Source organism: Rhipicephalus microplus, chromosome X (genome assembly GCF_043290135.1).
Source record: "Rhipicephalus microplus isolate Deutch F79 chromosome X, USDA_Rmic, whole genome shotgun sequence".
Classification (NCBI taxonomy): Eukaryota; Metazoa; Arthropoda; class Arachnida; order Ixodida; family Ixodidae; genus Rhipicephalus; species Rhipicephalus microplus.
This window is the reverse complement of record NC_134710.1, coordinates 425,512,498-425,656,676: the sequence shown is the minus strand read 5'-3', so window position 1 is coordinate 425,656,676 and position 144,179 is coordinate 425,512,498. Positions and strand designations below refer to the sequence as shown.

The 144,179-nt window shown below is 45.6% G+C and overlaps 2 protein-coding genes and 2 pseudogenes across 2 annotated transcripts; 2 read left to right on the top strand and 2 right to left on the bottom strand.

Moving 5' to 3' along the window:
- The first annotated feature begins 69,013 nt into the window (after positions 1-69,013).
- LOC142777441 (uncharacterized) lies at positions 69,014-97,273 on the top strand. Its single transcript, XM_075881858.1, has 3 exons — positions 69,014-69,286; positions 94,702-94,927; positions 96,936-97,273. The coding sequence occupies exons 1-3, from the start codon at positions 69,206-69,208 to the stop codon at positions 97,223-97,225; spliced, it is 597 nt and encodes a 198-aa protein (XP_075737973.1). The 5' UTR covers positions 69,014-69,205; the 3' UTR covers positions 97,226-97,273.
- A 12,693-nt stretch (positions 97,274-109,966) lies between these two features.
- LOC142775486 (uncharacterized) lies at positions 109,967-110,672 on the top strand (annotated as a pseudogene).
- Positions 110,673-128,117: 17,445 nt separating this feature from the next.
- LOC142775485 (uncharacterized) lies at positions 128,118-128,823 on the bottom strand (annotated as a pseudogene).
- Positions 128,824-141,512: 12,689 nt separating this feature from the next.
- LOC142777440 (uncharacterized) lies at positions 141,513-144,041 on the bottom strand. Its single transcript, XM_075881857.1, has 2 exons — positions 143,846-144,041; positions 141,513-141,853 (listed from the first exon to the last, which is right to left on the bottom strand). Exons 1-2 carry the CDS (start codon positions 144,003-144,005, stop codon positions 141,564-141,566), a joined length of 450 nt encoding a protein of 149 aa, XP_075737972.1. The 5' UTR covers positions 144,006-144,041; the 3' UTR covers positions 141,513-141,563.
- Between the last annotated feature and the right edge of the window lie 138 nt (positions 144,042-144,179).

Here is a 144,179-nt window from a genome sequence, read left to right as displayed (position 1 = left end):
CCCTTGCATTACCTCCGACCTTTAAGATAGGCATTGCCGCGCAAGCTGCAGAAAACTTTCGGACGGTGCAGTAGGATGCTCAGTGTATCGACAGAAAGGTTATATAGGAATAACTTCAAATTCAAGTAGTCTTAGAACAATGCATGAAGGAATATCGGAGAGAGAGAGAAAACTTTTTTAAAAAGTCAGTCACTTGTTCAGGCATGGCCCGTCGCCCCTAGCTGTTGGCCGGAATCTCTTGGGACGCGGCAGCAGTAAGGGCTTGACTGATGATGTCGCGCTGGACGTTGGGATCTAGGCTGCAGAGCAGGGCCTCGCAGGATTTTACAGTGTGAGAACCATCGTTTCGAACTTCGACATGTCCCCACCATGTGGACCAAATTCGCTACCTCATCACAAAATTTACACTGGGACTGGAAAACTGCTGGGTGCCACTTGCTGTAAAGTGCGGAGTTTGGAAAAACCCCCGTCTGTAACTTTCGCCACAAAACCTCGTTTTTCTTACTTAGTTAGTTGTCCGCTCTCGGGTATACTTGCCGATTCAGCTTGTAGTGTGCGACGATTTCATGGTATGTGCGCATATACTCGCTTTTTTGTTCGGTAATTTGGGAGGTTCCAGGGGTCGACCGGTAGGTTAGACCTCGGGCGACCGAATGAGCCTCCTCTTCTCTCTATGTCCTTGGTGAGCTGGAGCCCAGACCAGCAGAACTTGCTCTTTGGGTACTCCTACCATGTTTAATATACGGACGGCAGTCTCCGTCACCCTTCACGATTCATAATTCCTCACAGCGTTTTCGAGTCGCTGATGACCACCCTGATCCCCTTTTTGCTGACGGCCAAAGCTATGGCCACTTCCTCGGCCTCTACAGTCTCGACAACAAGGACTGTGCAGCACGCAATAAGGCCACCATCTTCCCTGACCGCCACTGCCGTGTGTGTCGCTTTGCTTTCATATTCCGCAGCGTTTGTATACGCGACGTCCTGTCGACCGGTGTACCTGGATTGTAATGCCTCTGCCCTGGCTTTACGCCTGCCTTCGTGAAAGGTAGGGTTCATATGTCTGGGTAGTGGAGGTATCTTTATCCTGTCCCTGATCTGTATCGATATGTCTTTTGAACGCGCTTGCTCATGTGTGGGCTCATAGCCCAATATCTTTAATATTGCTCTCCCCGTTTTAGATCCGAGTAGTCTTTGATGTTGTGCAGTCACAGTAGCCTCAATTAGCTCATCGAGTGTGTAAGATACCCCCAACTTGATAAGTCTGTCAGTTGACGTGTTTGGGGGAAGTCCGAGCGCGACTTTCACACTTTTACTGATAATGGTGTCGAGTTTGCCCTGCTCCGCTTCGTTTAATTTTAAATTAGGTGCCACGTACACTATCCTACTTATTATGAAGGTCTGCACTAATCTAAGCAGGTTCGCCTCCTTCATCCCAGCAAGCCCGTTTGCTATTCGTCTGATGAGACGACATGTCTGATTAGAACTGGCTTCCAACCTAGCAAGAGTTTCAGAATTCTTACAGTTCGCCTGAATTCTTAGTCCAAGGACACGGGGACTGTCGACCGCGGGGATCTCTGCATCGTTAACATACAAGTGGATGTCCACTTCAGGCCTGTTGTGGAGCCGCCGTTTTCTGGCGGGCATGAGGAAGAGTGCTTCCGACTTTTCGGCCGAGCATTTAAGTCCTTGTGGCTCCAGGTACTCCACGATTTTATCAATGGCGATTTGCAGAGAGCCTTCAATTTGGCCGTCACTGCCCTTGTTCATCCATAATGTTATGTCATCTGCGTAAATGGTGTGATTTAAATTCTCAATATCCTTTAACTGGTCAGGCAGTTTACACATCACAATGTTGAAAAGGGTGGGTGATAACACCAAGCCCTGAGGTGTCCCCCTGTTGCCTAATTTAATGTCCTTGATGGATTCTTCCCCGATTTTTAAAGTGGCTGTCCTGTTCGAAAGGAAGTCCTTGACGTAGTCATAAACTCGCTTTCCGACGTTCGGGGAGCTCAGATTCGCCAAGATCGATACGTGCCTCACGTTTTGAAATGCTTTTGCCACATCTAACCCCGTGATAACTTTTGTGTCTCGCGTTGCCTTGTCCATAATTTGGTCCTTGAGCTGTAGCATCACGTCGCACGCTGATAGTCGGGGTCGAAAACCGATCATGGTGTCCGGATACATACCATTGTCTTCCATGTACCTATTGAGCCGCGTCTGAACGACATGCTCCAAGAGCTTACCTACACAAGACGTTAACGATATCAGCCTAAGATTCTCGAAACGGAGTTTTTTACACGGTTTAGGAATGAAAATTACATTTGCGAGTTTCCACTCCTGCGGTATCGTCCCTTTTTCCCAACACTCCTGCATGTACGTTGCTAGGTTTGCGATAGACCTGTCGTCTAAATTACGGAGCATTTTGTTGGTCACTCTGTCCGGCGCTGCCGCTGATCTAGTCCTTAGCCGAATAATCTCCGCTCGCACCTCAGCCAGGGAGATAGGGGCGTCTAAGGCTGCGTTTTGCCGTCCTCCATAATCTGGGAGAGGTTCAGATCAGGCGGGATGAATGTATCTGCTCCGAACTTCTTCTAAGAGTTCCTTCCTAGTGCCTTCAAATTGGTGCGCCATCCGTTCCAATTGCTGTATAGACGCTGTCTTCGTGCTTTCCGGATCTAAAAGGTGACGAAGAAGTCGCCACGTCCCGGACGTACTTATATTCCTATCCATCTCCTAACAGACGTTCCCCCACCTTTGCTTCGTGAGCGTGATGGCGTGCTCTTCAAGTTGCCTGTTTAAAGCCGCCATTTGTTTCCTGATACTCCGATCCCATCTCCTCTGTTGGAGTCGGTTTTCCAAAACTTTCTTTTTCTTCCAAAGATTTACTAATCTCGTGTCTACCACTTCGTTGTCGTCCTGGGTTTCCACCACTTCAGTGGCTTCCTTAACAGTACGTAACACCCTATCGCACCACTCGGCAATGTCGGAAATGGGAGTCGGATCGCCCCTGAATTCCCTGAAAGAGTCCCAATTTACGGCCTCTACCCTTCATTTCCGAGGTGTTGCCGGGCCTCCCTCTACCACTATTTCTATGATCATGTGATCACTGCCTAGGTGTTCGTTTGTGTTACACCACGTGGCACTAGTGCCGCTCCCCGTCAGAGTAAAGTCGGGTTTGGTGTCAACCGCGACACTATTTCCCTTCCTCGTTGGCTGCAACGGGTCGGTTATTAGATCCAGATTATGAGTTTGCATGTCATCCCACAATTTGCTGGCCTAAATGAAGCCTGCTTATATCCCCATGCCGTGTGGTGAGCGTTAAAGTCACCGACGATCAGCAATGGGTTGTTCCTACTCTTACGTCGCGTAGAAGCGAAGAGATCTCCAAAGTCGCATCGCCTTTGTCTGGAAGAGCTGTATATATTTATTACGAACAAGCTAGCGTTTTTCTTTTTTTGGGGTATTAGTTCTATGAGAACATGGTCGATGTGTGCATTACCAATGTCATACTGCACACCGCAACTTTTTGCCTGACCAGCGTGGCCACCTGCGTACTCGTGCCTTCGCTTACATAGGATTTATAACCCGGCAATGTCGCCTTTCTCCCACATTCCTGTGAAGCTATAACATCCGGTCGATCCCCTTTCCTCAGGAATTCCTGCAGAACCACACACTTGCGCGTGAAGCCTCTGCAGTTCCGTTGCCAAACGGTGTTCTTACTGAATCTGTGAGCCATGATTGCCACTAAGGTGATTCATAGGCCTGCCTAATACTTCTCGGGCGAGCTGTTCATAAGCCCGATCCCTCTTCGCGAATTCTGTTTTAAGTTCCTCGGTAAGCTTATTATCCCGCTGATGCAACTGCTGTGTCAGATTTTGAAACATCTCGAACATTCGTTTCTCGAAGGCCTTACGCCATTCATCGTCCTGGGTAGATTTGGCTTCAATGTTTGCCTCCAGTTGCGCTATTTTCATGTCTATCACTGTCTCCACGTTCTCATCTATTACGGGCTTTTTCGCTTCTTTTGCCCTTTTTTTCGCTGGAGGCGGAGTAGTGCTCTGCTCCTCCGGCCTTCTATATTTTGATTCTGTGGCATTCGTGGTAGGGAAACCGGTGTTGTGTTAGACGACTTAATAGCTATTTGAAGCTCCTCTATTTGCCAACTCATTATTGCTAGCTGCTCTTTCAGCATGCGATTCTCTTCCTTAATGGTTAACATTTTTTGATCGCGTTTATCCTGGGAGGCCCTATCTCCCCAACCCACCTTAAGGTTCGGCGACGTGGGTCTCCCACTGCTGAGGACAGCGCTGCCAGAAGTCCCCTCGTTTACTGGACCAGTCATTGGTGGCAGCTCTCCTTCTTGTCTTTCCGGTAGTCTTGGGAAGGAACCTGCTCTTTTTCGACCCTCTCCGATGCTTCGTCCGACTCCTGGACCGTTCTCTGACCTCTTTCACTCTGCACGTTTGTGGATCGGCGTCTTTTGCCTTCCTCTCTTCTCCTTCCATTCACCGCCAGGCCTCCCACTGTCTCTTCTTTATTGTATAAGGGGTCCTGAAAGCTTCCTTGCATTTCCGATCTGCTGTCAGATGACCTTTGCCACACAGCTTATACTTGGGCTCACATGCATGGTCCTCGCGTGGAGCTGTCATTCCGCATCCCCGGCAGCGAACATGGTCGCTCATACACACGTCCGATCTGTGTCCTAGCTGGCCACATCGGTAGCACACCTGGTATCGTTTCTTATAAAGCACGCAGTTCAGCGGTACGTCGTAACAGTACATCCACCTGGGCACTGTCTCATTTTTGAAGACGATGACCCCTGAACTTGAGTTCCCCAGCTTCCTAACACCAAGTATCGGTGGGTTCCTTGAGTTGCCGAAAGCCTCTGTCAGTTCCTCTACTGACAATCTCGGGTCGATGCCGCGCACCACACCCGCCCGCTATCCTCGTGCGGCGCGAGGTACGCCGTGACGTCGTAGTTCTTGCCTTCAATCTTGAATGACTTAATCCTGGTCACCTTCCAGACAGTGTCTATGTCTGGAGTGCTGAAAATCAGGGTGCCTTGCTTGTCGTTAACAATGAGCACTCCCTTTTCTTGTCCCTTAATCCACGGAATTCGCGCTGCCATGCGCACCGCCTCACTGAGCCTGGTGTTCGGAACTTTTGTGAGCGCCAGCCCGCATTTAGGACGAATGATTATCTTATAGTCGTTCGTCGGCAACCGCGGTAGGTACGACGCAATCGAGCGCTCCGCGATCTTGTGCCCCAGCTTTTTGTATGCTGCGTTCACAGCCGCTGTCTTCTTCCTGTCTCCGCCGGGCTTGGCTCCACTTTCTGCCCGGGCGTTGCCATCTTGGCGTCCCTGTCTGTCACCTCTAGCGGAGTCACGCCACTTTTTAACATATTTTCCAACTTTCGTGATCCAGTCAGTGGCTCTAAATTCTTCAGGGGTAATTTACGTACCCTCTACGGTCACCTCCATTGCAGTCGCGTCTCAACAACGGAGCTCTGAAGCGAACGCCGGGGGCGTCGGCCACCGCCGAGACGCCGCGTTGGTTCACAGCTAGCGTTAAACTATGCTTGGCGGAGAAGCAGCCGACACCAAAATGGCCATAAAATGTCGCAAAACGTACTCATAGTCCTGAAGTCATGGTCTAGATGATCCCGAGAACTTCAGGCAGGCGATTATTGGAGTTGTTTGCTGTAACTGCACTATTTCCACCAGACCAAACAACTTTCCGTGGAGCTGATGCGAGGCACATCCGAACTCCCTGGCCCCCTCGTGGCCATCTCAGGAATATCGGAGTTTTTCACACTAATAAAGACAATGTCGGCGTGTAGCATCGTGTAATGGCAAAATGAGATTGAGCATCACGGGAAGCTACCCGCCTCGTCTATATAAACGAAAAGGTGCTTCACTATGCTCTTCAAAATTTCTAGGTAAAAACAACAGCCATAATGACGATGTGGATGGAGAGAGAGTGAAACATACGAACCCACCCACACACACAGGAGAGAGAAAGCGAGAATGGGACGGTCATTTTATTGCTTCACCATATGACGTCCACATGATGTCAGAGATCAATTTTCTTGACGTGATTGTGACGTTAGAACATGGCGACACACGATTATGTTATCACATGTTGCCGCCACATGATAAAAGGTGGACTGATAAAGGAGGCAATGCAAAACAAAGAGAGTTCTATATAGTTTGCATTACCTCCGATCTCTGAGATATTTCATGGCCACTCTAGCTGCAGAAAACTTTCAGAGCATGCTGTAGGATGATCACGGTATCAACGGAAAAGTGATGAAGGAACAAAAACTTCCTTTTAAGGTTTCCCAAAATAATGCATGTGGGGATGGCGGAGTTTTTCGCAGTGGTAGACGCAATATCGCAGTGGGGCATCGTGTGATGGGAAAATGAGATTGTGCGGGAAAATGAGATTGTGCGTCTTGAAAGGTAGCTCTAACCAACAAACCCGCCGTTGGAGCGGCATGTTCCCTCCCAGTCTTTATAAAAGAAAAGGTGGTTTACAATAGTCCACTGAATTCCACGGTAAAAACAGCAGCATTAATGACGATGGTGATGGAGATTCAGAGAGAGAAACACACAAACACAAAACAAGGTGGGCTGATCACAGAGGCAGCCATAATGACCATGCAGATGGAGAGAGATGAAACACACAAACACACACACAAGCATAGGAGCGAGCGAGAGAGAAATAAACAGTATTGTGAATTCCGCAAGCCTGAACTATTGATTGAAACTTACCAGACGCTGTGGTTATTGATCAGGCTGATATGGTATGGGCCATACAAACCATCTGTGATAGAACCTCAGCATTGCCCTATCATTTTCTGTGGTAGGTATGCGTTCAAAATGATGCTGAACCTATTGAAAAGTTTCTCAAAATGAAGTAGTTTTCAAAGGCAGATTCTACACCCAAGTTTTGATTGACAAAACAAACAAAAAAAACAAACAGCAATAAAGCTTTGGTACACAATAATGATGTTTATGGTGCCAAAAGTTTGCGGTTGAAACGATAAAATCAAGACTTGGGAGTTCTTTGCGACAATACAAAATGATCACCGGGCCCCCATACTCTCCAAAAAAAGAAAAAAAAGTTTGCCGTGACCAGGAGTCGAACCTGGGTTATCGCGGCCACAACGCAAGGTACTAACCGCTGTACGACCACGGCTATCCCGCTTTTTTTCTTTCTTTATTGCCTGTTTACATACAAAATTCACAAACATATATACATCAAACAAAGTAGAAACATGAAACAAAAAAAGAGGTAAAAAGCATCATATTTAACAGGCTTTTTAAAATTCCTTCATCTGTAGAAGGCTTTCTACTTGATGAAGCCATTCGGGCACCTCTTGTTGAACCTTTTGTGCTTCCACGAACGAACAGACAGATTGAAAGAAATATTGCCTGACCGGACGTGCATTAACATCAGCATGGCGCACCGCCATTCTAGATTGCCATATACCGTGCAGGCCCAGTAACATAACTAGGTCGAAAGGTATTCCTTCTTCATTTGATACTGGTAGAAATCTGATGCCATAGGCATCGAGAGGCAGATCCTTTTTCAAAGTCCTTTGAAGAACATCCCAGAAAAAGACGGCATCCCAGCAGTCCAGGAAAACATGTTCAATTGTTTCCGGCTTTTTGCAGAGAAGGCAATCAACACCCCAAGGAACGAATAAGCCTTTTTCTTGCATCCATGTTTTCACGGGCAAGGTCCCATTGTGCAACTTAAAGAAAAAGGATTTCGCTCCAGGTGTTACCTCCTTTTTTTTTAACACGGCTTAAGACATTTTGGCCTGGGCCTACACGGTATAATGCTCTATATAGGGGAACAGGAAGAACTGTTTCTACTAAATCTTTGTATAACTTTTTACGCGAAACCGTACTGAGGTATTCCAACGAAAAACGCGTTTTTAGAAAGAGACATGAACCACGGCTATCCCGCAGGACGAGGCAAACGACTGTTGTTGCTCTGGCAATAAGAACGGTTCAGCGCCTTCATCTTTGCCTTTCATCATAATCATCATCATCGTCATTTTGGAACCATCGTGTTACAGTGTCTAGAAATATACCACCTAATGTGCTGAGCGCGCGCATTCCGTACGAAAGTGGGTGGCCGTGCATGTGATGACTTCACTCAGATGCCACAAGCGGCGCTGCGTGTCGAGAGGGTGCACCAACGAGCGAAATTTAACTCAACCTGTTGCTGCCATGCCTTGCCACGTTTAAAACCAGTGTGTAACAGCTGCCTTCTGATTTACTGTGAAGTTCGACGGCGCCATATGTACACTGCAACACCCTGAGATTTTAAAAGCTACGCGGCAATGAAAAGAAGGAACGTGTATTGAGCCGCTGTGTCAAAGAAGGTATTGGGCGAACAGGGAAAAGGTGTCTTGTTCCCCGCACTAACGGATCCAGCATGTTTTCCTGAATGAAAAAGTAGGATCAAGATGGCAGACAGAAGGCTGAATCCGAAGACTGTCGTGTGAGAAAAACATTCTTAGAGTGACTCAAAAAAATATCTTTACGGATTAGGATGAACGGTGTCGAGAATGAAATCACCATCTAGGCAAAATTTCAAATATAATTATTTATCTAAAAAGTTGAAAATACCCTTTTTAATTTCATTCACACAGATTTTCTCCCATGTCAACCTCGCACTCCCTTTCCAACAACGTTTTGAGTATCATATGTGGCGAGTGTCAGATTATTCATTATCAAGGTATTATTGGTTTTCACTCGAACACTAATGGAATGGAGGCTAAGAGGTGAAGGTTTTAGGGTCTTTTGTGATAATTTTTGCTTTCAAAACAAAGCACATTTCAAAAAATAACCGGTGGTATATTGCCAATGATTTTTAAAAATATTGTTTTGCGTAAAGCAACCACTTTGAGCATATATCTATCTATCTATCTATCTATCTATCTATCTATTTATCTATCTATCTATCTATACACACACACACACACACACACACATATATATATATATATATATATATATATATATATATATATATATATATATATATATATATATATATATATATATATATATATATATATATATATGTATGTATGTATGTATGTATGTATGTCCATCCGTTCATCCGTCTGTCTGTCCATGCATCCGTCCATCTGTCCATCCGTTCATCCGTCTCACCTTTTCCATCCATCTGTCCATCCGTGCGTCCATCCGTTGGTTCGTCTGTCCGTGCGTTCATCCGTGCGTTCGTCCGTCCATCCGCTCATCTGTCTGTCTGTCGATCTATCCGTCCATCTGTCCATCCATTAATTCGTCTGTCTGTCCATCCGCCCGTCCATCTATCCATCCGTTTATCTGTCACTCCGTATAGATCCGTCCGTCCGTCCGTGAATCCTCCCGTCCGTCTGTCTGTCCGTGCGTCCATCCGTCTGTCCGTGCTTCTGTCCGTGCGTTCGTTCATTCGTTCGTCCATGCATCCGTCCATCCAACCATCCGTTCTTCCGTCTGTCTGTCGATCCATCCGTCCATCTGTCCGTCCGTTCATCCGTCTGTCCATCTGTCCATCTGTTCATCTGTTTGTCCGTGTACATCCGTCCGTCCGTCCGTGCGTCCATCCGTCTGTCTGTCCATCCGTTCACCTGTCTGCCTGTCCATCCGTCCGTCCATCTCTCAATCCGTTCATTCGTCTCTTCATATACATCCGTCCGTCCGTCAGTGCGTCCTTCCATCCGTCTGTCTGTCTGTGCGTCCATGTGTCCGTGCGTCCATCTGTCCGTGCGTCCATCTGTCCGTGCGTCCGTCCATTCGTTCGTCCATGCGCCCGTCCATCCAACCATCCGATCATCCGTCTGTCTGTCGATCCGTCCGTCCATCTGTCCATCCGTTCACCCGTCGGTCCATCCGTCCCCGTCCATCTGTCCATCTGTCTGCCCGTGTACATCCGTCCATCCCTCCGTGCATCCATACCTCTGTCTGTCCATCCATTCATCCGTATGTCCGTCCATCCGTCTGTCTCTGTCCATCCGTTCATCATTCTCTCCGTATCCATCCATCCATCCGTCCGTGCATCGTTCCGTCCGTCTCTCTGTCCGTGCGTGCATCCGTCCGTCCGGGTGTCTGTGCTTTTGTTCGTGCGTCCGTCCATCTGTTCGTCCGTGCGTCCGTCCATGCATCCGTCTGTAGGTCTGTCTGCCTGTCCGTTCGTACGTCCGTAAGTCCATATTTCTGTCTGTCTGCCTGTCTGTCTGCCTATATATCTATCCATCTATCTATTTATATATCGTATCGCCTACGTCTGGGTGCCCTCACAATCACCCTCTTCGCTTATGGTGCATTCAGACGACGGACCGAATCCCGATGTGGCGGGACGGACGGCGCGTCACGTGACCTCACATCAGCGATTCCCCTCGTCCGCGACTCGTCCGCGCGGCTCGCGGACGGATGAACCCAACCTGTTTCTCACATCGGGATTCTGGCGGGGAAGAGCCGGTACTTCAGCGGAATAGCTTGGGGTCGGTGGCAACCTTTTCGTCTGCTCGCGGCATGTCCTCCATGGCTCGCGGACAGCTGCATGACTGGTCGGCATCATCTTCGCTTGAGCATTGTTTACTTAGTTTCCGGAGACTTTGTTCTCAGTTGATTAAATATGCTGAAGTCACTTTTGGTGGTTCGGGAAATGTCGTCGCCGTCGCTTAACACGCGAGATTCTTAGCCGTCATGGTGGTGAAATATTCCAACTTCTGCAACCGGCGACGTGCCGCTTCTAAAAAAAAGCGGGAGACACGTTTAGAAGTTCTACAAGTGGGGAATAATGTAGTTGAAAGAATATCCTGCTAGCAACTCCCTTTTCTCCTGAAAGAATAACACTACTCTATCATTTGTCACAACACGACAGACATCGCAGCCAAGCTTCGCTTCTTGCGGGCATCCATGTTGAATACTCTCAAACCGGTCTGCTGCCAGTGGGCGCAGGTGAGCGCCGAATCTGCTGTCGAGGGTAATCCGGCTGTTTTCCCCTAGGACACCGTCCGTCGTGTGGATGCGCCGGCAGGCGGACCATCCGCGGATTAGCTGTCCGCGTCCACGACAAATCCGGATTCGGTCCGTCGTCTGAATGCACCATTAGCGTCTTCGAAATACTTTGCAAGAAGAGCCAAATGTTCGTGAAACGCCATTGCTGGTTCCAATGTTGACTATCCACTTTCTTGCATATACTTAGTGCGACATCATAATGTCTCTTTTATTAAAATTTGCCCGCAGCTTCCCTCGGGGGAACACTGAGGAGAATGCGGAGCATATAATTGGTTAACGGGGTGTTAAAGTGCGACTTACTTGGGTCGATGGCTAAATTGGTTAACGTGGTTTTAGGAGGGGGTGTTAAATGAGTGAACACGTACACACGTATGCGAAAGGGCGGTGCTGGTCGAAGGGACGTCGATCATTGTGTTTGTGGATTCGTTGGAATTCATTTCACCGCGACCTTGGACGTCGACGCGCCGTACAAACCAACCGACGAGCGGCAACTGAGCGAGCGAGCGCCGACCTTGAGTATATATACAGCGCGACGGCGCATGCACTGTCAGCTGTCGAAAGTTCGAGAAGGGAGAGAAGCGCAACGGCGCATGCGCGCGCGTCAGCTGTCGATGTTCTCGAAGCGCGACGGCGCATGCGCGCGCGTAAGCTGCCGATGTTCTCGAAGCGTGAAGGCGCATGCGCACTACAATATACAGCTAGCGAATGTTCCTGAAGAGGAGAAGCGCACGCGGTGTGTAGAGGAGGAAGGGTGCACAGATGGTGGAGGAGTGAAGCGCGCGCAGTGTGTAGAGGAGGAAGGGATGCACAGATGGTGGAAGAAGGAGGAGGAAGCTTGTGGACGGCGCCGCACTACAAGCCTCGAGTATTAGATGCTCCGCATCTAAAAATACAACAGAGTCATGTTGCATAGCATTTATACCCAAGTTACGTGGAATCTGCGTATTTTTTTAATGCGGGCAGTAGCGGATGGCGAAATATATGCCCCGAAATGATCTTCATTCGGTATTGCAAAGCGGCAGTACTGTGAAAGCAATCGAGTAGCTCCTATACAATAGAGCAATATGTAAAAAAACACCCCGAAAATGCAGGAAAATAATAGTTGGCCTCGCGCAGCACGGCCTCCTGCAGCTTGACAGCGCTTGTAGAGGGCAAGAATTGAACGCAAATGCACCCACTCGCACAGCAGCGCACCATGAGGGTGCTGCCGGCAGTCATAAGCTGCGGGGCCATCTCCTAGCCCGCACTGAGCATGCTAGGCAGTATATTTCTAGACACTGTAATCGTGCCGCCACTCTCACGCTGCTTGAGCTAAAAAAAGTGAGGCCCGAATTCCCAGACGGAGTTCTGCGCCAATGCATGAGGGAGTCTCGAATTTTTGCACAGTGGTAGGCGCAATATTAGAGTGTGGCATCGTTTCCTGGTCTAAATAAAGTTTCGCGTCACGGGCACCTAGCCCTATTCATCAAACACGCAATGAGTGCGGCACGTGCTCGCCTCGTCCTTATTAACGAAAAGGTGGTTTACCATCCTGCACAAATTTTCATGGTAAAAACAGCAGCCATAATGACGATGTGGATGGAGAGAGAGTGAAATTTGTGAACATACACATACAGGAGAGAGAGAGAATTAGACGGTAATTTAAATTACTTCACGATATGACGTCCACATGATGCCAGAGAAAAATTTTCATGACGTAATTCTGACGTTAGGAATGGCGTAACTAGATAATGTTATCACATGACTTCATCACAAGATAAAAGGTGGGCTGATCTCGAAGGCAGTGCATAACAAGGAGAAGTCCATAAGCCTTGCATTACCTCCGACCTTTGAGATAATGCATGGCCACGCAAGCTGCTGAAAACTTTTGTAGGGTCCTGTAGGATAATCAGAGTATCGACAGAAAGGTTATAAAAGATGAACTTCAAGTTCAAGTAGTCTTAGAACAATGAATGAAAGAATAGCGGAGTTTTTCACACTAGTAGACGCATTGTCGGCGTGTGGCATCGTTTAATAACAAATTGAGATGGGGCGTCACGGGAAGCTACCCGCCTCGTCTATGTAAACGAAAAGGTGCTTCACTATGCTCTTCAAAATTTCTAGGTAAAAACAACAGCCATAATGACGATGTGGATGGAGAGAGAGTGAAACACACGAACCCACACACACACACAGGAGAGAGAAAAGGAGAATGGGACGGTCATTTTATTGCTTCACCATATGACGTCCACATGATGTCAGAGATCAATTTTCTTGACGTCATTATGACGTTAGAACATGGCGAGACAAGATTATGTTATCACATGTGGCAGCCACATGATAAAAGGTGGGCTAATCAAGGAGGCAATGCAAAACAAAGAGAGTTCCATAAAGTTTGCATTACCTCCGATCTCAGAGATATTGCAGAGCCACTCTAGCTGCAGAAAACTTTCAGAGCATGCTGTAGGATGATCACGATATCAACGGAAAAGTGATGAGGGAACAATAACTTCCATTTAAGGTTTCCCAAAATAATGCATGTGGGAATGCCGGAGTTGTTCGCAGTGGTAGACGCAATATCGCTGTGGAGCATCGTGTGATGGGAAAATGAGATTGTGCGTCTTGAAAAGTAGCTCTATCCAACAAACCCGCCGTCGGAGCGGCATGTTCCGTCCCAGTCCTTATCAAAGAAGAGGTGGTTTACAATAGTCCACTAAATTCCACGGTAAAAACTGCAGCATTATGACGATGGTGATGGAGATTTAGAGAGAGAAACACACAAACACAAAACAAGGTGGGCTGATCACAGAGGCAGCCATAATGGCCGTGATGATGGGGAGAGATGAAACACACAAACACACACACAAACACAGGAGCGAGCGAGAGAGAAATTAACAGTATTGTGAATTCCGCAAGCCTGAACTATTGATCGAAACTTACCAGACGCTGTGGTTATTGATCAGGCTGTTATGGGCCAACAAACCACCTGTGATAGAACCTCAGCATTGCCCTATCAGTTCCTGTAGTAGGTATACGTTCAAAATGATGCTGAAACTATTCAAAAGTTTCTCAAAATGAAGTAGTTTTCAAAGGCAGATTCTACACGCAAGTTTTGATTGACAAAACAAAGAAACAAACCAATAAGCTTCGGTACACGGTAATGATATTTATGGTTCCAGAAGTTTGCTGGTGAAACGATAAAAATCAAGATTTGGGAGTTCTTTGCTACAATAAAAAATGATCACCAGGCCCCCATACTCTCTAAAAAAAGAAAAAAAATTTGCCGTGACCGGGAGTCGAACCTGGAGTTTTGCGGCCACAACGCAAGGTACTAACCGCTGTACGACACCGGCTATCCCGCAGCACGAGGCATACGACTGTTGTTACTCTGGCAATAAGAACGGTGCAGCGCCTTCATCTTTGCCTTTCATCATCATTATCATCATCATCATCATCATCGTCATTTTGGAACCATCGTGTTACAGTGTCTAGAAATATACCACCTAGTGTGCTGAGCGCGCGCATTCCGTACGAAAGTGGGTGGCCGTGAATGCGATGACTGCACTCAGATGCCACAAGCGGCGCTGCTTGTCGAGAGGGTGCACGAACGAGCAAAATTCAACTCATCCTGTTGCTGCCGTGCCTTGCCACGTTTAAAACCAGTGTGTGACAGCTGTCTTCTCATTTACTGTGAAGTTGGACGGCGCCATATGTACACTGCAACACCCTGAGATTTTAAAAGCTACGCGGCAATGAAAAGAAGGAACGTGTATTGGGCCGCTGTGTCAAAGAAATTATCGGGCGAACAGGGAAAAAGTGTCTTGTTCCCCGCAATAACGGATCCAGCATGTTTTCCTGAATGAAAAAGTAGGATCAAGATGGCAGACAGAAGGCTGAATCCGAAGGCTGTCGTGTGAGAAAAACATTATTAGAGTGACTCCAAAGAAATATCTTTTCGGATTAGGGTGAACGGTGTCGAGAATGAAATCGCCATCTAGGCAAATTTTCAAATATGAATATTTATTTAAAAAATTAAAAATACCCTTTCTAATTTCATTCACACAGATATTCTCCCATGTCAACGTCGCACTCCCTTTCCAACAACGTTTTGAGTATCATATGTGGCGAGTGTCAGATTATTCATTATCAAGGTAATATTGGTTTTCACTCGAAAACTAATGGAATGCAGCCTAAGAGGTGAAGGTTTTAGGGTCTTTTGTGATAATTTTTGCTTTCAAAACAAAGCACATTTAAAAAATAACCGGTGGTATTTAGCAAATGGTTTTTAAAAATATTTTTTTTGCGTAAAGCAACCACTTGGAGCATTTATATATCTATCTACACACACACACACACACACACACACACACGCACACACACACACACACACATATATATATATATATATATATATATATATGTATGTATGTCCATCCGTCCATCCATCTGTCGATCTGTTAATCCGTCTGTCTGTCCATCCGTCCTTCCATCTGTCCATCCTTTCATCTGTCTGTCCGTGTACATCCCTCCGTCCGTCCGTGCGTCCATCTGTCTGTCTGTCCATCCATTCATCCGTCTGTCTGTCCATGCATCCGTCCATCTGTCCATCAGTTCATCCATCTCTCCTTTTCCATCCATCCGTCCATCCGTGCATCCATCCGTTGGTCCGTCTGTCCGTGCGTCCATCCATCCGCTCATCTGTCTGTCTGTCGATCCATCCGTCCATCTGTCCATGAATTAATTCGTCTGTCTGTCCATCTGCCCGTCCATCTATCCATCCGTTTATCCGTCACTCCGCATACATCCGTCCGTCTGTCCGTGCGTCCTTCCGTCCGTCTGTTTGTCCGTGCGTCCATCCGTCTTTCCGTGCATCTGTCCTTGCGTTCGTCAATTCGTTCGTCCATGCGTTCATCCAACCAACCATCCGTTCTTTCGTCTGTCTGTCGATCCATCCGTCCATCTGTCCATCCATTCATCCGTCTGTCCATCTGTCCATCCGTTCATCTGTCTGTCCGTGTACATCCGTCCGTCTGTCCGTGCGTCCATCCGTCTGTTCTTCCGTTCACCTGTGTGCCAGTCCATCCGTCCGTCCATCTCTCCATCCATTCACCCGTCTCTCCATATACATCCGTCTGTCCGTGAGTGCGTCCTTCCATCCGTCTGTCTGTCCGTGCATCCATCTGACCGTGCATCCGCCCATTCGTTCGTCCATGCGTCCGTCCATCCAACCATCCGTTCATCCGTCTGTCTGTCGATCCGTCCGTCCATCGGTCCATCCGTTCATCCGTCTGTCCATCCGTCCATCCATCTGTCCATCTGTCTGTCCGTGTACATCCGTCCGTCCGTCCGTGCGTCCATTCGTCTGTCTGTGCATCCGTTCACCTGTCTGCCTGTCCATCCGTCTGTCCATCTGTCCATCCGTTCATCAGTCTATCCGTACCCACCCGTCCATCCGTCCGTGCATCCTTCCGTCCGTCTGTTTGTCCGTAAGTCACTCCGTCCGTCCGTCTGTCCGTGCATCCGTACGTGCTTCCGTCCATCCGTTCATCCGTGCGTCCGTCCATCCAACCATCCGTTCATCCATGTGTCTGGCGATACGTCCGTCCATCTGTCCTCCGTTCATCCGTTTGTCAGTCCATGCGTCCGTCCATTTGTCCATTCGTTCATCTGTCTGTCGTGTGCATCCGTCCATCCCTCCGTGCGTCCATACCTCTGTCTGTCCATCCGTTCATCCGTCTGTCTGTCCATCCGTCTGTCTCTGTCCATCCGTTCATCATTCTCTCCGTATCCATCCGTCCATCCATCCGTGCGTTCTTCCGTCCGTCTGTCTGTCTGTGCGTGCATCCGTCCGGGTGTCTGTGCTTCTGTCCGTGCGTCCATCCATCTGTTCGTCCGTGCATCCGTCCATGCATCTGTCTGTGCGTCTGTCTGCCTGTCCGTTCGTCCGTCCGTAAGACCATATTTCTGTCTGTCTGCCTGTCTGTCTGACTATCTATCTATCCATCTATCTATCTATTTATCTATCGTATCGCCTACGTCTGGGTGCCCTCACGATCACCCCCTTAAATTAGCGTCTTCGAAATACTTTGCAAGAAGAGCCAAATGTTCGTGAAACGCCATTGCTGGTTCCAGGGTTGAATATCCTTTTTCTTGCTTATAATTAGTGCCACCTCCTAATGTCTTTTTATTATAAGATTACAACAGAGTCATGTTGCATAGCATTTATTCCCCAGTTACGTGGGATCTGCGTATTTTTTATTGCGGGCAGTAGCGGATGGCAAAATGTATGCCAAGAAATGATCTTCATTTGGTATTGCAAAGCGGCAGTACTGTGAAAGCAATCGAGTAGTTCCTATACAATAGAGAAATATGTAAAAAAAACACCCCGAAAATGCAGAAAAATAATAGTTGGCCTCGCGCAGCACGGCCTCCTGCAGGCTTTGCAGCGCTTGTAGAGAGCAAAGATTGAACGCATATGCACCCACTCGCACAGCAGCGCACCATGAGGGTGCTGCCGGCAGTCATCAGCGGCGGGGCCATCTCCTAGCCCGCGCTCAGCATGCTAAGCAGTATATTTCTAGACACTGTAATCGTGCCGCCACTCTCACGCTGCTTGAGCTGAAAAAAACGAGGCCCGAATTCCCAGACGGAGTTCTGCGCCAATGCATGAGGGAATCTCGAATTTTCGCACAGCGGTAGGCGCAATATTAGAGTGTGGCATCGTTTCCTGGTCTAAATACAGTTGCGCGTCACGGGCAGCTAGCCCTAATCATCAAACACGCATTGAGAGCGGCACGTGCCCGCCTCGTGCTCATAAACAAAAAGGTTGTTTACTATCCTGCACAATTTTTCTTGGTAAAAACAGCAGCCATAATGACAATGTGGATGGAGAGAGAGTGAAACATGTGAACATACACATACAGAAGAGAGAGAGAATTAGACGGTAATTTGAATTACTTCACGATATGACGTCCACATGATACCAGAGAAAAATTTTCATGACGTCATTCTGACGTTAGGAATGGCGTAACTAGATAATGTTCTCACATGACTTCATCACAAGATAAAAGGTGGGCTAATCTCGAAGGCAGTGCATAACAAGGAGAAGTCCATAACCCTTGCACTACCTCCAACCTTTGAGATAGTGCATGGCCACGCAAGCTGCTGAAAACTTTCGGAGGGTGCTGTAGGATAATAAGTGTATTGACAGAAAGGTTATAAAAGAATAACTTCAAATTCAAGTAGTCTTAGAACACTGAATGAAGGAATATCGGAGTTTCTCACCCTAGTAGACGCAATGTCGGCGTGTGGCATCGCGTAATGGCAAAATGAGATGGGGCGTTCCTGGAAAGCTACCCGCCTCGTCGATGTAAACGAAAAGGGGCTTTACTATGGTCCACAAAATTTCACGGTAAAAACAACAGCCATAATGACGATGTAATGGAGAGAGAGTGAAACACACGAACCCACACACACACGCAAGAAAGAGAAAGGGAGAATGGGACGGTCATTTTATTGCTTCACCATATGACGTCCACATGATGTCAGAGATAAATTTTCTTGGCGTCATTGTGACGCTAGAACATGGCGCAACAAGATTATATTATCACATGTTGCCGTCACATGATAAAAGGTGGGCTGATCACGGAGGCAATGCAAAACAAATGGAGTTCCATAAATTTGCATTACCTCCGATCTCTGAGATATTGCAGAGCCACTCTGGCTGCAGAAAACTTTCAGAGAATGCTGTAGGCTGATCACGGTATCAACGGAAAAGTTATGAAGGAACAATAACTTCAATTTAAGGTTTCCCAAAAAATTGCATGTGGGAATGTCAGAGTTTTTCGCAGTGGTAGACGCAATATCGCAGTGGGGCATCGTGTGATGGGAAAATGAGATTGTTCGTCTTGAAAAGTAGCTCTATCCAACAAACCCACCGTCGGAGCGGCATGTTCCCTCCGAGTCCTTATCAAACAAAAGGCGGTTTACAATAGTCCACTAAATTCCACGGTAAAAACCGCAGCATTATTGACGATGGTGATGGAGATTGAGAGAGAGAAACACACAAACACAAAAGAAGGTGGGCTGATCACAGAGGCAGCCATAATGGCCTAGCAGATGGAGAGAGATGAAACACACAAACACACACACAAACACAGAAGCGAGCGAGAGAGAAATTAACAGTATTGTGAATTCCGCAAGCCTGAACTATTGATTGAAACTTACCAGACGCTGTGGTTATTGATCAGGCTGATACGGGCCATAGAAACCATCTGTGATGGAACCACAGCATTGCCCTATCATTTCCTGTAGTAGGTATGCGTTCAAAATGATGCTGAAGCTATTCAAAAGTTTCTCAAAATGAAGTAGTTTTCAAAGGCAGATTCTATTCGCAAGTTTTGATTGACAAAACAAACAAAGAAACAAACCAACAATAAAGCTTGGGTACACGATAATGATGTTTATGGTGCCAGAAGTTTGCGGTTGAAACAATAAAATCAAGATTTGGGAGTTATTTGCGACAATACAAAATGATCACCAGGCCCCCATACTCTCTAAAAAAAGAAAAAAGAATTTGCCGTGACCAGGAGTCAAACCTGGGTTATTGCGGCCACAACGCAAGGTACTAACCGCTGTACGACCACGGCTATCACGCAGGACGAGGCCTATGACTGTTGTTGCTCTGGCAATAAGAACGGTGCAGCGCCTTCAACTTTGCCTTTCATTATCATGATCATCGTCGTTTTGGAACCATCGTGTTACAGTGTCTAGAAATATACCACCTGTGTGCTGAGCGCGCGCATTCCGTACGAGAGTGGGTGGCCGTGCATGTGATGACTGCACTCAGATGCCACAAGCGGCGCTGCGTGTCGAGAGGGTGCACGAACGAGCGAAATTCAACTCCTCCTGTTGCTGCCGTGCCTTGCCACGTTTAAAACCAGTGTGTGACAGCTGTCTTCTCATTTACTGTGAAGTTGGACGGCGCCATATGTACACTGCAACACCCTGAGATTTTAAAAGCTACGCGGCAATGAAAAGAAGGAACGTGTATTGGGCCGCTGTGTCAAAGAAGTTATCGGGCGAACAGGGAAAAGGTGTCCCTTTCTCTGCACTAACGGATCCAGCATGTTTTCCGGAATGAAAAAGTAGGATCAAGATGGCAGACCGAAGGCTGAATCCGAAGGCTGTCGTGTGAGAAAAACATTCTAAGAGTGACTCCACCGAACTATCTTTTCGGATTAGGGTGAACTGTGTCGAGAATGAAATCGCCATCTAGGCAAAATTTCAAATATGAATATTTATCTAAAAAATTGAAAATACCCTTTCTAATTTCATTCACACAGATTTTCTCCCATGTCAACGTCGCACTCCCTTTCCAACAACGTTTTGAGTATCATATGCGGCGAGTGTCAGATTATTCATTAGCATGTTATTATTGGTTTTCACTCGAATACTAAGGGAATGCAGGCTAAAAGGGGAAGGTTTTAGGGTCTTTTGTGATAATTTTTGGTCTCAAAACAAAGCACATTTCAAAAAATAACCGGTGGTATGTTTCCAATGGTTTTTAAAGATAATTTTTGGGATAAAGCAACCACTTTGAGCATTTATCTATCTATCTATCTATCTACCTATCTATCTATCCGTTCATCCGTCTTTCTGTCCATCCATCCGTCTATCTGTCCATCCGTTCATCCATCTCTCCTTTTCCATCCATCCGTCCATCCGTGCATCCATCCGTTGGTCCGTCTGTCCGTGCGTCTATCCGTGCGTTCGTCCGTCCATCCATCCATCCGGTCATCTGTCTGTCTGTCGATCCATCCGTCCATCTGTCCATCCATTAATTCGTCAGTCTGTCCATCCGCCCATCCATCTATCCATCCGTTTATCCGTCACTCCGTATACATCTGTCCGTCCGTCCGTGCGTCCTTCCGTCCGTCTGTCTGTCCTTGCATCCATCTGTCTGTCCGTGCATCTGTCCGTGCGTTCGTCCATTCGTTCGTCCATGCATCCGTCCATCCAACCATCCGTTCTTTCGTCTGTCTGTCGATCCATCCGTCCATCTGTCCATCCGGTTATCCGTCTCTCCATCTGTCCATCCGTTCATCATTCTGTCCGTGTATATCCATCCGTCCGTCCGTGCGTCCATCCGTCTGTCTGTCCATCCGTTCACCTGTCTGCCTGTCCTTCCGTCCGTCCATCTCTCCATCCGTTCATCCGTCTCTCCATATACATCCGCCCGTCCGTCAGTGCGTCCTTCTATCCGTCTGTCTGTCCGAGCGTTCATCTGTCCATGCGTCCGTCCATTCGTACGTCCATGCGTCCGTCCATCAAACCATCCGTTCATCCATCTGTCTGTCGATCCGTCCGTCCATCTGGCCATCCGTTCATCCGTCTGTCCATCTGTCCGTCCATCTGTCCATCTGTCTGTCCTTGTACATCCGTCTGTCTGTCCATCCGTTCACCTGTCTGCCTGTCCATCCGTCCGTCCATCTGTCCATCCGTTCATCAGTCTCTTCGTACCCATCCGTCCATCCGTCCGTGCGTGCTTCAGTCCGTCTGTCTTTCCGTGCGTCCATCAGTCCGTCAGTCTGTTCGTGCATCCGTACGTGCTTCCGTCCATTCGTTCCTCCATGCGTCCGTCCATCCAACCATCCGTTCATCCGTCTGTCTGTCGATCCGTCCGTCCATCTGTCCTCCGTTCATGCGTCTGTCTGTCCATGCGTCCGTCCATCTGTCCATTCGTTCATCTGTCTGTCGTGTGTATCCGTCCATGCCTCCGTGCGTCCGTACCTCTGTCTGTCCACCTATTCACCCGTCTGTCTGTCCATCCATCTGCCTCTGTCCATCCGTTCATCAGTCTCTCCGTATCCATCCGTCCATTCGTCCGTGCGTCCTTTCGTCCATCTGTTCGTCCGTGCATCCGTCCATGCATCCGTCTGTGCGTCTGTCTGCCTGTCCGTTCGTCCGTCCGTAAGACCATATTTCTGTCTGTCTGCCTGTCTGTCTGCCTATCTATCTATCCATCTATCTATCTATTTATCTATCGCATCGCCTACGTCTGGGTGCCCTCACGATCACCCCCTTAAATTAGCGTCTTCGAAATACTTTGCAAGAAGACGCAATGTCGCAATGTCGGCGTATGGCATCGTGTAACGGCAAAATGGGATGGGGCGTCACGGGCTACCATAGACGAGGCTACCCGCCTCGTCTATGTTAACGAAAATGTGGTTTACTATGCTCCACAAAATTTCACGGTAAAAACAACAGCCATAATGACGATGTAATGGAGAGAGAGTAAACACACGAACCCACACACACACACAGGAGAGAGAAAGGGAGAATGGGACGGTCATTTTATTGCTTCACCATATGACGTCCACATGATGTCAGAGATAAACTTTCTTGACGTCATTGTGACGTTAGAGCATGACGCAACAAGATTAAGTTATCACATGTGGCCGTCACATGATAAAAGGTGGTCTGATCACGGAGGCAATGCAAAACAAAAAGAGTTCCTTAAAGTTTGCTTTACCTCCGATCTCTGAGATGTTGCAGAGCCACTCTAGCTGCACAAAACTTTCAGAGCATGCTGTTGGATGATCACGGTTTCAACGGAAAAGTGATGAAGGAAAAACAACTTCAATTTCAAGATTTCCCAAACTAATGCACGTGGGAATGTCGGAGTTTTTCGCAGTGGTAGGCGCAATATCGCAGTGGGAAATCGTGTGATGGGAAAATAAGATTGTGCGTCTCGAAAGGTAGCTCTATCCAACAAACCCGCCGTCGGAGCGGCATGTTCCCTCCCAGTCCTTATCAACGAAAAGGTGGTTTACAATAGTCCACTAAATTCCACGGTAAAAACAGCAGCCATAATTACGATGATGATGGAGATTCAGAGAGAGAAATATACAAACACAAAACAAGGTGGGCTGATCACAGAGGCAGCCATAATGGCCGTGCAGATGAAGAGAGATGAAACACACAAACATACACACAAACACAGGAGCGAGCGAGAGAGAAATTAACAGTATTGTGAATTCCGCAAGCCTGAACTATTGATTGAAACTTACCAGACGCTGTGGTTATTGATCAGGCTGATATGGGCCACAGAAACCATCCGTGATAGAACCCCAGCAATGCCCTATCATTTTCTGTGGTAGGTATGCATTCAAAATGATGCTGGACCTATTGAAAAGTTTCTCAAAATGAAGGAGTAATCTAAGGCAGATTCTACACGCAAGTTTTGATTGACAAAACAAACAAAGAAACAAACCAACAATAAAGCTTGGGTACACGGTAGTGATGTTTATGGTGCCAGAAGTTTGCGGGTGAAACGATAAAATCAAGATGTGGGAGTTGTTTGCGACAATACAAAATGATCACCAGGCCCCCATACTCTCTAAAAAAGAAAAAAAAGTTTGCCGTGACCAGGAGTCGAACCTGGGTTATTGCGGCCACAACGCAAGGTACTAACCGCTGTACGACCACGGCTATAACGCAGGACGAGGCACACGATTGTTGTTGCTCTGGCAATAAGAACGGTGCAGCACCTTTATATTTGCCTTTCATCATCATCATCGTCGTTTTGGAACCATTGTGTTACAGTGTCTAGAACTCTACCACTTAGTTTGCTGAGCGCGCGCATTCCGTACGAGAGTGGGTGGCCGCGCATGTGATGACTGCACTCAGATGCCACAAGCGGCGCTGCTTGTCGAGAGGGTGCACGAACGAGCGAAATTCAACTCATCCTGTTGCTGCCGTGCCTTGCCACGTTTAAAACCAGTGTGTGACAGCCGCCTTCTCATTTACTGTGAAGTTCGACGGCGCCATATGTACACTGCAACATACTGAGATTTTAAAAGCTACGCGGCAATGAAAAGAAGGAACATGTATTGGGCCGCTGTGTCAAAGAAGTTATCGGTCGCACAGGGAAAAGGTGTCTTGTTCCTCGCACTAACGGATCCCGCATGTTTTCCTGAATGAAAAAGTAGGATCAAGAGGGCAGACAGAAGGCTGAATCCGAAGGCTGTCGTGTGAGAAAAACATTCCTAAAGTGGCTCCACCGAACTACTTTTTCGGATTAGGGTGAACGGTGTCAAGAATGAAATTGCCATCTAGGCAAAATTTCAAATATGAATATTTATCTGAAAAATTGAAAATACCCTTTCTAATGTAATTCACACAGATTTTCTCCCATGTTAACGTCGCACTCCCTTTCCAACAACGTTTTGAGTATCATATGTGGCGAGTGTCAGATTATTCATTGGCATGTTATTATTGGTTTTCACTCGAATCCTAATGAAATGCACGCTAAGAGGTGAAGGTTTTAAGGTATTTTGTGATAATGTTTGCTCTCAAAGCAAAGCACATATAAAAAATAACTGGTGGTATATTGCAAATGGTTTTCAAAAATATTTTTTGCGTAAAGCAACCACTTTGAGCATTTATATATCTATCTATCTATCTATATATCTATTTATCTATCTTTCTATATACACAACACACACACACACATGCGTCCGTCCATTCGTTTGTCCATGCGTCCGTCCATCCAACTATCCGTTCTTCCGTCTGTCTGTCGATCCGTCCGTCCATCTGTCCATCCGTTCATCCGTCTGTCCATCTGTCCATCCGTTCATCTTTCTGTCCGTGTACATCCATCCGTCCGTCCTTGCGTCCATCCGTTTGTCTGTCGATCCGTTCACCTGTCTGCCTGTCCATCCGGCCGTCCATCTGTCCATCCGTTCATCCGTGTCTCCATATACATCCGTCCGTCCATCAGTGCGTCCTTCCATCCACCTGTCTGTCCGTGCGTCCATCCGTCTGTGCGTCCGTCCATCCGTTCATCCGTGCGTCCGTCCATCTATACATTAGTTCATTTGTCTGTTTCTCGATATGTCCGTCCATCTGTCCATCCGTTCATCCGTCTGTCTGTCCATGCGTCCGTCCATCTGTCCATTCGTTCATCTGTCTGTCCGTGCACATCCGTCCGTGCCTCCTTGCGTCCATCCTTCCATCTGTCCATCCATCCGTCCATCTGTCCATCCGTTCATCAGTCTCTGTGTATCCATCCATCCATCCGTCCGTCTGTCTGTCCGTGCGTCCATCCGTCCGTCCGTCTGTCCGTGCATCTGTCCGGGCGTCCGTCCATCCATCCGTTTGTGCGTTTTTCTGCCTGTCCGTTCGTCTGTCCGCAGGTCCATCTTTCTCTCTGTCTGTCTTTCTCTCTGCCTATCTATCTATCCATCTATCTATCTATTTATCTATCGTACAGCCTACGTCTGGGTGCCCTCAAGATCACCTCCTTAACTTAGCGTCTTCGAAACACTTTGCAAGAAGAGCCAAATGTTCCTGAAACGCCAATGTTGGTTCCAGTGTTGACTATCCAATTTCTTGCATATAGTTAGTGCCACATGATAATGTGTCACTTATCAGAAAATTACAACAGATTCATGTTGCATAGCATTTATTCCCAAGTTACGCGGGATCTGCGTGTTTTTTTTTCTTGTGGGCAGTAGTGAATGGCGAAATGTATGCCACGAAATGATCTCCATTTGGTATTGCAAAGAGCCAGTACTGTGAAAGCAATCGAGTAGTTCCTATACAATAGAGCAATATGTAAAAAAAACACCCCGAAAATGCAGAAAAATAATAGTTGGCCTCGCACGGCAAGGCCTCCTGCAGGCTTTGCAGCGCTTGTAGAGAGCAAGGAATGAACGCAAATGCACCCACTCGCACAGCAGCGCACCATGAGGGCGCTGCCGGCAGTCATCAGCTGCGGGGCCATCTCCTAGCCCGCGCTCAGCATACTAGGCAGTATATTTCTGGACACTGTAATCGTGCCGGCACTCTCACGCTGCTTGAGCTGAAAAAAAAACATGGCCCGAATTCCAAGACGGAGTTCTGCGCCAATGCATGAGGGAATCTCGAACTTTTGCACACTGGTAGGCGCAATATTCGAGTGCGGCATCGTTTCCTGGTCAAAATAAAAATGTGCGTCACGGGCTGCTAGCTCTATTCATCAAACACGCAAGGAGAGCGGCACGTGCCCGCCTCGTCCTCATAAATGAAAAGGTGGTTTACCAACCTGCACAATTTTTTATGGTAAAAACAGCAGCTATAATGACAATGTGGACGGAGAGAGAGTGAAACACGTGAACACACACACACTGGAGAGAGAATTAGACGGTAGTTTGAATTACTTCACAATATGACGTCCACTTGATGCCAGAGATAAACTTTCATGACGTAATTCTGACGTTAGAAATGGCGTAACTAGATCATGTTATCACATGACTCCCTCACAAGATAAAAGGTGGGCTGATCTCTAAGGAAGTGCATAACAAGGAGATGTCCATAACCCTTGCATTACCTCCGATCTTTGAGATAGTGCATGGCTACGCAAGCTGCAGAAAAATTTCGGAGGGTGCTGTAGGATGCTCAGTGTATCGACAGAAAGGTTACAAAGGAATAATTTCAAATTCAAGTAGTCTTAGAACAATGCATGAAGGAATATCGGAGAGAGAGAGAAAACTATTAAAAAGTCAGTCAATTGTTCAGGCATGGCTCGTCGCCCTAGCTGTCGGCTGGAATCCCTTGGGACGCAGCAGCAGCAAGGGCTTGACTGATGATGTCGCGCTGGACGTTGGGATCTGGGCTACAGAGCAGGGTCTCCCAGGAATCTACAGTGTGAGAACCATCCTTTATACTTCGACATGTCCACACCATCTGGACCAAATTCGCTACCTCATCACAAAAATTACACCGGGACTGGAAAACTGCGGGGTGCCGCTTGCTGTAAAGTGCGGGGTTTGGAAAAACCCCCGTCTGTAACTTTCGCCACAAAACCTCGTTTTTCTCACTTAGTGAGTTGTCCGCTCTCGGGTACACTTACCGATTCAGCCTGTAGTGTGCGACGATTTCATGGTATGTGCGCATATACTCGCTTCTTTGTTCGGTAACTTGGGAGGTTCCAGGGGTCGACCGGTAGGTTAGACTTCGGGTGACCGAATGAGCCTCCCCGTTCCCTCTAAGTCCTTGGTGAGCTGGAGCCCAGACAAGCAGAAGCTGCATTTGGGTACTCCTACCATGTTTAATATACGGACGGCAGTCTCCGTCACCCTTCCCGATTCATATTTTCTCACAGCGTTTTTCGAGTCACAGATGACCACCCTGACCCCTCTTTGGCTGACGGCCAAAGCTATGGCCACTTCCTCGGCCTCTAACGTCTCGACACCAAGGACTGTGCACCACGCAATCAGGCCACCATCTTCCCTGACCGCCACTGCCGTGTGTGCCACTTTGCTTTCATATTCCGCAGCGTCTGTATACGCGACGTCCTGTCGACCGGTGTACCTGGATTGTAATGCCCCTGCCCTGGCTTTACGCCTGCCTTCGTGAAAGGTAGGGTTCATATTTCTGGGTAGCAGAGGTATCTTTATCCTGTCCCTGATCTGTATCGATATGTTTTTTGAACGCGCTTGCTCATGCGTGGGCTCATAGCCCAATCTCTTTAATATTGCTCTCCCCGTTTTAGATCCGAGTCGTCTTTGATGTTGTACAGTCACAGTAGCCTGAATTAGCTCATCGAGTGTGTAAGATACCCCCAACTTGATAAGTCTGTCAGTTGACGTGTTTGGGGGAAGTCCGAGCGTGACTTTCACACTTTTCCTGATATTGGTGTCGAGTTCGCCCCGCTCCGCTTGGTTTAATTTTAAATAAGGTGCCACGTACACTATCCTACTTATTATGAAGGTCCGCACCAATCTAAGAAGGTTCGCCTCCTTCATCCCAGCATGCCTGTTTGCTATTCGTCTGATGAGACGACATGTCTGATTAGAACTGGCTTCCAACCTAGCAGGAGTTTCAGAATTCTTACGGTTCGCCTGAAGTCTTAGTGCAAGGACACGGATACTGTCGACCGCGGGGATCTCTGCACCGTTAACATACAAGTGGATGTTCACTTCAGGCCTGTTGTGGAGCCGCCGTTTTCCGGCGGGCATGAGGAAGAGTGCTTCCGACTTTTCGGCCGAGCATTAAAGTCCTTTAGGCTCCAGGTACTCCACGATTTTATCATTGGCGATTTGCAGAGAGCCTTCAATTTGGCCGTCTCTGCCCTTATTCATCCATAATGTTATGTCATCTGCGTAAATGCTGTGATTATAATCTGAATATCCTTTAACTGTTCAGGCAGTTTCAACATCACAGTGTTGAAAAGGATGGGTGATAGCATCGAGCCCTGAGGTGTCCCCCTATTGCCTAACTTAATGTCCTCGATGGATTCTTCCCCGATTTTTAAAGTGACTGTCCTGTTCGAAAGGAAGTCCTTGACGTAGTCATAAACTCGCTTTCCGACGTTCAGGGAGCTCTGATTCTCCAAGATCGATACGTGCCTCACGTTGTCAAATGCTTTTGCCACATTTAACCCCACGATAACTTTTGTGTCTCGCGTTGGCTTGTCTATAATTTGGTCCTTGAGCTGTAGCATCACGTCGCACGCTGATAGTCGTGGTCGAAAACCGATCATGGTGTCCGGATACATACCATTGTCTTCCATGTACCTAATGAGCCACGTCTGAACGACATGCTCCATGAGCTTACCTACGCAAGACGTTAACGATATCGGCCTAAGATTCTCGAAACGGAATTTTTTACCCGGTTTAGGAATGAAAATTACATTTGCGAGTTTCCACTCCTGCGGTATCGTCCCTTTTTCCCAACACTCCTTCATGTACGTTGCTAAGTTTGCGATGGACCTATCGTCTAAATTACGGAGCATTTTGTTGGTCACTCTGTCCGGCACTGCCGCTGATCTAGTCCTTAGCCAAATTATCTCCGCTCGCACCTCAGCCAGGGAGATAGGGGCGTCTAAGGCTGCATTTTCCCGTCCTCCATAATCTGGAAGAGGTTCAGATCCGGCGGGATTAATGTATCTGCTCCGAACTTCTTCTAAGAGTTCCTTTCTAGTGCCTTCAAATTGGTGCGCCATCCGTTTAAATTTCTGTTTAGACGCTATCTTCGTGCTCTCTGGATCTAAAAGGTGATGAAGAAGTCGCCACGTCCCGGACGTACTTATATTCCTATCCATCTCCTGACAGACGTTCCCCCACCTTTGCTTCGTGAGTGTGATGGCGTGCTCTTCAATTTGCCTGTTTGAAGCCGCTATTTGTTTCCTGATGCTCCGATCCCATCTCCTCAGTTGGAGTTGGTTTTCCAAAGCTTTCTTTTTCTTCCAAAGATTTACTAATCTCGTGTCTACCACTTCGTTGTCGTCCTCGGTTTCCACCACTTCAGTGGCTTCCTTAACAGTACGTAACACCTCATCGCACCACTCGGCAATGTCGGAAATGGGAGTCGGGTCGCCCCTGAGGTCCCTGAAAGAGTCCCAATTTACGGCCTCTACCCTTCGTTTCCGAGGTTTTGCCAGGCCTCCCTCTACCACTATTTCTATGATCATGTGATCACTGCCTAGGTCCTCGTTTGTGTTGCACCAGGTGGCACTAGTGCCACTCCCCGTCAGAGTAAGGTCGGGTGTTGTGTCAACAGCGACACTATTACCCTTCCTCGTTGGCTGCAACGGGTCGGTTATTAGACCCAGATTATGAGTTTGCATGTCATCCCACAATTTCCTGCCCGTAATTGAAGCCTGCTTATATCCCCATGACGTGTGGTGAGCGTTAAAGTCACCGACGATCAGCAATGGGTTGTTCCTACTCTTATGTCGCGTAGAAGCGAAGAGATTCCCAAAGTCGCATCGCCTTTGTCTGGGAGAGCTGTATATATTTAATACAAACAAGCTAGCGTTTTTTTGGGGGGGTATTAGTTCTATGAGAACATGGTAGATATGTGCATTACCAATGTCATGCTGCACCGCCGTAACGTTTCGCCTGACCAGGGTGGCCACCAGCGTACTCGTGCCTTCGCCTACATAGGATTTATAACCCGGTAATGTCGCCTTTCTCCCACATTCCTATAAAGCTATAACATCTGGTCGATCCCCTTTCCTCAGGAATTCCTGCAGAACCGCACGCTTGTGCGTGAAGCGTCTGCCGTTCCATTTCCAAACGGTGTTCTTACTGAATCTGTGAGCCATGATTGCCACCAAGTGATTCATCGGCCTGCCTAATACTTCTTGGGCGAGCTGTTCATACTCCCGATCCCTCTTCGAGAATTCTGTTTCAAGTTCCTTGGTAAGTTTATTATCCCGCTGATGCAACTGCTGTGTCAGATGTTGAAACATCTCGAACATTCGTTTCTCGAAGGCCTTACGCCATGCATCATCCTGGGTAGTTTTCGCTTTAATGTTTGCCTCCAGTTGCGCTATTTTCATGTCTATCACTGTCTCTACGTTCTCATCTATTACGGGCTTTTCCGCTTCTTTTGCCTTCTTTTTCGCTGGAGGTGGAGTAGTGCTCTGCTCCTCCGTCCTTTCTATATTTTGATTCTGTGGCATTCGGGGTAGAGAAACCGGTGTTGTGTTAGACGACTTAATAGCTGTTTGAAGCTCCTCTATTTGCCGACTCATCATTGCTAGCTGCTCTTTAAGCATGCGATTCTCTTCCTTAATGGTTAACATATCTTGATCGCGTTTATTCTGGGAGGCCCTATCTCCCCAACCCACCTTGCGGTTCGGCGACGTGGGTCTCCCACTGTTGAGGACAGCACTGCCGGAAGTCCCCTCGTTTACTGGACCAGTCATTGGTGGCAGCTCTCCTTCTTGTCTTTCCGGTAGTCTTGGGAAGGAACCTGCTCTTCCTCTTGACGCTCTCCGATGCTTCGACCGGCTCCTGGACCGTTCTTTGATCTCTTCCATTATGCACGTTTGTGGATCGGCGTCTTTCGCCTTCCGCTCTTCTCCTTCCATTCGACGCCAGGCCTCCCACTGTCGCTTCTTTATTGTATAAGGGGTCCTAAAAGCTTCCTTGCATTTCCGATCTGCTGTCAGATGACCTTTGCCACACAGCTTATACTTGGGCTCACATGCATGGTCCTCGCGTGGAGCTGTCATTCCGCATCCCCGGCAGCGAACATGGTCGCTGATACACACGTCCGATCTGTGTCCTAGCTGGCCACATCGGTAGCACACCTCGTATCGTTTCTTATAAAGCACGCACTTCAGCGGTACGTCGTAACAGTACATCCACCTGGGCACTTTCTCATTTTTGAAGACGATGACCACTGAACTTGAGTTCCCCAGCTTCCTAACACCAAGTATCGGCGGGTTCCTTGAGTTGCCGAAAGCCTCTGTCAGTTCCTCTACTGACAATCTCGGGTCGATGCCAAGCACCACACCCCGCCCGCTATCCTCGTGCGGCACGAGGTACGCCGTGACGTTGTAGTTCTTGCCTTCAATCTTGAATGACTTAATCCTGGTCACCTTCCAGACAGTGTCTACGTCTGGAGTGCTGAAAATCAGGGTGCCTTGCTTGTCGTTAACAATGAGCACTTTCTTTTCTTGTCCCCTAATCCACGGAGTTTGCGCTGCCATCCACACCGCCTCACTGAGCCTGGTGTTCGGAACTTTTGTGAGCGCCAGCCCGCACTTCGGACGAATGATTATCTTGTAGTCGTTTGCCGGCAACCGCGGTAGGTGCGACGCAATCGAGCGCTCCGCGATCTTGTGCCCCAGCTTTTTGTATGCTTCGTTCGCCGCCGCCGTCTTCGTCCTGTCTTCGCCGGGTTCGGCTCCACTTTCTGCCCGGGCGTTGCCATCTTGGCGTCCCTGTCTGCCACCTCTAGCGGAGTCACGCAGCTCTTTAACATGTTTTCCAACTTTCGTGATCCAGTCAGTGATTCTAAATTCTTCAGGGGTAATTTCAGTACCCTCCACGGTCACCTCCATTGCCGTCGCGTCTCCACAACGGGGCTCTGAAGCGAACGCCGGGGGCGTCGGCCACCGCCGAGCCGCCGCGTTGGTTCACCGCTAGCGTTCGGCTTTACACGGCGGAGACGCAGCCGATACCAAAATAGCCATCAAATGTCCCAAAACCTACTTACAGTCCTGAAGTTGTGGTCTAGATGATCCCTAGAACTTCAGGCAGGCGAATATAGGAGTTGTTTGCTGTAACTGCACAATTTTCACCAAACCAAAGAATTTTCCGCGGAGCTGATGCGAGGCACATCTGAACTCCCTGGCCCGCTGGTGGCCATCTCCTCAGGAATATCGGAGTTTTTACACTAGTAGACGCAATGTCGGCGTGTGGCATCGTGTAATGGCAAAATGAGATTGGGCGTCGCGGGAAGGCACCCGCCTCGTCTATATAAACGAAAAGATGCTTTACTATGCTCTTCAAAATTTCTAGGTAAAAACAACAGCCATAATGACGATCTAATGGAGAGAGAGTGAAACACACGAACCCACACACACACACAGAAGAGAGAAAGGGAGAATGGCACGGTCATTTTTTGCTTCACCATATGACGTCCACATGATATCAGAGGTAAATTTTCTTGACGTCATTGTAAAGTTAGAACATGGCGCAACAAGATTACGTTATCACATGTTGCCATCACATGATAAAAGGTGGGCTGATCAAGGAGGCAATGCAAAACAAAGAGAGTTTCATAAAGTTTGCCTTACCTCCGATCTCCGAGATATTGCAGAGCCACTCTAGCTGAAGAAAACTTTCAGAGCATGCTGTAGGATGATCACGGTTTCAACGGAAAAGTGATGAAGGAACCACTTCAATTTCAAGGTTTCCCAATATAATTCAAGTGGGAATGTCGGAGTTTTTCGCGGTGGTAGGCGCAAAATCGCAGTGGGGCATCGTGTGATGGGAAAATGAGATTGTGCATCTTGAAAGGTAGCTCTATCCAACAAACCCGTTCCCTCCCAGTCCTTATCAAAGAAAAGGAGGATTACAATAGTCCACTAAATTCCGCGGTAAAAACAGCAGCATTAATGACGATGGTGATGGAGATTCAGAGAGAGAAACACACAAACACAAAACAAGGTGGGCTGATCACAGAGGCAGCCATAATGGCCGCGCAGATGGAGAGAGATGAAACACACAAACACACACACACACAAACACAGGAGCGAGCAAGAGAGAAATTAACAGCATTGTGAATTCCGCAAGCCTGAACTATTGATCGAAACTCACCAGACGCTGTGGTTATTGATCAGGCTGTTATGGGCCATACAAACCATCTGTGATAGAACCTCAGCATTGCCCTATCATTTCGTGTGGTAGGTATCAATTCGTCCGTCCGTGCGTCCATCTGTGTGTCTGTCCATCCGTTCATCCGTCTGTCTGTCCATCCATTCATCCGTCTGCCTGTCCATCCGTCCGTCCATCTGTTCATCTGTTCATCCGTCACACTGTATCCATCCGTCCGTCCGTCCGTGCGTCCATCCATCTGTCTGTCCATCCGTTCACCTGTCTGCCTGTCCATAGTGCGTCCATCTGAAAATCCGTTCATCGGTCTCTCCGTATCCATCCTCTGTCTGTCCGTGCGTCCATCTGTCCGTCCGTCTGTCCGTGCATCCGTCCGTGCGTCCGTCTATCTGTTCATCCGTGCGTCCGCCCATCCAACCATCTGTTCCTCCGTCTGTCTGTCGATCCGTCCGTCCATCTGTCCATCCGTTTATCCGTCTGTCTGTACATGCGTCCGTCCATCTGTTCATTCGTTCATCTGTATGTCGTGTGCATCCGTCCGTCCTTCGGTGCGTCCATACTTTTGTCTGTCCATCCGTTCATCCGTCTGTCTGTCCATCCGTCTGTCTCTTTCCATCCGTTCATCAGTCCCTTCGTATCCACCCGTTCATCCGTCCGTGCGTCCTTTCGTCCGTCCGTCTGTCCGTGCTTCTGTCCGTGCGTCCGTCCATTCGTTCGTCCGTGCGTCCGTCCATCCATCCATCTGTGCGTCTATATGCCTGTCCATTCGTCCGTCCATAAGTCCCTATTTCCATCGTTCTGTCTGTCTGCCTATCTATCTATCCATCTATCTATCTATTTATCTATCGTATTGCCTACGTCTGGGTGCCCTCACGATCACCTCGTTAATTTAGCGTCTTCGAAATACTTTGCAAGAAGAGCCAAATGTTCGTGAAATGCCAATGCTGGTTCCAGTTTTGACTATCCAACTTCTTGCATATAATTACCGTCACATCATAATGTGTCACTTATTAAAAATTACAACAGAGTCAACTTGCATAGCATTTTTCCCAAGTTACGTGGGATCTGCGTATTTTTTTATTGTGGGCAGTAGTGGATTGCGAAATGTATGCCACGAAATTATCTTCATTTGGTATTGCAAAGCGCCAGTACTGTGAGAGCAATCGAGTTGTTCCTATACAATAGAGCAATATGTAAACAAAACACCCCGAAAATGCAGAAAAATAATAGATGGCCTCATGCGGCACGGCCTCCTGCAGGCTTTGCAGCGCTTGTAGAGAGCAAGGATTGAACGCAAATGCACCCACTCGCACAGCAGCGCACCATGAGGGCGCTGCCGGCAGTCATGAGCAGCGGAGCCATCTCCTAGCCCGCGCTCAGCATACTAGGCAGTATATTTCTAGACACTGTAATCGTGTCGCCACTCTCACGCTGCTTGAGCTGAAAAAAAACGAGCCCGAATTCCCAGACGGAGTTCTGCGCCAATGCATGAGGGAATCTCGAATTTTAGCACAGTGGTAGGCGCAATATTAGAGTGCGGCATCGTTTCCTGGTCAAAATAAAGTTGTGCGTCACGGGCAGCTTGCCCTATTCATCAAACACGCAAAGAGAGCGGCACGTGCCCGCCTCGTCCTCATAAATGAAAAGGTGGTTTACCATCCTACACAATATTTTATGGAAAAACAGCAGCCATAATGACGATGTAGATGGAGAGTGAAACACATGAACACACACACAGAAGAGAGAGAGAATTAGACGGTAATTTGAATTACTTCACGATATAACGTCCACATGATGCCAGAGATAAATATTCATGACGTCATTCTGACCTTAGAAATGGCTTAACTAGATCAAGTTATCACATGACTTCATCACAAGATAAAATGTGGGCTGATCTCTAAGGCAGTGCATAACAAGAAGAGGTCCATAACCCTTGCATTACCTCCGATCTTTGAGATAGTGGATGGCCGCGCAAGCTGCAGAAAACTTTCAGAGGGTGCTGTAGGATGATCTGTGTATTGACAGAAAGGTAATAAAGGAATAACTTCAAATTCAAGTAGTCTTAGAACAATGCATGAAGGAATATCGGAGTTTTTCACACTAGTAGACACAATGTCGGCGTGTGGCATCATGTGATGGCAAAATGAGATTGGGCGTCACGGGAAGCTACCCGCCTCTTCCTTGTAAACCAAAAGGTGCTTTACCATGCTCCACAAAATTTTACGATAAAAACAACAGCCATAATAACGATGTGGATGGAGAGAGAGTGAAACACACGAACCCACACACACACGCGCAAGAGAGTGAAGATAGAATGGGACGGTCATTTTATTGCTTCACCATATGACGTTCACATAATGTCAGAGATAAATTTTCTTGACGTCATTGTGACGTTAGAACATGGCGCAACAAGATTATGTTATCACATGTTGCTGTCACATGATAAAAGGTGGGCTGATCAAGGAGGCAATGCAAAACAAAGAGAGTTCCATAAAGTTTGCCTTACCTCCGATCTCTGAGATATTGCAGAGCAACTCTAGCTGCAGAAAACTTTCAGAGCATGCTAAAGGATGATCACAGTTTCAACGAAAAAGTGATGAAGGAACAACTTCAATTTCAAGGTTTCCCAAAGTAATGCATGTGGGAATGTCGGAATTTTTCGCAGTGGTTGGCGCAATATCGCAGTGGGGCATCGTGTGATGGGAAAATGAAGATGTGCGTCTTGAAAGGTAGCTCTATCCAACAAACTCGCCGTCGGAGCGGCATGTTCCCTCCCAGTCCTTATCAAAGAAAAGGTGGTTTACAATAGTCCACTAAATTCCACGGTAAAAACAGCAGCATTAATGACGATGATGATGGACATTCAGAGAGAGAAACACACAAACACAAAACAAGGTGGGCTGATCACAGAGGCAGCCTAATGGCCGTGGAGATGGAGAGACATGAAGCACACAAACACACACACAAACACAGGAGTGAGCAATAGAGAAATTAACAGTATTGTGAATTCCGGAAGCCTGAACTATTGATCGAAACTTACCAGACACTGTGGATATTTATCAGGCCGTTATGAGCCATACAAGCCATCTGTGATAGAACCTCAGCATTTCCCTATCATTTCCTGTGGTAGGAATGCGTTCAAAATGATGCTGAACCTATTCAAAAGTTTCTGAAAGTGAAGTAGTTTTGAAAGACAGATTTTATACGCAAGTTTTGATTGACAAAACAAACATAGAAACAAACCAACTATAAAGCTTGGGTACACGATAATGATGTTTATGGTGCCAGAAGTTTGCGGGTGAAACGATAATATCAACATTTGGTAGTTCTTTGCGACAATACAATATGATCACCAGGCCCCCATACTCTCTAAAAAAAGAAAAAAGAATTTGCCGTGACCAGGAGTCGAACCTGGAGTCGAACCACAACGCAAGGTACTAACCGCTGTACGACCACGGCTATCCCGCAGGACGAGGCATACGACTGTGTTTGCTCCGGCAATCAGAACGGTGCAGCGGCTTCATCTTTGCCTTTCATCATCATCACCATCATCGTCATTTCAGAACCATCGTGTTACATTGTCTAGAAATATACCACCTAGTGTGCTGAGCGCGCGCTTTCCGTACGAGAGTGGGGGGCCGTGCATGTGATGACTGCACTCAGATGCCACAAGCGGCGCTGCGTGTCGAGAGGGTGCACGAACGAATGAAATTCCTCTCATACTGTTGCTGCCGTGCCTTGCCACGTTTAAAACCAGTGGGTGACAGCTGCCTTCTAATTTACTGTGAAGTTCGACGGCGCCATGTGTACACTGCAACACACTGAGATTTTAAAAGCTACGCGGCAATGAAAAGAAGGAACATGTATTGGGCCGCTGTGTCAAAGAAGTTATCGGTCGTACAGGGAAAAGGTGTCTTGTTCCCCGAACTAAAGGATCCAGCATGTTTTCCTGAATGAAAAAGTAGGATCAAGAGGGCAGACAGAAGGCTGAACCCGAAGGCTGTCGTGTGAGAAAAACATTCTTAGCGTGACTCCACCGAACTATCTTTTCGGATTAGGGTTAGGGTGAACGGTGTCGGGAATGAAATCGCCATCTAGGCTAAATTTCAAATATGATTATTTATCTGAAAAATCGAAAATATCCTTTCTCATTTATTTCACACAGATTTTCTCCCATATCAACGTCGCACTCACTTTCCGACAACGTTTTGAGTATCATATGCGGCGAGTGTCAGATTATTCATTAGCATGTTATTATTTGTTTTCACTCGAATACTAAGGGAATGCAGGCTAAAAGGGGAAGGTTTTAGGGTCTTTTGTGATTATTTTGGCTCTCAAAACAAATCACATATAAAAAATAACTGGTGGTATATTGCCAATGGTTTTTTAAAATAGTTTTTTGGGTAAAGCAACCACTTTGAGCATTTACTTATCTATATATCTATATATATATATATATATCTATCTATCTACACACACACACACACCTCACACCCACACACATATATATATATATATATATGTGTGTGTGTGTGTGTATGTGTGTCTATCCGTTCATCCGTCTGCCTGTCGATCCGTGCGTCCATCTGTCCATCCATTCATCCATCTGTCTGTCCATCCATCTGTCCATCCATTCATCTGTCTGTCCGTGTACATCCTGCCGTCCGTCCGTGCGTTCATTTGTCTGTCTGTCCATCCGTTCATCCGTCTGTCTGTCCATCCGTCCGTCCATCTGTCCATCCGTTCGTCTGTCTCTTCTTATCCATCCGTCCGTCCGTCCGTGCATCCATACGTCTGTCCGGCTGTCCGTGCATCCATTCGCTTTTCCGTGCATCCATCCTTGCGTTCGTCCATCCGTGCCTCCGTCCATCCATCCATCCGTTCATCCGTCTGTCTGTTGATCCGTCCGTCCCTCTGTCCATTCGTTCATCTGTCCATTCGTTCATCTGTATCTCCATGTACATCCGTCCGTCCGTACGTGCGTCCATCCCTCTGTCTGTCCATCTGTCCATCCGTTCATCAGTCTCTCCCTATCCATACCTCCGTCCGTCCGTGCGTCCTTCCGTCCGTCTGTTTGTCCGTGCGTCCATCCGTCCGTCCGTCTCTCCTTGAATCCGTCCGTGCGTCCGTCCATTCGTTCGTCCATGCGTCCGTCCATCCATCAATCTTTTCATCCGTCTGTCTGTCGATCCATCCGTCCATCTGTCCATCCGTCCATCCATCTGTCCATCCGTTCATCTCTCTCTCCGTGTACATCCGTTCGTCCGTCCGTGCGTCCGTCCGTCTGTCTGTCCATCCGTTCATCCGTCTGTCTGTCTATCCGTTCATCCGTCTGCCTGTCCATCCGTCCATCCATCTGTTCATCCGTTCATCTGTCACACTGTATCCACCCGTCCGTCCGTCCGTGCGTCCATCCGTCTGTCTGTCCATCTGTTCACCTGTCCACCTGTCCATCCGTCCGTCCATCTCTCCATCCGTTCATCGGTTTCTCCGTATCCATCCGTCCGTCTGTCCGTGCGTCCTTCCATCTGTCTGTCTGTCCGTGCGTCCATCTGTCCGTCCGTCTGTCCGTGCATCCGTCCGTGCGTCCGTCCATCCGTTCATTCGTGCGTCCGCCCATCCAACCATCAGTTCATCCGTCTGTCTGTCGATCCGTCCGTCCATCTGTCCATCCCTTTATCCGTCTGTCTGTCCTTGCGTCCGTCCATCTGTCCATTTGTTCATTTGTCTGTCGTGTGCATCCGTCCGTCCCTCCGTGCGTCCATACCTCTGTCTGTCCATCCGTTCATCCGTCTGTCTGTCCATCCATCTGTCTCTTTCCATCCATTCATAAGTCTCTTCCTATCCACCCATTACCTGTCCGTCCGTCTGTCGTGCATCTGTCCGTGCGGCTGTCCATCCGTTCGTTCGTGCGTCCGTCCATCCGTTCGTCCGTGCGTCTGTCCGTCCGTCCATCTATCCATCTGTGCGTCTGTATGCCTGTCCGTTCGTCCGTCCATAAGTCCATATTTCTGTCTGTCTGTCTGCCCATCTATCTATCAATTTATCTATCGTATTGCCTACGTCTGGGCGCCCTCACGATCACCTCGTTAACTTAGCGTCTTCGAAATACTTTGCAAGAAGAGCCAAATGTTCGTGAAACGCCAATGCTGGTTCCAGTGTTGACTATCCAATTTCTTGCAGATAATTAGTGTCATATCATAATGTGTCACTTATTACAAAATTACAACGGAGTCATGTTGCATAGCATTTTTCCCAAGTTACGTGGGATCTGCGTATTTTTTTATTGTGGGCAGTAGTGGATTGCGAAATGTATGCCACGAAATGATCTTCATTTGGTATTGCAAAGCGCCAGTACTGTGAAAGCAATCGAGTGTTTCCTATACAATAGAGCAATATGTAAAAAAAACACCCAGAAAATGGAGAAAAATAATAGATGGCCTCGTGCGGCACAGCCTCCTGCAGGCTTTGCAGCGCTTGTAGAGAGCAAGGATTGAACGCAAATGCACCCACTCGCACAGCAGCGCACCATGAGGGCGCTGCCGGCATCCATCAGCTGCGGGGCCATCTCCTAGCCCGCGCTCAGCATACTAGGCAGTATATTTCTAGACACTGTAATCGTGTCGCCACTCTCACGCTGCTTGAGCTGAAAAAAAAATGAGGCCCGAATTCCCAGACGGAGTTCTGTGCCAATGCATGAGAGAATCTCGAATTTTTGCACAGTGATAGGCGCAATATTAGAGTGTGGCATCGTTTCCTGGTCTGAATAAAGTTGTGCATCACGGGCAGCTAGCACTATTCATCAAACACGCAATGAGAGCGGCACGTGCCCGCCTCGTCCTTATAAACGAAAAGCTGGTTTACCATTCTGCACAATTTTTCATGGTAAAAAAGCAGCCATAATGACGATGTGGATGGAGAGAGAGTGAAACACGTGAACACACACATACAGGAGAGAGAGAGAATTGGACGGTAATTTGAATTACTTCACGATATGACGTCCACATGATGCCAGAGAAAAATTTTCATGACGTCATTCTGACGTTAGAAATGGCGTAACTAGATCATGTTATCACAGGACTTCATCACAAGATAAAAGGTGGACTGATCTCGAAGGCAGTGCATAACAAGGAGACGTCCATAACCCTTGCATTACCTCCGATCATTGAGATAGTGCATGGCCATGCAAGCTGCAGAAATCTTTCGGAGGGTGCTGTAGGATGATCAGTGTATTGACAGAAAGGTTATAAAGGAATAACTTCAAATTCAAGTAGTCTTAGAACAATGCATGAATGAATATTGGAAACTTTCACACTATTAGACGCAATGTCGGCGTGTGGCATCATGTGATGGCAAAATGAGATTGGGCGTCACGGGAAGCTACCCGCCTCTTCCTTGTAAACCAAAAAGTGCTTTACCATGCTCCACAAAATTTTACGGTAAAAACAACAGCCATAATAACGATGTGGATGGAGAGAGAGTGAAACACACGAACCCACACACACACACAAGAGAGTGAAGATAGAATGGGACGGTCATTTTATTGCTTCACCATATGACGTTCACATAATGTCAGAGATAAATTTTCTTGACGTCATTGTGACGCTAGAACATGGCGCAACAAGATTATGTTATCACATGTTGCCATCACATGATAAAAGGTGGGCTGATTACGCAAAACAAAGAGAGTTCCATAAAGTTTGCATTACCTCCGATCTCTGAGATATTGCAGAGCCACTCTAGCTGCAGAAAACTTTCGGAGAATGCTGTAGGATGTTCACAGTATCAACGGAAGAGTGATGAAGGAACAATAACTTCAATTTAGGGTTTTCCAAATTAATGCATGTGGAAATTGCGGAGTTTTTCGAAGTGGTAGACGCACTATTGGAGTAGGGCATCGTGTAATGGGAAAATGAGATTGTGCGTCTTGAAAGGTAGCTCTATCTAACAAACCCGCCGTCGGAGCGGCATGTTCCCTCCCCGTCCTTATCAACGAAAAGGTGGTTTACAATAGTCCACTAAATTCCACGGTAAAAACAGCAGCATTAATGACGATGGTGATGGAGAATCAGAGAGAGAAAGACACAAACACAAAACAAGGTGGGCCGATCACAGAGGCAGCCATAATGGCCGTGCAGATGTAGAGAGATGAAACACACAAACACACACACAAACACAGGAGTGACAGAGAGAGAAATTAACAGTATTGTGCATTCCGCAAGCCTGAACTATTGATCGAAATTTACCAGACGCTGTGTTTATTGATCAGGCTGGTATGGGTCATACAAACCATCCGTGATAGAACCTCAGCTTTGCCCTATCATTTCCTGCATTCAAAATGATGCTGAATCTATTGAAAAGTTTCTCAAATTGAAGAAGTTTTCAAAGGCAGATTCTACACACAAGTTTTGATTGACAAAACAAACAAAGAAACAAACCCACAATAAAGCTTGTGTACACGGTAATCATGTTTATGGTGCCAGAAGTTTCCGGGTAAAACGATAAAATCAAGATTTGGGAGTTATTTGCGACAATACAAAATGATCACCAGGCCCCCATACTCTCTCAAAAAAGAAAAAAAGAATTTGCCGTGACCAGGAGTTGAACCTGGGTTACTGCGGCCACAACGCAAGGTACTAACCGCTGTACGACCACGGCTATCCCGCAGGACAATGCAAATGACTGTTGTTGCTCTGGCAATAAGAACGGTGCCGCGCCTTCATCTTTGCCTTTCATCATCATCATCATCATCGTCATTTTGGAACCATCGTGTTTAGGTGTCTAGAAATATACCACCTAGTGTGCTGAGCGCGCGCTTTCCGTACGAGAGTGGGGGGCCGTGCATGTGATGACTGCACTCAGATGCCACAAGCGGTGCTGCGTGTCGAGAGGGTGCACGAACGAGCAAAATTCCTCTCATCCTGTTGCTGCCGTGCCTTGCCACGTTTAAAACCAGTTCGTGACAGCCATAGCTCGGCATACTCACTTATGAACCCTCACTCACACTCATTCATACTCATTTGAACATGTTGAGTGTGATTATGAGTGAGTACTGATGAGTATGAGTAGGAGTGAGTGGAACGTGAGTGAGTACTCATGAGTATAAGTAGGACGTGAACGAGTACTTTCAGTGTTAGTAGAAGTGAGTATCTACGTGAGTGGGTGCTCAGGAGTGTGAGCAGGAGTGACTGTGAACGCGAATGAGTAATCTGAGTGTGAATAGGAGTGAGTATGAACGTGAATGACTACTCTGAGTTTGAGTATAAGTGAGTATGAATGTGAGTGAGTACTCTGAGTGTGAGTAGAATTGAGTATTAACGTGATTGAGGATAGTGAGTTCCGTATCCGTGAGTATGAACGTGAGTGAGTACTCAAGAGTGTGAGTATCCGTGAGTATGATCGTGAGTGAGTATTCATCGGTGTGAGTAGGAATGAGTGATAGCTTGTGAGTGTGAGTAGGAGGGAGTATGAACCTGAGTGAGTACTCTGAGTGTGAGAAGGAGAGAGCATGAACGTGAGTGAGTACTCATGAGTGTGAGTAGGAGTTTGAGCATGAACGAGTACTGATAACTGTGAGTATTCGTTAATATGAACGTGAGTGAGTATTCACGAGTGTTATTAGGAGTGAGTGAGAGCTCATGAATGTGAGTAGGAGTAAGTACGAACGTGGGTGAGTACTCATGAGTGTGAGAAGACTTGACTGCGAAGGTGAGTGAGTTGCAGTGAGTGTGAGTAGCAACGAGTGAATACATGAGTAAGTTACTATGAGTTTGATCAATATTTGTAACCAACGCAACGGCGTCCTCAATACGTAGGAAATAACGGGCACTATGGCATGCAAGCTTCCTTTACGTAAAAGCCTTCAATTAGTGTATGTAGGAGCCATCCTACATCATATTTGGGGGGGGTGGGCGAGGTGACCGCGCAAATGTCGAGTTGAGGGTACAGCTACCGTTCTTGCTGCACTTACCTCTTGCGCCTTCAGTCTACGCAACGCGCTGATAATACATGTAAAACAACAAGGTATTGAGAAGCCCTTTAACGAAAATCGCCGCGCGAGCCGGTTCAGAAAATTGAAATGCACTGCGCAAGCGACAAAAAAAAACGCTGAAATGGCCCGCGAGAGAAAGCACGTTTTGTGCGCTACGCACATTGTGCGCAGCGATTTTGCAGTTTCTATCTCTGCGTTGTCCCTCAAGTGAAGGTTGCCTTGAACGAAAACTTAAGTGATCTCATGACCTCTCAAGCGCGAAGCTGTATGTAAACTTCGCCTTCTCAGTGCCCCATTAAAAAAAATGAAAGCTTGGAGGATGGTTGAGCTTCGCCGTCAATTGTATAGTATGCGATAGCGTAATCGGATCCTGTTCGCATCGCCGTTTCAATGTCTACCCTCGCTTCACTTTTCGGCGGCTTATTATGCCTTCAACAGTGCAGACACAATGTTCAATAAGCGCCCAATTGCCCTTGATAATTTATTCTGTCATAAACATACCGCGGGATAGTACAAAAACACACATAACGCAACTCTTTAATTACCGTTTTATTCGGCTGTGAGTGGCAGTGAAACGAACCAAGCGGCCGAGCCGCATGGCATGGCAACGTCTTGGGTTCTGGCGGGTAATCAGCGAGGGCCGTGTAGTATACTGAAGCTGTCGAGAGCGTCTCTGTTTCGCGCGCGTGAGTCGTAGCCTACGAAAGCGCGTTTAGAGTGCTTGTACCACATTACTGAGATTCTCAACGATGTCTAAGCGTCTCCTACGCGTCATGGCACACGAATGAATGTGCAGGTGCGTCGTAATTGCGCTGAGTCATTGCCTGTTTGTGGAGCCTACCGACCTTAAAAGAAAGCGACAATTGTGCAGCTCGATTGTTTCTTGAGTAACCTGAGTACACGTAACGCTACCTCAATGTTAATATTCATCATCGGCCTGAAAACGTCCACTGCAAGACAAAGGCCTCTCCCATGATCCGCCACTCAACTCGGTCCTGTTCTTGCTGCTGCCATTATGTAACCGCGAACTTCCTAATCTCATCTGCCCATCTAACTTACTGTCTACCCCTAACCCGTTTCCTTTCTCTGGAAATCCGGTCAGTTACGCTTAATGACCAGCTGTTATCCTGCCTACGCGCTACATGCCCGGACCATGTCCATTTCTTCTTCTTTATTTCAACTATAATATGCTTAACCCAGGTTTGTTCTGATCCACTCTGCTCTTTTCTTAAACTCTTAAGGCTACAACTACTATTTTTCTTTCCATCTCTCTCTGCTTCGTCCTCAATTTAAGCTGAACCTTTTTGTTAGCCTCCAGGTTTCTGCTCAGTAGGTAAGTACCGGCAGGATGCAGCTGTTATATACCTTCGTCTTGAGAGGATAGCGACAATTTAGTTACTTCAGTCTCGTGGCTCCGCTCCGGAAGTACTACCTGTCCTAAGTAGACGTATATACATTTTCCAACTTCAAGTGCACTGCCACCTATCTTAAAGCGCTTTTTTCTTTTGAGGTTGTTGTTCATTACTTTCGTTTTCTGTCGGTTATTTTGTCGATTCCAAGAGAAGTAAAGCGGGAAAAGGGGAGACAAAGTTTGGTCGGCTGATGAGATTAGGAAGTTTGCGGGCATGAAGTGGCAACAGCAAGCAAAGGACCATGTTGACTGGCGGAACAGGGGAGAGGCCTTTGTCTTGCTGTGATGATGATGAGTATGAGAATGTAAAAGTACGGGGGTGAGTGTGCCTGATTATGGGTAGGCGTAAGTATGAAGGTGAATTCTTATGTGAGTGCGGATGTGAGTGAGGGCCTATGATTTTGAGCAGGCGTGAGTATGAAGGTGAGTGAGTAACTATGAGTCTCAATTGAGGTGAACGAAATATTGAAGTACAAAAAGGCGACACCAGGACACGGCGCGCTGTCTCGAGGTGTCTTTCTTTTTATTTCAATTTTTCGCACACCTCAGTTAGTATGAATTACCAGCTCGCCCAGCAGTCCATGTTTCGCTAAGAGTGTTAGTAGTCGGGAGTATGAACGTGAGCCATGAACAATGAGTGTGAGTAGGCGTGAGTATGAAGGTGAATGACTGTGAGTAGGCGTGAGTATTAACATGAGTGAGTACTCATCGGTGTGGGTAGTCGTGAGTATAAACGTGAGTGAGGGCCTATGAGCTTTAGCTGGCGTGAGTGTGACCGTGAGTGAGTACTCAGAAGTTTGAGTAGTCGTGAGTATGAACGTGAGTGAGGGCCTAGAGTGTGAGTTGGCGTAAGTTTGAACATGAGTGAGTACTCATGAGTGTGAGTAGGAGTGAGTATGAACGTGAGTGAGTACTCTGAGTATGAGTAAAAGTGACTATGAACGTGAGTGAGTACACAGGAGTGTGAGTAGGAGTGAGTATGAACGTGAATGAGTACTCCGAGTGTGACAAGGAGTGACTATGAACGTGAGTGAGTACTTTGAGTGTGAGAAGGAGTGAGTATGAACTTGAGTAAGAAGGAGTGAGTGTGAGTAGGCGTGAGTATAAACGTGAGTTTGTACTTTGAGTGTGAGAAGGAGTGAGTCTGAACTCGAGTGAGCACATTGAGTGTGAAAAGGAGAGAGTATGAACGTTAGTGAGCACTCATGATTGTGAGTAGGCGTGAGTATGAACGTGAGTGAGGGCCTATGAGGGGGAGTAGACGTGAGTATGAACGTGAGTGAGGGTGAAGGCTGAAAAAATTGTGGTGAGTGAGTATGAGTGAGTAGTCCCTAAAAGTGCCGACCTATGCTCATGACTCACGTGTGATGCGACTTAATGCGCTCGTTCGCCTCCAGAGCACGCTCGAGGCACTCTAACGCAGCGCCTCCAGAATACCATTCACCAATTTTCTTGCATCGAATATCAAACAAACGTTTTGTTCACTTTCTACGGACGCAAAACAATCGTCTTTCGACAACGCTCGCAGTGTACCATGCAGATACAGGGCCAATTTTTTATTCTTAGCTTGTCATCATCTATAGTTCCCTTTCGCTTGGTTAAGACCGGTGTTGCACCAGACACGAACAAGTTGCAAGTATCAAGTATTTTGCAAATGGATCAAAACAGCCAATGCCGGACCATTCATGGTGTAGTGAAGCTAGTTGACGGGGTCTTCCTAAGGTTTCTTTGTCGGCTCGCGATACACGTAATTCACTGGACAAAAACGTATCTTCGGCGTCCACCAGATGATTCTGCTCGCTGAGGAAAGCCTGATAGGAATCTATGAGTACGTTGCGCCCTTCGCAAACAGTAAGGATCCACCAGAGTTGCAGGTTTTTCTGATGGTAAGCGATGGCCATACTTGCCAAGATACTTGCTGGCATCACTTTTGTGAAGGAGAGAGAGAGAGACTCTTCATTAGGAAAAACGGATTTTGGCCGGCCTTTATACATGGTTGGCATGCTACTTTGTATAAGGATGGGGAAGGGTACTGAAAGATTTTAATAGAAAGAAATATATTGTTGTGGTACAACGCGAATAAAACACAGATACACCTTGGGACGACGAAAGCAGCGTGTCCTCAACAGTTGAGCCCCAAGATCGTCTTCTTCGGCCTCGAGAGAAGCTAGAGGCCCACTACCTCGTGCCCACTAAATGCCCCATCATCGTTATCGTCCACATGTAGACACGTGTCATTTGCCTCTCTCACAAAAAGCTTCGCCCCGATGCGTAGTCTGTAATGCAGTTTTTTTTTCTAAAGTAAAGTATCACGCAATCACTCGCTGACGTAAGGTTTCATGCGGACTACGTGAACGAGTTCAGGATCGTGCTGGGGACGCCTTGTATTATACGAACAGTCGGGAACAACTTCGTAAGTGACATCGCTAAGTCGTCGCACAACTAGGTACGGTCCAAAGTATCTTCTTAAGAGTTTTTCGGAAAGTCCTCGTTTTCGTACGGGCGTCTAAACCCATACTTTGTCGCCATACTTTGGCACGCGTCAATGTGAAGAAAAAGTGGCAATCACGTGAACCTGACGAAACGATTTACATTAGGGTATCAGATAAATCAATACTTTCCTATGCGAGATGTCGTATTATCCGAGCCTTCCCACAATGCCAATATTGGATAGGCAATTGATCAATGACAGTATGACCCGATGACGTTTCGAAGGTTTGCCCACATTGCCTAATATGTTCCGCAAAGTTAACTGTTCGTGGCAGATCACGTCCATTTCTTCTTTGAACAGTTGTCTCTCATTGTTGTACGCGGGCATCATAGTAGTATGTCCTGAACTGTCTCTATGCTGCCGCAGTTATGACAACACGGACTTGTGGTGCGCCCTATGAGGTACACGTAACAGTTTGTGTACGTCACGTTCAGTCGAAGAAGATATAATTTTTCTAGGTGGCGAGAAAATGAGTAGAACGGTTGCGCGCTCAATTTTAGTCAATACAATACAGAATTAGCTGTTGTCATGAAGTGGCGAATTCGAAAGGTAGTTTTTTTATTATTAGGCATATAGTTTCGCGACGTCCCAAGCGCCGAAAATAGTAAAAAAATATCCTTATGAAATTCCTGAATTGTAGTCTATTACGGACAGTATCATCAGCTTTTCGTTTCTCAATATACCAGCATAGCCAGGTACCCATTCAAACATAATGCTCTGTCCAGCAGCCTAAACCTTGTGATGGAGATAAGCAATATCAGATGTTACATGTTCATGCCCACTCTTATCCCTCTTCCACATACTTTGAAGAGCTGCTTTAAAACCTGTAAATGCAGACACAAATGGCCCTTTTGGCATCACGGTAAAACGCTCGAGTGTTGCGCGTACTTGCGACGACGACGACGCAACGACGACGATGATGGCCTCTATGTAAGGCTCACATCCACTTTGGCGGATGGCCAAGCTACGAATAACTACATGGAAGGGATCACATAGTATTTTGTAGAGCTAATGAGTTTAAATTCAAAATTTTAATGCTACTGTACCAGGACGGTTACCACTTAATGAAGCGGGGTGATCTCCCATCACCTGGCCGCCTTGAGAGAGGGCGCGCGTGCCCCGCGGTAGCCTCCCATAAAGAGTCGCTTGCTTGATATAGCGTCTGGTGTGGTTGTGTAGAGACCCGTGTAATGTGCAACGTCTGTGCAAAACAAAACACACCCAATGGGCGAAATTCCCGGAGCCCTCCACTACGGCGTCCTTTGTAATCATGTCGTGATATTCAGACGTAAAACTGTAGATATTAATATTACTGTGCGGACCTTAAACAAGAATCATCACGTCATGACACAGACAACTACAGTACAACCTAAACAATACGATAATAAGTGGTTGTTTCAAGTGCATAAAGGTTCTAGCCTCCACGGTTGCGCGTTTTCAAAATGCACCCAATCGAAATCGTATTGAACTGCGCCACCTCTCTCTCCTTTTCTATTTATTGCGAATGCTACTTAGCTCGACACGTGGATCTTGGCGTCGGGAGACACAGATCACCCAACGTTCGCGCATTCACTTCCTGGGTGCCTGCTCGTGTTACCAGGCCCCGACACCCCTCGCAAAATAAAAGCGACGTATTAAATAAGTACATATACCCGCCAGTAGTACCTGTGTAAGCTCTCTCACAGTCTGTGGGAACGTTCCCTATCCTTCGTGACGCAGACAGAAACGACACCCACGAATCTCCGTCTGAGCGGCACCGTTCTAACAGCATACGTGCACAATGCTGGCTTGCGTCTAGGACGCATCGGGTGACATGGGCATCTGGCGGATTCCACGTGATCCCATCAGATGAGCCCGCAATGCTTCTGGCGTAGTCCGCATTGCCTAGACCTCTTGTTCCCACGTGGAAGCCGCGTGCTGTGACTCGTTCACGTAGTACGTGTCGCGTCGTCGACAAACAAGCACCCGTACTGATCAGTCAAGAGGGCGCCCGAATGGCGAACGCCTCGGAAGCGAAGTCGATACCGCCACCTGAGTACAGCCCCATCGTGGGTCCAAAGTCCGAGTCTGCGCCGTCGGAGGACAAGTGCAGCCAGGGTCATGCTCTGGTCGAGCCTAAAGAGCCACCGGCCATGACGGCAATTGCTGCGAGAGCTATGACAAAGCGCTTTTTTAAACCTTACCCTAAACGAACTTGCTCTAACTTTCGGCTGTTATACCCGCACACCACACTTTTTGGTAATCCAGAAAAGGCTACCAAGCAAAATCGAGAGCATTTGGCCACTAATGAATATAGTCCCTACGTCGTGTCCGTAGTTTCTGCGCGAGAAACAAATACTAGAGCTCTCTCTCTCTCTCTCTCTCTCTCTCTCTCTCTATATATATATATATATATATATATATATATATATATATATATATAATCCTGATGAAGGCCAGACTCTAGGCCGAAACGTCGAAATCGAAATAAACCACGTTGTGACAGCTCACGGAGGATCTACTGGACTATATGCAACGCTACGGCCACCCAACCACCATGCCTGCCTATATATATATATATATATATATATATATATATATATATATATATATATATATATATATATATATATATATATATATATATATATATATATATATATATATATATATATATACGGTTTAAGGTGTTTGCATGGAGACTGCAGGCTTGTGACGGTGAAGCCAAAGAGAAAGAGATTCGGCGCGCAAGTTCCCAGTGCTTACACTGTAAGCAAAAGTTAGCCGAGATGGGAGTTTCTCCAGCACATAAGCCCACAAAACTCCCCTGCCTCAATTATTTACTCCCTGGTAGAGAGTGAACTCGGCACATGTCATCGTAAAACGCCCCCTCCTTAATCACAGAGTTTATGAACGACATGACCTTGTTAAACTCCCCAGGGAGTTTCAGGTCATGTGGTTACAAACTCCCTATAGGAGCTTTAAAAACCCTCTTTTGGCGTGACGTGTGTGTGTGTGTGTGTGTGCGTGTGCGTGTGTTTGTGTGTGTGTATGTGTGGGTACGGGCATATGTTTGCACGTCGGTGTGAAACACATGTGCTTTGTGTGGCTAACCGTGTAAGCATCTGTCAACAGGCAACGATATTATAAGTGCACCGAAGAATAGCAACGACTGGTTGGTATTTACTGGGAACATTTCAATATATTTCGCACCGTTAAACCACGCTGCACATCGGTCTGATTCCTCAATGAAACGTCGTGAATGCCGTGCTTCAAAGGGCCGAGTAACAAAAAACTTCGAAGAATAAATTAATGGTAGCAAAAGTAAGCTGTTACGATCGTCAGCGGCTGCTCCTGGAGTTTCACCATCAGAAACTTCAAAGTGGTCTGAAGTAGGCTTCGCTCGACTACGGCAGGCTGGCCGGCAACCGGTCTGAGAGTTGCGCCGGCGACGCGCTCGCCCCGTCTCCGCCGATAGTGGCTTCTCAGAGTGTCACCGGTATTTCATCGCGGCTGTAACATCTAAGTGGTAAGAAGGCCTCGCTATGCCGTCGGTATCAAGCCGGCATCGTATCGAACTCGCACTGCGCGCCGGCCACCGCGGCAAGCGCTACGAGCTAGCACCGACCACCGGCGATGCAAAGAATGTGTTTCACAAAAAATGAAGGCTGCTGGGATGTATAACAGTCTTCTGCGCCTTGCGACCGCAGCTGTCAATGACTAACTACAAGGCGAGCGCCGAACGAGGCGGGAGTACGATCGTCAGCGATCACCGTAAAACTTCGAAGCGGTTCGAAGTAGGCTTCGCTCGACTACGGCAGGCTGGCCGGCAACCAGTCTGAGAGTTGCGCCGGCGACGCGCTCGCCCCGTCTCCGCCGATAGTGGCTTCTCGGAGTGTCACCGGTATTTCACCGGCTGCAACGTCTAAGCGGTAGGAAGGCCTCGCTATGTCGTCGGTATCGAGCCGGCATCGTATCGATCTCGCACTGCGCACCGGCCGCCGTGGCGAGCTCTGCGAGCTATACATGCAATGCATGCGAGCAACGGGAAAATCAACTGCGAACCGTCTCATTCGTTTAAGTCTATCGCTCCGTAGCTTAAACTGCGTGGATAGTGGACACCTATTTCTGTGCATGGGAAAAACGAGACGTAAACTGCACATCAGCAAGCATTTTGTGATCGCCAGCTCTCATTCATCGAATCACCGTGCCGTACTCGTGAGTGAGGCCTAGTCGTCGAATGCGGTAGCGGCGGTCTACCTCGGTTCATCGCTGGAGCTGCTAAATGTGCCTCGTTAATGTGTTCGTTCAAGACCGCGCGCACTTTGTGTATGATTCCGTGCATTTTACGGGTCCACAAACAGTACTGCTAATGCAAATTCAGCCCGTACGACAGAGCGTCAACTGATGAAACTTTTTCGCTATAGTAAAAAAATAATGAATATTAGGCAGGCTTAGGATAAAAGGCATGATTGTTGAAGTGCTTACATCAGACCACCGCAAGTTCATATTTACGCCGTGCGTATTTATTGCCTAATTAATAGCGAAAAAAGGCTTTCACCAGGGCTACATGGGAGGTAAAAATGTGGTGCATATATATACCCGGTGACTATATAGTAGGTGTGTACTGCGTGTGGCAAGCTGTGGTGAGTGCGAGTGTTGTGATATAACGTGAACGTTGTGATAATGTTTGTGTACTGTAATCATTGTTGTGCGCATTAAATGTTATGTAATTAAAGTTACGCTTGCGCATGGTACGGCTGCTGACGTTAATTTTTTTTTTCTTTGTCAATGCAAAAAATTTACTCCCATACTGACCTGAAAAAGTTCCCCAATGGATGTAAACAAAAACTCCCCTGGCACCATGCAAAAACCCCCTACTGTTGGGGAGTAAATTTTTTACTCCCTCCGGACGGTTTTTTAAAACTCCCATCTGGGCGTGCGCTAGAGGACAAGGTCATTTACTCCCATCTCGGTTTATTTCTGTTTACAGTGTATAATGAAAGCCTGTGTGGGAACTGCAAGGTCAATCGGACAGAAGCAATACAACGAAGCTCGCCTGTTCAGTTTCAACTATATTTCACTACGTGAAGCTCGCATGCTCCCGCAGTTATACTAGCAGTCATGTTTAGTGCAGTGCTTCAAGGAAAGAAAATAGGGGCCGCTACGCACTAGCGCTGCGAATCGGTACGAATCAACGGACTTGGTGGCCTTCTCCATCCTTCTCCTGTTCACATCCCTGCTCTACAACATCACTTCCCTTTCCTACTCCATATGTCTCCACACTATGCTTTCTCTCTCTATATTTTGTGTTTATCTCTTTCTCACTCTCTCTTTTTTTATTGTGATGGCAATTATATGGACACTCTCGGCTGGATTTTGCCGCTCGCGTCGGCGTCGATGTCATGCACCGTATATGCATACGTATCTATGTATACGAAAACGCAAGTAAAAAGAAATCCCATAAAAAAAAAAACTCCGTCGCACGGAATCGAACGTGAGACAACTGCGTCGTGAGTGCGAAGCGTTAACCACTGAGCCACCGAGAGGTTTTTTTTTCTTTATTACCTGTTTTCGTACCAACCACATAATACAAGTGACACTGGTAAGAAAGTATGAAATGTACAATATTTACATGACGACATAACAGTCAACCAGCATGGTGCTGATTTCGTTACTATAACACTCGCAAGGTCAGCAGAGGCTCCAGTCGTGGAAGCCATACTGGTGGCTCCGGTGCCGCTTTATAAATCTCAAGGAACCAGTGAATGCTTTCTCTGAAATAGACATATGCCGGCCGTGCATCCTTATCACAGTGGTAACCTGCCATTCTCCCTCTCCATATGCAATGGAGGCCCACGAGCATAACCGCATCAAAAGGTGCACCGTCAACGTTGTCTACATTTAGAAATCTAATGCCATGCGACTCCAAAGGGAATTCTTTTTTCACTGATCTCTGCAAAACATCCCAAAAATAAACCCCCTCCCAACAATGTAAAAAAACATGGTCTACCGTTGCTGGCAGCTCACAAATAAAGCAATGGGTACCCCAACGTAAATAGCACCCCTTTTTCTCCAAAAACGTTTTAACAGGCAGTGTCCCACTATGCAGCTTGAAGAAAAAGGTTTTGGCTCCCGGCATGACTTGCGCTCTTTTAACCCTCTTTAGAACATCGCTACCTGGGCCTCCACTGAATGAAAATCGGTATATAGTCACTGGAAAAACGATATCGCATAACGCAAAATAAAGTTCTTTTCGTCTTACGGCAGCCAGATATTCTCGTGAAAAACGTACAGTGAGAAACCTTACACTGAACACAATTTCTTTAAAACCCCCGATCCCTCCCACACAATGTTGGGTTGAAACAACATACTCAGGAAGTGCTCTAGCTAGTCTGAGTTGACATACTGTGCGTAGCAAAGAGTTTGTCGCATCTCTAGAAAACAAAAACCGGTTAACTAGTTGTCGTAGAAAGAGGTGGCCTAGTCCGAGACCTCCGTGTTTCACCCGTCTAAACAAGTTTGTGTGACTGCATCGCTCCCATTCAGAAGCCCAAATGAATGTCGCAACTATCCTGTGCAGTTTCTACACATTAGTTCATGAACAATGTATGACCTGCATAACATACCACAACTTGCTCATGAAAAACAAGTCGCAAATTGTGGCTCTGGCAAAGATCGAAAGGGCGCCTCCTTTCCACTTCTCACTTTCTCTCGTGTCTCCTTAACGTGCCCTTTCCAATACTGATCGCTGTAACCATAACAGTCTAGTGGAACGCCTAAGTACTTGCGTGGGGTCGTCACCCAAATCATGTTTGTGAAGTGGTCAGGTTTCGCTGGCCACGACCCGTGCCAGAGGCCAAGGCACTTGCCCCAGTTCACGCCGCTTCCGGTAACTTGGCTGAACTCACGGACACATTGGACAGCCTGTGTGACGCTCCGCTGGTCCCGAGTAAAGATAGCAATATCATCTGCATAAGCCAGCAGTTTCACTTCTGCGGCTTGTAAGTTAAAACCAAGGATACTATTGTCTCTGATTATTTTCATGCACAGCGTTTCAATGTAAATACAAAAAAGGAGGGGGCTGAGGGGGCAGCCGTGGCAAACCGAACGTTGCACACTGATGGGTGCCCCCAGTCTCTTATTTACAATCAATCTCGTAGTGCAGTTCTGCTACGCCAGGGCCACTCCCTTCGAGAGGTCCTTCATTCAACGTTCAAACGACAAGCTATTCATACCTACCGCTTAATTACTGCTGATGGCAGGCATCTCGGAGATGACCTAAGGTGTCTTGTCGCGTTCGAATTCCACCTCCGCGTGAAATCTTGCTTCCGCTCATTCATTCTCCCCCTGCTGCTTTGCCTTGTCTCTTTTCACTTCGCCGAGGATAGCTTTTGCTCAGATCTCCCCCCTTCCTCGTTCCACGCTCCTTGCCACATGACTCCTCGTCTTAGAAAGCTTTATTCCCCCCCCAACTCGAGGCCAGAACTGCTTTCTCCACAAGTACCTATCTTTCCGTTGCTCCCCTCTCTCCCCCTAATGCCTTCGCTTTCCCTCACACCTGCTGCACTCGGTAGTGGGGCTTGCCTATGCTCTTGTCGCATACCATCCAGATTTCGTGGGCGTAGGTGGGCATACTCCAACCGTAAAGGGGCACTGACACGAAAGTTTTCGGCTGTCGTTTCTTTGCTTCAAATGAAAGGCCGCGCCTTGAAGAGAATAAAAGTTGCTTTTGAAGAGCTAGTTTTGGATCTTACTGCACCATGACGTCTCAACACGCTATAAGCTTCTCGTCTGGTGCTTGCGCAAGGTATCGTGACGTCTCCACGGCCTCTACGCACCGTGGCTCTGTCGGTGAAGCGCAAACGACCATTTTGCAACTTTGTGTGCCTGTTGTCATGCAAACTGGTCAGACTGCATGCCGCTTGAAGTGGCTGGAATTAGTACTGTAGCCTGTCGTTCAGTTAGTGTCGAGGTGCGCCACGGTAAAATTGACTTAACATATAAAATTCTGCACCATCGGTATTTGCTGAGCTTCAGACTTGTTGGGAATCGTCTTCGGTGCACAAGAAGTTTGCTCGGCAGAGTAAACCATCCCTCGATAATTGGTGTCAGTTCCCCTGTAAGGGGATATATTAGGGCAGGTATCCCGAAAAATTGATTTCTTGATTTCATTACAGAAACATAATACGCATTGCGAGGAAGTGACGTAGTTAGGAGGTAGTCAGCTGCCCTCCATCCCCTTACCAGAAGTTTTACGTGATAGCATACAAAGAGGAAAAGGCCCATTTTAAGGGGGTGCTCCCAGCACTTTCAGTCTCTTTAAAAATGGCGCAAGAGACCAGTCCTCCAACGGGTATGCGGGCTCTTTTCCACTATCATTTATTCGTGTATACGCATTTAAACAATAATTATGGACTGATGGGTTGAATATATTCACTGCCTAAGTTCATCACATTTTTATCGCGATTCCACCCCCCCCCCTGGTACATTCTTAGGGGAATTATGGCTGTATATTGTGAGCACGTTCCGTGTGTTTTCTTACGTAAAGGGACGTTTTTCTACTATTCAGTTTTCAGAACTTTTCCCAGACTAAATGCATCTTTCTTTGAAGACTATCGGACCAATCACACTTAAGCTTTTTTCAGACCATACCTTGATTCATTCAAAAAGCCTCAACCTTAAAGTTTGGTAAACATGTGTGCTACAACCAAAAGATTGTTTAGAAAGTATCTCTGATAACACTTGAGAAATGAGAACAATATTTCTTTCCTTGTGAGAGAAACATCGGAGCTAGTTTTTATGGTATCAGATTAGTGCCACTATTACGTTGAATATGCGGGCCATATGTCACAGTCATACTCTGAGCGGTTTTTTGATAAAAGGTAGATTAAAATTTATGCTCTATTCAGACAACGGGTGCTCCACTAGAAGAAAGTTGGAAAAGCTACAGGGTCGAATTCTAATACAGTGAAGATCAACAACTATCTTAATAAGCATGCAGATCTCTAGGTAAAGGTATGGTTTTGAAAGTCATTTTTGCAGCGAAAGCTGTTATAAGATCAGAAAACGGTTCATGCCACTGCCGTCGGTGTCTGTAACCAGTATCGCAACAATATGTAAAAACTTTTAGCAAAAAACGCCAAGGACACAATGGGATTCTAAACGGGGTCCACTGCGTGATAGCCGAGTATTCTACCGCTGAGCTATGTCAGTGCTTTTCTTGCTGAATGCATAAAATCATCATCAGTAATTGTGAACTACGCCCAACATACTTCATCAGAAGTCAGGCAAACACATACAAGCGTCCAGAAGGGGAAGCCACTTCGGAACGGGGTGAAAAGTCTCAACAACTCTGCGCACTTGAGCAGCTGCTTCTCGAAAGACGAATCTTGTCGACCATGGTGGCTCTCCGTGTCTATCAATCATGCGCCCTTTCCATAGTGAATACTGTCCCAGTAACAAGAACAGGCCATATAGAACATTATCGGTCAGGCTCTTTTTAAAAGGGAGGAACCTAATACCATGATCTGTGATTGGAAGTTATAATCAGATTGTTCTTTTTAGAATTTCCCAAAAATAAAATACATTACGATAGTGAATGAAACAATGTTCTATCGTCTCGGGTTTCCTGCAGAGCCTACAATTTATTGCCCACTCATATGCATTACTTTTTCATTCGGCCACGTTTTCCCTGGCAGAGTAGAAGGGTGCATTTGAAAAAAAAAAGGTTTTCGCTGAAAGAGATATTCACATTCTACATACACAAATTAATACATCGTGATCAAACTAAAGCGAGTATGACATTCAATAAACGAGTTCAGGGAAAAGATTATTCACAAGTGAAGCAGTTAACTTTGTTCTGCCAATATTATACAGTATAAACTTAATCTGCCTTTCAAAAAATTGCCAGTATGAACAATTTTTTAGGGATCTCCACAAGGGTCACACCTTTGTAACGGCTGTTGTGACATGAATAAAAGGAAGGTGGTAATATTGACGGTTTCGAAGGACCGCTAAAAAAAAGGGGTGGCACACATCCTTGAGGTAAAAAAAAAAAAATCTCAGAGCCAACAGCCGCAAAAACAAATGCATCAGGTGGAGGCCACCTTTTTCAAGTTGAAGAAAAAGGTTGTCTCTTCTCATGAGTTTCCAGGAAGAGCTCGAAATAAAGCAGGCATATATCTTATGACAGGACTTAATGTGGACACGAGAGTATTGCAACACCTGCAGAACACAAATAAGCTTTACGCAAGGAATACATTGCACGCTTTCACTCTCGCAAGAATGGGAAGCTCTCGTCCATGCTATATGTTGCCACCTTTGGCGTATCGTAGTTTCCGAAGCGGTCCATCGTGGGCGCTGTTGCGATAGTTATTGAGAGGTACACCGAGGTACCGCATAGGAGTCGCATTCCAATGGATAAGGACCGAAAAAGTTTGGGCCCTTATTCCTAGGCAGAATCCTCTACTTTTATCAAAACTTATGTTGGCGCCAGCAACTTCACAAAAATGTAATGTAGCTTTTTAAATAGTTTTTAGACTGGCTTTAGGCAGGCTTGTTGTCGGGAAAGTAATTGCGTTAACATGAGTAATAAAGCGTTTTAGAACATCAAAGGAACAAGCACGCGTCACATAATGCAAATTGCGTAACGAGTAGGTAATCCAATGCGCCAACCAGTGAGCCACGCCGGTGCTTAGAAATAGTTTCTAAACTGGCCTTAGGTCGGCTTGATTTCGGGAAAGTAATCACGTTTATTTGAGTAATAAAGCGTTTTAGAACATCAAAAGAACACGCAGGCATCACACAATGTGAATTGCGTAACGGCTAGGCCCTCCAACGCTCCAACCCATTAGAAAACTTGTTCTAGATCACCAATAACTGCAACGCATCAAACCCCCTCCGGCAAAAATATTCATCCTCGTCAGCCACTGCACGAATTTTCTAGCAAGTGTGTAGCGGATACCGCGCTTTTCAGAACACTTACGAAGGATAGCATAGTTGCTGGCTTACTACATAAAAATATGATTATTTATGACGGATTTGGCACCCAGCAAGCGTGCTTGTAGCAGTTACACCAAGAGTGTTCAGAAAAGGCTCTGAAAGGCCACTCTTCTAGCTTTCGCTTTGACTCTGCTGCGCGTTACGGACAGGCCTGGCGTTTTTGGCACTATATCCTATGACGGAAAAAACGTTTGGGGGGGGGGGCGATGTTCCACCTTCTGGCTGCGCCACTGCCCTTTGATATGTGGGGTTTTAACGTCCCAAAACAAACATATGATTGAGAGACGCCGTAGTGGAGGGCTGCGAAACTTTCGACCCCCTGGGGTTCTTTGACGTCCACCGAAATCTGAGCATACGCGTTTACAACCATACCGCCTCCATCGCAAATGCAGCCGCCGCAGCTGCGATTCAATCTTGTGACCTGCGGGTCACCAGACGAGTACCTTAGCCACTACACCACCGCGGCGGGGCGCGCCACTGCCCTTTGAGCATCTGTTCTGTATGAAATGGTTCAATGCTTATTGTTTCTGTGGAGTTTTAAAGTGATATCGTTGAAGAGCACGTTTGGTTGAAATTCCAGTGTTGGTTCTAGGATCACTGGTCATGATCAAAAGTTTGAGATAGATGCATGGCAGTAAATGATAAAAAAAATCTGCAGTCAGAAAGGAATGTACGGTAGTGCTTGAAATGCTTCGGAAAGAGACACTACACGAATTTCATGTAGCACGAGGAGTATCTTTCCCACATGTAGTATTATATAGAAGAAGGGTATAACTGCATACAACAAGAAGAAGAGAGATAAATGTTTATTTACAGAAAGACGAGGAGGTCAAAACATGTGAACTGAGCAACGAGTGCTGCGTTTAAAGGTACGCCCATTGCAAAACACCCAGGCATAATTAGTCATCATTTTCAGATACAGCACCAGTAAAATGAGCAGCTGTATACAGGTGCATGTGCTGCTATACGTACACATATTGGGTGCTTCGCCAATTCTCAAAAAGAAGAATTCCGGCGTCGTCGCATATCGTTACTAACGCAAATTTTCAGCCTTGCCCAGTTGAACACTTTTGAAGATCTTTGAAGGCCAGGCTGAAGCATTCTGGAAGTTTTTTTTTTCTTACTTAAGTGGGCCAAAGTTATGCTGGTTAGGACTCATAACTATACGAAAGCCCAATTAAATGGTATTTATTTATTTAAATATTTATTTATTTATTTACTTATTTATTAACATCTTACCGTAAATTTGAGGTCCAAGCGAGAGAAACTATTTCTTCTTAATGCAATATATATTCTTAGTCACGAATCAGGAGTATACTATTTAGTGTTTGATAACAACAATATGTGTTCACAATACTGCTTCTGTTCTAACTGGCTACCACGCTGACACTTAGAATACATTGCATGGTTATGTTTGGCTACATTCCGCTTTATTTATGTCTTATTTCAAAACCAATCTACCGTCAACCATGTCACACATTTTGCAATTGAATGTGTCGAAACAAGCGCAATCTTGAACACACTTTCTGATAGAACCTTCTATCGAGCCGCATGGAATTGTTCGAGGCTCATAAAACGGTCAGACGTGAGAGCGACTACAGGAAATGGCAGTACAGTCATTTATTTTGCAGTCGGCTAGGCAAGAAACGGGCAAGAAAAGTATGAAAATGCTGTTCCGCCAGAGAAATCGACTAAATATAGGCATCCAAATGACTTCTATTGGCATTAAACGTAAGCGCTCGGGCTGCAGAGTCGAACAAGCCTGTATTTTTGGGCCCATGCCGAGCTGATAGATGGCAACAAAAAAAAAACATTTACCCCACCCGCACATGCCGAAAGTGTAGTGAAGTTGTAACGTACCACACCTAGCGTCCAATCAACACACTAGGGCAATTAAACTTTTACTGTAATCACACTTCTCAATATCAAGCTTTGCGAAATAATTCCTCCCAGTGTGACATTCAATTATAACACTCTATTTCTTTATGCGTTGAACATCAATCTGAATTCTCTCAGCTCACCCATTCGCTGTTTGCTTCATCTTGTTCTCGTGAGACATTGCGATCAGTGCTGTAACAGAACGTGCTGAAGACTGCACCCAAGTTGTATGTTTAAATGATAATAAAAAGAAACAGTACAAGTTGGTGTTTACCATTGCAGTCATGCGCATCAGGAAGGCACCACCAGCTTCTCTGACGCAAGTGGATGACACTTCTGTCGATGCCCATTCCACCAGAGATGCCCAGGTGAAGCAAGATGGCGACTGCAGCGGTACGGACAGGCCTTACGCTGGTCCCGTTTGCCACGAGCGCTACTACTCCTTGGCGTGGCTGCGTCGCCACATCGTCTACCACGAGCGCGACAAGACGCTTAGATGCGATCACTGTGGCCGCTCGTACAAGGCGCGATCAGCGTTAGCCAGACACAGGGCACATGTACACGGATTGCAAAGCCCCGGAATCGCCTTTGGGCCCCAATAAACAATCATCCGTACAATGAACCTTGCTACGCATCATCCTAACACTTTCTTCGAGGTGGCTTCGAGCGGGCCCTTCTGAACACACGAGTGCGTTGCAGTGCATCAGCACGTAGCCTTTTGACGCGCCCTCTCTACATTGAAACAGAGCGCACGTTGAGTTGAAGCGGCATGCCGTCCCTCTTCACAGGAAGATGGTGCAGCGCCGCGTAAAAAAGGCACCTGCTGACTCGTCGCAACGCGTACTTGTGGTCAGGCCTTAAAACACCGTGTCCTTCACGTGCATTCAGTTTTACGCAGAAACAACCTCCCGAATGAAAAGGCTAGTATAGAGTATACTCTATATTCTCAAAAGATACTCTATACTGTCAAAAGACGTGTATAGACGATGGTTATAGCGCGAGAACAAAACGACGACACGGAGACAAGAAGGACACGAAAGACACGAGCGCAAACTTCCAACTAAGTTTATTGCGCAGAGCACGAAAATATATAGAGGAGACAGTGACCTTGTGATAAAAAAATATAGCCATATGGTTTTTATCGTCCGGAGACCAAGGAAGGTAATGCGCGCGGGCTGTCATGGCGTGCGTACTAGACTTGCAGAAATATTCTTCCCATTTTCTCTTCACAGGCCAACGTTGTTGCACTGTCCAGGAAAAAACTACGTCTCAGCACTGTTCGTATTCCCGCCTTCCAGACACACACACAAAAAAAAAACTGCAGTCACAGTCGTGGCAGCAGGACTGAAAACAAAACGCAGCAGCAGGATTACACTGTCTTTGATTATCGATAGAGACAACATGGCTAGTTCTTCGAAAGGGTGCCTTCTCTTTCTCTCTTTCTTTCAGTACCACGTCCCCTCCTTCTTAGACTGTTGAGCCGGGCTGCCTTATGGGTTAACTTCACAACCCCCCTCCCTTCCACAGGAACGTCGAGTGTTTCACGACTCGTCCTGCTAAGCAACTCCTAATAAAGGCGATAGGCTTTCTTAGGGACCTTCGACGGAAAAAATTTTGCTCTGTCTGTCTGTCTGTCTGTCTGTCTGTCTGTCTGTCTGTCTGTCTGTCTGTCTGTCTGTCTGTCTGTCTGTCTGCCTGTCTGTATGTCTGTCTGTCTGTCTGGCTGTCTGTACAATTGTCTGTTTGCCCACCCTTAACGATACCTCAAACGAAATGAAACGGCCAACCCCATCCGCAGCGCCCACGAATATTGCTCAAGGTTTAGCGCTCATAGCTGTGCGATTTTCAATTATTGTGTATATATGAGGCGCCATAACAACACGTCAATGTTTTTTATGTCTGCTTTCATACTAGAAAAGACACAAGTAACTATAAAGACTGTAGCGTTTATCGCGCTGCGCTGACAATGCGACGCGATGCTCAAAAAGGTAAGTGTTTGACCCGCAGGACGCGGGATCAAATCCCGGCTGTGGTGGCTGCATTTCCGTTGGAGGTGGAAATGGTGTATGCCCCATGTACTCAGATTTGGGGGCACGTTAAAGAACCTTAGGTGGTCGAAATTTGCGGAGCCCTCCACTGCGGTGTCTCTCATAATCATATGGTGGTTTTGGGACGTCAAACCCCACAAATCAATCATCAAAAAGGTAAGCGTTTTCAACGCTTCGCTACGACGACACGGTGGTGGCACCTGCCCGTCGCTTTGCGTTCCACACCTTATCACCTCCGAGACGGGCGCGCATCTTTCTCCGCGGGCGCGCGTGCCTTCGTTTTCGAAGACAACTGCCAGATGGCGCTCGTGTCTAACGTGCCTCGATGCGCTCGTTCGCCTCCGCTAAACGCTCTAGGCACTCTAACGCAGCGCCTACAGAATACCATTCACCGATTTGCTTGCACAGGACATTATATAAACGTTTTGTTCACTCTCTCCAGACGCAAGACTAACGTCTTCCAACGACATTTGAAGTGTAACATGCAGATTCGGGCGAATGTTTTTCTGTTTGCATTCCTCTTCCCAAGTCTCGACTGTTTCTTTCGCCCCTCTCTTTCTTATCTTGAAAGTGCCACGTTCCCCTAAGAGTCCAGTATGCTTTTATATTAATATCTCAGATACCACTTATCGAATTGAAATAACTTTTTAACCAGTAGGAGTGCGAGTATGCGTTCTAAAAGTCTGTACCAAACACATTGACCTACCTCAGTTTATCACATTTATAAAGATTAACGCTGGTTTCAGTTAATAAAGTTTGATTGGTTAAGCTCACGTGAGATATCAAAATAATTTTTACATAGTCGTAGACCTTGACATGGCGTTTATTTATATGGAAAGCGAACAGATATTACTGTTTATGTGTACTGACAAGAACAAAAATATTTTTTGCCGGTTAGGTTTACCTACAGCAATTGTTAACATTTTATTGAATAGATCCAAAACTACAATGTTTTCTAATGTTACATGTTTAATATAAAGTGACTCTAAATATTACAGTGACTTGATTCAATTTACCGAAGTTATCATGGTGGAAAAGTAGCGCAAAAAAAGAGGATGACAAGAAAGTGAAACCTTTCACTCTCTTGATCTCGTCTTTTTTTTTTGCGCTACATTTACGCCATAATGAAACAGTACTGACTCGTTCACCTTTCCGTTTCAGTTATGTTTCCGTTTCCCCAAGTTATGTTTACAAAAATGAAAGACAAAGTTCAAACAAGTTATTATCGAAATTCCACTGACTTTTTACTGACGTCTTGTAAAATTAGCCTAACATTGATCACAAGCTTGGTTTTTCAACCCAAAATTGTCCAATCCTAGCACTACCTAGCTGACTAGGAAAACACCCCTACTTCAAAAAGAGCTCCCTAACCAGTTTTGCGCCACACCAGCAACCGCCAGGTTGTTCAACAGTGGCGATATCGCAAAGTGCCATTTGCTGCCCGGAACCACAACACGATTAAGGTTCCCACAACACCCTTCTATTGATGACAACCTTAGCGGCCGCTTGTAGCCGCCTGTGACACTTAGAAAGTAGACAGAACGATTTCCTTTTCCCGAAGACAGCCGAAAGCTTCACACAATCCTCCCTGCACTGGCTTGGTCTACGCCATGTTGGTTTGTGGGGAACGACGGCCGCTCGGTGGCGAAGCTGCCTACATAACTCCTCCGAAAGCCAATGAAAGCCACTAAGCGATGCGCCGGAGCAATTAGGGAGCATCCACCGCAGCAGTTGTGGAGCAACCACGGGAACATAATAAGGGAATTGGCTCCGTTTTTCTCCGGTTTCCTTCGTCCATCACCTACCGAAGGAAAACGGTGGAAAACGGATGTATAGATGCTCCTGTGCATTCCGGTTTGAGTGAGGTCACCGCATCATAACGGGAGCATCCGTCCCAAATTCCTCCTAGCTGGGTATATTTTTGTTTACAGTGTGGAGTGGTCGGGAATGTGTAGAAAACTAAGATTTAAAAACTTTTGTTGTTAGGGTACGAAACCCCCTAGATCTGCTAGCATGAGCAGGAACAGTGCACCACCGCTCGGGCAATCGGTGGCATCCAATACGGAACACTTAGCCGCACTGCTAGTAAGCACTCACGCTTGTCAAGAGCACCTTGCCAGCATGAGTGGAGAAGATCTTTCAGTGTTCGCCTGCACACAGCTATGCAATGTCTTCCTTATCGCAAAGAACATTTGCGCGCATCAGGTACTATGCTGCTCATAAAATAAAGATCGCGCAGTGCATAGAGCATTTCCCACTTTCGTGTGGGGTTGTCACTGGTCTCGTTAATTAGGGAGGCGATCGCCGGGCTAATTCCAAGGGCCGAAGTATCGGCCCCCCGAACCGCACCACGAAAGCGTGGACAATTTAGAAGTGGTTCTTTTTGGCGCGCCAGTGGACGCCGGCTGTACAATAATATCAAATAACTCAATTACAATAATATCGAAATAACTCCACCCTAGAGCAGTGAGAGTGCGGGATGGCCAGCTCTCAGCTCGATATTCTGAAACGCCTGATCTCCTGGGCCTGATCTGCCATGCGTCTCATCTTCCGAATGCTTTCGGCAATCGGTCACTAGTTACTTGGTCACTAGGTTTACTTCACAAAAGTGATCAAACGTTTTGCTGATTTTAAACGCTGCCCTAAATGTCGCGAGCTGGACAAGGTGCAAAAAGAGGCATTATTTCGGTTTTTTTTTTCATACAAAATTTTGCCACACACTGTTATGAGCTACAAAGGCGCTTTGCCATTTAGTTTTTAAAACCATAATTGTGAATGACGGCTTCTTGAACTATTATTTATAAAGAATTGAAATAATACATTTGCCACCTATCTCTGTGTTGCGCTTTACAAACGTGAGCTGCTCGAGCGTGGACCACTAGAAGAAAGAGCCTGAGTGGTCGAGCATTATGATTGTGCAATACGGTAGTGCTTCTCCAGCCGCCAACAAGCGCGGTGGTGGCGTATTTCTACACGGGCCTTCCTCCACCCTAGAACAAAGCAACCATGGGTTTTCTTCGGCGCGAATTATCGTTTTGGGACTCGGGGACGCGCCGCCGTGGCCATGGTCCATGCCTTGATGGACGTAGTTACGTGGGCTTACCTGTTTTGAGCGGTTTCCGAACCAATGCTTTCAAAAGTTTATTCCCTTTCTCTGCCTGTACAGAGGAGGAGCGCATCCAATTCATCGTCTACAACTGTGTATGTTGCGCTGACCCACAGATCTTCGGCGACAGAGTTTTGGCCGGACGCGCTCTTGTGTCTAGACAGGGGGGACCGTATTGCAAAGGGGGACGAAATGAGTATGAGGTTAGATGGCGCGCAAGAAGTTCTACGAAATCTTGCAATAAATGAAAACATCGTGCCTGCGTTAATACCCATCACCAATTGGAGAAACGTCGTTTAGAATATGCGTCCAAGTCACCGACGGCGACTAAGCGCAAAGTGAAAGGTGGCGAGACAGCAGGTGGCTGGGGTGGGCGCCGAGGAAAAGAAGATCACAATGCGTAAGGAGGGTGGACGGGGATGCTGCAGCCGTAGTTCCGATCGACCACTGTTACGACATAGAGAAAAGCTTCTGAGGAACCCAGTCGATATAAGGACCGTGAGCTGTAGTAGGCGCGTTGCTTATAGATGAACTATGTTTGTAATCAGCGGAGTCATTTTAGAAATGCTGGTTTTTTCTTAAGTTCGAGTCTCTGATTTACTAATGTCTAAAATTTGATAAAAGAGCACGTGTACGAAAACACGCACTATTTTCGTTAAAAGACATAAATTCATTCCCATTTCATTCCACCCAAAAAGTGCCTAAATCCATTCTTATTCCACTCCTCCAAGCATTGTCACCATTCCATTCCAGGGTTGCGAAAATGAAGAATGATTCCGGAATTCTTACAATTTTGGAGTGGCAACTTCGCAACACCGCTGTGGTCACGCACGGTTGCTATTTGCGTGGCACCTTCTCTTCTAATACAGCACACATATTTCGGGACAATCATAGGATAAGATAAGGCAACATGTTTAGTTCAGACAACGAACAACAACAAATGTACACTTGTCTTGTCTAGGAAGGTGAGAAAAAGGCACGAATACTTGGCTGAGTGTCACAGCCCTATCTAGACACATAAATCAGACAAAAGGGTCCTTACACGAGGTTAATACATACGAAAGTTTTCATATACGATACATATTTGTCAATACATATACAAGATGAATACAATTACACAATTATACAAACTCAGTAGAGTCCTATCAAAACACAAGAGAAATGTAAATACAGATTGCAACAAAAATAGTAAGAGCTCGCAAAGGCGAAGCAATGAACGCGATAGCTACAAATAGGAAGCTCACGCGCAGAATGGCAAGCAGATCAAAACGTGCCCCGTGTTTCTCACGCACAAATGACGCACGAAACGCACTCACAGGTACAAATAAACGCGAATAAGCGTCTCACTTGTTACTTCGCTGTGTCTGAAAAGCACGCCCTTTTAGCAAACAGAGGCTGTGCAACGATTGCAGTGACCACCATTGTGTACCCGGTAACTACAACAGAATCGTTCTGACGAAACTCAAATGTTAGCCAAGACGTACGATTCTCTCCAACTGGGTGCGCGATCGAGCGTACACCCCCTTATTTCCTACGCCGGTCAAAGTACGCGTGAGAGTTGAGAGCCGCCGCAAGCTCACTGCGCCATATAGCTGATAATGCTGAAAGCTCAATAGCCCCCCTCCCCTCCCGAGAAGCCCGCCAACAGCGGTAAGTGGTAGGAATGAATAGCTTGCCGTTTTAGCGTTGAAGGAGGTAGTCTCAGTGACTCGGTGGTTAACGCCTCGCATTCACGACGCGGAAGACCCACATTCGATTATGCGTGCCGGAGTCTTTTTCTGGAATTTTTTTTTGTTGCTTGCGTTTTTATATATAGAGATACGTATACATTTACGGCGCACGACATCAAAATCCAGCTGAGAGTGTCCATAAATTGCCATAACAATAAAACAAAAACACCAATAAAACAAGTGAATAGTTTTTTATGAAAAAAGGCATGAAGCTACCTTTCCTTTGAAGCCTTACATAAGCATCGTTTCTCGTACTATATTTTAACGCTAACATGATGACCTAACAAGGGTGCTATTACGTAAGATTGTTTTGTATGTCAATGTTAGTCCGTGTACAAATTTGGCATACAGTCATACATGGTTATTCTAGTTTCGTAATTGTGTCGCTTCGACAGAAATTGTCGGCGAAAGTTATCCTGGCATTCCTTTATTTTTTTAGATATTGCGATACATATCTTCTCTTTTACTGTGTGCTGCATTGTTAATATATTATTTGCTTTGAAAAGTGGCGCGGACGCAGTTTAACAAACTGCATTTTCAATAACTCGCAAAATACGCTTTTGTAGGATATGCACCTTATGAATACTTGCCTTTGTTTTTGTTCCCCATACATGGAGGCTGTATCGTAAATGGGATTGAATTAGTGCGTATTATAGCTGGTTTTCTAACCACTGCGGCAAAAGTTGTTTTGCTCTACTTTTAATACATATTGCATGTGAGATGCGTCTTGTAACATTATCAACGTGGTGGACCAGGTGAGATGTTTTTCAAAAACAACACCGAGAAATTTATTTGTTCTTGATACGCTCGATAACTTCACCTCGTAATTTTATGTATACGTTATTTCTAATACAAGTATTTCGTGAGCGAAAAAGTATATACTTAGTTTTCTTTGTATTTATTTCCAGTTGATTCAATATAAGCCATTCAAATCAATTATTGAACCATTAATTAGGCTGGGACTTAAGATCTAATTTCCTACTAAAGAATACATTCGTGCTGTCGGCATAAATAACTATATCAGGTGTCAACAGAACATTTCTATATCATTTATATATAATAAAGAAAGAAGTGGTTCAAGAATGAAACCCTGAGGTACACTATAATTATTTTCCCGAAAACTAAATTCGATTTATGGGCGTCCTTTTACTGGTAGTTGTTTATTAAATAACTAGGTGTCAGGTCGAGATCTAGTCCCTTAATACCTTATTCGCTCAACTTTTTTTAATAAGATGTCATGCTTAGCAGAGTCAAATGCAGTTTAAACTCAAGAAATATTCTTAGAATGTGCTTTTGTCTTCAAACTTCTGAATGATTTTTGTCTGATAGTTGTAAGCGCCATTTCATTACACTTTATTTTCGGAAAGCCGTATTGGTTATCTGAAAGTATATCATTTTTAGTACAGAGTTTCGTAATTTTTACAATAAACATTTCTTCAAAAACTTCTTAAAACAGTGCTGATACCGACATTGAGGTGTAGTTGTTGATATCATTCCTATCACCTCCTTTATGTACAAACGCTACTTTAGCGATTTGTAGTTTATCAGGAAACACGCCTGAGATCAAAATAAGGCAAGATATGTGGGATAAAGGATTGATGATATGGTTGACAGCTGCTTTTATCGGCACGGCTTTCATTTCGTCCTCACACATGCGCACACAATCTTTAGTTTTAGTGTTTGAGAGTCAATCTAATGTTCTCTCATTGAACAGTCGAAACCCTAAATGCACTTAATTGGCCTTCTTCAACGAATACCAGAGCGCCCCGATGGTGCGCGGTGCACTCCGGGTGAAGTGTGCACATCGCGCGAACCGGCTCTTCTGTCGCCGACTGCTCGTTGCGGCCTTCGTTGCAAGAGAAACACAGGTCGCCGCTTCTTCACTGTTCTTGTATGATAAATGCACTTCAAATATCCAAAGGCATCTGGGTGTGTCCACGCATGGAGAATAAAAGCAATAACGCAGTAACAGTAGATATATATAACCGAGGGGGCATGTACCGGACGTCAGTTAGGCAGCATGCTTTTTATCAACTTGTAAAGACGCACTAATGTGAGTACAATGAGAATGAACACGGAGTTTCGGTTTATTGACCTTTTCGCAGGCTCGTAACTACCGTGGTTGCCAGGGCGCACCGCCGCGCTTCAAAGCGGATGTGCTCCCAAGAAACTTCCGGCCTCCACATAGGCAAGCATCGGCGTGCACTCGTAGAAGATTATTCTCGCCCGCATGTTGCTTTAGTCGTGCGGGTGTCTTTGTTTTTGTCGTGGCAACATGTTCTCGGCGGCTAAAACATCGCCTGTGACACCATCATGACGTGGTTCATGCTGTTGTGTGCCAGGCTGCAGCTTATGGCCGGGAACAAACTTCCTTTCGGTAGTGCGCACTTGCAGGTTCCCTACGGCCACGCAGCGAAGAAATGCATGGATCGCAGCTGTGCGTCGGGACAAGTGGCAGTGCACGAACAGTTTGCTTGTTTGTTCTGCTCACTTTGTATAAGGTGAGAACCATTTTTATGAAGATCGTTGTAGTTTGTTACCGTTGGCGCGCCTGAACGTTGTCGGCAACCGTAACGTCCCCATTTGCCCAGTTCTTTGTCGCTCTTGGCAGCAGAGCCTCAAAAAATCACTTTTAATTTATAGTTGTGTGGCGTAGTATAGTGGCACCTGTTGTTATGCTCACTTAGTGCTAAACAGAAACGTCCTTTCTTGTCGTTTTCGAGACCAGCTTTCCCGCAATAGACAGTTCAAAATTTGTTCGCCAAAGTTGAGCCGTTTTCGTAATTATTTCACCTTTGCGCGACTACCTGGCCCTAGTTCAGGAGTTCCATGCTGCTTTTGGGATCACGTGGCCAGTCCCATACGCGTCTACCTTCTTTCAGAGGGCGCGGAATCGGATACCGCCAGAGTGTCATTTAATTCCGTCGGACGTTTAGAACCCACGGTGGTCCAAGTGAGCCTGCGCTATGGCATGTCTTGCAGCACAGGCTAAGCCCTGCAAACACTTATTGCATTGAACGGAACGCTTGACCAGGCACAATGCCTTGCTGTATGTTTACTAACCCTTTCTGCTGTCCCAACTCGAGGTCCGCACAATTGACGACAGGCAACCAGTCACGCAAATCGCTATAACTTCATTAGTATTGATCTGCTTCAGAATGTTAAAAAAAGGAACTGAACGTAGGCTTGAGTGCAGGGCTTAACTTACCAGGCTGTGTTTGCTACTCACAATAAAACGTAATAAAAGTGCCCCAGACGAAACGGCCTTGTCCAGATTACTTTCTTATTCACGTGTAATGCGTCCAATGCCTGGAAAATTTCCCACTTAATTGCTGACACATGCCTTAAACGATAACCTACTTCTATCAAAGCACCCTTAGTGCTAACACTGCCAAGTGTGCGATAAATAAGAACATCTGTTATGTGAGTGCCCACCGTACGTGTTACAATGGAAGACACAGGCTTTATTGCTAGCAGGAATCGGATTGAAAACACAACGTGAAAGTTATATTTTGTGCACAGTGTCCAATGAGATAATGTCAACATATGTTGCAATAGGAGTTATACGCTTTATTAGGATCACTGCACTGCACACTGTACTGAAAAAACCATTGTTTTGCAAGGTTACTAGGTATAAACATTCCTTCATACTGCCCCCATCATGTACTTCATCACGTTTTTTTTCTTCCTTTCCTCCCTGAGCAAAGTAGCAGGCTAGAGCATAATAAAGCAGGCCAACGTCTTAACTTCAGAATAAAGTTTTTCTCTCTCTGCCATTGTCTTGAACTTTAGACGAGAAACTAAACTAAATGTGGATAGCGAGTGAGTTCACTTGTAGAATTTCTTGCAGCTAGACATGTATCTATGGAATTCGTTTACTTTTAAATACTGGTTTCATTTGAAATGACGCTGTGCTCTTTTTTTTATTGGTCAGCCCTCATGTGAACCGACTCATCCATACTTCATACCATCTGTCTTCTCTTATAGTGCTGCAGGAAATGTTACCGAGAAAATGGCCAAGTTTAAACGCGCTGAACGAAAAGAAGCACTAAAGCAAGCATGCACACATGCTGCATATGCTCTTGGGCAAAGCAAATGTATCATAGACCAGTGGCATACACTTCTGAGATAGATGCAAGTGATATAGCACCAGATGCTTGCCCCCCTGTCTCTCCTGGAAACTCAAATGTCTGCATACACAAACTGACCTCGGAATGGAAGTTGTGTCACACTTCATCAAAGAAAATGAGGCACTGAGATACCGCTTGACTATCAGGATCTGACTGCAGCAAAGAAAAAAAAATGTTAAGCTTAAGAACCAACAGGCAAACCTTTCATTCATAACAAAAAATATAGTTATGCAGACATCGAAAACTGTAAAGTTTATTACAGGCTTTCTGTCGGCAGGCATGTTCTCAGCATTTTCGCGGTTAGTGCTGTCAACATGGCAACAGTGTGCTACGTTCCTGGATCCAGAAACGCAATTATTCCCGGTCGTCATATGGTTACGCTTACGCCTCCTAACGCAAGACCTGGCATGCAGATTCAGTATTTCGAACAGCATTGTCAGTGACATCTTTCATACGTCGAACAAATCGGCCAGCAGCATTTCGCGACGTTCTGTTTTTTGGTCCGACAGAAATGATAGACTGCACAGAAATATTTATACAGTGGCCTATGGTGATGACTGCGAGGAGCCGAACCTACTCGAACTATAAGCACCACAATACAGGGAAGCACTGGCTGTTATAACACCTTCAGAAGCCATGTCAAACGCTTGGGGACGAAGGGCATCATACAATCAAATCACTTTGCGTAGCAGCCTTCTAAAAAAATTCAAGGAAGGGTCGTTTCCCTGGTTGATCGAGGATTCCGCTGCCAAGAAATGTTTGCTACACGAGGGGTGACACTGATGAGGCCATCAATAAGCAAAAGTCGTGCTCAGCTAGCAGGCGCTGAGAAGACGTCTCAAAACTTTCACGCGTTCCCATAAACGTCGAAAGAGCTATCCAAAGATTGAAAGTCTTTAGGATTTTCCAAACTGTGCTGCCTCTGAATTTTGTAAAAATAACGTCAAGAGCTTCGCAACTATTGACAAAGTGGTGATTGTATGCAGTGCATTAGTTAATCCGCAAACACCAATCATAAAGATTCGTAATCGCCAGCGGCTAAAGAACCCCAAGTGGTCTAAATTTCCGGAGCCCTCCACTACGGCGTCTCTCATAATCTTATGGTGGTTTTGGGACGTTAAACCCCACATATATAGATTCGTAATCGTTCTGATAGTTCATAGCTGCTACGTGGTATGAAATTGAATTATTCTGTGCCATATACTGAAGACTCCGTGCTTTGGAAGTTTTTTTTTTTCAAACTTGGGCATTTCAGGGTGGACATAGAGTGCCTGTAGGAGTTAATTGTTAATGATACTTTCTTATGAGGAAGCGTTGCATTTACCGGAGCTTATTTCTTGTGAATTTCCCATTCTACAAAATTCGTCGTTTAGTTCTGCATTATAAAACGGTGGAATGTTTCGTTAATTTCATTTCCTGTAAAAATGTGTTGATTGTTGCTGACACTCCTGTTTTCCCATCCTTTCAATTCTCATCACTTGCTGCTCATTCACCCTGTTCATATGGCTGTTGATGAGTGCTGCTGTAAACTCATACTAGTGTACTTTTGCGCGGAGCAGTAGCTAGTAAATCCCCTTCTCAGCTTTTCCTTCATCTTCTTGAAGGGAAAAAAGGGACCTATTACTGGTGGTATTTTCAATACTACAAAATGTTAGATGAAATGGTATCCGTATTAACACGAAAACATGTAACACAGTACATTTTAGATGTCTCGAAGGTTTGTAGGTGCAACCTCATACATATACTAGCACAAATAGTGAAACACATAAAACTTGTATCTAATTATATCACAAGCTCAAATCCGGTTATACTAAGCACAAGCATATTTTACGGGGTTGCTCCCGCTAACGGAGGTGCGCTCCTTGGTACCGATAATTGTCAGCTTTGAAAATGCCCTTGGAATGCAGAAGATGCCTCTAGAAAATCTGATCTTATTTGCATAATATAATTGTTATAAAGTTTCCCAGCAAGTGCTTATCGAATTTATACCAAATCATAAACCTTTGATTTTTAGGAAAAGAAACAACGCGATAGCAAATTATCATGTGCTGGTGTGCATTATGCTTGCATAGTGATTACAAATGACATTTACTGTACACTTCTCGTGCTGCAATAACTGGCTTCGAAACAAATAAGTTGGAGAACAATGATATAAAAATTTTCACTTTGGAACAGATGTTTCGAAAAAACATTTTAGACACAGTGCAGCACACAGCATCATTTAGGCATCAATGCATTGAGAATTTCACGCATACATTTGCTTGGAAAAACAGCGCTAGACTTTGGAGTAACAAAAAATAGTAAATGAAATATTTTCTGCAATGAGTGATGTCATGCCGATTGCTTATGAATAAAATATAACATATACACTTTTTTCAGGCATAAAAGTTTCACCAGAAGATGAAAAGAAAATAACAAGAACAACGTATTATTGAATTCAGGAACAGCGCAACCTACAAGTAGTTACTTCGTAACTACGGAAGAGGAAAAACAAGGACAGAAAAGAGCGCTGACTTTCAACAAAGATTTAATATTGGAGTGAAGTACATATATAGGCGAAAATTGAGAAAAAATGAGCATTCGTAGAAGGGTGCAGGAACAACTGCGATACACTGTCAGCAAAACTTTGTCTCCCGTTGAAAGGGCTGAGAAAACAAATGCATATGTAACTTAAAAAAGATCGAGATACGCAATCTCCTTTTTCAACAATGCAACCGATGGGCAACTTGCACATTTACCGTCAAACTTGTTTATTTGATAAGCTTCAATTATCTCACGCGTGGCCTGCGAGTTGTGCTTGCTTAATACCTCACAACGCTCAAAAACTGGCACTCAAAAACTCTTCCGTAGTTACGAAGTAACTACTTGTAGGTTGCGCTGTTCCTGAATTCTGTTATGTCCTACCAACTTGCCCAAGTTTCCACGCTTCATAACGTATTATTACGCTAAACCTCAAGCACAAAAAGGTGGCAGTCTCACGAAAAATCTACGTAGCATCCAATCTCAAAGCCATCAGTTAGTGCATGCATGAAAAACATTATTTCAAGTAAAGTAATTACTGTGCGAAATGAATGGAAAAATGAATGATTACTTTCAAGCTGCAGAGAACCAACTCGCTTGAGCCACAACACGATGGGTGGTACCAAACAATAGGTTGCAATTGAATGCACTTTAAAGTCTGTCGAAAAAAAGTAATGTCTACTTAGTCTTTAGGATTAATTTGTACTATCACTGCCGACTAAGTCCTTCAGATCACAACAGGATGTTGCAAAAAAGGGAGATTTTTCAACTGAACATGTTTTTGTATGGGGGTTCATTGCCATGTGGAAATCCTAAAAGTTATTCCAGCACTTGAGAGGAACAGTGACAAAAACATTGTGTTTACTCATCATGAGTGCAACCATTACTTACAACAATAGGTTCATGCCCAGTGCTGAGGTGTACGTTGAAGTAATAAACACTTCAGGTGAAATGTTGCCTGACAGACTGTGCATTCGACAATGTTTCCTGATTTGGTGTCATTGCAGTGACACGTTTCCTTTGTACGTTTAACCTGTTTGAAGATACGCATTGACTGCAAGCTGACATTGCACTACTGAAAGAAAAATTCCGCATTAACTTTAGTACGTGTCAAAGAGATCTCGTCAAAAGCTCTGACTTCTGTCGTCAGCGAGGATTGCGTGAAAAACACAAAATACGCTTGACGCAGCCCTGTGAGCACCATTTGGGTCTGCACTTGCATACAGTATGCATGATTATGCTTGAGTTGTAGTTTTTCATTTATGTACACCAGTGTGGTACCACTCTTCGTCAGCGAAGCATCTTTCATTGAAGCTGGACATTTTAACCCGATCACTCATTGCCCAAAGCATTTACACGACACAATAAAATCTGGAGATGCCCCAATAAATGGCATGTTAGCTGCCACAACGAGCCCACATTCTCTAACATTGAAGCCCGTGTGTTTTGGTGACTCCTGGTCTTTTAATGACTGCTTGGATTTTTTCTCCATTTCGGAGCCCCATCTCAAGTTGGCAACTTGAGGTGTTTTATATAGCCCATTATTTCAGCGGCAAGGCTCGTAGCTCCAGTGCTGCATACTGCCACACGATACAGTAAAGAGGTAGTAATCCTGCCTTGACGTTCTTTAAGCCATCTCGGCGATATTGCCTGATCACGAGTTGCTACCTCAATTTCACAACAGCGATTAGCTGTCAGCTGCACTTTTCTTGCCGTCTCCTAGTCCCTGTTCTTGTAAAGGTCCTAGTCACTGTTCTTGTAGATCAGTTGGTGCCTTGCTGAACGTGCAGCGCCCTGAGCAGTCGTCACGGGGGCAGAGTCGGTCTGGGAGGGATCACAAGAGCAACGTGTTCGGTGCAGTCGCCTGCAAAACAGCCTTTGAATCAGTGCCCCTAGTTGTGACGCCATCCAGGACGATTCTTTGCAGCAGGGAAACACTGGTGGGATTTTCAGCGGTTAGATCACAATTTAGGTTTGTCGCTTGTGCACTAATAGCAATCAGTTGGAGTTGCTTGCCTGCATTCTGCAAAAAGCTGGACACTTGCTCATTTGTGAAATTCTGTATTGTGCGGTGATTCATTTCATTTTCAGCAACTTGATGTGGTTCATGACCTATTTTCGGCTAGAACTGTTTGTTGTCGGAGACTGGTGCTGCCTACAAAAAGTTGAATGCTCAGTTACTAGTCTGAAAGCCTTGTAAGTGACAGAATAAAATTAAAGCTTTCTTTGCCTCTCTTTGATGCCTCAATCAATTTACAGGCAACGTGGGTAGGAGAGGGGTTGGTCAGGCCATACTGCCCATTTGCCTCTACACTAAATAACAGTGCAGCCACGTGTGTGCAGCATTTCCCAAGGCTGAAATCTTCATTGAAATGAGCTTTAAGCATAATTAAGTTTATGGTCCATGGGAAGCAACGTGGCAAAAACAAAATAAGAAGAATTCTATGCGACAGAACACTAGTGAATAGAACCACACGATAGTTCTCACCCAAAAGCGATTAATTTAGCATGAGTGTGTTGTTTTCACGAAGTCAAAATATGGACACCAACCGAGCCATTGTGGCATGGTTTGCCGAAACTGCTCCCACTCGTCGCGCCCACTTAATTGCGCAGCTGTTCGGAGGCTGTTCGGTTGCTGAGTCACTTCTGGACGTTAAAGGTCCGCATTCGGATCGTACTGCTTGAACAACATTTTCACACACGCGTGGCAATTATTTGTGTGCTATCGTGACTTTTACAAAATTCACGAAATGTTAAATTCCGCATCAGTCCTTTGTAGTAGGACTACTCACAGAGATACAATAAAACAGCAGTTGGGGCATCGTGGCACTGCAATTCGCCTTTTGAATCGTCTGCTTACCCGGCCATGCAAGTGCAATGAGCACTTTCAACAGTTCCGCTCTCCTTTACGACGCACCTTGCTTGGTACTGCCTAAAGAGTGTTTGACTGGTCTCAACCGTCGCCGCGACGAGAACAACGCCGTCACCATCGTCACCGCCCTTTGCTGCCTTGAAGGACTTCAGTGTTTTAACTTTGCTACTTATGAACATGTTGTAAGCCTCTCCCATCTTGCGAAACTAAAACTGTTCCCTCGTGTAAAAGCAGACTCCTTCTATGAGGTACACATAAATATCTGCAGCTGTCACGGCGGGACAGATTCTCTAGGCCTGACGTGAAGGCAACCATGCAACGTCGTCGTCAAACGGATCCGGCAGTTCGTCACCTCCAAACGAAAGCGTCGTCTGGTTTCGGCCTTGCGCCTCGGCCTCAAAGAAGGAAGGGAAATAGGGGGAAAAGAAAGGCAGGGAGGTTAACCAGCCTATAGGCAGCCGGTTTGCTACCCTGCGCATGGGAGAGGGATGGGGAGATGAAAGAGAGCAGAGAGGGAAGAGAGAAACAGCACATTCGGCAGCACACGCTCGCACACTCAGTCATAGTCAAGTCTTGTCTTTCGCGGTGTATGACATTGCTGTTACAGTCGCTTGTTCAAGTCGGTGTCGCTTAGGAATTTCAAAAGATCTTTCGTCGCCTTCTGTTGCAATGTCTTCTCTCGGGCACTTGACAGAATAGTGTCCACAAACATTTGGCTGTTGTCGATGTGCGCAAAAGCGGACGCCAGTGACTGTCTCTGGATTTCATACAACGGACCGTCACACAAGATGTGGTGTAGCGTCTCTTCGCAATGACAGGCATCGCAGAGAGCGTTGTCGGCCATTCCTATGACAAAGGAATAGGATTTTGTAAATGCCACTCCTAGCCATAAGCGATGAAGAACGGTGGCTTCTCTTCGGTCGAGTCCAGTGGGCATGCGGAGAGCCATCAAAGAGGACAGGTGGTGTTGACGATTCGTATCGATGCTTGGGGGGCACCATAGTGAAAACGTGATTTCACGTGCAATTCGTCGATGATTACTGGCAGCGTCGGTCCTCGAAAGTAATATGGCTTTTTCTCGTGCTCCTTCAAGGGCTGCCCGCGCGGCAGTATCGGCATGTTCGTTCCCTATGATGCCGCAGTGACTTGGCAGCCATTGAAGCGTCACATGATGACCTTTCTCGTGTGAAGTGTGGAGAAGGCATCTAATTTCGAAAACAAGCTGTTCGTATGGCCCACGACGCAGTGCTGAGAGCACTGATTGTAGGGCAGCCCTTGAGTCGCTGAAAATCGACCATTGTTGCGGTGGTTCCCGATTGACTACACAAAGTGCAGCGCGCAAAGCATCTGGTTCCACTGCTGTAGATGCCAATGCAATGATCAGTCCTAAAGCTGATGGTAACACCTCTTGCTGGGATAACTACTGCCCCTGACGAACACTGGTGGTTCGTGGAACCATCGGTGCATACATGTATGCTGTCTGATATTTCTCATGCAAAAGAAGAAAAGACAGTTGTTTCAGCATGGGCGGAAAGCTCAGATTTCCTCAGGATCCCTGGTACACTAAGATGCACTGTGGGTCGAATAAGACACCAAGGTGGTATGGATGGTTTAGATGCAGAAGTGAAGCCTGAGGGAAGTTTATCGTTGTATTTCACAATCATTTTGGTGAACGATGCTTGGCGCCTCTCTGAAGGCAACAGTGCAAGGTGATCGCAGGGGCACGTGCGAAGTGTCTGATGTGCGTTCCCAGGATTTATACAACAATGTGAGTTTGTATTGGATAGTCACCAGCAATTCCAAGTGTTGCTTCCGTTGACGTACACCTGGGCAGACCGAGGCACACTCTCAGTGCTTGGGCTTGTACTGCCTGTAGAACACGAATATTGGTCTTGCAGGTATTGCTAAGCACGGGCAAGCTATATCTGAGGAAACCGAGAAACATGGCCCTGTAGAGCTCCATCATTGCGTTTACTGACATCCCCCCCGTCTTTCCTGCCAGGAACTTGAACAGTTGGGAAAAAGCGGTCAGGCGCTTCTTCATATAGGCCACATGCGGACTCCAACAGAGGTCCCTATAAATAATGGCGCCCAGAAACCGGTGGGTTTTGGCGTAAGAAATCGGTCGCCCGCAGATTGAGATGACATAAGGGGTCATTGCTTTGCGAGTGAAGGCCACCAGCGTGCATTTTTCTGGTGATATGCTGAGACCTTGTTTGAACAAGTAGTTGGCAATTATAGTTGCTGCTTTTTGAAGCCGGGAACGTATCTGAGGACGTGTGACTGCCGATGTGCAGACACAGATGTCGTCTGCGTATATTGAGATTTTAATGGTGCTTGGCAAGTATTCAGCAAGGCCAATTAGTGTAAGATTGAATAGCGTCGGGCTAATAACTCCGCCGTAAGGAACACCCCTGGAAGTATAGCTTCGCGTAGTTGGGCCATCTTCTGTTGACACAAAGAATGTTCTTGCAGCCAGGTAACTCGAAATCCACCGAAAGACTCGACCACCAAGGCCAACCACCGTGAGAGCACACAAAATGGCTTCATGTAGTACATTATCATAAGCGCCTTTCACATCTAGAAACAAAGCTGCAGATAGTCGCTTACGGGATCTTTCGTGCTGAACGTACGAAACTAGATCAACGACATTCTCAATAGAAGAGCGGTCGCGTCGGAAACCAGCCATTGAATTTGGATAAATCTTGTAGTGTTCAAGATACCACTCCAGGCGGCCTAGTATCATCCGTTCCATTATCTTCCCAACGCAGCTGGCCAGTGCTATTGGGCGGTATGAGGTGAGTTCGAGTGGGGATTTGCCCTGCTTCAAGATGGGTAACAATCGGCTTACCTTCCAGTCATCAGGAACATTGCCATCCTGCCACGAGATGTTGTAGAGGCTGAACAGTTCTCTCCAAGCACCTTCCCCAAGGTTGCACAAGGCTCGGTACGGAATACCATCTGGGCCCGGAAAAGTTGAACGCCTGCAGAGTGCTAGTGCCGCCTCGAGCTCCTCCATTGTAAAGAGGAAGTCCATGTGGTAGTCACGGAAACGGGGGACGTCATCTCTCACGGGAGAATCTGGACGAGTGACTTGGTTGGCGATCTGCGCAAAGAAATCTTCTGCGACATTGATGTCTTGCCTCCTTTGAAATAGCGCGAGCGCTTTGAATGGAAAGCGCTGCTCCGTAGGGTGACGCAGACCTCGCACCGTTTTCCAAATGTGTGAGAGTTGCTTGCGAGGGTCTAGTGACTGGCAAAACGTTGTCCATTGTTCCGACGCTAATCTATCCATGCAACGCCGAATCTTCTTTTGCATTCTCCTGGCTGCCCTAAGATCGTGAATTGATTTTGTACGACGATACCGACGCTCTGCACGGCGTTGCAGTGCTCGGAGTCGCTCCAACTCTATATCAAAGTCGTTTCGTGTGGAAGATATCGTCACCGTGCGAGTGGCGTTTAGCATTGTGCTCCTGATTGTTTCCTCTAACCCAGATCGTAGGCCATCGCTGCAAGCGTCTTCCATGTCAGATTTGAAGTTGGTCCATTAGACTGCTCGAATGATCGTCCGTGGACCATAACTAGACAAGCCTTTGATGTTAAGGAAGATTGGAATGTGATCACTTCCTCGTGTCTCATCATCTGGAAACCACTTGACGTATCTCGCGAGGGAGTTGGTACAAAGGCAAGGTCGAGACAGCTGCCGTATGTCACCCCTCGAAGAAACGTGGGGTTGCCATCGTTAAGAAGAGTAAGGCCATAGTAGTAGGCGATGTTTGCTAACCTACGCTCTCTTGCATTTGTCCGCGTACTGCCCCATGCGTGATTGTGCGCATTGTATTCACCTATGAGGACCCAAGGTGCAGGACACACTCTCAAAATATCCGCTAATCTCCTGGAATTGAGATTATTCGACGGCGATATATAAACGCCTATGAGAGCAAACATGAGTTTGTTCTTTTTCACAGTGATGCAGACATACTGATTGTCATCGTGAGGTCTCGGCCTCAAGCTTCCTGAAGTAGCTACTCGGCCTAGTTTGGCACTACAAGCGTGCCATCATGGTATCCAACGAAAACAAACACAGAGACAAGCCTACAAGCCGCGAAAAATCTCCGTGCCGCCGCATCGCACAGCGTAAAACGTGGCAGAAAGTCCCCCACCGGAAGCTGCGGGGGCCAACACGCCTGCCAACCAGTGTATGTGTATGCGTTTCAGTGGCGGTGGAACCTATACACGAATTGTATAGAGGTATAGCAGACTGAGGAGATAAAATTATACTAACGGATGGGATATGCCAACAGACCTGCAGTGACATGAACGACAAAGCTGCCGTGTTTGAAATTTCAGGGGCTTTCATAGAACCACCACGAACCCCATAGAGCCACTGCATGTCAAAGCCTAAAGTTTCGGACGCTTAAACTCTTCGAAGTTGCAACTTAATAATCGATATGCATGTTTCTACAGAAGCCACCGACGCTTGCTTCCACAGCGTTGTGGATTTGAAAAGGTAGCTTTAGCGCAATGGTGAATCGCTGTGCGGTGAAGCATACCAAAAATCTGGAGCTGTGCTGGCAAACGGTGGGGTTCTGGGCGGCGGTTCAGCAGCTTCAATTTCGCATTTTTTTTAAATTTTTAAAAATTGCACATTCTACTACTTTTCGGCACGAACACCCATCAGCCATACTTCCTTTTTATAGATAACATTGTAGCATGCGGCCTGCTGGAAGCGGGTTATCTCAGCATAGAAAACATACACACGCTGGCAGTGCAGCCGCTTCTTATTGTTATAAACGTGATATTGTTAAAACCGGTATCGTTGGGAGTGACCTCGACTAATATCGCTTTGTTTTTCAATACCAGTGCTAGGTGCTTTACGTACTTCCACTAAGCCGACAATCACAGGATTTTAACGGTGGTCCCATCGATGGAAATGATGTAAGCTACACTATTACCAGAGAGTTGCCAAATCACAAGCGCGTTTAGGCATCGTCGCATATTTTCGGGCACGTGCTGGCTGGGATGCCTAAGCAAGCGAAATAAGCGTTGAAAATAGAAACGTAGCCACAAATGGTGCTACTTCCTCGGTCGGGCTCATAGCTGAATTTCAGTCGTGATCTGGTTACTTCGTCGTTCTTTTTATTTTGCTTTTTGCTGGGCACGTGGAGGGGTGGGGGAAACGTGCCAGCACGCGCGAGTTTGCCATTTCCAGATAGGCGGAGGGGGGCATCTTGTTTCGCCGAGTCACTTGTAGACTTTCGCAGTCGCTCGTCACGCTTTTTCTTATTTGCATCTTTCCAGCATACATAGTTACTTTCGGGATCGTCACGTTCAAAAATAGTGCTTTTGTCGTTGGCTATGAGACTGAATTGTTGTGTGTGTTATTCAAACGTAAGAGGGGGGTATCAATAGGTAGAGTTTTTCATGATAAATTTGAAAAAGTAAACACGTGCTGTCGTTAGTACTGGCGCAAATCTCTCGCTGTACAAAATAAGTAAATTGATTTTGTTCCCACTCTCCTTCGTACTTGAGTGACATTTCGTGTTACAATTATCCATACCTTTAAGAATGAAATACATTAAATATCAGCTTCTTTTGGGCTCCTTAACGGAAGTCGCGCTGCTTTGTTTTTTTTTTTGGGGGGGGGGGGTGCCTTTTTTCGTGACGATTGTTTGCTCAGTACCATGCAGCTCACAACAGTTTTTCCAAGCTTCTTCGAAGGCACTCTCGCTGCTCGACGCTCTCGGTGGAATTCCCATCATACTTCTAAATCAAGCCGAGGTAAATTCATCGGGATCCGTCATCCACACTTAGTAGCCCAGCTGCGATAGCGAAGCTGGATGAAGGGTGAGGCAAAGCTTTGTGATTGAGAGGGAAGTCTAGAGTAGTGAGTTTAGGCTGGCAGAGAGAGGGTATACGTGGAGAGGCTGAAGCAGGGTAAAGAGGAAGAGGGCAAGGAGTTGGTGTGGAGGAAAGAACCGGCTGATAACCATTTTAAATAAGCTGAGGCTCTAGCATTCAGGAATGGTCCCCTCGCATAATACATTCGTTGTGGAATGTTTTATTTGACCAAACTAAACAGTGATGCTGCCAAGAGCTCCGCTGTGTTTGCGACGTCAAGTCAGCTAGTTCAAGCGCCCCGCCGCGGTGTTCTATTGGAAGCTACTCGGCTACTGACCCACAGGTCGTGGTATCTAATCCCGGCTGGGGCGGCTGCATTTTAGATGGAGGCGAAGATGCTGTAGACACGTGTGCTCAGATTTAGGTGCACGTTAAAGAAGCCCAGGTTATGGTAATTTCCTGAGCCTTTACTGGGGTCTCTGTCATAATCATAGATGGTGGATTTGGGACGTTAAACGACACATATCGAAGTCAGTTCAAGCTGCGCCTTTTTACAGGAAAAGCTGTATATCGCTGGGAGAAAGAAAAGAAAACGTTCGGCATCGGTGTGACGAGCGGTCTCCATTGGCTGTTGTACAATCACGTCTTTTGAAGAGGCAGCGCACAGAAGGATGCAAAAACACGCACATATGAAGGACGTTAACACGATCGCCGTGTTCGCGTCCTTCATGTGTGCGTGTCATTGTATCCTTTTGTGCGCTGCTTGTTCAAAAGATCATGGCTCACCAACTTGCCCATCAATACATATTAAGCAGTGACGTCATTCTCCCTGTCGTCCCGACGTTGTCCATCTTGTCGCAGCCGTTGCACCGATCACGTGCGCATCACGTTTTCCTGAAACCTTCCACATGTTTATGGCACGTACAACTCAGAGAGCTCGCATTCGCAGGGCCGATTGTCCACTCCGGTTACAAATGCAGGCCGGGGAGGCCGAGTACAGACAGAAACAGAGTACCGATGATCCGGCAGCCTTCCAAGCCATGCTAAATCGCGAAACGGAGTGTAAGCGCTACTGGTGGGCGGATACTGCAAACCACGCCGGGAAGTTAGCTCCCGATGTCCAACGCGTGCAGCAACGTTGCGGTGTCATGTGGTGATTCTTGGAGCGCCTCGGCCGGGGCCAACAGCCGCTCTCGGTGGGAGTTCGGCTTGGGCTGCTTCGCCTGTCACCGCCTGTGGTGAGAGAACATTCGCTGGGATTAACGCCCCGTGAACAGCCTACACCCACACCAACTAGCCCAAATTCCTGCACTGCTCCAGCACCTTCAGTGGCACCGCCAAGCACACTATACTAAATTTCGTGCTCTTCTGTGCACAGGTTGGTGCAAAATATTGTTATGCAAATTGTTTTAAGATGAGGTATGCATGCCTTGGGGTTTCGCTAAGCCTTTTGTGGTGTATTTATTAAATCTCGAATTGTTAAATATGAAGGGTGATGAATAAAACCTAGGACCTATCAGCGATTTTTCTCGAAAGATCTTAAACACTTCTCCAGAAATTAAGGCTTTACATAAAATCTGAATTTCAATTTGGAATGCAGAGTGTCCAAACACACCTGTCTCTCATCCAGAATACACTTGAGTGACCTGAAGACCGTAAAAAAAGAGCGAAAAGTGTGCCACAGTACTGAATGTGGTTCAAGAGCGAGTTGAAAAATTAATCAGTAAGATGGTGGGAGACCTAAAGGAATATCCAAGTGATCCTCCACTCCCAAGATTTTAAAAAAAGTTCGGACTTGATAAATTTATAACTTATATTTCAACTTATAATGTGAACTTTATTAAAGAGTGCATCCTAATCGAAGAGGGTATCCAGCTGAGGTGAACTGAGATTGACCTATGCCCTTCGTGGGCCATGGAAAAAGTGTTGAATGCATGTATTGTGCATGTTCGCAGAGACAGCAGCCAGCTCTAATTCTGTCATGTCTTATCCGATTCTCCTCGTCATTCGGCAGGCTCTTAAAACCCCCTGTTCTGTCTTGGTTTTGACGAAGTTGTCAATTTAAACTCGCGAATGAAGGTCACAGCGTACAATGTGAGGCTTATTGTTGCTCAAAAGTACTCAATTTAAGAATGGCCGCAAGGCCTAACTTGTTTTCAGCAAATGACTCATTCGACCTAAGATTATGTGCTTTTTGCTATAAACTGTGCAGTAATCACTGTCCAAGTAGGCGATTTCATTTATGATCAGCGTACAATCGTACCATACAGCAGTTCTTCATTAGGGCTCCATATGATTTCTTATTTTTTGCAGTGTAGGCTATCAGCTCACAGTAGCCAGCTTTAGTGGCAATATTGTCTGCAGCTGTCATCCTTTGAGAAATACAAGCCGGAATCAAGATGGTTATCATTCATCCTGCCATGAAGTCATGAAAGTGCTTGAATATTCTTCGCAAAAACACCCTTTGCAGGCATCATGTTAGGTGACGAGTCACATTAATTTCTTGGACGAAGAGCACATTTGTACAAGACACCACTTCATGTGAACTGCTTAATGAGTGGATGGTCAAAAGCTTCTCACTAGTTACGAAGGCCCGAACCTTGATTTGCCATCCTCATCATTACCGGCCGCATCATCAACAAAGTGTGCAAGCTACGTAAACACCTTACAGAGGCACACTGGGTACTGTGTTAATATGCAAAATGATGGTGATTGTTGTAGTGGGTACCTAGCTAGTGTACCTAGAGTAGGCACCCCATGAAAGTTTACTGAACGCTCTATGGAAGGCCACTCCTCCAGCTTATGCGGCGATGGTGCTACATCGTCCACATAAGCCTGACAGGTTTAGCCCGCTTGTTCTTCTGCGAGTGATGTTTTATGATAATTTTTTGTACCACAGTTTGACATTTTGTCACTTCAACAAAGTGTACGATACAAAGAGACCTCTTAAGGGCCTATATGTTGTTGATGTCACCGTAGCTCACTGCCTGCTGTTACACAGTTGGTTCGAGCCTGCTGCTTTTTGTTGAACCCACCTGAAAAGTCCTATGCTGTGTGTGACTGTAGAGGACTGGTTAACTACGAAAATATTACACAGTCAAAGTGAACACATAATTCTAAAATTAAGATAGAATTTTACAGCCTGTGTTTACAGTTTTATAAAGTGATGAATATTCTGGTATTGATCATTATCACTAGCATAACACCTGCTGTAGGCCTTGCCTCACGAATTTTTTGAAACTACAAGTTATGATGTGTTCTACTTTGCGTGGAGGGGTTTGCTTGTTAATAAAAATAGTTCAGAAGGAAACATGTTCCGTTCAAATCGGTAGGTGTAAAAGTTACTGCCAACAATGACATGAAAAAAAAAATTTGCTTTAGTGTAAAGATGCTCCAAGAGGAATATCTTACAAAGTTTTTGATGCTGTGAAAGCCTAAAAAAACCCTGCAGTTTTCTGTTTCTTTTTTTTTTGCCTTTGTCTTGCTCCTATTTTGTTTTTCTGAAGAGAGCCAGGAAACTGCACTGAAAATTCCATTAGACATTAGATTGCAGAACATACCGTGATGTAACACCAAGCCTCCTCACCCTTCCCTTCCCCTCAGGTGTCGATGTCACACTTAACAGTTTTTATTTTATATGATAAAATGTATTTTTCATCTACATATAGCAAATAAACTTGTTCAAAATCTAGTTTATCTCAAGACTCATTTATATTGCTTTGCCTAACACCCACCAATACTCAAAGCAAGGATACTACCAGATGAATTGGTCCCACATATAAAACTGCCTGATTGATTCATACGTGGGGTTTAACTTCCCAAAACCACCATGTGATTATGAGAGATGCCGTAGTGAAGGGCTCCAGAAATGTCGACCACCTGGGGTTCTTTCATCATCATCATCATCATCATCATCATCATCATCATCATCATCATCATCATCAGCCTGACTACGTCCACTGCAGAAAAAGGCCTCTCGCAAGTTCCACCATTCAACCCGGTCCTGAGCTTGCTGCTGCCAATCTATAACCCCAAACTTTTTAATCTCATCTGCCCACCTAACCTTCTGTCTTCTCTTAACCTGCTTGCCTACTCTAGGAATCCAGTTCATCATCATCATCATCATCATTAGCCTGACTACGTCCACTGCAGGACAAAGGCCTCTCCCTTGTTCCGTCAGTTAACCCGGTCCTGTGCTTGCTGCTGCCAATTTATACCCGCAAACTTCTTAATCTCATCTGCCCACCTAACCTTCTGTCTCCCCCTAACCCGCTTCCCTTCTCTGGGAATCCAGTTAGTTACGCTTAATGGCCAGCGGTTGTCCTGTCTAAGTGCTACATGCCCGGCCCATGTTCATTTGCTCTTCTTGATTTCAACTATGATATCTTTAACCCCGGTTTGTTGCCTAACTCCCTCTGCTCTCTTATTTTGTCTTGAGATTACATTGGTCATTTTCTTTTCTATTGCTATCTACGTCGTCCTCTATTGAGGCTAAACCCTCTTTGTAAGTCTCCAGCTTTCTCCTTCATTGCTAAGTACCGGCAAGATACAGCTGTTATATACCTTCCTCTTGAGGGATAGTGGCAATCTACCTGTCATAATTTGAGAGTGCTTGCCAAATATGCTCACCCCCAATCTTATTCTTCTAGTTACTTCAGTCTCGTGGTTCAGCTCCATGGTTATTACCTGTCTTAAGTAGACATAGTCTTTTACAACTTCAAGTGCACTATTACCTATCTCAAAGCGCTGTTTTCTTCCGAGGTTGTTGTGCATTACTTTCGTTTTCTGCACATTAATTGTAAGACATACTTTTCTGCTCTCCTTGTCTAACTCTGTAATCATGAGTTGCAGTTCGTCCCCTGAGTTACTCAGCAATGCAATGTCATTGGCGAAGCCCTTGTTACTAAGGTACTCTCCATTAACTCTTATGCCTAACCGTTCCCATTCTAAGCCTCTGAAAACCTCCTGTAAGCACGTGGTAAATAGCATTAAGGAGATTGTAGCCCCTGGCTTTACACCCTTTTTGATTAGTAATCTGTTGCTTTCTTTATGAAGCACTATGTAGCAGTGGATCCTCCGTAGATTTCTTCCAGGATGTTTATATATGCTTAATCGACGCCCTGATTCTGCAGTATCTGCATGACTGCTGATATTTCTAATGAATCAAACGCATTCTCGTAATCCATGAAGGCTATGTATAGTGGTTGGCTATATTTTGAGCATTTCTCAATTACCTGATTGATAGTATGAATGGGGTCGATTGTTGAGTAGCCTGTTCTTTAACGTGCACCCAAATCTCAGCACACGGGCCTACAACATTTCCGCCTCCAACGGAAATGCAGCCGCCGCAGCAGGGATTTAATCCCGCGACCTGCAGGTCAGCAGCCGAGTACATTAGCCACTAGACCACTGCGGCGGGGCCCATAAAAATGTCTCAGTTATTTAGCATTCACAACAGTAACTACAGCTTGGGGTTTAAAAAAAGACAAAGTACACGACTATGCATGTGAAGATACGTTAGCTGACTTTAGAGTCGCTGAAAAGTAAGTTTTGTCTTTTGAGACGTAGGACAACTATTGACAATATCTATTGAAACATGGGACAACTTATATGAACAATTTCTTCCGTAAATTTATCAATGTATGTGAATCTAGCAGTATAAATGAGACATAGGAAAGCTTTGTTTCTTTATTAAAATGTGCTTAGCTTAATGCTTATCATTTTTTCTGGTAAGGGCTTTCAAGAAAGGAAGGAAGTCATAGATTACTTGCAGTTTATCTACAAATGTTTCATTAAAAATTCTTTCATATCCCATAGTTTTTAGGAAAAAAAAACTTGAGCAGCATTTCAGCACTGAAGCAACGTAGATATGACTAAGTGCATGAACTCAGCTGAAAATGTGTAGGTTAGAATCTTTAGCACCGGTTTACAGTTATCACAAGTGCACACTCAATATATGCCACATGCAAACGTGGACACATGAGATATGTGCCGCAAGTTCATTCACGTCTGCTTTCTTTTCTGCAGCTGTGCATCTTTTCAGTTGTTAGTTGGCATTTGTGGCACCTTTATTTTTTTCTGGTGTCCACGTTTGCATGCTTTATATCTTAACAAGAATACAAACTAGCTCAGCTCTGTTATTGTTGTGCTAAGGCTGACTTTGCTCTCCTGAAACAATATTGTTCAATTCATTACAGCTAAAACAAATACGTAACATCTGAAAGCATTCTTAATGCGATGATTTGATATGTGGGGTTTGACGTCCCAAAACCACGATATTATTATGAGGGACGCCGTAGTGCAGGGCTCCGGAAATTTTGACCACCTGGGATTCTTTAACGTGCACCCAAATCTCAGCATACGGGCCTACAACATTTCCGCCTCCATTGGAAATGCAGCCGCCGCCGCCGGGATTTGGTCCCCCATCCTGCGGGTCAGCAGCCGAGTACCTTAGCCACCAGACCACCGCGGCGGGGCAATCTTAATGCGCACTGACTGTTCATTATGCCATGATAAATATAGAGCACCTTGTTATCGGTGTAAGATAAAATGCCCTTTAAAAAGCATGATAAGAGTAATGCATAGTTCCACTCCCCCCCCCCCCTCTTCATATAATTATGTATCTTAAGTACCATTGCGCTCAGTACGAGCTACACCCCACGTGCGCTTGGCCGTGCGCACTGCAATGCTGTACTGTACCACCGATCATTTCATAATTTCGAGTTATCGGGAGAGAGTTTGGCTGCTTGTGTGAATGCACATCGCCTTTATTTACTTTCACGCTCGCCGTCGTTTGGCTCTGCGGTGATATCAGGTTCAAAAATGATAACTGCCGTCCTGAAGACCAAATTTTGTGCTCGACAAGCCGAACTTCACAAAACACGTGATATATAGCCATGCTCTTTCTGTTTGCTTCGTTTTCTTCAATGGGGAACACCAGACTAATGCGCCGCTTGCCGTATCACTGGAAGTGGCTGTGTCTAGCGCAAATTGTGAAACACTGGAAAGCTTCATCACATTGGAAAATGTCCCGAGTGCCTAACAGTGAGCGCCTGTGGATATTTAAATTGTCCCAGAATCAGTACAATCATAGCAGGGATGATGGGGAGGTCTAATAAGACCGTAAATCGCATAATCCAAGCTTAAAATAAAGAAGGCCGCATCACCGACGCTCCACATAAACGGCACCCTCGTGCAACGACTGCTGCTGAGGACGCCGACATCCGCGACGCCGCGAAGGCAAGCCCCTTCAGTACTGCCAGAAAGATCGGGGCGGCCGCTGAGAAAAAAAAAACGACGGCTAGCAGAAGGTAAACTGAAGAGCCACGCTACGGCCCTGATGCCGCGCCTCTTCTTGCCTAACAGGTCTTCGCAAAAGAACACGGCTCCTGGAACACGGACGACTGGAAAACAGTACTTTTTTTTGACGAGTCCACGTTCACCACACGCCGAGACCAAAAGCAACGTGTGTGGCACCCTGTCAGTGCTCGCAAGGACCCCCTCTACGTGCAAGAAGTAGCATCGAGCGGACGCACAGCTGTGTATGTTTTGGGCGCTCTGTCCCGTGATGGGCTTGGTGTTTTGCACCACATTGAGGGACACCTAACATTGGTAGAGTACGGCGACATCCTCGATTATAGGGAGTTTTAAAATAACGTTTGCAGGCACTGTGGGCGTTGCGGGCATATCGGGCACCATATATGAGTTTGAGTTTTGGAATAACGTTTGCCCCTCCTAGGAAACAATCTAGGGACTTTAGCTGCCCCGCAAACTCAAATGGACGGGAGCTACAGATGGTCTCGATACCGGCAATTGCGGGCCGCACACGCCACCCGCCATTTCGGATTTTCTGCAGGTGGGCCGCAAACGCGGACGGCTGCTCACGTTTACGAAACATGCGCAGTGGCAGCGACCGCACCGCAAGGATTTGCGGTGCACCATTCTAAAACTTTGTTATGTCATGGTACTTTACGCATTGGACGGGCCTTTTCCTGACGAGAACTTCTTGTTTCAGCAAGACTTATCACAAGTTCCCACTGCAAACGTTGTTGAAGAGCTCCTGAACATGCGAGGGGTGCGGTGCCTGAAGTGCGTCCCCAGAGGGGCAGACTTCAACATCATTGAGGCCGTACGGGGCAGAATGAAGGTCAGGCTGTGTAAAACAGGGTTGCACAGTTCATACGCCGATGAGCTATGGAGCACTGTCAAAGAAGATTCGATGCGCTTCGAAAATGAACGCACTTTCATTGACAATCTGTAAGTGTCACTACCAGCCAGATTTGCCCCTCCACGGTGGTCTAGTGGCTAAGGTACTCGGCTGCTGACCCGCAGGTCGTGGGGTGAAATCCCGGCTGCGGCGGCTGCATTTCCTATGGAGGCCGAAATGTTGTAGGCCCGTGTACTCAGATTTGGGTGCACGTTAAAGAACGGTCGAAATTTCCGGAGCCTTCCACTACGGCGTCTCTCATAATCATGTAGTGGTTTTAGGACGTTAAACGCCACAAATCAATCAATTACCATCGAGATTGGAGGATGTGACTGTCATGCATGACCTGCTACTAAGGCGCGGCGACCGCTTCCTCTGCTTTCCTTTTCCTTTAGTAGCGTTCTTGCATCGTAATACTATCAGCGCCGACGCTTCATTGATTCATCAGCAGCCGTTCAGCACTGGGTCCGCAGCCAAGCATCATGGACGAAGTTACTGGCTGGAATAGCAATTCCCATGTACTTGCCTCTTATGTTAAACATCTTAGTGTAACTTCATTTTGTTTTACTTTTGTGCACAATTCTACTTTTTTACAGTACTTGTGGTATTATTCTGCTTCTAATTTCCTTAACGGTGAGAAATTGACTTTCCTTCGCCATTTCAAGCAAAACCTAATGAATATTAGACAAGAATAAAAAAGTAAAACCAGCACAGCTTCTGTTGTCACTTAAATATCATTTACCTTTTTTTAATTCTGGCAGTGTTTTGCTCTCTTTTGACCACACAATTATTATGGAAAGCCAAAGGCATTAACAGCACAGTTCTGCTCAAAAAAATTCTGCTCAGTTCAAAATTAGTCAACATTTTTGTGAAAAATTACTATTGCATTCATATAACTGATTACCTACTTTGGAAACAAATGGTAATTTTTAATAACATATGGTAATAGCTTACTGAAGCAACTTCAATGATCTTTTGGCCTGCATCAAGGAGCTGTTATACGTGAAACAGCACATCTTTAAAGAAGTATTGAGCCTTTATTAAACAATATTGTATTAGCAATATACTTAGTATATTAAGCTAGCCTGATGAAAAACTAGAAATAGTATGCAGTTGAATAGGAAATCTAATATGGAGGCAAATACCAGAAAGTTTACATGTAAAAGAGACTCCAGGTGGTGTTGGTTTTGGGTTAAAAAAAATATGTGCTGTCATTGGTTTGTAGTTAAGAAATATCTCCTGTTGGGCAAGTAATAATTGCATCTGAATAAACCATGTACTTTTCTGTTATATGAGTGTAAATGAAAAACAAACGCTTTTTTTGGGCGGGGGGGGGGGGCATGGGATTGTGCATTGTTATATTGCCATTAGTGAACCTTGCACAATTCATTAAGAAGAGTGTATGCTGAAAAACCATGACTTATGTGATTCTTTCGGCTATGTGAGTTCACGTGGTATGTGCATCCGTCATCTGTGTAATTCCTCGACGTTTAGAGGCAGTTGTGGAGAGGTGCATATTTAGATATTTCTTACAGCAAACATGTTCCCACCATCGTGTATCAGATTGGACATTGCAGGACTTTACAAAATTTGGGTACATTCTCCATGCACATAATTTCATGAATCGCCGTCTGCCAATTGTTCCCCAGGCACTCGGGGTTTTTTTTTTCTTTCTTCTTCTGCCCGCGTTGCTAAGCTTGGTAAATGTCCTTCGTTTCACAGTATGCCCTGTTTTGATTTCGTAGGGTAAATGTGAGGAAATAAAATTGCATTGAGCGACAACTTGCAGTGGGCAGGGACCAAACTTGCAACCTTCGAATAGCACGCCCTATACTCTACCAACTGAGCTACCACGGCGGCCATCTCCCCGTCCACTTAATTAGGTACATGTAAACTAAATGTTGGAGCATGGCCAGTAGCAATGACGGTGAGTGTGGAACATTTTTTTTTTCGTCTGTTTAGTGCCACGTAGTCGGTGAGCTTATTATGAGTTGGCAGCTGACCAATAATTTCTTTATACTACCTGTCAGTACGAGACCCTCTCTATGAATGCGGGAAATAAGTACATTAAAGTGCTTGTTTTCTTTGTTAGACACGATAATAATGAGATTTAACTGACTATCATGCCACTTGGCATGATTTTTTATTAGATATCATTGTGTCTAACAAAAAAATGAGCCCTTAAATGTACTTCTTTCGTTTGGCATGATGTACTTCTATCCTTTTTTTTTCGTTTCGACACTACAATCCTGATGGTAGATCTATTAATGTTACTACTTGGTTATGGATGCCTCATTCATTGTGAGGAATGCATTGCACGCCGATATGTAAGGTGTTCTATGACATTTATTTCAAAGTCATAGCACCGAATAACACTAAAATATGTCATCTGAAAAGCTGGAAAATGAGTGCTTCCTGCCTTTTGCAAAATGAGGTGTACTTACCACAAGCAGCTTAGAAGTTTGTAATGACGCTATTCACAAAACATATATATTTTTTTCTATTCCTATAACATCAAGTTTAATTGCAAGGGCATCGAGCCGAGTTGTGATGAATGAAAAAGATATTCACGAATCGTCTCATTTCTTTTTTTCGTCGTATTTGAATAAGATTGCACTCATACGCGAGCAAAATTAAGTCTTAGGGTTTCTTGTGTCATGGCAAACATGCGATCTCAGGATAAATATCACACCAAAAGAGCATGCACACGCTCCCGGATTTACATTTATGAAAATTTAACTTCGCTAAAAACCAGACACGATAACGAAGTAGACAGGACGATCGCAGAGTCACTTCTTTATGTTGTCTCGTCTTTAGCGCAGTTTAATTTTCCCAAATGTCTTAGAAACTAGCCCCCCATCATACGCTTCCCGGATTTACGCTGTGCACCACTTCGTCCATCGCAACACAATCCGCGCATACACCACGGCGTCCATCGTAAAACGATCCGCGTATACATTTCCAGCAGTCGCGAAAACATTTGGCAGCAGAAAACCCGAACATTCCGGAACATGGACGACTCAATATGTACGGAGTGGGGCTTCGTATATTCGAGGCTTCAAACACACGATCGCACGCTAAAAGGGGATGCATTACACACTCCCGGATGAATGTTGAACACCACTGCGTCCATCAGAAAACGATCTGCACAATCGCGCGTAACACATGTCAGCGAAAAACCCAAATTTCTACGGCGTACGGCTTCAACCAGCTTCGCAAAATCACTCTAAGCCACCATAACCACTCAGCGAGCACTGCCATTTTGCTTGAAAAGAAACAAAACTAAACAAAAAACCAAAAGCTTGTTTATAACACGTGACCACCAATAGCGGTGCCGCAATTTTCCCACACATCTCTTGGGATATGATACGGAAACACGCCTCCCGGGTTTAAGGCCAGCAAAGAGGGCGCAGCGGTATTAGGGATAGGTGGGGACATGACAGACAGTGCTATAAGCGCCGGTTTTCACACCCTCTCACATCGTTGCTCGGCAGCACACCGGGCTCGGCAAGCAGTTAACTGGCAGGCGCTTAGTCGTGCACCCTATGCGGGAGACGGAAAGAAGCGTCTTCTCTTTACTCTTTTATTCTTCCTCTAGTAAAACTAATAAAAGACATATGATATAACGAGATGTATATTCTTACTACGCCCACCCGCGCCCGCGTAATCTACGCCTCCCGTGTCCCGCAGTAGGCTGCAGGGCAACGTCCACCACACGCCGCATTGCGGCCGCGCCGCCAAGGAGCAGGACATGTTGCTTCAGTTTGGTGGCGCCATCTAGTTTTGCTTAGTAAAGTAGCTGCGGAAAACGATCTCTACATCGTTTCCTTTAGCGGGAGACGGTTAACTTTTTTTTAGCGTGAGCAGTCAATCAGACATAGCATAAAATCATATAGAAAAGGGTCCTTTTTTTTTTCTGCGCACGCCACTTGTCTGGTGACGCCGCTATAAGACATGTCACCAGCGCTCACGTGTTCTGTTGCCTTTCGGTGCACGTGCACGTGATGTGGCTTAATAGAATTTCCACTAAAAAGAAAGGAGAATGCGGTATATTCACTAAGAATATCTACCCGCCAGGAGTCCGTAAGTAGGCTCTGTCGCAGCTTGTCGGAGGGGCCACAGTCTCTCTCAAGATGGGTAGCAATGACACCCCCAGATTCGCTTTCTGTGTCTGAGCGGCAGCTTTCTAATGGTGTACCATGCATGATACGGGCTAGCGTCTGCGCAGCATCACGTGGCGTGGGCATCCGGCGGTGCGCACCTGATCCTAGCAACGGAGCCCGCGATGCTTCCGGTGTTGTATGCACTGGCCAAAGGCTTTGTTCTTACGTGTACTCTCGCACGCAGTCACTCAATGTCGTACTGTCCCGTCGTCGATCAACAACACTGAAGAGAGACGGCACCGGAGCCCGAATGGCGACGAGTTCTGCAGCGAGATCGACTCCGCCACTGGAGTGTAGGCCCGACGCTTGCCCTAAGCCAGAGTCTGCACCATCGGAGAAGACGCGCAGTCTGAGACATCTTGTTGTCAAGGCGAAAGAGGCAGAGGCCATGCCGACCAATGCAGCGATGGGTATGGCAAAGAGCTTTTATCAAATTTAATTCTCAACGAACATGCTCTATACAGTTCATCTCTTATATACTCGAGGAAGCGAATGCTATATACAGAGATAAATCGCTACTATCCTGGTGCTAATAACTATATTTCCACAATTGTGTCAATATTTTCTGTATTTTGGATGCGACATTTTAAAAAACATTCGAGAGCTTAAAAAGGAATAGTTTCTAGCTGAGGCTATTTCAGACAGGCCGTAGTGCACACTAGTGAGATACTTGCATTTGTTTTACTTTATACTTTGCGACGATAGCGTACTTGCGCACGGGAGAGAGTGGCGTCTATTACTTGTACTTGAAACGCTAAGCGTCGTCTGCGTGGGAATAAAAAGCTGACTACGCCTAGCCACTACTTCCACAGTGATACGAAGCGTGTGCCAAACCGGATTGCTTCACGTACAATGCAGAAATGTACATATGTGCAGAACTGCATTCTGGGAATTCCTCCATCCGAGGAAAATTTACCGGCTGGTATGTATGGCAACACTTTCTAAGTAAGTTACAAACTATGCGTGAGAAGGCGATTGTTCAGAGTATACGGACAAGTTATGGCCACTCTGAAAGCGCCGCTCGCGGAAAGGGCCCGCTCAGTGAGGTATGTGAAAAAGCGACCACCTAAAACGTATTTTCAAGCAATCTGCGCCTACCTACTCTACAGAAAAGGAAAGCAAGTCTTTTAGGGTGAAAAGCTTGTGTTAGCGTATTTATGCTCAGTAGACTTTGTTGTCTCATCGATATACCGACTTCATCATGAGTTTCTCTACGCCGCCTGAGAACTAAGGGCAAAGCCGAAATTGGTGTAGCGGGGTTTGAAGAATGGCTTGAACAACGATGTAGTGCGGTGTCGTCGTCAAGCGCTTTCCTCCTTACACTTGTGTCACATACCCGTTTAGCACTGGCCGCGACGTGCGGGAGTGCGCCACAGGTGATTGACGTTTTATATCTACCCAGGAACTGCGAGAACTGACATTGGTACGTTGAATGCAAGAGCGTTAAAAAATGGGATCGCAGCGTCGACCCAATGAACTCGTAGAATAAGAATGAACATCCCAGCAGGATTTGAGGACAAGCGTTCTACGAAGTAGTCTGATATTCTACCACAGAACCACACCAGGGCTTGTAAAATCTTTGGTGAAACGCCCTAATGTCGGTGCAACGTGACTTGTGTTTCCGGGGTCGGCTCCGCGTTTACTGCACTTCAATAAGCACTGCACTTGCATTCTTAAGATTTAGTCAGTTATATTCAAGACAGAATCAGCAAGATATATTCAGAACAGAATTTGCAAGATATAATGAAGCACTTTCAATTACCACTGTAGTCGACTTTCCTTGTAAGCCCGTGATGTGCGCAAAACTGCTATCCTTGGAAAGACACATCGACCCACTTTGTAACGCTTGGCTGAAAGCCAAAGTCAGCAGCGTGCTATTACTCACCTAATGCTTCGCATGAAAGCAATATCGTATACAACGAAATTATTCTTCAAGATAAATATTTTATGACATCAGGGCCAGCGGTCGAGCAGTTACAGTTATCAACGCTTCTTTATTTTTAATGATCGGCGACTGCATCCTCACCGACGTTCATCTTAACGTCGCCTCGAGTGGAAGAATACTAGGAAAGAATAGAGAAAGAAGGCCGAGAACGCTATAGATTCACCAAAGGAAAAGTCATGCAAGAGCTCGCTGTGGCTTGTATTTTCTCATTCTTTATTTTCTCATCATCAACATCACCATCATCATTATTATTATTATTATCATCATCATTATTCATTAATTGTTACCATTATCTTCATTAATTATTATTATTATTATTATTATTATTATTATTATTATTATTATTATTATTATTATTATTATTATTATTATTATTATTATTATTATTATTATTATTATTATTATTATTATTATTATTATTATTATTATTATTATTATTATTAAATCATGCATGTGGGCGTACCACATCGCAGTCTTGCGGAACCGTGTGGTGCCACGGTCTGCCCTGGCGCCAGTGGAAGCCGCTCCTGTCGCCGATTCCACCGGAGTTGTCCAGGCCGAGCAAGAAGATTACGGCTGGATGGGCCCGAAAAAGTTTCGCGTGTGCCCTGTCTGCAGCCGCCGCTACTCCTCCATGGAGTGGCTGCGTCGACACGTCCTCATGCACGAGCGCGGGAAACCGCTCAAGTGCAACCAGTGTGACAACTCGTACATGGTGCTACGGGCACTCGTCTTGCACATGGCGAGAGTTCACCAAGCATGAAAGCCCCTGAAGTCTCGCTTCAGCCTCAATAAACAATAACTCATACGACGAACCGTGCTACGCATCATGCCAAGCTTTCTTCGGGGCTGCTTATACGCGACTCTAGTATGGGCTCTCGGGTACTTGCGAATTTGTTTTAAGGGGCAGAAATTAACGGCCGAATGAAAGGACACCTGCACCTCATGAGAGTGTCGGTATTCTTGCGCTGTCGATATTTGCGTGGGGTCTTTTCTATTTTATTCCTGCACTAATCTTCAGGGGAATCACGCACAGCCGAACATTGAATAACTTTTCAACAAATCGCTAAACGACCCGCAGGTGCTCTGAAAACTGTGGGTAAAGTTTGTGCATCGTGCGAGCAGGCTGTTTGGTCGGGACCACTCGTGAGGGCCCTTGGAGGACGAGAAACACAGGTCGCCGCTTCTTGACTGGTCTGGCCTCGAAAGTACGCATAACCGAATGAAGGAAAGTAGTGTAAAGTTAAGGGCTCGTTTTCCTTTCGTAAACACAAATTCAACGGTAACTAACAGGCAATAAAGCCAATGAAAGTATATGGCATGCTATTCGTAGAAACTCTATTGTAAAAGTGAAGAAAGAAAGAATAACGCATCCGATGCTCTGCGTTCGACTGAGCTACACAGTGGCGGTCATTCCTCCATCCACTTCATACTTGTGCATTTAAATGTGGCTGTCCAGTCAGCGCCACCATTGCGGCTAGTGTTCAATACTTCATTTTTTGCCCGCGTTGGCGCCATGTAGCACGTCATTTTATTACAAGTGGTTAGACCCACGATATTGTGGTTAGACACACGTCTGGCTTGGGTTTACCACAGTGTTTAGTTGAAATGCTGCACATTGTGCCTTGCATGCTCACGGTCATGGAGAAGTGTAAAGAGCGGTTACTATGCGTTTCACTAACGTTAATCAGAGTGGCTCTTTTTAGAACCACAGGAGGGCACAGGCATAGCCTCCTTTATTTTCTGTGCCCGCGCAGTCAGTCCGCCGAGCCCGTTCGGCCGCCTCCCGCATCCTCCTCTCTTTTTGCGTCTGCTGTCCGCCAGGGGCGCTCGCATCCCAGAATCGATCGCATCCCAGAAAATTAAACTCTTCACTGCAAAGTACGAATCCTCAAACTCACTTTTTAAGGAAAAAAAATAAATATAGTTTTTGGTTCATTAGGTATTACGGCTTGGTGGCGCTAGCCACCGCCCGATCTAAAGGGTACAGCCATATCCATCCATATCTCCATCCATCCGAGTCGGCGCATTCAGCCGCGGCGACGCATCTCCAGGAAACCTTTGTTCGTGTCGCATACGTTTGCAACACCAATTATTTACGACCAAAACGGTACGTAGTACTTTCAGCAAGTATAATTGTAACTGTTGCTTCATTGTGTTGCGTGAGCAGATGACACGCGGCATTAACTGAGTGCGTATAAACAAACGACGTCGTTTGTACCCCGCGTTTGCACGGCCGTTGTCAAGCGCGGCTATCATTTTTCGCGCTTCTTTCTGGCAATACTTTTCCGCGCACCTATCTTCGCAGCGTAGTACTTTCAGCAAGTATGATATTTAACTGTTGCTTCATTGTGTTGCGTGAACAGATGACACGCGGAAATAAGTGAGTGCGTGTAAACAAACAACGTCGTTTGCACCTCGTGTTTGCAGGGCCGGTTTCATGCTTTGCTATCATTTTTCGCGCTTCTTTCTCGTGAGGCTTTTCGCGCACCTATCAGCGAATTTCGCTAAGTAATCAGGAATGTTAGTTTACGGTTTCTCTCGTTTCTGTCTCGTGCAGCGGCCTACGCACACAAGTCTCCGTGGTTCATTCGGCTGTGATGACCCGCGTCAGGTGCGATGGCGTACTGTTGCGTGCCCGGTTGCAAGTCTTCAAGCAAAAAGAAGGAAGTAGGAATTTCATTCCACGAAATTCCAAGCGACGAGGAGTTGAGGCAAAAGTGGATAAAAGTCATTTCACGAGACAATTGGACGCCGAACACCACTTCCTGCTACTCAACCGTGCGCAGTCGTCGTTTCGCTGCTTCTGATTTTAAGCAAGGATGTAAAACACGAAGGCTTATGAAAGGTGTGGTGCCTAGCGTATTCGAAGAATATCCGCGCTACTTGCAGCCTTCGACAAAAGCCCCGAGAAGTGACGCGGTGATCAGAAAAAGAGCCAGTGTGTCAGAATGTCCCACAGCAACGAAAAGGCGAGCCGTGCGTCGTAGCAAGTCCGACTACCCTCCGTGGAACAAAGTTCTTCCGTCCCATTTTCACGAATTTTGCAATGAAAGTGACGGACAAGCATGACTTTTTGAGGGTCTTCGAAGTGAAGCCACTTTCGCGAAAAGTGCTAAAATTGTGATTGCTGCTTGTGAACAGTGTCAACGAGGCTACTAAAGCTCGTCAGACTGTGTGCGTGTGAGGAACGTTTCGATCGACGCCCTCTTGTTCGTTTCTGCAGGTTGCGAATGAATTAATACGCAATAAACAAGTTTCTCTACCGTTTCCTTAAAGGTACGGTGTTCTGTTCAATGTGCTATCTTGCGTACTTATTCTTTCTCTCTTGCATATGTTCTCTCCTAAATATTTAAGTGGCACGCGGGAGTGGTATCACACTTTTGTTTTTTAAGCTTGCCGCGCTTACAAACGCGCAACGAAGGACCCACCCGTCAGTGCCGGCGGCAGCACCGGAGTCAGTGAACAGGCTCTGCCGATGGATGGATGGATGCTATGAGCGTCCCCTTTATAACGGGGTGGTGACAAGTATGCCACCAGGCTCGACAAAAAAAAAAAAAAACCTTTTTTCTTTTTTTTTATGTTGGCCTAATGCCTCTACTTCGATAAATTCTATCTTAATGGAAAAAAAGGTAAATTTTCAGCTTAAGTTCTCTGCCATTTACGGCACACTGTCCATATTTTATTTTTCCAATATTTATTTTTGTCCTTTCTCTCTAATTTTCTGCCACCAATACTCTAACCGTCTCTTACTTATTTCAATCGCGGGTGTGTTCAGCTTTCCATTGTTGTCCCTAAAACCCAAGGCTTCCTGTAGGCTCGTGCCCAAACGTACACCTGGGTGGATATCTCCACATTCAATCAGAACATGCTCCGCCGTTTCCTTATCTTTCCCGCAGCATGTGCATTGTTCTTCTTCTTTACTGAATCTTGCTTTATAACTACGCGTTCTAAGGCAGCCCGATCTCGCTTCAAACAGTAAAGCGCTTCCCCTTGAATTATCGTAAAATGCCTCCCTCCTTATTTCATTTTTGCCCTTTCGGTAGTTACTCAAAGCCGGTTTTTTCTCCATAGCTGCCATCCAGTAAATCCTCTCCGCCTCCCTGACTTTTCCCTTAACGCTCTTTGTTCACATATGGCTCACAATACCAGCCGTATATTTACTAGTGAGTCTTCTAGTTCTTTTTCTCCACTGTGTGTCCACGCTCTTCCTATACAAATAACGGAACACCTTCTCTGCCCATCTACTCTCCTTCAAATTTCTTAGCCTTTCTTCGAACCTTATTTTGCTCTGTGCTTCCCTCGCCTCAAAACCTGCCCACCCCATATCGCCCTTTACAGCCTCGTTTGTCGTCTTCCCGTGAGCACCCAACGCGAGGCGTCCCACAGTCCTTTGATTTACATCCATTCCCGATTGCACCTCTGCCCTCATGCACACCACTGAGTTCCCAAAAGTAAGCCCTGGAACCATTACACCCTTCCACAGACCTCGAAGCACCTCATACCTATTGTATCCCCACAACGCTCTGTGCTTCATTATTGCCGCATTCCTCTTTCATTTTGCTGCCGAGGCTTTTTCCTGTACCTCCATGTATCTAACACTCTCATTTACCCATACTCCAAGGTACTTGTATTCACTTACCCTCGGTATTTCTTGGCCTTGTATGGACACCGTCTGATCACAGGGATCATTGAATACCATCAATCCACACTTCGTTACACTGAATCCTAGTCCAAGAGCTTCACCTTCCTTTCCGCATATATTCGCCAGCTGCTGTATATCATCTCGACTGTCCGCAAATAAGACGATATCGTCCGCATAAAATAAACCTGGAAGCTTCTGCTCAATCATCATGCCGCCCTGTTTGTGTGACAGATTAAAACCAATGTTGCTACCTTCTAGCGCTTTTTCCATACTCACCATGTACAGCATGAATAACAGTGGGGACAAAGGACATCCCTGTCTCAGACCCCTGCTAACCTCAACGTTCTCTTTGCTACGCATTCCTTCCCACTCTATGCAGACTGTATTTTCTCGGTATATCTCCCTCAAAAGCTGTATACAGTCGTCGCCCATGCCCATTCCTTTCAATATATCCCACAAAATTTCCTGATTAACGTTGTCGTATGCCCCAGTGATGTCTAGAAAAGCCACGTACAAGGGCCTATTCTCTATTTTAGATATTTCTATACACTGAGTGAGAACAAACAGGTTATCGTCTAACCGCCTGTCGACTCGAAATCCGTTCTGAAGTTCTCCCAAAATATCGTTATGTTCGGCCCATGTTTCTATTTTCATTTTTACTGCTTGCATCGCCAACCTGTATATTACCGATGTAATGGTTAGTGGTCTATACGAGCGAATCTTGTCCTTTTCTCCCTTGCCTTTATAGATTAAGTTCATTCTACTTTGTCGCCAACTGTCCGGTATTTGTCCGTCCTTTAAGCTTTTTTCTACTGCTTTTAACAATGCTTCTTTAGTGTTATGTCCTAGTTCGTTAATGAGGCTAACGGGAATCCCATCTAAACCCGCGGCAGTGCGCTTTGGAATTTTTCCTTCGGCCTTTTTCCAGATGAAATTATCAAGTACTAGCTCTTCCTCTGTTGCTTTCTCCGCCACACTTTTACTCACCGGGGAGATCCCCTGGACGCTCTTTTAAAACGAATCGGCTGTTACCTTTTGGATGTAACCTAGCGCTTCGTACCCTTCCAATTGATTTCCTCCTTCATCTAGAATATGTTGTTGCGTTGTGACAGACTTCCTACCTAGCGCCTTTATGTGGCTCCAAAAAATCCTAGGCGCGGCCTCCTTTTTTTCGTGTATCTCTGTCATCCAGCGTTCACTTTCACCTTTAATTTTTGCCTCTACCAATTTCTGTACATGGGATTTTTTCTCTAAATATATTTCCCATATTTTCTTGACTTCATCCTGCGGCCGCTTCTCCTTTTTTGCCTTTCTATGCTCCCGTGAAGCTTCGCGTCGCTTCTCGATCGCCTCCCGGATTTCCTTGTTCCACCAACTTTTTGGCTTCCTTTTTCCTTTCCAGCAAACAGTTTTCTTCTCTTTCCCTATCTCCTTCGTCATTAGATGTAACAGCTCACTATACTCCCAGTCCTTGCCTGGTATTTCGCCTACTTCTTCCTCGACTCTTGCGGCTATATTTATTATTTGTTTGTCATTTAAATACGAGCTGCCAGACTTTGATTCCATGCTCATATTTTCAGTTTCGTATCCCATTTGTAATGTTATTCGTTTATGATCACTACCCAAGCTGTTAATGCCTTCCTCGTCTATCCTCATTTCTGTCAGTTTGTGGTAAATTCCTTCAGTCATGAGACAATAATCAATACTTGATTGCTTGTTTCCGCTTTCCCATGTCATCTGGCCGTCACATTTAGGCCCCGTGTTAACTATCTCCAGACTATGTTGCTCGCAAAGATCTAGTAATAACTTCCCATTGGTGTCTGAATATCCGTCAAGGTCATGTATGTGGGCATTCATGTCCCCTAGAAGGATGATTTCGGCCCCATTACCAAATTCCTTAATATCCGCACTCATGCAATCCACTATCTCCTGATTCTTTTCTCTGCAGTTATTCTCCGTCCACAAATAGGCTACCCCTAGCCACGTTTCCTTTCCACCTACTGTGCCCAGAACCCAGAGGTGCTCTGAACACGTCTGTTTCACTCTAACCCATTTGGCTCCGCGGTGAATTAGCATTCCTACACCCCCACCTTTCCTTTCCGCTATGGTCCTGTTACACCCTTCCCAAACATAATTTTTAATATGTGGTGGCTCTTCCAAGTCTCTAAGGTGTGTTTCTGTAACCGCATACACGCCTATCTGTTCTTTGTTTAACTGCTCCTCAATCTCTAACCATTTTGCCTTCTTTCTGCCACCCTGCATGTTTATGTAACTAATTGCAACACGCGCCTTTTTCCTTTTTCTTTTACCTTTTTTCTGGTTTTTCGCAATTCTACCTGTCAACGCGTCCTCCTGGTTGTTTTCCCTGTTACGAGCTACCCCGGACTCCGAAGGGCCCGTGAGCCCCCCAAAAAAGCTACTGCGCGTCCTGCCAGTCGCCAGTCCACCTCGTGTCCAAGCCTCTTATCGAAATGAATCTTGTCTCTTTGGAATCCACCCCACCTGTGCACTTCCCTGTTTAAATCCACTACCTCGAAACCCTTCTCTCGACTAATTCGCCATATCTCTTTGTTTGCGTCGACAACCGCTCTTTGCAGGTTGACGTTGCGTACTGGTACTTCCGGTACTGTGCATACTACAATTTGCACCTGGGGGGACACGGTGCGCAGGTCATCCACCCCTTTCGCCAAGGTCGTCGCTAGTCCTGACGATTCTTTTTACAGGACGTCATTTAACCCTCCCACAATTACAACGAGGTTACGATTGTTAGCTTTAGCTGCGAGTTGTTCACCCGCTTGACTCATTACTGTCCCCAGCGTTTGTCCTGGGAACGTCCCTATCGCAACTCTCTTGTCGCCTTTCACCCTTTCTTTGATTGCCGCTGCGCATCCGACTAAATTTGAGTCACCGGCGATGATGACCTGTTCAGACATTCCTTCTGAAACCTGCACCTGGCTGCTGACTAGGTGACTAGCGTGAGTCACGGCTGCTGGTTTGCTCCCTCCCTCCCTCAAAACTACTTCCCGGTAGCTGGGCCCTGTGGCCAATGTATCTGCCTTTGTCATGCCTGTTTCCCTCATCTCTCCCGCACGGGGGGTCGTCGCCATAATGCTTCCGCCGTCACCTGCGTCTTCGTTCCCTTTCGCGACCTTCGATAGGCCCTTCTCGGCTGCCCGGAGCCTTTCCTCCATGGCTGACGTTTTCTCTCGCTCCTTCGCCAATGCATTCTCCAGCTCTGCGATTTTCTCCATGAGCCCACTCTGGACCGCCATCATATTTTTCATTTTCTCCTCGAACTCGCACTGTCTACACTTGGCGTCATCTTCTGCTTTCTCTTCCGCACTAATTTCCACCTTCCACCCTACCCCGCACTCCGAACACTTTACGGTCTTTTTGACTATGGCTAGCTCAGTTTACCGATGCCCACGTGTTAGAAAACTGTACTAAAATACACTGGTCTAAGCCAAAAAGAACCACAATAATAAATAAATACGCTACACTTCACAGCACCTGCGCATGCACGTGGTCGGTCTACGCGCAGGCCTCAGCCACGTGGTGGCTGGAGAAAAAAAGACACAGTACAAAATACTAAAAAAAAAACGTACACCGTACTAGACCTAATCAAGCTTTACGCTAGCGCCTTACGTTCTCATAATGCTACATACAGAGGCAAGCTGGAAACATGCAAAAACACTTATCTGTAGCTGTCATTCCGGAGCTCTCCAAAAACACGTCCGACCTCTACCACCACTTCCATTACACATGTAAACGAAATCACTTGCCGGTTCTGGGAAGGCAGCGCCGCCTGGTGGTGATTGCGGGAACTCAGCCTGACGGTCGGCTCCCTTTGATCCCGGCGGCAAAGCGCAGGCACAGAAAATAAAGGAGGCTATGGCTCGGCTTGCACTCATTCTGGCATATCTTGGGCTACTCGTAGTGAACGCCACCGCTACTGATTATGATAGCCATGCAAAATGAGAAGCAAGAATATCTGTAGCAGCTACTCGAAAGACCTGCAAACTAATATTTTGGTACTGTCACTCTATAAACATGCGAAGTGATTTCGTTTACATAAGGAGCGAGAGGCCACCACTCTATTATTAGAAGAAAAGGACGCGGGTGACAGCGTATTACCTCTGCGCCAAATACGCTTTGAAAACCCGCCTTTTTTTTTTTTGCTCACGTCACTGGGATGCATGCTTGTAGAGAAAGTAAAGCGTTGACATCACGAGCACTGTCATACTACAAGACCCCCGCAAGCAAAGATTTGCGACTAGTGAATTTCAGAAGCGAAGTCAATACGAATCCAATAGTGGTATTGGATTCGTATCCTCTTTCGTATCTTCTTTCGGATTCGTATCTTCTCTTTCATTATATGCTGCATTTTTAATATATTACTTGCTTTGAAAAGTGGCGCAGAGGCAGTTTAACAAAGTGCATTTTCAATAAATCAAAATACGCTTTTGTAGGATATGCACCTTATTAATATTTCCTTTGTTGTTGTTCCCCATACACGGAGGCTGTATCGTAAATGGGATTGAATTAGTGCGTAATATAGCTGGTTTTTTAAGCACCGCGGCAAAAGTTGTTTTGCTCTACTTTTAATGCATAGTGCATATGAGATGCGTCTTGTAACATTATCAACCTGGGGGACCAGGTGAGATGTTTTTCAAAAACAACACCGAGAAATTTATTTGTTCTTGATACGCTCGATAACTTCACCTCGTAATTTTATGTATACGTTACTTCCGATTAATGCATTTCGTGAGCGAAAAAGTATACATTTAGTTTTCTTTGTATTTATTTCCAGTTGATTCAATATAAGCCATTCAAATCAATTATTGAACCATTAATTAGGCTGGGACTTAAGATGTAATTTCCTACTAAAAATACATTCGTGCCGTTGGCATAAATAACTATATCAGGCGTCAGCAGAACATTTCTATATCATTTATATATAATAAAGAAAGAAGTGGTTCAAGAATGAAACCCTGAGGTACACAATAATAATTTTCCCGAAAACTCAATTCGATATATTGGGCGTCCTTTTACTGGTAGTGGTTAATTAAATAACTATGTGTGAGGTCGAGATATAGTCCCTTAATACCATATTCCCTCAACTTTTTTTAATAAGATGTCATGCTTAACAGAGTCAAATGCCTTTTAAACTCAAGAATAATTCTTAGAATGTGCTTTTTGTCTTCAAACTTCTGAATGATTTTTGTATGATAGTTGTAAAGCGCCATTTCATTACACTTTATTTTCTGAAAGCCGTATTGATTTTCTGAAAGTATATCATTTTTAGTACAGAGTTTCGCAATTTTTACAATAAACATTTCTTCAAAAACTTCTTAAAACAGTGCTAATACCGACATTGAGGTGTATAGTTGTTGATATCATTCCTATCACATCGCCCCGCCGCGGTGGTCTAGTGGCTAAGGTACTCGGCTGCTGACCCGCAGGTCGTTGGTTCGAATCCCGGCTGCGGCGGCTGCATTTCCGATGGAGGCGGAGATGTTGTAGGCCCGTGTTTTCAGATTTGCGTGCACGTTAAAAAACTCCAGGTGGTCAAATTCTCGGAGCCCTACACTACGGCATCTCTCATAATCTTATGGTGGTTTTGGGACGTAAACCCCACATATCAATCAATCAATTCCAATCCCCTCCTTTATGTATAACTGCTACTTTAGTGATTCGTTGTTTATCAGGAAACACGCCTGAGATCAAAATGAGGCAAGATATGTGTGATAAAGGATTGATGATATGGTTGACAGCTGCTTTTCTCGGCATAGCTTTCAATTCTTCCTCACACATGCGCACACATTCTTTAGTTTTAGTGTTTGAGATTCAATCTCGTGTTCTCTTATTGAACAGTCGAACCCCTAAATGCACCTAATTGACCTTCCTCAACGAATACCAGAGCGCCCCGATGGTGCGCGGTGCACTCCGGGTGAAGTGTGCACATCGCGCGAACCGGCTCTTCTGTCGCTGACTGCTCGTTGGGGCCTTCGTTGCAAGAAAAACACAGGTCGCCGCTTCTTCACTGTTCTTGTATGATAAATGCATTGCAAATATCCAAAGGCATCTGGGTGTGTCCACGCATGGAGCATAGAAGCAATAACGCAGTAAGAGTAGATATATATAACCAAGGGGGCATGTACCGTGCGTCAGTTAAGCAGCATGCTTTTTATCACCTTGTAAAGACGAACTAATGTGAGCACAATGAGAATGAGCACGGAATTCCTGTTTATAAACCTTTTCGCTGGCTCGTAACTACCGTGGTTGCCAGGGCGCACCACCGCGCCTCAAAGCGGATGTGCTCCCAAGAAACTTCCGGCATCCCCATAGGCAAGCATCGGCGTGCACTCGTAGATGATTATTCTCGCCCGCATGTTGCTTTAGTCGTGCGGGTGTCTTTGTTTTTGTCGTCCCAACATGTTCTCGGCGGCTAAAACATCGCCTTTGACACCATCACGACGTGGTCCATGCTGTTGTGTGCCAGGCTGCAGCTTACGGCCGGGAACAAACCTCCTTTCGGAAGTGCGCACTTGCAGGTTCCCTACGGCCACGCAGCGAAGAAATGCATGGATCGCAGCTGTGCGTCGGGACAAGTGGCAGTGCACGAACAGTTCGCTTGTTTGTTCTGCTCACTTTGTATAAGGTGAGAACCATTTTTATGGAGATCCCTGTAGTTTGTTACCATTGCGCGCCTGTACGTTGTCGGTAACCGTAACGTCCGCATTTGCCCAGTTCTTTGTCGCTCTTGGCAGCAGAGCCTCGAAAAATCACTTTTATTTTATAGTTGTGTGGCGTAGTATAGTGGCACCTGTTGTTATGCTCACTTAGTGCTAAACAGAAGCGTCCTTTTTTGTCGTTTTCGAGACCAGCTTTGCCGCGATAGAGACTTCAAAATTTCTTCGCCAAAGTTGAGCCGTTTTTGTAATTATTTACCTTTGCGCGACTAAGAGGCCCTAGTTCAGGCGTTCCATGCTGCTTTTGGGATCACGTGGCCAGTCCCACACGCGTCTACCTTCTTTCAGAGGGCGCGGAATCGGATACCGCCAGAGTGTCATTTAATTCCGTCGGACGTTTAGAACCCACGGTGGTCCAAGTGAGCCTGCGCTATGGCACGACTTGCAGCACTGGCTAAGCCCTGCAAAAACTTATTGGTTTGAACGGAACGCTTGACCAGGCACAGTGCCTTGCTGTATGTTTACTAACCCTTTCTGCTGTCCCAACTCGAGGTCCGCACAATTGACGACAGACAACCGGTCACGCAAATCGCTATAACTTCATTAGTATTGATCTGCTTCAGAATGTTAAAAAAAGGAACTGAACGTAGGCTTGAGTGCAGGGCTTAACTTACCAGGCTGTGTTTGCTACTCACAATAAAACGTAATAAAATGCCACAGACGAAACGGCCTTGTGCAGATTCATTTCTTTCCCGTCTGTGGCGGCTGCATTTCCGATGGAGGCGGAAATGTTGTAGGCCCGTGTACTCAGATTTGGGTGCACGTTAAAGAACCCCAGGTGGTCAAAATTTCCGGAGCCCTTCAGTACGGCGTCTCTCATAATCAAATAGTGGTTTTGGGACGTTAAACCCCCCAAATCAATCAATCAAAGATTCATTTCTTATTCACGTGTAAAGCATCCAATCCCTGGAAAAGTTCCTACTTAATTTCTGACACATGCCTTAAAAGATAACCTACTTCTATCAAAGCACCCTTAGTGTTGAATACTGCCAAGTGTGCGATAAATAAGAACATCTGTTATGTGAGTGCCCACCGTACGTGTTACAATGGAAGACACAGGCTTCATTGCTAGCAGGAATCGGATTGAAAACACAACGTGAAATTTATATTTTGTGCACAGTGTCCAATGAGACAATGTCAACATATGTTACAATAGCAGTTATAGACTTTATTAAGACCACTGCACTGCACACTATACTGAAAAAACCATTGTTTTGCAAGGTTACTCGGTATACACATCCCTTCATACTGTCCCCATCATTGTACTTCATCACGTTTTTTTCTCCCTTTCCTCCCTGGGCAAAGTAGCATGCTAGAGCATAATAATGCAGGCCAACGTCTTCACTTCAGAATAAAGTTTTTCTCTCTTTGCCGTTGTCTTGAACTTTAGAAGAGAAACTAAACTGAACGTGGATAGTGAGTAATTGTGGAATTTTTCGCAGCTAGACAGGTATCTATGAAATCCGTTTACCTTTAAATACTGGTTTCCTTTGAAATGACGCTGTGCTCTTTTTTTTTATAGGTCAACCCTCATGTGAACCGACTCATCCATACTTCACACCATCCGTCTTCCCTTAACATGCTGCAGGAAATGTTACCCAAAAAATGGCCAAGTTTAAACGTGCTGAACAAAAAGAAGCACTAAAGCAAGCATGCACACATGCTGCATATGCTCTTGGGCAAATCAAATGTATTATAGACCAGTGGCATACATTTCTGGGATAGCTGCAAGTGGTAAAGCACCGGATGCTCCCCACCCTGTCTCTCCTGTAAACTCAAATGTCTGCATTGTAGAGAATTTTAATATGGATACACAAACTGATTTCGGAATGGAAGATGTGTCACACTTCATCAAAGAAAATGAGGCACAGAGATACCGCTTGACTTGCCTAGAGCAGGATCTCACTGCAGCAAAGAAAAAAAAAATGTTTAGCTTAAGAACCAACAGGTAAACTTTTCTGTAATAACAAAAGATATGGTTATGCAGACATCGAAAACTGTAAAGTTTAATACAGGCTTTGCGTCGGCAGGCATGTTCTCAGCATTTGCTAGGTTAGTGCTGTCCACATGGCAACCGTGTGCTGCATGCCTGAATCCATAAACGCAATTATTCCTGGTCATCATAAGGTTACGCTTAGGCCTCCTAACGCAAGACCTGGCATGCAGATTCAGTATTTCGAACAGCATTGTCAGTGACATCTTTCATACGTCAAGCAAATCAGCCAGCAGCATTTCGGGACGTTCTGTTTGATGGTCCGACAGAAATGATAGACTACACAGAAATATTTATACAGAGGCCTATGGTGATGACTGCGAGGAGACGAACCTACTCGAACTATAAGCACCACAATACAGTGAAGCTACGTGCTGTTACAACACCTTCAGGAGCCATGTCAAAAGCTTTGGGATGAAGGGTATCAGACAATGAAATCACTTTGCGTAGCGGCCTTCTAAAAAAATTCAAGGAAGGGGACGTTTCCCTCGTTGATCGAGGATTCCGCTGCCAAGACATGTTTGCTACGCGAGGGGTGACACTGATGAGGCCATCAATGAGAAAAGTCGTCCTCAGCTAGCAGGCGCTGAGATGACGTCTCAAAACTTTCACGCGTTCGCATAAACGTCGAAAGAGCAATTCAAAGATTGAAAGTTTTTAGGATCTTCCAAACTGTGCTGCCTCTGAATTTTGAGAAAAGAACGTCAAGAGCTTTGCAACTATTGACAAAGTGGTGATTGTATGCAGTGCATTGGTTAATCTGCAAACCCCAATCATCAAGATTTCTAATCGTCACGCTAAAGAACCCCAAGTGGGCTAAATTTTTGGAGCCCTCCACTACGGAGTCTCTCATAATCTTATGGTGGTTTTAGAACGTCAAACCCCGCATATATATATTCGTAATAGTTCTGGTAATTCATAGCTGCTACGTGGTACGAAATTGAATTGTGCTGTGCCATATACTGAATATTCCGTGTTTTTGGAGTTCTTTTTTTTCTTTTGAAGTTTGGGTGGTTCCGGGTGGACATACAGTGCCTGTTGGGGATAATTAATATAATACTTTCTTAGGAGGAAGCGTTGCACTTACCGGAGCTTATTTCTTGTGAATCTCCCATTCTACACAAGTCGGCGTTTAGTTCAGCATTATGAAACGGTCCATTGTCTTGTTAATTTCATTTCGAGTAAACATGCGTTGAGTGTTGCTGACATTCCTGTTTTTCCATCCTTTCAATTCTTCTCACTTGCTACTCATTCACCCTGTTCATATGGCTGTTGATGAGTGCTGCTGTAAACTCATACCAGTGTACTTTTGGGCGGAGCAGTAGCTAGTAAAGCCCCTTCTCAGCTATTTCGTCAAGCTTCCTTCATCTTCTTGAAGGGAAAATAAGGACCTAATACTGATGGTATTTTCAATACTACAAAATGTTAGATGAAATGGTATCCGTATTAACACGAAAACATGTAACACAGTACATTTTAAATGTCTCGAAGGTTTGTAGGTGCAACCTCATATACATACTAGCACAAATACTGAAACACATAAAACTTGTGTTTAAATATACCACAATTTCATATGTGGTTGTAGTAAGCACAAGCATACTTTACGAAGTTGCTCCCGCTAACGTAGGTGCGCTCCTTGGGACTGATCATTGTCAGCTTCGAAAATGCCTTTGACATGCTGAAAATGCCTCTTGAAAATCTGAGCTTATTGGTATAATATAATTGGTTTGAAGTTTCCCAGCAAGTGGTTATCGAATTTATACAAAATCATAAATATTTAAATATAGGGGAAAGAAACAACACGATCGCAAATTATGTGCTGGTGGGCATTATGCTTGCATAGCGAATACAAATGACATTTACTGTACACTTCTCGTGCTGCCATAGCTGGCTGCGAAACAAAGAAGTTGAAGCATACAATGATTTGAAAAATTCACTTTGGAACAGATGTGATGATGAGTAGTTTTTAGTGGCGCAAGGGCCAGTCGATGGCCAAAGAGCGCCATTTCAATTGACTACAGATATGAACAATGATATGGTGCGTGGCTGTAAAGGGGCCTTAAAATTCTTCGCTCTAACACGGGTTTTTGGAACAGATAATTCGCAACGAAATTTTAAACACAGTGCAGCACACAGCATCATATAGGCATCAATGCATTGAGAATTTCACGCATACTTTTGCTTTAAAAGCAGCGACTGACTTTGGAGTAACAAAACATTAGTAATTAAAATGTTTCTGCAATGAGTGATGTCATGCCAATTACTTCTGAATAAAATAGAACATATACACTTTTTTCAGGCATAAAATATTCACCAGAAGATGAAAAGAAAATGACATGAACAACGTATTGGTACGCCAAAGCTCAAGCACAAAAAGGAGGCAGTCTCACAGAAAATCTACAAAGCATCCAATCTCAAAGCCATCAGTTAGTGCATGCATGGTGAACATTAGTTCAAGTAATGTCATTACTGTGCAAAATGAATAGAAAATTAATGAATACATTCAAGCAGCAGTGAACCAACTGGCCCGAGCCACAACACGAATTGTGGTGCCAAACAATAACTTGCAATTGAGTGCACTTTAAATCTGCCGAAAAAATTAGTAATGTCTACTTAGTCTTTAGTGTTAATTTTTACCATCACTGCAGACTTAGTCCTTCAGATCAGAGCAAGATGTTTGAAAAAAGGAAAATTTTTCAACTGAATATAATTTTGTACAGTGGTTCATTGCCATGTGGAAATTCTAAAACTTTTTACAGCACTTGAGAGAACAGTGTGTGTTTACTCATCATGAGTGCAACCATTACTTTCAACAATAGGTGCACGCCCAGTGCCGAGATGTACGTTTAAGTATTAAATACTTCAGGTGAAATGTTGCCTGACACACTGTGCATTCGACAATGTTTCCTGATTTGGTGTCATTGCAGTGACACGTTTCCTTTGTACGTTTAACCTGTTTGAAGATACGCATTGACTGCAGCTCTGGCAATGTACTACTGAAATAAAAATTCCTCTTTGACTTTAGTACGTGTCAAAAAGCTCTCGTCAAAAGCTATGGCTTCTGTCGTCAGCGAGGATTCCGTGAAAACCATAAAATACGGTTGACGCATGCCTTGTGAGCGCCATTTGGGTCTGCACTTGCATATAGTATGCATGATTATGCGTGAGTTGCAGATTTTCATTTATGTCCACCAGCGTGGTACCACCCTTCGTTAGCGAAGTACCTTTCATTGAAGCTGGACATTTTATCCCGAGCACTGATTAGCCACAGCACGCACACGACACATTACAATCTGGAGATGCCCCAATCAATAGCATGTTAGCTGCCACAAGGAGCCCACAATCTCTAACTTTGAAGCCCGTGTGTTTTGGTGACTCCTGGTCTCTGAATGGCTGCTTGGATTTTTTCTCCATTTTGGAGCCCCATCTCAAGTTGGCAACTTGAGGTGTTTTTATATAGCCCATTATTTCAGCGGCAAGGCTCGTTGCTCCAGTGCTGCATACTGCCACACGATGTAATAAAGAGGTAGTAATCCTGCCTTGACGTTCTTTAAGCCATCTCGGCGATTTTGCCTGATCACGAGTCGCCACCTCAATTTCAGAACAGCGATCAGCTGTCAGCTGCACTTTTCTAGCCGTCTCCTAGTCCCTGTTCTTGTAAAAGTCGTGAAGAGGCATTTCCGCAGAGAGCTGCTTTTGCCTGGATGAACGTGCAGGGTCCAGAGCAGTCGTCTCGGGGGCAGATTCGGTCTGGGATGAATGACAAGAGCATCGTGTTCGGTGCAGTCACCTGCAAAACAGCATTTGAATCAGCGCTCCTTGTTGTGACGCTGTCCACTACGATTATTTGCAGCAGGGTAAACACTGGTGGGATTCTCAGCTGTTAGATCACAATTTAGTTTTGTCGCTTGTGCACCAAAAGCAATCAGTTTGAGTTTCTTGCCTGCATTTGATGCAATAAGCTGGACACTTGCTCAGTTGTGAAATTGTGGATTGTGCGGTGAGGCATTTCATTTTCAGAAACTTGATATGGTGCATGACGTCTTTTCGGCTAAAACTATTTCATGTCGGAGACTGGTGCTGCCTACAAAAAGTTGAAAGCTCAGTTACTAGTCTGAAAGCCTTGTAAGTGACAGATTGAAAACGAAAGCCTACTTTGCCTCTCTTTGAGGCCTCCATCCGTTTACAGGCAACGTTGGTAGGAGAGGGGTCGGTCAGGCCATACTGCGCACTTGCCTCAACACTAAATAACAGTGCAGCCACGTGTGTGCACCATTTCCCAAGGCTGAAATTTTCATTCAAATAAGATTTAAGCATAATAAAGTTGATGGTCCATGGGAAGCAACGTGGCGAAAACAAAATGAGAAGAATTCTGTACGACAGGATACTAGCAAATAGGACCAAACGATTGTTCTCACTCAAAAAGCGATTAATTTAGCATGATTGTGTTGTTTTCACGAAGTCAAAATATGGAAACCATCTGAGCCATTATGGCATGGTTTCCCTAAACTGCTCCCATTCACCACGCTTACTTAAATGCGTAGCTGTTCGGTTGCTGATCATGACTTTGCGGGTTCGATCTCGGTGAGGGGTGGTTGCCTGTTTATAATGGCGAAATACGAAATCTTCTCTGTGCTGTGCGGTGCAACTCGTTCAAGAACTGCAGCGCATGATTGATCCACAATTCTCCACTGTGGCGTCCCTCAAAACACGAGTCGCTTCGGGACGTTAAAGGTCCGCATTTATAGTACTGCTTGAACAACATTTTTACACACGCGTGGCAATTATTTGTGTGCTATCGTCACCTTTATCAAATTTACGAAATGTAAAACTCCGCATCAGCCCTTTGTAATCGGATCACTCACGTAGGTACAATAAAACAGCAGTTGGGGCATCGTGGCACTGCAATTCGCCTTTTGAATCGTCTGCTTACCCGGCCATGCAAGTGCAATGAGCACTTTCAACAGTTCCGCTCTCCTTTACGACGCACCTTGCTTGGTACTGCCTAAAGAGTGTTTGACTGGTCTCAACCGTCGCCGCGACGAGAACAACGCCGTCACCATCGTCACCGCCCTTTGCTGCCTTGAAGGACTTCAGTGTTTTAACTTTGCCACTTATGAATATGTTGTAAGCCTCTCGCATCTTGCGACGCTTAAACTGTTCCCTCGTGTAAAAGCAGACTCCTTCAGTGAGGTACACATGAATATCTGCAGCTGTCACGGCGGGACAGATTCTTTAGGCCTGACGTGAAGACAAACCACGCAACGTCGTCGTCAAACGGATCCGGCTGTTCGTCGCCTCCAAACGAAAGCTTCGTCTGGTATCGGCCTTGCAACTCGGCCTCAAGCTTGCTGAAGTAGCTGCTCGACACAGTTTGGCACTGCAAGCGTGCCATCATGGCATCCAACGAAGACAAACACAGATACAAGTCTACAAGCCGCGAAAATCTCCGTGCCGCCGGATCGTACAGCGTAAAACGTGGCAGAAAGTCCCCCACCGGAAGCTGCGGGGGCGAACACGCGTGCCAACCAGTGTAGGTGTAAAGGTTCCAGCGGTGGTGGCACCTATACATGAATTGTATAGAGGTATAGCAGACTGAGGAGATAAAATTATAGTAACGGATGGGATATGCCAACAGACCTGCAGTGACTTGAACGACAAAGCTGCCGTGTTTGAAAATTCAGGTGCTTTCATAGAACCACCGCATGCCCCACAGAGCAATTGCATGTCAAAGCCTAAAGTTTCGGACGCCTAAACTCTTCGAAGTTGCAACCTAATAATCGATATGCATGTTTCAACACAGGCCTCCGACGCTTGCTTCCACGGCGACGCGGATTTGAAAAGGTAGCTTTGGTGCAATAATGTACCGCTGTGTGGTGAAGCATACCAAAACTCTGCAGTTGTGATGGCAAAGGTTGGGGTTCTAGGCGGCGGTTCAGCAGCTTCAATTTCGCATTTTTTATTGTTTTAAAAAACTACGCATTCTACTACCTTTTGGCACGAACACCCAAAAGCCATACTTCATTTTTATAGATAACAATGTAACATGCGACCACTGCTGGAAGCGGGTAATTTCAGCATAGAAAACATACAAACGCTGGCAGTGCGGCCGCTTCTTATTGTTATAAACGTGATATCGTTAAAACCGGTATTGTTGGGAGTGTCCTCGATTTATATCGCTTTGTTTTTCAATAACAGTGCTAGGTGCTTTATGTACTTCCACTAAGCCGACAACCACAGGGTTTTAACGGCAGTTCCATCGATGGAAATGATGTAAGCTACACTATTACCAGAGAGTTGCCAAATCACAAGCGCGTTTAGGCATCGTCGCATATTTTCGGGCACGTGCTGGCTGCGATGCCTATGCAAGCGAATTAAGCGTTGAAAATGGGAACGTAGCCAGAAATGGTGCTACTTCCTCGGTCGGGCTCATAGCTGAATTTCAGTCATGATCCGGTTACTTCGTAGTTCTTTTTTTTTTTTGCTTTTTCTGGGTTCATGGGGCGCGGGCGTCCCAGCACGCGCCAGTTTGCCATTTCCAAATAGGCGGATGAGGGCATCTTGTTTCGCCGAGTCGCTTGTAGACTTTCGCAGTTGCTCGTCACGCTTTTTCTTATTTGCATCTTTCCAGCATATATAGTTACTTTCGGGATCGTCACGTTCAAAAATAGTGTTTTTGTCGATGGCTCGGAGACCGAATAGTTAGGTGTGACATTTAAACGTAAAATGGGGGCATCCAAAAGTAGCGTCAATCATGATGGCGACCATGCATTTGGTACTACATTGGAGACAATGATAAAAAGTAAATACGAGCTGTCATTTCAAGTTGCGCATATACCTCACCGTACAAAATAAATAAAGTGATTTTTTGAACTACCTTTCGCATTTCAGTAACACTTCGTGCGACAATTGTCCATACTTTTAAGAATAAAATACATAAATATCAGCTTCTTTTGGGCTCCTTAACGGAAGTCGCACTGCTTTGTTTTTTTTTTTTGGGGGGGGGGGGTGGGTTGGGGTGGGGGGGGGGGGGGTTTTTTCGTGACGATTGTTCGCTCGGTACCATGCAGCTCACAACAGTGTTGCCAAGCTTCTCCGAAGGCACGCTCGCTGCTCGACGCTCTCGGTAGAATTCCCATCATACTTCTAAATCAAGCCGAGTTAAATCCATCGGGATCCGTCATCAGCACATAGTAGCCTAGCTGCGATAGCGAAGCTGGATGAAGGGTGAGGCAAAGCTTTGTGATTGAGAGGGAAGTCTAGAGTAGTGAGTTTAGGCTGGCAGAGAGAGGGTATACGTGGAGAGGCTGAAGCAGGGTAAAGAGGAAGAGGGCAAGGAGTTGGTGTGGAGGAAAGAACCGGCTGATAACCATTTTAAATAAGCTGAGGCTCTAGCATTCAGGAATGGTCCCCTCGCATAATACATTCGTTGTGGAATGTTTCAATACACCAAACTAAACAGTGATGCTGCCAAGAGCTCCGCTGTCTTTGCGACGTTAAGTCAGTTAAAGCGCCCCGCCGTGGTGTTCTACTGGAAGTTACTCGGCTACTGACCCACAGGTCGCGGTATCTAATCCCGGCTGGGGCGGCTGCATTTTAGATGGAGGCGAAGATGCTGTAGACACGTGTGCTCAGATTTGGGTGCACGTTTAAGAAGCCCAGCTGGTGGAAATTTCCGGACTCTTTACTGCGGTCTCTGTCATAACCATGTATGGTGGATTTGGGACGTTAAACGACTCATATCGAAGTCAGTTCAAGCTGCGCCTTTTTACAGGAAAAGCTGTATATCGCTGGGAGAAAGAAAACGTGCGGCATCGGTGTGACGAGCGGTCTCCATTGGCTGTTGTACAATCACGTCTTTTGAAGAGGCAGCGCACAGAAGAATGCAAAAACACGCACATATGAAGGACGTTAACACAATCGCCGTGTTCGCGTCCTTCATGTGTGCGTGTCATTGTATCCTTTTGTGCGCTACTTGTTCAAAAGATCATGGCTCACCAACTTGCCCATCAATACATATTAGGCAGTGACGTCGTTCACAGTGTCGTCCCGACGTTGTCCATCTTGTCGCAGCCGTGACGCCGATCACGTGCGCATCACGTTTTCCTGAAACCTTCCACATGTTTATGCCACGTACAACTCAGAGAGCTCGCATTCGCAGGGCCGATGGTCCACTCCGGTCACAAATGCAGGCCGGGGAGGCCGAGTACCGGCAGAAACAGCGTACCAGTGATCCGGCAGCTAGCCTTCCAAGCCATGCTAAATCGCGAAACGGAATGCAAGCGCTACTGGTGGGCGGATACTGCAAACCACGCTGGGAAGTTAGCTTGCGATGTCAAACGCTTGCAGCAACGATGCGGTGTCATGTGGTGTGATGATGAATGGTCCTTCGGGGATGGTGAAGAGTCGTTTTCGGAGGCCGCGTTTATTCGTTTCTCGTGCATCGTTTTGCAGAATTATGGGTTTCATTTTGATGCGCTGCGCTTCAAATATCAGTGGTCTTTATTTCTTGGGATCTGTTTTATTGTGTTTTATTTTTGGTGGTATTTTACATCTTTGTTTCTTCTTTTCTCCTTTTCCAAAATGCTAGGCAATTATTTAGAACTGGCAACTAATTTTGAATAAATCAAAGAATAAGAAGTCAAATGCTTTCTTGAATTTCATCTGCTCGAGCTCTGTGGGAAAAATACGCAGCAACTCTGCAGTGCTTGTATGAGAATCGGGGCTTTTTTCATCTAACCATTGTGTGAAACGATCAGCGTACACACTTAACAGCGGAGCACACACTTAAACAGCGGAGCACACACTTTAAAAGTACTGATCCACCTCGCGGAAATTCTGTCCGGACAAAGTAAGTACATTCGTAAAGTACTCCGGAGGTGCCACACAACAGCTCCGGATAGCCAAAGTGAAACACCCTCGAAAAATGCTCCGGATATGCCACGTAGTCACACCGACGAGACGGAGGAAAATGCCAATAAAAAGAACTCCGGCGACGCTAGGCAATTGCTCCGGTCGGCCGGAGGGAAATATCTGGTAAAGTACTCCGGATGTGCCTCGCACTTCCTCCGGCGGGCCAGAGCGAAAGTTTTCCTCTGGATGTCCGGAGGAAAAATCGCTCCGAATAGGGGGGGGGGGGGGGGGGGACTAAATGACAAGTGTTTTACTACCACCTCGAATTAATTTTCTTTACAGTGTAGCTGTTATGCATATGGGTAATTTGAAATTAAGTATGCGTATCATCCATGTTAGTCTATGTATGCATGGGGCAGGTCGTCGAAAGTAAGCTGCTAGTGTTCCTAGAAGTTGTCGTACAAGATTTCTGTAGGCCCCGCCGTAGTGGTCTAGTGGCTAGGCTACTCGGCTGCTGACCCGCAAGCCGCGGGATCGAATCCCGGCTGCGGCGGCTGCATTTCCGATAGAGGCGGAAATGCTGTTTGCCCGTAAGCACAGATTTGGGTGCACGTTAAAGAACCCCGGGTGGTCGAAATTACCGGAGTCCTCCACTACGGCGTCTCTCGTAATTATATGGTGGTTTTGGGACGTTAAACTCCACATACCAATCAAATCAAAATTTATGCTGTTTTTGAAAGGATTCGTATGTCGAGGTGAAAACTTTTACCGTCGGCTCTTCGTATTTCAAGCTCAGCTTCAATTCCAAATCATCCCAGACATTCCCCAGCTTAGTGCTTGAAGCTGGTTGTCTCGCCAAATAATACAAACTTTAAGAACAATTGTCGTTATGTGCACTTCCAAAGTCTCTGAACGATATGTCCCTTAACACAGCAGCTAGACACTGTATCTATCGCCTCAAGTCGCACGTCTTCGTCAGTCGTCCAAACTGTGGTAAACAGTGGCTGTGTGAAATGATCATCTCGTGTGGAACATCATGTATCAGACAGGTGCGCGAGACGTACCGAGCAAAATACGAAGGCACAGACACGGTATATTGTGCGTGTGGAGAGGAGGGAAAACGGCTGAACATTTCCTAATGTTCTGTAAAGGCTCTGCCCTATAGTCGAAGGTAATGGCGCCGAAAACTTTAAAGCATTAGGGTTTAGGGACAGTGAAGGCAAAATAGACTTTAAGCGGGTAGAAATAACCAGAAGGAGGCTAACTGATTGGTGGCTACAATCGAGGTGCGAGTTAACTTCAATCCATAAACACACAGTGATAGTACTTGACCTTATGGCTAGGTGGCGTCGACCTTATGGCTAGGTGGCTTTAAATCGGTGGGCCACCACTCGATTTAAAGGGCACAGCCGGATACATCCATCCATCCATCCATCCTACCGTAGACACATCGTCACGATGTGGCCGCGAGCTTTCTTATCTGCCACGCGTATTTTGCACCGCGGAGAGGAAGTGGACGACACTCAGTGGCACGCTCTTATCTCGCATTGCGGAAAATTATGCGTCTTGGCTGGCCTTGGGCTTTCAGGAACGATTCTGTTAGTTACCGGGCGCATAAAGGTCACTGCAATCGTTGCACATGTTGTAGGCCCGTGTGCTCAGATTTGGGTGCACGTTAAAGAACCCCAGGTGGTTGAAATTTCCGGAGCCCTCCACTACGGCGTCTCTCATAATCATATGGTGGTTTTGAGACATTAAACCCACATATCAATCAATCAGCAATCGTCGCACAGTCTCCGTTTGCGAAAAGGGCGTGCTTATCAGTCACAATGAAGTAACAACTGAGACCCTTATTCGCGATTATCTGTACCTGTGCGCACGTTTGGTGTGTCATTTCGAGAAACGTGGGGCACGCTTCAATCTGTGCGTGACCTTCCCATTTGTTGCTATGATGATATGTGGGGTTTTACATCCCAAAACCACCATAAGATTATCAGAGACGCCGTAGTGGAGGGCTCCGGAAATTTCGACCACCTGGGGTTCTCTAACGTGCACCCAAATCTGAGCCCACGGGCCTATAACATTTCCGCCTCCATCGTAAATGCAGCCGCCACAGCCGGGAGTTGAACCCGCGACCTGCGGGTCAGTAGCCGAGTACCTTAGCCACTAGCCCACCACGGCGGGGCCATTTGTTGCTATCGCATTCATTGCTTTGCCTTTCCGGCCAAGCTGTGAGTTTTTATCGCATTTTGTGGGAATCGGTAATTAGCAGAAAAACACTAATAATTTCAGATACAAAGTTCGAAACTGTTTAATCAGACATTTCGCAAACCGATCTACAAATTTTATATTTGAAAATTTTCATCCGTCTTCATACCTCTTAAAGTTAGGTAACTAAAGAGATCGAACTATAAACAACATTTGAGAACACAAAAATAGTCTGACTAACTTAAGCCAATGATCAGCAACATGCATTTGGTCGCGTTCGTCGTTATTGCATGAGTCGGCATATTTTAAACTCTGGATAAAGATAGCTGGCGCCCACTATATGTAGATCTCGGCATGGTGGAACCGGAAGAATGTGGTTCACTTAGAATCCTCTGCTTTTTGCTGTGCAGTGATTCGGCCTCTTGTGCACTGCGCATTGCCTGGAGCATACTGTTGTTTCAGTGGCTGCTCACGAGTTCAGCGATTTCAACCGCCATGACGCCTGGGATCAGGTTTTGATGCCGCCGATCAGATCACCACTTCATTTAACGTCAACAAGCGCAGAAGCAGCCGCGCAGCCATAGCATGAAGTGACACCCTGTGGAACCAGTATAAAGCACCATCTTTTCGGCCACGCGATCATTGGGCACGGCGGCACCGATAGAATGTGGTTCACTGACAATCCTCTGTTTTTGCTGGCATGTGAGGAAATATTGCGGCAAGTGTTACCGTTGAAATAACCCGTTTTAGCTAGTGCTGCCGTACCCATGGATGTGCTATTTGGTTGATGTTGTTGTTGTCTGCCTCAGAAAACTGGTAGTTTTAGAGAGAGACATTAAAACGAGCCCCGGTCCTGACACTGCAGAACTATGACAAAAGCTTACGAAAAATTTAGCTAATAATAAAGATATAAAAGAGAATCGCCTAGTGGAAATTAAAAAAAAATGTAGATGCCTTGTGAAAACTTGATGAAAAGGTCAGTTCATGTCAGTACCAGCATTCGAATATGAACTAAGTTGTTCTGATGCTTGAAAGAAAAATAAAAGAACTAAAAAATCACAGTGAAATGCCTAATTCGGTCCTTTTTGGGATACCAGAACCACACGGTGAAGTCGGCGGATCCCTGGAGGCAGCCGTAAATAAAGATATCTCTCATGACCTTCTAGGGCTCGAACCTGTCACCATTGAACGCATTCAAAGATTGGGTCATCCTTCTCCGAGTAAAAAATAAATACTAGTAGCGTGTAGCGACCCCTCCGCTCCCTTTGGCTCCCACGCATTTGCGAAGCGCGCGCTGCACTGAAACGCCCCTCGTTCCACGATGTCACCCCAACAGAAAGGGGGGAACTATTGATGCGTCGTCAACTGTCACAATAGCCATGCAAACACGAAGGGGTCGACTCCACCAGTGAAATTCTACCAATTCACATACAGATGGTACGAAAACAGCAGACTAAAGGAATGAATTGAAGCAGTGCGCCGAAAAAAGTAAGTAAACATTTTTTTATAAATATTAGAACTTGCACAATGCGTTCAACATAACGGGTGTTAATCCCTGCGTCACCGCTCCTCTAATCTATCAAGTTAATAAGAGATGCACGTGGAAATCATAAAAGTACAAGTTACCATGATACTTTCAACTTCCGTCTCTAGAGCACTGTTAAAAAATTGCGAAAAAATATGTTTATGCTGCTACTGTTATTCGATATTGTTGGGGACGTAGTAGTTTAAGCTGTGTACCCATGTGGTATTGGTGATGTGTGGTTATATATTTTTTTATATCTACGCAGCGCCGACGGAAGTATGTCGTTGCCAAAAGCTTGGACAAAGCTTGGACAAAATATGCGACGATGCCTAAACACGCTTGTATTTTGGCAACTCTCTGATAATAATGTAGCTTACATCATTTCCATCGATGGAACTGCCGTTAAAACCCTGTGGTTGTCGGCTTAGTGGAAGTACATAAAGCACCTAGCACTGTTATTGAAAAACAAAGCGATATAAATCGAGGACACTCCCAACAATACCGGTTTTAACGATATCACGTTTATAACAATAAGAAGCGGCCGCACTGCCAGCGTTTGTATGTTTTCTATGCTGAAATTACCCGCTTCCAGCAGTGGTCGCATGTTACATTGTTATCTATAAAAATGAAGTATGGCTTTTGGGTGTTCGTGCCGAAAGGTAGTAGAATGCGTAGTTTTTTAAAACAATAAAAAATGCGAAATTGAAGCTGCTGAACCGCCGCCTAGAACCCCAACCTTTGCCATCACAACTGCAGAGTTTTGGTATGCTTCACCACACAGCGGTACATTATTGCACTAAAGCTACCTTTTCAAATCCGCGTCGTCGTGGAAGCAAGCGTCGGAGGCGTGTGTTGAAACATGCATATCGATTATTAAGTTGCAACTTCGAAGAGTTTAGGCGTCCGAACCTTTAGGCTTTGACATGCATCTGCTCTGTGGGGCATGCGGTGGTTCTATGAAAGCACCTGAATTTTCAAACACGGCAGCTTTGTCGTTCAAGTCACTGCAGGTCTGTTGGCATATCCCATCCGTTACTATAATTTTATCTCCTCAGTCTGCTATACCTCTATACAATTCGTGTATAGGTGCCACCACCGCTGGAACCTTTACACCTACACTGGTTGGCACGCGTGTTGGCCCCCGCAGCTTCTGGTGGGGGACTTTCTGCCACGTTTTACGCTGTGCGATCCGGCGGCACGGAGATTTTTCGCGGCTTGTAGACTTGTATCTGTGTTTGTCTTCGTTGGATGCCATGATGGCACGCTTGCAGTGCCAAACTGTGTCGAGCAGCTACTTCAGCAAGCTTGAGGCCGAGTTGCAAGGCCGATACCAGACGAAGCTTTCGTTTGGAGGCGACGAACAGCCGGATCCGTTTGACGACGACGTTGCGTGGTTTGCCTTCGCGTCAGGCCAAAAGAATCTGTCCCGCGGTGTCAGCTGCCGATATTTATGCGTACCTCATTTAAGGAGTCTGCTTTTACACGGGGGAACAGTTTAAGCGTCGCAAGATGCGAGAGGCTTACAACATGTTCATAAGTGGCAAAGTTAAACAACTCAAGTCCTTCAAGGCAGCAAAGTGCGGTGACGATGGTGACGGCGTTGTTCTCGTCGCGGCGACGGTTGAGGCTAGCCAAACACTCTTTAGGCAGTACCAAGCAAGGTGCGTCGTAAAGGAGAGCGGAACTGTTGAAAGTGCTCATTGCACTTGCATGGCCGGGTAAGCAGACGATTCAAAAGGCGAATTGCAGTGCCACGATGCCCCAACTGCTGTTTTATTGTACCTACGTGAGTGATCCGATTACAAAAAGCTGATGTGGAGTTTTACATTTCGTAAATTTGATAAAGGTGACGATAGCACACAAATAATTGCCACGCGTGTGTAAAAATGTTGTTCAAGCAGTACTATAAATGCGGACCTTTAACGTCCCGAAGCGACTCGTGTTTTGAGGGACGCCACAGTGGAGAATTGTGGATCAATCATCAGCTGCTGTTCTTGAACGAATTGCATCGCACAGCACAGAGAAGATTTCGTATTTCGCCATTATAAACAGGCGACCACCCCTCACCGAGATCGAACCCGCAAAGTAATGATCAGCAACCGAACAGCTACGCATTTAAGTAAGCGTGGTGAATGGGAGCAGTTTAGGGAAACCATGCCATAATGGCTGAGATGGTTTCCATATTTTGACTTCGTGAAAACAACACAATCATGCTAAATTAATCGCTTTTTGAGTGAGAACAATCGTTTGGTCCTATTTGCTAGTATCCTGTCGTACAGAATTCTTCTCATTTTGTTTTTGCCACGTTGCTTCCCATGGACCATCAACTGTATTATGCTTAAAGCTTATTTGAATGAAAATTTCAGCCTTGGGAAATGCTGCACACACGTGGATGCACTGTAATTTAGTGTTGAGGCAAGTGCGCAGTATGGCCTGAACGACCCCTCTCCTACCAACGTTGCCTGTAAACGGATGGAGGCCTCAAAGAGAGGCAAAGTAGGCTTTCGTTTTCAATCTGTCACTTACAAGGCTTTCAGACTAGTAACTGAGCTTTCAACTTTTTGTAGGCAGCACCAGTCTCCGACATGAAATAGTTTTAGCCGAAAAGACGTCATGCACCATATCAAGTTTCTGAAAATGAAATGCCTCACCGCACAATCCACAATTTCACAAATGAGCAAGTGTCCCGCTTATTGCATCAAATGCAGGCAAGAAACTCAAACTGATTGCTTTTGGTGCACAAGCGACAAAACTAAATTGTGATCTAACAGCTGAGAATCCCACCAGTGTTTACCCTGCTGCAAATAATCGTACTGGACAGCGTCACAACAAGGAGCGCTGATTCAAATGCTGTTTTGCAGGTGACTGCACCGAACACGATGCTCTTGTCATTCATCCCAGACCGAATCTGCCCCCGAGACGACTGCTCTGGACCCTGCACGTTCATCCAGGCAAAAGCAGCTCTCTGCGGAAATGCCTCTTCACGACTTTTACAAGAACAGGGACTAGGAGACGGCTAGAAAAGTGCAGCTGACAGCTGATCGCTGTTGTGAAATTGAGGTGGCGACTCGTGATCCGGCAAAATCGCCGAGATGGCTTAAAGAACGTCAAGGCAGGATTACTACCTCTTTACTGTATCGTGTGGCAGTATGCAGCACTGGAGCTACGAGCCTTGCGGCTGAAATAATGGGCTATATAAAAACACCTCAAGTTGCCAACTTGACATGGGGCTCCAAAATCGAGAAAAAATCTAAGCAGCCATACAGAGACCAGGAGTCACCAAAACACACGGGCTTATATGTTAGAGAATGTGGGCTCGTTGTGGTAGCTAACATGACGTTTATCGGGGCATCTCCAGATTGTATTGTGTCGTGTGAATGCTGTGGGTAATGAGTGCTCGGGATAAAATGTCCAGCTTCAATGAAAGATGCTTCGCTGACGAAGAGTGGTACCACACTGGTGTACATAAATGAAAATCTATAACTCAAGCATAATCATGCATACTGTATGCAAGTGCAGACCCAAATGGTGCTCAAAGGGCTGCGTCAAGCGTATTTTGTGGTTTTCACGCAATCCTCGCTGACGACAGAAGTCAGAGCTTTTGACGAGATCTCTTTGACACGTACTAAAGTCAAAGAGGAATTTTTATTTCAGTAGTACATTGCGAGAGCTGCAGTCAATGCGTATCTTCAAACAGATTAAACGTGCAAAGGAAACATGTCACTGCAATGGCACCGAATCAGGAAACATTGTCGAATGCACAGTGTGTCAGGCAACATTTCACCTGAAGTATTTAATACTTAACGTACATCTCGGCACTGGGCGTGCACCTATTGTTGTAAGTAATGGTTGCACTCATGATGAGTAAACACACACTGTTCTCTCAAGTGGTGGAAGAAGTTTTAGGATTTCCACATGGCAATGAACCACTGTACAAAATTATATTCAGTTTAAAAATTTCCCTTTTTTCCAACATCTTGGTCTGATCTGAAGGACCAAGTCTGCAGTGATGGTAAAAATTAACACTAAAGACTAAGTACACTTTACTAATTTTTTCGGCAGATTTAAAGTGCACTCAATTGCAAGTTATTGTTTGGCACCACAATTCGTGTTGTGGCTCGGGCCAGTTGGTTCACTGCTGCTTGAATGTATTCATTAATTTTCTATTCATTTTCAATGTAATGACATTAATTGAACTAATGTTCATCATGCATGCACTAACTGATAGCTTTGAGATTGGATGCTTTGTAGATTTTCTGTGAGACTGCCACCTTTTTGTGCTTGAGCTTTGTCGTACCAATACGTTGTTCATGTCATTTTCTTTTCATATTCTGGTGAATATTTTATGCCTGAAAAAAGTGTATATGTTATATTTTATTCAGAAGTAATTGGCATGACATCACTCATTGCAGAAAACATTTTAATTACTATTGTTTTGTTTCTCCAAAGTCAGTCGCTGCTTTTAAAGCAAAAGTATGCGTGAAATTCTCAATGCATTGATGCCTATATGATGCTGTGTGCTGCACTGTGTTTAAAATTTCATTGCGAAACATTTGTTCCAAGGTGAATTTTTTAAATCATTGTATGCTTCAACTTCTTTGTTTCGCAGCCAGCTATTGCAGCACGAGAAGTGTACAGTAAATGTCATTTGTATTCGCTATGCAAGCATAATGCCCACCAGCACATAATTTGCGATCGTGTTGTTTCTTTCCCCTATATTTAAATATTTATGATTTTGTATAAATTCGATAACCACTTGCTGGGAAACTTCAAACCAATTATATTATACCAATAAGCTCAGATTTTCAAGAGGCATCTTCAGCATGTCAAAGGCATTTTCGAAGCTGACAATGATCAGTCCCAAGGAGCGCACCTACGTTAGCGGGAGCAACTTCGTAAAGTATGCTTGTGCTTACTACAACCGCATATGAGGTTGTGATATACTTAAACACAAGTTTTATGTGTTTCAGTATTTGTGCTAGTATGTGTATGAGGTGTCACCTACAAACCTTCGAGACATCTAAATTGTACTGTGTTACAGGCTTTCGTGCTAATACGGATACCATTTGATCTAACATTTTGTAGTATTTAAAACACCATCAGCAATGGGTCCCTATTTTTCTGTCAAGAAGATGAAGGAAGCTTGCAGAAAAAGCTGAGAAGGGGCTTTACGAGCTACTGCTCCGCCCAAAAGTACACTAGTATGAGTTTACAGCAACACTCATCAACAGCCATATGAACAGGGTGAATGAGTAGCAAGTGAGAAGAATTGAAAGGATGGAAAAACAGGAATGTCAGCAACACTCAACGCATGTTTACTCGAAATGAAATTAACAAGACAATGGACCGTTTCATAATGCTGAACTAAACGCCGACTTGTGTAGAATGGGAGATTCACAAGAAATAAGCTCCGGTAAGTGCAACGCTTCCTCCTAAGAAAGTATTATATTAATTATCCCCAACAGGCACTGTATGTCCACCCGGAACCACCCAAACTTCAAAAGAAAAAAAGAACTCCAAAAACACGGAATATTCAGTATATGGCACAGCACAATTCAATTTCGTACCACGTAGCAGCTATGAATTACCAGAACTATTACGAATATATATATGCGGGGTTTGACGTTCTAAAACCACCATAAGATTATGAGAGACTCCGTAGTGGAGGGCTCCAAAAATTTAGCCCACTTGGGGTTCTTTAGCGTGACGATTAGAAATCTTGATGATTGGGGTTTGCAGATTAACCAATGCACTGCATACAATCACCACTTTGTCAATAGTTGCAAAGCTCTTGACGTTCTTTTCTCAAAATTCAGAGGCAGCACAGTTTGGAAGATCCTAAAAACTTTCAATCTTTGAATTGCTCTTTCGACGTTTATGCGAACGCGTGAAAGTTTTGAGACGTCATCTCAGCGCCTGCTAGCTGAGGACGACTTTTCTCATTGATGGCCTCATCAGTGTCACCCCTCGCGTAGCAAACATGTCTTGGCAGCGGAATCCTCGATCAACGAGGGAAACGTCCCCTTCCTTGAATTTTTTTAGAAGGCCGCTACGCAAAGTGATTTCATTGTCTGATACCCTTCATCCCAAAGCTTTTGACATGGCTCCTGAAGGTGTTGTAACAGCACGTAGCTTCACTGTATTGTGGTGCTTATAGTTCGAGTAGGTTCGTCTCCTCGCAGTCATCACCATAGGCCTCTGTATAAATATTTCTGTGTAGTCTATCATTTCTGTCGGACCATCAAACAGAACGTCCCGAAATGCTGCTGGCTGATTTGCTTGACGTATGAAAGATGTCACTGACAATGCTGTTCGAAATACTGAATCTGCATGCCAGGTCTTGCGTTAGGAGGCCTAAGCGTAACCTTATGATGACCAGGAATAATTGCGTTTATGGATTCAGGCATGCAGCACACGGTTGCCATGTGGACAGCACTAACCTAGCAAATGCTGAGAACATGCCTGCCGACGCAAAGCCTGTATTAAACTTTACAGTTTTCGATGTCTGCATAACCATATCTTTTGTTATTACAGAAAAGTTTACCTGTTGGTTCTTAAGCTAAACATTTTTTTTTTCTTTGCTGCAGTGAGATCCTGCTCTAGGCAAGTCAAGCGGTATCTCTGTGCCTCATTTTCTTTGATGAAGTGTGACACATCTTCCATTCCGAAATCAGTTTGTGTATCCATATTAAAATTCTCTACAATGCAGACATTTGAGTTTACAGGAGAGACAGGGTGGGGAGCATCCGGTGCTTTACCACTTGCAGCTATCCCAGAAATGTATGCCACTGGTCTATAATACATTTGATTTGCCCAAGAGCATATGCAGCATGTGTGCATGCTTGCTTTAGTGCTTCTTTTTGTTCAGCACGTTTAAACTTGGCCATTTTTTGGGTAACATTTCCTGCAGCATGTTAAGGGAAGACGGATGGTGTGAAGTATGGATGAGTCGGTTCACATGAGGGTTGACCTATAAAAAAAAAGAGCACAGCGTCATTTCAAAGGAAACCAGTATTTAAAGGTAAACGGATTTCATAGATACCTGTCTAGCTGCGAAAAATTCCACAATTACTCACTATCCACGTTCAGTTTAGTTTCTCTTCTAAAGTTCAAGACAACGGCAAAGAGAGAAAAACTTTATTCTGAAGTGAAGACGTTGGCCTGCATTATTATGCTCTAGCATGCTACTTTGCCCAGGGAGGAAAGGGAGAAAAAAACGTGATGAAGTACAATGATGGGGACAGTATGAAGGGATGTGTATACCGAGTAACCTTGCAAAACAATGGTTTTTTCAGTATAGTGTGCAGTGCAGTGGTCTTAATAAAGTCTATAACTGCTATTGTAACATATGTTGACATTGTCTCATTGGACACTGTGCACAAAATATAAATTTCACGTTGTGTTTTCAATCCGATTCCTGCTAGCAATGAAGCCTGTGTCTTCCATTGTAACACGTACGGTGGGCACTCACATAACAGATGTTCTTATTTATCGCACACTTGGCAGTATTCAACACTAAGGGTGCTTTGATAGAAGTAGGTTATCTTTTAAGGCATGTGTCAGAAATTAAGTAGGAACTTTTCCAGGGATTGGATGCTTTACACGTGAATAAGAAATGAATCTTTGATTGATTGATTTGGGGGGTTTAACGTCCCAAAACCACTATTTGATTATGAGAGACGCCGTACTGAAGGGCTCCGGAAATTTTGACCACCTGGGGTTCTTTAACGTGCACCCAAATCTGAGTACACGGGCCTACAACATTTCCGCCTCCATCGGAAATGCAGCCGCCACAGACGGGAAAGAAATGAATCTGCACAAGGCCGTTTCGTCTGTGGCATTTTATTACGTTTTATTGTGAGTAGCAAACACAGCCTGGTAAGTTAAGCCCTGCACTCAAGCCTACGTTCAGTTCCTTTTTTTAACATTCTGAAGCAGATCAATACTAATGAAGTTATAGCGATTTGCGTGACCGGTTGTCTGTCGTCAATTGTGCGGACCTCGAGTTGGGACAGCAGAAAGGGTTAGTAAACATACAGCAAGGCACTGTGCCTGGTCAAGCGTTCCGTTCAAACCAATAAGTTTTTGCAGGGCTTAGCCAGTGCTGCAAGTCGTGCCATAGCGCAGGCTCACTTGGACCACCGTGGGTTCTAAACGTCCGACGGAATTAAATGACACTCTGGCGGTATCCGATTCCGCGCCCTCTGAAAGAAGGTAGACGCGTGTGGGACTGGCCACGTGATCCCAAAAGCAGCATGGAACGCCTGAACTAGGGCCTCTTAGTCGCGCAAAGGTAAATAATTACGAAAACGGCTCAACTTTGGCGAAGAAATTTTGAAGTCTCTATCGCGGCAAAGCTGGTCTCGAAAACGACAAAAAAGGACGCTTCTGTTTAGCACTAAGTGAGCTTAACAACAGGTGCCACTATACTACGCCACACAACTATAAAATAAAAGTGATTTTTCGAGGCTCTGCTGCCAAGAGCGACAAAGAACTGGGCAAATGCGGACGTTACGGTTACCGACAACGTACAGGCGCGCAATGGTAACAAACTACAGGGATCTCCATAAAAATGGTTCTCACCTTATACAAAGTGAGCAGAACAAACAAGCGAACTGTTCGTGCACTGCCACTTGTCCCGACGCACAGCTGCGATCCATGCATTTCTTCGCTGCGTGGCCGTAGGGAACCTGCAAGTGCGCACTTCCGAAAGGAGGTTTGTTCCCGGCCGTAAGCTGCAGCCTGGCACACAACAGCATGGATCACGTCGTGATGGTGTCACAGGCGATGTTTTAGCCGCCGAGAACATGTTGGGACGACAAAAACAAAGACACCCGCACGACTAAAGCAACATGCGGGCGAGAATAATCATCTACGAGTGCACGCCGATGCTTGCCTATGGGGATGCCGGAAGTTTCTTGGGAGCACATCCGCTTTGAGGCGCGGTGGTGCGCCCTGGCAACCACGGTAGTTACGAGCCAGCGAAAAGGTTTATAAACAGGAATTCCGTGCTCATTCTCATTGTGCTCACATTAGTTCGTCTTTACAAGGTGATAAAAAGCATGCTGCTTAACTGACGCACGGTACATGCCCCCTTGGTTATATATATCTACTCTTACTGCGTTATTGCTTCTATGCTCCATGCGTGGACACACCCAGATGCCTTTGGATATTTGCAATGCATTTATCATACAAGAACAGTGAAGAAGCGGCGACCTGTGTTTCTCTTGCAACGAAGGCCCCAACGAGCAGTCAGCGACAGAAGAGCCGGTTCGCGCGATGTGCACACTTCCCCCGGAGTGCACCGCGCACCATCGGGGCGCTCTGGTATTCGTTGAGGAAGGTCAATTAGGTGCATTTAGGGGTTCGACTGTTCAATAAGAGAACACGAGATTGAATCTCAAACACTAAAACTAAAGAATGTGTGCGCATGTGTGAGGAAGAATTGAAAGCTATGCCGAGAAAAGCAGCTGTCAACCATATCATCAATCCTTTATCACACATATCTTGCCACATTTTGATCTCAGGCGTGTTTCCTGATAAACAACGAATCACTAAAGTAGCAGTTATACATAAAGGAGGGGATTGGAATTGATTGATTGATATGTGGGGTTTACGTCCCAAAACCACCATAAGATTATGAGAGATGCCGTAGTGTAGGGCTCCGAGAATTTGACCACCTGGAGTTTTTTAACGTGCACCCAAATCTGAAAACACGGGCCTACAACATCTCCGCCTCCATCGGAAATGCAGCCGCCGCAGCCGGGATTCGAACCAACGACCTGCGGGTCAGCAGCCGAGTACCTTAGCCACTAGACCACCGCGGCGGGGCGATGTGATAGGAATGATATCAACAACTATACACCTCAATGTCGGTATTAGCACTGTTTTAAGAAGTTTTTGAAGAAATGTTTATTGTAAAAATTGCGAAACTCTGTACTAAAAATGATATACTTTCAGATAACCAATACGGCTTTCAGAAAATAAAGTGTAATGAAATGGCGCTTTACAACTATCATACAAAAATCATTCAGAAGTTTGAAGACAAAAAGCACATTCTAAGAATTATTCTTGAGTTCAAAAGGCATTTGACTCTGTTAAGCATGACATCTTATTAAAAAAAGTTGAGGGAATATGGTATTAAGGGACTATATCTCGACCTCACACATAGTTATTTAATTAACCACTACCAGTAAAAGGACGCCCAATATATCGAATTGAGTTTTCGGGAAAATTATTATTGTGTACCTCAGGGTTTCATTCTTGAACCACTTCTTTCTTTATTATATATAAATGATATAGAAATGTTCTGCTGACGCCTGATATAGTTATTTATGCCAACGGCACGAATGTATTTTTAGTAGGAAATTACATCTTAAGTCCCAGCCTAATTAATGGTTCAATAATTGATTTGAATGGCTTATATTGAATCAACTGGAAATAAATACAAAGAAAACTAAATGTATACTTTTTCGCTCACGAAATGCATTAATCGGAAGTAACGTATACATAAAATTACGAGGTGAAGTTATCGAGCGTATCAAGAACAAATAAATTTCTCGGTGTTGTTTTTGAAAAACATCTCACCTGGTCCCCCAGGTTGATAATGTTACAAGACGCATCTCATATGCACTATGCATTAAAAGTAGAGCAAAACAACTTTTGCCGCGGTGCTTAAAAAACCAGCTATATTACGCACTAATTCAATCCCATTTACGATACAGCCTCCGTGTATGGGGAACAACAACAAAGGAAATATTAATAAGGTGCATATCCTACAAAAGCGTATTTTGATTTATTGAAAATGCACTTTGTTAAACTGCCTCTGCGCCACTTTTCAAAGCAAGTAATATATTAACAATGCAGCATATAATGAAAGAGAAGATACGAATCCGAAAGAAGATACGAAAGAGGATACGAATCCAATACCACTATTGGATTCGTATTGACTTCGCTTCTGAAATTCACTAGTCGCAAATCTTTGCTTGCGCGGGTCTTGTAGTATGACAGTGCTCGTGATGTCAACGCTTTACTTTCTCTACAAGCATGCATCCCAGTGACGTGAGCAAAAAAAAAAAAGGCGGGTTTTCAAAGCGTATTTGGCGCAGAGGTAATACGCTGTCACCCGCGTCCTTTTCTTCTAATAATAGAGTGGTGGCCTCTCGCTCCTTATGTAAACGAAATCACTTCGCATGTTTATAGAGTGACAGTACCAAAATATTAGTTTGCAGGTCTTTCGAGTAGCTGCTACAGATATTCTTGCTTCTCATTTTGCATGGCTATCATAATCAGTAGCGGTGGCGTTCACTACGAGTAGCCCAAGATATGCCAGAATGAGTGCAAGCCGAGCCATAGCCTCCTTTATTTTCTGTGCCTGCGCTTTGCCGCCGGGATCAAAGGGAGCCGACCGTCAGGCTGAGTTCCCGCAATCACCACCAGGCGGCGCTGCCTTCCCAGAACCGGCAAGTGATTTCGTTTACATGTGTAATGGAAGTGGTGGTAGAGGTCGGACGTGTTTTTGGAGAGCTCCGGAATGACGGCTACAGATAAGTGTTTTTGCATGTTTCCAGCTTGCCTCTGTATGTAGCATTATGAGAACGTAAGGCGCTAGCGTAACGCTTGATTAGGTCTAGTACGGTGTACGTTTTTTTTTTAGTATTTTGTACTGTGTCTTTTTTTCTCCAGCCACCACGTGGCTGAGGCCTGCGCGTAGACCGACCACGTGCATGCGCAGGTGCTGTGAAGTGTAGCGTATTTATTTATTATTGTGGTTCTTTTTGGCTTAGACCAGTGTATTTTAGTACAGTTTTCTAACACGTGGGCATCGGTAAACTGAGCTAGCCATAGTCAAAAAGACCGTAAAGTGTTCGGAGTGCGGGGTAGGGTGGAAGGTGGAAATTAGTGCGGAAGAGAAAGCAGAAGATGACGCCAAGTGTAGACAGTGCGAGTTCGAGGAGAAAATGAAAAATATGATGGTGGTCCAGAGTGGGCTCATGGAGAAAATCGCAGAGCTGGAGAATGCATTGGCGAAGGAGCGAGAGAAAACGTCAGCCATGGAGGAAAGGCTCCGGGCAGCCGAGAAGGGCCTATCGAAGGTCGCGAAAGGGAACGAAGACGCAGGTGACGGCGGAAGCATTATGGCGACGACCCCCCGTGCGGGAGAGATGAGGGAAACAGGCATGACAAAGGCAGATACATTGGCCACAGGGCCCAGCTACCGGGAAGTAGTTTTGAGGGAGGGAGGGAGCAAACCAGCAGCCGTGACTCACGCTAGTCACCTAGTCAGCAGCCAGGTGCAGGTTTCAGAAGGAATGTCTGAACAGGTCATCATCGCCGGTGACTCAAATTTAGTCGGATGCGCAGCGGCAATCAAAGAAAGGGTGAAAGGCGACAAGAGAGTTGCGATAGGGACGTTCCCAGGACAAACGCTGGGGACAGTAATGAGTCAAGCGGGTGAACAACTCGCAGCTAAAGCTAACAATCGTAACCTCGTTGTAATTGTGGGAGGGTTAAATGACGTCCTGAAAAAAGAATCGTCAGGACTAGCGACGACCTTGGCGAAAGGGGTGGATGACCTGCGCACCGTGTCCCCCCAGGTGCAAATTGTAGTATGCACAGTACCGGAAGTACCAGTACGCAACGTCAACCTGCAAAGAGCGGTTGTCGACGCAAACAAAGAGATATGGCGAATTAGTCGAGAGAAGGGTTTCGAGGTAGTGGATTTAAACAGGGAAGTGCACAGGTGGGGTGGATTCCAAAGAGACAAGATTCATTTCGATAAGAGGCTTGGACACGAGGTGGGCTGGCGACTGGCAGGACGCGCAGTAGCTTTTTTGGGGGGCTCACGGGCCCTTCGGAGTCCGGGGTAGCTCGTAACAGGGAAAACAACCAGGAGGACGCGTTGACAGGTAGAATTGCGAAAAACCAGAAAAAAGGTAAAAGAAAAAGGAAAAAGGCGCGTGTTGCAATTAGTTACATAAACATGCAGGGTGGCAGAAAGAAGGCAAAATGGTTAGAGATTGAGGAGCAGTTAAACAAAGAACAGATAGGCGTGTATGCGGTTACAGAAACACACCTTAGAGACTTGGAAGAGCCACCACATATTAAAAATTATGTTTGGGAAGGGTGTAACAGGACCATAGCGGAAAGGAAAGGTGAGGGTGTAGGAATGCTAATTCACCGCGGAGCCAAATGGGTTAGAGTGAAACAGACGTGTTCAGAGCACCTCTGGGTTCTGGGCACAGTAGGTGGAAAGGAAACGTGGCTAGGGGTAGCCTATTTGTGGACGGAGAATAACTGCAGAGAAAAGAATCAGGAGATAGTGGATTGCATGAGTGCGGATATTAAGGAATTTGGTAATGGGGCCGAAATCATCCTTCTAGGGGACATGAATGCCCACATACATGACCTTGACGGATATTCAGACACCAATGGGAAGTTATTACTAGATCTTTGCGAGCAACATAGTCTGGAGATAGTTAACACGGGGCCTAAATGTGACGGCCAGATCACATGGGAAAGCGGAAACAAGCAATCAAGTATTGATTATTGTCTCATGACTGAAGGAATTTACCACAAACTGACAGAAATGAGGATAGACGAGGAAGGCATTAACAGCTTGGGTAGTGATCATAAACGAATAACATTACAAATGGGATACGAAACTGAAAATATGAGCATGGAATCAAAGTCTGGCAGCTCGTATTTAAATGACAAACAAATAATAAATATAGCCGCAAGAGTCGAGGAAGAAGTAGGCGAAATACCAGCCAAGGACTGGGAGTATAGTGAGCTGTTACATCTAATGACGAAGGAGATAGGGAAAGAGAAGAAAACTGTTTGCTGGAAAGAAAAAAGAAAGCCAAAAAGTTGGTGGAACAAGGAAATCCGGGAGGCGATCGAGAAGCGACGCGAAGCTTCACGGGAGCATAGAAAGGCAAAAAAGGAGAAGCGGCCGCAGGATGAAGTCAAGAAAATATGGGAAATATATTTAGAGAAAAAATCCCATGTACAGAAATTGGTAGAGGCAAAAATTAAAGGTGAAAGTGAACGCTGGATGACAGAGATACACGAAAAAAAGGAGGCCGCGCCTAGGATTTTTTGGAGCCACATAAAGGCGCTAGGTAGGAAGTCTGTCACAACGCAACAACATATTCTAGATGAAGGAGGAAATCAATTGGAAGGGTACGAAGCGCTAGGTTACATCCAAAAGGTAACAGCCGATTCGTTTCAAAAGAGCGTCCAGGGGATCTCCCCGGTGAGTAAAAGTGTGGCGGAGAAAGCAACAGAGGAAGAGCTAGTACTTGATAATTTCATCTGGAAAAAGGCCGAAGGAAAAATTCCAAAGCGCACTGCCGCGGGTTTAGATGGGATTCCCGTTAGCCTCATTAACGAACTAGGACATAACACTAAAGAAGCATTGTTAAAAGCAGTAGAAAAAAGCTTAAAGGACGGACAAATACCGGACAGTTGGCGACAAAGTAGAATGAACTTAATCTATAAAGGCAAGGGAGAAAAGGACAAGATTCGCTCGTATAGACCACTAACCATTACATCGGTAATATACAGGTTGGCGATGCAAGCAGTAAAAATGAAAATAGAAACATGGGCCGAACATAACGATATTTTGGGAGAACTTCAGAACGGATTTCGAGTCGACAGGCGGTTAGACGATAACCTGTTTGTTCTCACTCAGTGTATAGAAATATCTAAAATAGAGAATAGGCCCTTGTACGTGGCTTTTCTAGACATCACTGGGGCATACGACAACGTTAATCAGGAAATTTTGTGGGATATATTGAAAGGAATGGGCATGGGCGACGACTGTATACAGCTTTTGAGGGAGATATACCGAGAAAATACAGTCTGCATAGAGTGGGAAGGAATGCGTAGCAAAGAGAACGTTGAGGTTAGCAGGGGTCTGAGACAGGGATGTCCTTTGTCCCCACTGTTATTCATGCTGTACATGGTGAGTATGGAAAAAGCGCTAGAAGGTAGCAACATTGGTTTTAATCTGTCACACAAACAGGGCGGCATGATGATTGAGCAGAAGCTTCCAGGTTTATTTTATGCGGACGATATCGTCTTATTTGCGGACAGTCGAGATGATATACAGCAGCTGGCGAATATATGCGGAAAGGAAGGTGAAGCTCTTGGACTAGGATTCAGTGTAACGAAGTGTGGATTGATGGTATTCAATGATCCCTGTGATCAGACGGTGTCCATACAAGGCCAAGAAATACCGAGGGTAAGTGAATACAAGTACCTTGGAGTATGGGTAAATGAGAGTGTTAGATACATGGAGGTACAGGAAAAAGCCTCGGCAGCAAAATCAAAGAGGAATGCGGCAATAATGAAGCACAGAGCGTTGTGGGGATACAATAGGTATGAGGTGCTTCGAGGTCTGTGGAAGGGTGTAATGGTTCCAGGGCTTACTTTTGGGAACTCAGTGGTGTGCATGAGGGCAGAGGTGCAATCGGGAATGGATGTAAATCAAAGGACTGTGGGACGCCTCGCGTTGGGTGCTCACGGGAAGACGACAAACGAGGCTGTAAAGGGCGATATGGGGTGGGCAGGTTTTGAGGCGAGGGAAGCACAGAGCAAAATAAGGTTCGAAGAAAGGCTAAGAAATTTGAAGGAGAGTAGATGGGCAGAGAAGGTGTTCCGTTATTTGTATAGGAAGAGCGTGGACACACAGTGGAGAAAAAGAACTAGAAGACTCACTAGTAAATATACGGCTGGTATTGTGAGCCATATGTGAACAAAGAGCGTTAAGGGAAAAGTCAGGGAGGCGGAGAGGATTTACTGGATGGCAGCTATGGAGAAAAAACCGGCTTTGAGTAACTACCGAAAGGGCAAAAATGAAATAAGGAGGGAGGCATTTTACGATAATTCAAGGGGAAGCGCTTTACTGTTTGAAGCGAGATCGGGCTGCCTTAGAACGCGTAGTTATAAAGCAAGATTCAGTAAAGAAGAAGAACAATGCACATGCTGCGGGAAAGATAAGGAAACGGCGGAGCATGTTCTGATTGAATGTGGAGATATCCACCCAGGTGTACGTTTGGGCACGAGCCTACAGGAAGCCTTGGGTTTTAGGGACAACAATGGAAAGCTGAACACACCCGCGATTGAAATAAGTAAGAGACGGTTAGAGTATTGGTGGCAGAAAATTAGAGAGAAAGGACAAAAATAAATATTGGAAAAATAAAATATGGACAGTGTGCCGTAAATGGCAGAGAACTTAAGCTGAAAATTTACCTTTTTTTCCATTAAGATAGAATTTATCGAAGTAGAGGCATTAGGCCAACATAAAAAAAAAGAAAAAAGGTTTTTTTTTTTTTTGTCGAGCCTGGTGGCATACTTGTCACCACCCCGTTATAAAGGGGACGCTCATAGCATCCATCCATCCATCGGCAGAGCCTGTTCACTGACTCCGGTGCTGCCGCCGGCACTGACGGGTGGGTCCTTCGTTGCGCGTTTGTAAGCGCGGCAAGCTTAAAAAACAAAAGTGTGATACCACTCCCGCGTGCCACTTAAATATTTAGGAGAGAACATATGCAAGAGAGAAAGAATAAGTACGCAAGATAGCACATTGAACAGAACACCGTACCTTTAAGGAAACGGTAGAGAAACTTGTTTATTGCGTATTAATTCATTCGCAACCTGCAGAAACGAACAAGAGGGCGTCGATCGAAACGTTCCTCACACGCACACAGTCTGACGAGCTTTAGTAGCCTCGTTGACACTGTTCACAAGCAGCAATCACAATTTTAGCACTTTTCGCGAAAGTGGCTTCACTTCGAAGACCCTCAAAAAGTCATGCTTGTCCGTCACTTTCATTGCAAAATTCGTGAAAATGGGACGGAAGAACTTTGTTCCACGGAGGGTAGTCGGACTTGCTACGACGCACGGCTCGCCTTTTCGTTGCTGTGGGACATTCTGACACACTGGCTCTTTTTCTGATCACCGCGTCACTTCTCGGGGCTTTTGTCGAAGGCTGCAAGTAGCGCGGATATTCTTCGAATACGCTAGGCACCACACCTTTCATAAGCCTTCGTGTTTTACATCCTTGCTTAAAATCAGAAGCAGCGAAACGACGACTGCGCACGGTTGAGTAGCAGGAAGTGGTGTTCGGCGTCCAATTGTCTCGTGAAATGACTTTTATCCACTTTTGCCTCAACTCCTCGTCGCTTGGAATTTCGTGGAATGAAATTCCTACTTCCTTCTTTTTGCTTGAAGACTTGCAACCGGGCACGCAACAGTACGCCATCGCACCTGACGCGGGTCATCACAGCCGAATGAACCACGGAGACTTGTGTGCGTAGGCCGCTGCACGAGACAGAAACGAGAGAAACCGTAAACTAACATTCCTGATTACTTAGCGAAATTCGCTGATAGGTGCGCGAAAAGCCTCACGAGAAAGAAGCGCGAAAAATGATAGCAAAGCATGAAACCGGCCCTGCAAACACGAGGTGCAAACGACGTTGTTTGTTTACACGCACTCACTTATTTCCGCGTGTCATCTGTTCACGCAACACAATGAAGCAACAGTTAAATATCATACTTGCTGAAAGTACTACGCTGCGAAGATAGGTGCGCGGAAAAGTATTGCCAGAAAGAAGCGCGAAAAATGATAGCCGCGCTTGACAACGGCCGTGCAAACGCGGGGTACAAACGACGTCGTTTGTTTATACGCACTCAGTTAATGCCGCGTGTCATCTGCTCACGCAACACAATGAAGCAACAGTTACAATTATACTTGCTGAAAGTACTACGTACCGTTTTGGTCGTAAATAATTGGTGTTGCAAACGTATGCGACACGAACAAAGGTTTCCTGGAGATGCGTCGCCGCGGCTGAATGCGCCGACTCGGATGGATGGAGATATGGATGGATATGGCTGTACCCTTTAGATCGGGCGGTGGCTAGCGCCACCAAGCCGTAATACCTAATGAACCAAAAACTATATTTATTTTTTTTCCTTAAAAAGTGAGTTTGAGGATTCGTACTTTGCAGTGAAGAGTTTAATTTTCTGGGATGCGATCGATTCTGGGATGCGAGCGCCCCTGGCGGACAGCAGACGCAAAAAGAGAGGAGGATGCGGGAGGCGGCCGAACGGGCTCGGCGGACTGACTGCGCGGGCACAGAAAATAAAGGAGGCTATGCCTGTGCCCTCCTGTGGTTCTAAAAAGAGCCACTCTGATTAACGTTAGTGAAACGCATAGTAACCGCTCTTTACACTTCTCCATGACCGTGAGCATGCAAGGCACAATGTGCAGCATTTCAACTAAACACTGTGGTAAACCCAAGCCAGACGTGTGTCTAACCACAATATCGTGGGTCTAACCACTTGTAATAAAATGACGTGCTACATGGCGCCAACGCGGGCAAAAAATGAAGTATTGAACACTAGCCGCAATGGTGGCGCTGACTGGACAGCCACATTTAAATGCACAAGTATGAAGTGGATGGAGGAATGACCGCCACTGTGTAGCTCAGTCGAACGCAGAGCATCGGATGCGTTATTCTTTCTTTCTTCACTTTTACAATAGAGTTTCTACGAATAGCATGCCATATACTTTCATTGGCTTTATTGCCTGTTAGTTACCGTTGAATTTGTGTTTACGAAAGGAAAACGAGCCCTTAACTTTACACTACTTTCCTTCATTCGGTTATGCGTACTTTCGAGGCCAGACCAGTCAAGAAGCGGCGACCTGTGTTTCTCGTCCTCCAAGGGCCCTCACGAGTGGTCCCGACCAAACAGCCTGCTCGCACGATGCACAAACTTTACCCACAGTTTTCAGAGCACCTGCGGGTCGTTTAGCGATTTGTTGAAAAGTTATTCAATGTTCGGCTGTGCGTGATTCCCCTGAAGATTAGTGCAGGAATAAAATAGAAAAGACCCCACGCAAATATCGACAGCGCAAGAATACCGACACTCTCATGAGGTGCAGGTGTCCTTTCATTCGGCCGTTAATTTCTGCCCCTTAAAACAAATTCGCAAGTACCCGAGAGCCCATACTAGAGTCGCGTATAAGCAGCCCCGAAGAAAGCTTGGCTCTGATACGTAGCACGGTTCGTCGTATGAGTTATTGTTTATTGAGGCTGAAGTGAGACTTCAGGGGCTTCATGCTTGGTGAACTCTCGCCATGTGCAAGACGAGTGCCCGTAGCACCATGTACGAGTTGTCACACTGGTTGCACTTGAGCGGTTTCCCGCGCTCGTGCATGAGGACGTGTCGACGTAGCCACTCCATGGAGGAGTAGCGGCGGCTGCAGACAGGGCACACGCGAAACTTTTTCGGGCCCATCCAGCCGTAATCTTCTTGCTCGGCCTGGACAACTCCGGTGGAATCGGCGACAGGAGCGGCTTCCACTGGCGCCAGGGCAGACCGTGGCACCACACGGTTCCGCAAGACTGCGATGTGGTACGCCCACATGCACGATTTAATAATAATAATAATAATAATAATAATAATAATAATAATAATAATAATAATAATAATAATAATAATAATAATAATAATAATAATAATAATAATAATAATAATAATAATAATAATTAATGAAGATAATGGTAATAATTAATGAATAATGATGATGATAATAATAATAATAATGATGATGGTGATGTTGATGATGAGAAAATAAAGAATGAGAAAATACAAGCCACAGCGAGCTCTTGCATGACTTTTGCTTTGGTGAATCTATAGCGTTCTCGGCCTTCTTTCTCTATTCTTTCCGAGTATTCTTCCACTCGAGGCGACGTTAAGACGAACGTCGGTGAGGATGCAGTCACCGATCATTAAAAATAAAGAAGCGTTGATAATTGTAACTGCTCGACCGCTGGCCCTGATGTCATAAAATATTTATCTTGAAGAATAATTCCGTTGTATACGATATTGCTTTCATGCGAAGCATTCGGTGAGTAATAGCACGCTGCTGACTTTGGCTTTCAGCCAAGCGTTACGAAGTGGGTCGATGTGTCTTTCTAAGAATAGCAGTTTTGCGCACATCACGGGCTTACAAGGAAAGTCGACTACAGTGGTAATTGAAAGTGCTTCATTATATCTTGCGAATTCTGTTCTGAATATATCTTGCTGATTCTGTCTTGAATATAACTGACTAAATCTTAAGAATGCAAGTGCAGTGCCTATTGAAGTGCAGTAAACGGGGAGCCGACCTCTGAAACACAAGTCACGTTGCACCGACATTACGCCCGCTAAGGGCGTTTCACTAAAGATTTTACAAGCCCTGGTGTGGTTCTGTGGTAGAATATCAGACTACTTCGTAGAACGCTTGTCCTCAAATCCTGCTGGGATGTTCATTCTTATTCTACGAGTTCATTGTGTCGACGCTGCGATCCCATTTTTTAACGCTCTTGCATTCAACGTACCAATGTCAGTTCTCGCAGTTCCTGGGTAGATATAAAACGTCAATCACCTGTGGCGCACTCCCGCACGTCGCGGCCAGTGCTAAACGGGTATGTGACACAAGTGTAAGGAGGAAAGCGCTTGACGACGAGACCGCACTTTATCGTTGTTCAAGCCATTCTTCAAACCCCGCTGCACCAATTTCGGCTTTGCCCTTAGTTCTCAGGCGGCGTAGAGAAACTCATGATGAAGTCGGTATATCTATGAGACAACAAAGTCTACTGAGCATAAACACGCTAACACAAGCTTTGCACCCTAAAAAGACTTGCTTTCCTTTTCTGGAGAATATGTAAGCGCAGATTGCTTGAAAATACGTTTTAGGTGGTCGCTTTTTCACATACCTCACTGAGCGGGCCCTTTCCGCGAGCGGCGCTTTCAGAGTGGCCACAACTTGTCCGTATACTCTGAACAATCTCCTTCTAACGCATATTTAGTATCTTACTAAGAAAGTGTTGCCATACATACCAGCCGGTAAATTTTCCTCGGATGGAGGAATTCCCAGAATGCAGTTCTGCACATATGTACATTTCTGCATTGTACGTGAAGCAATCCGGTTTGGCACACGCTTCGTATCACTGTGGAAGTAGTGGCTAGGCGTAGTCAGCTTTTTATTCCCACGCAGACGACGCTTAGCGTTTCAAGTACAAGTAATAGACGCCACTCTCTCCCGTGCGCAAGTACGCTATCGTCGCAAAGTATAAAGTAAAACAAATGCAAGTATCTCACTAGTGTGCACTACGGCCTGTCTGAAATAGCCTCAGCTAGAAACTATTCCTTTTTAAGATCTCGAATTTTTTTTAAAATGTCGCATCCAAAATACAGAAAATATAGACACAATTGTGGAAATGTAGTTATTAGCACCAGGATAGTAGCGATTTATCTCTGTATATAGCATTCGCTTCCTCGAGTATATATGAGATGAACTGTATAGAGCATGTTGGTTGAGAATTAAATTTGATAAAAGCTCTTTGCCATACCCATCGCTGCATTGGTCGGCATGGCCTGTGCCTCTTTCGCCTTGACAACAAGATGTCTCAGACTGCGCGTCTTCTCCGATGGTGCAGACTCTGGCTTAGGGCAAGCGTCGGGCCTACACTCCAGTGGCGGAGTCGATCTCGCTGCAGAAGTCGTCGCCATTCGGGCTTCGGCGCCGTCTCTCCTCAGTGTTGTTGATCGACGACGGCACAGTACGACAATGAGTGACTGCGTGCGAGAGTACACGTCAGAACAAAGGCTTTGGCCAGTGCATACGACACCGGAAGCATCGCGGGCTCCGTTGCTAGGATCAGGTGCGCACCGCCGGATGCCCAC

Coding starts and splice junctions, on each gene's coding strand:
- LOC142777441 (XM_075881858.1), top strand. CDS start 69,206: ATGCATGGATCGCAGCTGTGCGTCGGGACAAGTGGCAGTGCACGAACA. Junction 69,287..94,701: donor TTCTGCTCACTTTGTATAAG/GTGAGAACCATT, acceptor TCTCGCACGCAG/TCACTCAATGTCGTACTGTC. Junction 94,928..96,935: donor GCCGACCAATGCAGCGATGG/GTATGGCAAAGA, acceptor ACCACATCGCAG/TCTTGCGGAACCGTGTGGTG.
- LOC142777440 (XM_075881857.1), bottom strand. CDS start 144,005: ATGGCGACGACTTCTGCAGCGAGATCGACTCCGCCACTGGAGTGTAGG. Junction 141,854..143,845: donor GCCGACCAATGCAGCGATGG/GTATGGCAAAGA, acceptor ACCACATCGCAG/TCTTGCGGAACCGTGTGGTG.